The sequence below is a fragment of the Homo sapiens genome, chromosome Y (assembly GCF_000001405.40).
Source record: "Homo sapiens chromosome Y, GRCh38.p14 Primary Assembly".
In the NCBI taxonomy this organism is placed as follows: Eukaryota; Metazoa; Chordata; class Mammalia; order Primates; family Hominidae; genus Homo; species Homo sapiens.
Genome location: NC_000024.10, coordinates 10,117,635 through 10,261,813, shown reverse-complemented (window position 1 = coordinate 10,261,813; position 144,179 = coordinate 10,117,635). Strand labels below are relative to the sequence as shown.

At 41.2% G+C, this 144,179-nt stretch overlaps 7 pseudogenes, besides 6 other annotated features; 3 read left to right on the top strand and 4 right to left on the bottom strand.

The window, feature by feature from the left end:
* Positions 28,280-28,781: an enhancer, noted in NCBI's record as "NANOG hESC enhancer chrY:10070642-10071143 (GRCh37/hg19 assembly coordinates)". NCBI's record gives its function as "activates a minimal SCP1, AML or CMV promoter by ChIP-STARR-seq in primed H9 embryonic stem cells {active_cell/tissue: H9 hESC(primed)}" and the evidence as "EXISTENCE:reporter gene assay evidence [ECO:0000049][PMID:30033119]".
* Positions 30,468-31,448: an enhancer, noted in NCBI's record as "OCT4-NANOG hESC enhancer chrY:10067975-10068955 (GRCh37/hg19 assembly coordinates)". NCBI's record gives its function as "activates a minimal SCP1, AML or CMV promoter by ChIP-STARR-seq in primed H9 embryonic stem cells {active_cell/tissue: H9 hESC(primed)}" and the evidence as "EXISTENCE:reporter gene assay evidence [ECO:0000049][PMID:30033119]".
* Positions 32,398-32,899: an enhancer, noted in NCBI's record as "NANOG hESC enhancer chrY:10066524-10067025 (GRCh37/hg19 assembly coordinates)". NCBI's record gives its function as "activates a minimal SCP1, AML or CMV promoter by ChIP-STARR-seq in primed H9 embryonic stem cells {active_cell/tissue: H9 hESC(primed)}" and the evidence as "EXISTENCE:reporter gene assay evidence [ECO:0000049][PMID:30033119]".
* Positions 54,743-55,244: an enhancer, noted in NCBI's record as "NANOG hESC enhancer chrY:10044179-10044680 (GRCh37/hg19 assembly coordinates)". NCBI's record gives its function as "activates a minimal SCP1, AML or CMV promoter by ChIP-STARR-seq in primed H9 embryonic stem cells {active_cell/tissue: H9 hESC(primed)}" and the evidence as "EXISTENCE:reporter gene assay evidence [ECO:0000049][PMID:30033119]".
* Positions 55,398-56,317: an enhancer, noted in NCBI's record as "OCT4-NANOG hESC enhancer chrY:10043106-10044025 (GRCh37/hg19 assembly coordinates)". NCBI's record gives its function as "activates a minimal SCP1, AML or CMV promoter by ChIP-STARR-seq in primed H9 embryonic stem cells {active_cell/tissue: H9 hESC(primed)}" and the evidence as "EXISTENCE:reporter gene assay evidence [ECO:0000049][PMID:30033119]".
* Positions 56,318-57,238: an enhancer, noted in NCBI's record as "OCT4-NANOG hESC enhancer chrY:10042185-10043105 (GRCh37/hg19 assembly coordinates)". NCBI's record gives its function as "activates a minimal SCP1, AML or CMV promoter by ChIP-STARR-seq in primed H9 embryonic stem cells {active_cell/tissue: H9 hESC(primed)}" and the evidence as "EXISTENCE:reporter gene assay evidence [ECO:0000049][PMID:30033119]".
* Positions 61,508-61,659, bottom strand: RNA5-8SP6 (RNA, 5.8S ribosomal pseudogene 6; annotated as a pseudogene).
* RNA18SP2 (RNA, 18S ribosomal pseudogene 2) lies at positions 62,710-64,557 on the bottom strand (annotated as a pseudogene).
* On the top strand, positions 64,615-67,884 carry LOC101059962 (serine/threonine-protein phosphatase 1 regulatory subunit 10-like; annotated as a pseudogene).
* On the top strand, positions 69,399-71,444 carry CDC27P2 (cell division cycle 27 pseudogene 2; annotated as a pseudogene).
* On the bottom strand, positions 87,412-87,963 carry PCMTD1P1 (protein-L-isoaspartate (D-aspartate) O-methyltransferase domain containing 1 pseudogene 1; annotated as a pseudogene).
* On the top strand, positions 89,161-90,200 carry DUX4L31 (double homeobox 4 like 31 (pseudogene); annotated as a pseudogene).
* MRPL57P10 (mitochondrial ribosomal protein L57 pseudogene 10) lies at positions 105,370-105,631 on the bottom strand (annotated as a pseudogene).

Here is a 144,179-nt window from a genome sequence, read left to right as displayed (position 1 = left end):
AATCTGCAAGTGAATATTTGGAGCCTTTTGGGTCTTATTGTGGAAAAGGAAATATCTTCACATAAAAACTACACAGAAGCATTCTGAGAAACTTCTTTGTCATGTGTGGATTCATCTCACAGAGTTAAATCTTTCTTTTGATTGAGCAGTTTGCAAACACTCTTTTTGTGGTATCTCCAGGAGGATATTTGGAGTGCTTTGAGGCCTATGTTGGAAAAGGAAGTATCTTCCCTTAAAAGCTATGCAGAAGCATTCTGAGAAACTTCCTTCTGATGTGTGCATTCATCTCACCTAGTTGAACCTTTCTTTTGGTTGTGCACTTTTGAAACACTCTTTTTGTGGAATCTGCAAGTGGATATCTGGATCACTTTGACGTCTATTGTGGAAAAGGAAATATCTTCACATAAAAACTACACAGAAGAATTCCGACATAGTTCTTTGTGATGTGTGCATTCAACTCACATAGTTGAAACCATCTCTTGATCGAGTAGTTTTGAACCTCTCTTGTTGTAGAATCTGAAAGTGGATATTTGTGTCCCCTGGCGGTCTATGGTGGAAAAGAAATATCTTCACAAAAATACTACACAGAAGCATTCTGAGAAACTTCTTTGTGATGTGTCCATTCATCTCACAGAGTTGAACCTTTCTTTTGATTGAGCAGTTTTGAAATACTCCTTTTGTAGAATCTGCAAGTGGATATTTTGAGTGCTTTGAGAACTATTGTGGAAAAGGAATTATCTTCTCATAAAACCTACACTGAAGGATTCTGAGAAATTTCTTGTGATGTGTGCATTCATCTCACAGAGTTGAACATTTCCTATGATTGAGCAGTTTGGAAATATTCTTTTCATAGAATCTGGAAGTGGATATTTGGAGCCCTTTGAGGCCTATTGTGGAAAAGGAAATATCTTCACATAAAAACTACAGAGAAGCATTCTGAGAAACTTCTTTGTGATGTGTGCATTCATCAAACAGAATTGAACATTTCTTTTTTTGTGCAGTTTTGAAACAATCTTCTTGTAGTATCTGCAAGTGGATATTTGGAGCGTTTTAAGACCTAAGGTGGGAAAGGAAATATCTTCACATAAAAATTACACAGAGAGATTCTGAGAAACTTCTTTGTGATGTGTGCATTCATCTCATATATTTGAACCTTTCTTTTCATTGTGCAGTTTCCAAGCAATCTTTTTCTAGAATATGTAAGTGGATATTTGGAGCACTTTGTGGACTATGGAGGGAAAAGAAATGTCTTCACATAAAAACTACACAGAAGCATTGGGAGAAAATTCTTGTGATATTTGTGTTCAACCCACAAAGTTGAACATATTGTTTGATAGAGCAGTTGTGAAACTCTCTTTTTGTAGAATCTGCAAGTGGGTATTTGGAGCCCTTTGTGGCCCATGGTAGAAAAGGAACTATCTTCACAGAAAAACTACCCAGAAGCATTTTGAGAAACTCCTTTGTGATTTGTGCACTCATCTCACGGTGTTGAAACTTTATTTTTATTGAGCAATTTTGAACATTCCTTTTTATAGAATCTACAAGTGGATATTTGGAGTGGTTTGAGACCTATGGTAGAAAAAGAACTATCTTCACCGAAAAACCACACAGAAGCATTTTGAGAAGCTTCTTTTTGATGTATGCATTCAACTCACAGAGACGAACTGATCTTTTGATAGAGCAGTTTTGAAACTCACTTTTGTAGAATCTGCAGGTGGATATTTGGAGTACATTGCGGCCTATGGTGAAAAAGGAACTATCTTCGCATGAGAACCAGGCAGAAACATTCTGAGAAACTAGTTTGTGATGTGTGCATTCATCTCACAGAGTTGAAATCATTTTTTGATTTGAGTAGTTTGGAAACACTCTTTTTGTGGAATCTCTAAGGGCATATTTGAAGCGTTTTGCACGCTGTTGTGGAAAAGGAAATATCTTCACATAAAAACTACACAGAAGCATTCTGAGAAACTACTTTGTGATGTGGGCATTCATGTCACGGTTTTGAACCTTCCATTTGATTGAGCAGTTTTGAAATACTCGTTTGGTAGAATGTACAAGTGAATATTTGGAGCACTTTGAGGCCTATGATAGAAACGGAAATATGTTTACATAAAAACTACACAGAAGCATGCTGAGAAACCTCTTTGTGATGTGTGTATTCACCTCCGGGAGTTCAACCTATCATTTGACAGAGCGGTTTTGAAACTCTTTTTGTAGAATCTCCAAGTGGATATTTGGAGCCCTTTGCATTCTACTGTGAAAAGGAAATATCTTCACATCAAAACTACACAGACGCATTCTGAGAAACTTCTTTGTGATGTTTGCTTTCAACTCACAGAATTGAACCTTTTGTTTGAGTAGTTTTGAAACTCTCTTTTTGTAGAATCTAGAAGTGGATATTTAGAACGCTTGGAGGCCTATGGTGCAAAAACGAATAACTTCACACAAAAAATACACAGAAGCATTCTGAGAAACTTCTTTACGATGTCTGCATTCACCTCACAGATTTGAATGTCTCTTTTGATTGAGCAGTTTGGAAGCACTCTTTCGGTAGAATCTGCAAGTGGATATGGAGAGAGCTTTGAGGCCTGTTGTGGAAAACTAAATGTCTTCATATAAAAGCTACACAGAAGCATTCTGAGAAACTCCTTTGTTATGTGTGCATTCATCTCACAGAGTTGAACCTTTCTTTTGATTCGGCAGTTTTGAAACACGGTTTTTGTAGAATCTTCAAGTGGATATTTGGAGCACTTTTCTGCCTATTGTGTAAAAGGAAATATCTTTACGTAAGAACTACACAGAAGCATTCTGAGAAACTTCTTTGTGATGTTCTTAACTCACAGCGTTAAACTTACCTTTGGTAGAGCAGTTTTGAAACTCTCTTTTTGTGGAAAATGTAAGTGGGTATTTAGAGCCATTTGTGGCCTATGGTGGAAAGGAAAATATCTTCACATAAAAACTACACAGAAGCATTCTGAGAAACTACCTTTTGATGTGTGTATTTGTCTCAGACTGGAACCTTCCTTTTGATTGAGCAGTTCTGAAACACTCTTTTTGTAGAATCTGGAAGTGCATATTTGGAGTGCTTTGAGGCCTATGGTGGAAAAAGAAATATCTTCATTTAAAAACTACACAGAAGCATTCTGAGAAACTTCTTTGTGATGTGTGTGTGTATTCATACCACAGAGTCGAAACTATCGTTTGAGAGAGCATTTCGAAACTTTCTTTTTGTAGGATCTGCAAGTGGATATTTGGAGGGCTTTCAGGCCTATGGTGGAAAAGGAAATATCTTCACATAAACACTACTCAGAAGCATTCTGAGAAACTTCTTCACGATGGTTGCACTAAACTCTCAGAGTTGAACTTATCTTTTGATAGAGCAGTTTTGAAACTCTGTGTTACTAGAATCTGCATGTGGTTATTTGGAGTCCTTTGTGGCCGATGGTGGAAAAGGAAATATCTTCCCCTAAAAAGTACACAGAAGCATTCTGAGAAACTTTTTTGACATGTGTGCACTAATCTCACAGAGTTTAATCTATCATTTGATTGAGCAGTTTTAAAAAACTTTTTTTGTGGAATCTGCAATTGGATATTTGGAACGCTTTGAGGCCTATTGTGGAAAAGGCAATATCTTCACATAAAAACTACACAGAAACATTCCGAGAAACTTCTCTGTGATGTGTGCACTCATCTCACGGAGTTGAACCTTTCTTTGATTGACAAGTTTTGAAAGACTATGTTTCTATAATGTGCAAGTGGATATTTGGAGTGCTTTGAGGCATATGGTGGAAAAGGAAATATATTCACATAAAACTATACAGAAGCGTTCCCAGAAACTTATTTGTGATGTGTTTATTCAACTCGCAGAGTTGACCCTATCTTTTGATACAGCAGTTTTGAAACTCTCTTTTTGTAGAATCTGCAAGTGGATATTTGCAGCGCTTTGAGGCCTGCGGTGGAAAAGGAAATATCTTCACATAAAAACTACACAGAAGCATTCTCAGTAACTTCTTTGTAATGTGTGCATTCACCTCACAGACTTGAAACTTCCTCTTGATTGAGCAGCTTGGAAACACACTTTTAGTGAAATCTGCAAGTGGATATTTGGAGCACCTGGAGGCCTGTTGTGGAAAAGGAAATATCTTCACATAAAAACTACACAGAAGCATTCCAATAAACTTGTTTGTGATATGTACCTTCAACTGACAGATTTGAACCTTTCTTTTGATTAAATAGTTTTGAAAATCTCTTTTTGTAGAATCTGCAAGTGGATATTTGGAGTGCTTTGAGGCCTATGGTGGAAAAGGAAATATCTTTACATAAAAACTACACAGAAGCATTCTGAGAAACTACTTTGTGATGTGTGCATTCATATCACATAGTTGAACCTATCTTTTGATAGAGCACTTTTGAAACTCTCTTTTTGTAGAATCTGCAAGTGGATATTTGGAGCCCTTTGCAGCCTATGGTGGAAAAGGAAACATCTTCACATAAAAACTACACAGAAGCATTCTCAGAAACTACTTTGTGATGTGTGCGTTCAGCTCACAGACTTGAAACTTCCTCTTGATTGAGCAGTTTGGAAACACTCTTTAGTAAAATCTGCAAGTGGATATTCGGAGCACTTTGAGGCCTGTTGTGGAGAAGGAAATATCTTCACATAAAAACTACACAGACGCATTCCGAGAAACTTGTTTGTGATATGTGCATTCAACTGACAGAGTTGAACCTTTCTTTTGATTGACTAGTTTTGAAAATCTCTTTTTGTAGAATCTGCAAGTGGATATTTGGAGTGCTTTGAGGCCTACGGTGGAAAAGGAAATATCTTCATATGAAAACTACACAGAAGCATTCTGAGAAAATTCTTTGTGATGTGTGCATTCATATCACATATTTGAACCTATCTTTTGATAGAGCATTTCGAAACTCTCTTTTTGTAGAATCTGCAAGTGGATATTTGGAGCCCTTTGTAGTCTATGGTGGAAAAGGAAATATCCTCACATAAAAACCACACAGAAGCATTCCCAGAAACTTTTTGTGATGTGTGCATTCATCTCACAGTGTTGAAACATTCTTTTAACTGAGCATTTTTGAAAAATTCTGTTTTTATAATTTGCAAGTGAATATTTGGAGCACTTTGAAGCCTATGGTGGATAAGGAAATATTTCACATAAAAACTACACAGAAGCATTCTCAGAAACTCCTTTGTGATGTGTGCATTCATCTCACAGAGTTGAACTTTTCTTTTGCTTGAGCAGTTTTGAAAGACTCTTTTTGTAGTTTCTGCAAGTGGATATTTGGAGTGCTTTGTGGCCTAAAGTGGAAAAGGAAATATCTTCACATGAAAACTACACAGAAGCATTCTGAGAAACTTGTCTGTGATGTGTGCATTCAACTCGCAGAGCTGAACCTATCTTTTGACAGAGCAGTTTTGAAACTCTCCTTGTGTAGAATCTGCATGTGGTTATTTGGAGGCCTTTGTGACCGATGGTGGAAAGGAAAACGCCTTCCCCAAAAAACTACACAAAAGCATTCTGAGAAACTTCTTTGTCAGGTGTGTATTCATTTCTTAGAGTTGAAGCTTCCATTTGATTGAGCAGTTTTGAAACACTCTTTTTGTAGAATCCACAATTGGATATTTGGAGGGCTTCGAGACCTATTGTGGAAAAGGAAGTATCTTCACTTAAAAACTACACAGAAGCATTTGCAGAAACTCCTTTGTTTTGTGTGCATTCATCTCACAGAGTTGAGCCTTTCTTTTGATTGAGCAGTTTTGAAAATCTCTTTTTGTAGAATCTGCAAGTGGATATTTGGAGCCCTTTGCAGCCTATGGTGGAAAAGAAAATATCTTAACATAAAAAATACACAGAAGCATTCTGAGAAACTTCTTTGTGATGTGTGCATTCAACTCATGCAGCTGAACCTCTTTTTTTGACAGAGCAGTTTTGAAACTCTCATTTTGTAGAATCTGCAAGTGTATATTTGGATATCTTTGAGACATATAGTGGAAAAGGAAATATCTTCCCATAAAACTACAATGAAGCCCTCTGAGAAACTTCGTTGTGATGTATGCATTAATCTCACGGAGTTCAACCTATCTTTTGATTGAGGAGTTTTGAATCTCTTTTTGTAGAATCTGCAAGTGGATACTTGGAGCCCTTTCCGGCCTATTTTGGAAAAGGAAATAAGTTCACATAAAAACTACCCAGAACCATAATGAGAAACTATCTTTTAATGTCTGCATTCATCTCACAGGGTTGAACGTTTCATTTGATTGAGCAGTTTTGAAACACTCTTTTTGTAGAATCTGCTATTGGATATTTGTAGTGCTTTGATGCCTATGGTAGAAAAGGAAAGATCTTCACATAAAAACTACAGAGAAGCATTGTGAGAAACGTCTTTGTTATTAGTGAATTCATCACAAAGAGTTGTACCTTTCTTTTGATTGAGCAGTTTTGAAACACTCTTTTTGTAGAATCTGCAAGTGGATATTTGGAGCACTTTGAGGCCTATGGTGGAAAAGAAAATATCTTCATATGAAAACTACACAGAAGCATTCTGAGAAAATTCTTTGTGATGTGTGCATTCAAACCACAGACTTGAACTGATCTTTTGATAGAGCAGTTTTTAAAGTGTCTTTCTGTAGAATCTGCAAGTGGTTACTTGGAGACCTTTGTGGAAGATGGTGGAAAAGGAAATATCTTCCCGTAAAAACTACACAGATGCATTCTGAGAAACTTCTTTGTGATGTGTGCATTCATCTCACAGAGTTCAACCTATCTTTTCGTAGAGCAGTTTTGAAACTCTCTTTTCCTAGAATCTGTAAGTTGATATTTGGAGTCCTTTGCGGCCTATTGTGGAAAAGGAAATAACTTCACATGAAAACTACACAGAAGCTGAGAAACTTCTTTGTGATGTGTGCATTAATTTCCCAGAGTCGAACCTTTCTTTTGATTGAGCAGTTTTGAAACACTCTTTTTGTAGAATCTGCAAGTGGACATTTGAAGCACTTTGAGGCCTATTGTTGAAAAGGAAACATCTTCATATAAAAACAACAAGGAAGCATTCTGAGAAACCATTTTGTGCTGTGTGCATTCACCTCACAGAGTTCAACTTTATTTGATACAGCAGTTTTGAAACACTCTTCTTGTGGAATCTGCAAGTGGAAATTGGGAAATATTTAGGCATATGGTGGAAAAGGAAACATCCGCACATAAAAACTACACAGACACATTCTGTGAAACTTCTTTGTGCTGTGTGCATTCAAACCACAGAGTTGAACCTATCTTTTGAATGAGCAGTTTTGAAACTCTCTTTTCATAGTATCTGCAAGTGGATATTTGGAGCCTTTTGTGGCCTACGGTGGGAAAGGAAATATCTTCATATAAAAACTACACAGAAGCATTCTGAGAAACTTCTCAGTGATGTGAGCATTCTTCTCACAGAGTTGAACCTTTCTTTTGATTGAGCAGTTTTGAAACACTGTTTTTTTTAGAATCTGCAAGTGAATATTTGGAGCCTTTTGGGTCTTATTGTGGAAAAGGAAATATCTTCACATAAAAACTACACAGAAGCATTCTGAGACACTTCTTTGTGGTATGTGCATTCATCTCACAGAGGTGAAACTTTCTTTTGATGGAGCAGTTTTGGAAATCTCTTTTTGTAGAATCTGCAAGTGGATATTTGGAGCACTTTGAGGCCCATTGTGGAAAAGGAAATATCTTTACATAAAAACTACACAGAAATCTGAGAAACATCTTTTTGTTGTGCGCATTCAACTCACAGAGTTGAACTATCTTTTGATTGTGCAGTTTTGAAACACTCTTTTTGTAGAATGTGAAAGTGGATATTTTGAGCGCTTTGAGGCCTATTGTGGAAAAAGAAATATCTTCAATTAAAAACTACACAGAAGCATTCTGAGAAACTTCTTTGTGATGTGTGGATTCATCTCACAGAGTTAAATCTTTCTTTTGATTGAGCAGTTTGCAAACACTCTTTTTGTGGTATCTCCAGGAGGATATTTGGAGTGCTTTGAGGCCTATGTTGGAAAAGGAAGTATCTTCCCTTAAAAGCTATGCAGAAGCATTCTGAGAAACTTCCTTCTGATGTGTGCATTCATCTCACCTAGTTGAACCTTTCTTTTGGTTGTGCACTTTTGAAACACTCTTTTTGTGGAATCTGCAAGTGGATATCTGGATCACTTTGACGTCTATTGTGGAAAAGGAAATATCTTCACATAAAAACTACACAGAAGAATTCCGACATAGTTCTTTGTGATGTGTGCATTCAACTCACATAGTTGAAACCATCTCTTGATCGAGTAGTTTTGAACCTCTCTTGTTGTAGAATCTGAAAGTGGATATTTGTGTCCCCTGGCGGTCTATGGTGGAAAAGAAATATCTTCACAAAAATACTACACAGAAGCATTCTGAGAAACTTCTTTGTGATGTGTCCATTCATCTCACAGAGTTGAACCTTTCTTTTGATTGAGCAGTTTTGAAATACTCCTTTTGTAGAATCTGCAAGTGGATATTTTGAGTGCTTTGAGAACTATTGTGGAAAAGGAATTATCTTCTCATAAAACCTACACTGAAGGATTCTGAGAAATTTCTTGTGATGTGTGCATTCATCTCACAGAGTTGAACATTTCCTATGATTGAGCAGCTTTGAAACACTGTTTTTTTTAGAATCTGCAAGTGAATATTTGGAGCCTTTTGGGTCTTATTGCGGAAAAGGAAATATCTTCACATAAAAACTACACAGAAGCATTCTGAGAAACTTCTTTGTCATGTGTGGATTCATCTCACAGAGTTAAATCTTTCTTTTGATTGAGCAGTTTGCAAACACTCTTTTTGTGGTATCTCCAGGAGGATATTTGGAGTGCTTTGAGGCCTATGTTGGAAAAGGAAGTATCTTCCCTTAAAAGCTATGCAGAAGCATTCTGAGAAACTTCCTTCTGATGTGTGCATTCATCTCACCTAGTTGAACCTTTCTTTTGGTTGTGCACTTTTGAAACACTCTTTTTGTGGAATCTGCAAGTGGATATCTGGATCACTTTGACGTCTATTGTGGAAAAGGAAATATCTTCACATAAAAACTACACAGAAGAATTCCGACATAGTTCTTTGTGATGTGTGCATTCAACTCACATAGTTGAAACCATCTCTTGATCGAGTAGTTTTGAACCTCTCTTGTTGTAGAATCTGAAAGTGGATATTTGTGTCCCCTGGCGGTCTATGGTGGAAAAGAAATATCTTCACAAAAATACTACACAGAAGCATTCTGAGAAACTTCTTTGTGATGTGTCCATTCATCCCACAGAGTTGAACCTTTCTTTTGATTGAGCAGTTTTGAAATACTCCTTTTGTAGAATCTGCAAGTGGATATTTTGAGTGCTTTGAGAACTATTGTGGAAAAGGAATTATCTTCTCATAAAACCTACACTGAAGGATTCTGAGAAATTTCTTGTGATGTGTGCATTCATCTCACAGAGTTGAACATTTCCTATGATTGAGCAGTTTGGAAATATTCTTTTCATAGAATCTGGAAGTGGATATTTGGAGCCCTTTGAGGCCTATTGTGGAAAAGGAAATATCTTCACATAAAAACTACAGAGAAGCATTCTGAGAAACTTCTTTGTGATGTGTGCATTCATCAAACAGAATTGAACATTTCTTTTTTTGTGCAGTTTTGAAACAATCTTCTTGTAGTATCTGCAAGTGGATATTTGGAGCGTTTTAAGACCTAAGGTGGGAAAGGAAATATCTTCACATAAAAATTACACAGAGAGATTCTGAGAAACTTCTTTGTGATGTGTGCATTCATCTCATATATTTGAACCTTTCTTTTCATTGTGCAGTTTCCAAGCAATCTTTTTCTAGAATATGTAAGTGGATATTTGGAGCACTTTGTGGACTATGGAGGGAAAAGAAATGTCTTCACATAAAAACTACACAGAAGCATTGGGAGAAAATTCTTGTGATATTTGTGTTCAACCCACAAAGTTGAACATATTGTTTGATAGAGCAGTTGTGAAACTCTCTTTTTGTAGAATCTGCAAGTGGGTATTTGGAGCCCTTTGTGGCCCATGGTAGAAAAGGAACTATCTTCACAGAAAAACTACCCAGAAGCATTTTGAGAAACTCCTTTGTGATTTGTGCACTCATCTCACGGTGTTGAAACTTTATTTTTATTGAGCAATTTTGAACATTCCTTTTTATAGAATCTACAAGTGGATATTTGGAGTGGTTTGAGACCTATGGTAGAAAAAGAACTATCTTCACCGAAAAACCACACAGAAGCATTTTGAGAAGCTTCTTTTTGATGTATGCATTCAACTCACAGAGACGAACTGATCTTTTGATAGAGCAGTTTTGAAACTCACTTTTGTAGAATCTGCAGGTGGATATTTGGAGTACATTGCGGCCTATGGTGAAAAAGGAACTATCTTCGCATGAGAACCAGGCAGAAACATTCTGAGAAACTAGTTTGTGATGTGTGCATTCATCTCACAGAGTTGAAATCATTTTTTGATTTGAGTAGTTTGGAAACACTCTTTTTGTGGAATCTCTAAGGGCATATTTGAAGCGTTTTGCACGCTGTTGTGGAAAAGGAAATATCTTCACATAAAAACTACACAGAAGCATTCTGAGAAACTACTTTGTGATGTGGGCATTCATGTCACGGTTTTGAACCTTCCATTTGATTGAGCAGTTTTGAAATACTCGTTTGGTAGAATGTACAAGTGAATATTTGGAGCACTTTGAGGCCTATGATAGAAACGGAAATATGTTTACATAAAAACTACACAGAAGCATGCTGAGAAACCTCTTTGTGATGTGTGTATTCACCTCCGGGAGTTCAACCTATCATTTGACAGAGCGGTTTTGAAACTCTTTTTGTAGAATCTCCAAGTGGATATTTGGAGCCCTTTGCATTCTACTGTGAAAAGGAAATATCTTCACATCAAAACTACACAGACGCATTCTGAGAAACTTCTTTGTGATGTTTGCTTTCAACTCACAGAATTGAACCTTTTGTTTGAGTAGTTTTGAAACTCTCTTTTTGTAGAATCTAGAAGTGGATATTTAGAACGCTTGGAGGCCTATGGTGCAAAAACGAATAACTTCACACAAAAAATACACAGAAGCATTCTGAGAAACTTCTTTACGATGTCTGCATTCACCTCACAGATTTGAATGTCTCTTTTGATTGAGCAGTTTGGAAGCACTCTTTCGGTAGAATCTGCAAGTGGATATGGAGAGAGCTTTGAGGCCTGTTGTGGAAAACTAAATGTCTTCATATAAAAGCTACACAGAAGCATTCTGAGAAACTCCTTTGTTATGTGTGCATTCATCTCACAGAGTTGAACCTTTCTTTTGATTCGGCAGTTTTGAAACACGGTTTCTGTAGAATCTTCAAGTGGATATTTGGAGCACTTTTCTGCCTATTGTGTAAAAGGAAATATCTTTACGTAAGAACTACACAGAAGCATTCTGAGAAACTTCTTTGTGATGTTCTTAACTCACAGCGTTAAACTTACCTTTGGTAGAGCAGTTTTGAAACTCTCTTTTTGTGGAAAATGTAAGTGGGTATTTAGAGCCATTTGTGGCCTATGGTGGAAAGGAAAATATCTTCACATAAAAACTACACAGAAGCATTCTGAGAAACTACCTTTTGATGTGTGTATTTGTCTCAGACTGGAACCTTCCTTTTGATTGAGCAGTTCTGAAACACTCTTTTTGTAGAATCTGGAAGTGCATATTTGGAGTGCTTTGAGGCCTATGGTGGAAAAAGAAATATCTTCATTTAAAAACTACACAGAAGCATTCTGAGAAACTTCTTTGTGATGTGTGTATTCATACCACAGAGTCGAAACTATCGTTTGAGAGAGCATTTCGAAACTTTCTTTTTGTAGGATCTGCAAGTGGATATTTGGAGGGCTTTCAGGCCTATGGTGGAAAAGGAAATATCTTCACATAAACACTACTCAGAAGCATTCTGAGAAACTTCTTCACGATGGTTGCACTAAACTCTCAGAGTTGAACTTATCTTTTGATAGAGCAGTTTTGAAACTCTGTGTTACTAGAATCTGCATGTGGTTATTTGGAGTCCTTTGTGGCCGATGGTGGAAAAGGAAATATCTTCCCCTAAAAAGTACACAGAAGCATTCTGAGAAACTTTTTTGACATGTGTGCACTAATCTCACAGAGTTTAATCTATCATTTGATTGAGCAGTTTTAAAAAACTTTTTTTGTGGAATCTGCAATTGGATATTTGGAACGCTTTGAGGCCTATTGTGGAAAAGGCAATATCTTCACATAAAAACTACACAGAAACATTCCGAGAAACTTCTCTGTGATGTGTGCACTCATCTCACGGAGTTGAACCTTTCTTTGATTGACAAGTTTTGAAAGACTATGTTTCTATAATGTGCAAGTGGATATTTGGAGTGCTTTGAGGCATATGGTGGAAAAGGAAATATATTCACATAAAACTATACAGAAGCGTTCCCAGAAACTTATTTGTGATGTGTTTATTCAACTCGCAGAGTTGACCCTATCTTTTGATACAGCAGTTTTGAAACTCTCTTTTTGTAGAATCTGCAAGTGGATATTTGCAGCGCTTTGAGGCCTGCGGTGGAAAAGGAAATATCTTCACATAAAAACTACACAGAAGCATTCTCAGTAACTTCTTTGTAATGTGTGCATTCACCTCACAGACTTGAAACTTCCTCTTGATTGAGCAGCTTGGAAACACACTTTTAGTGAAATCTGCAAGTGGATATTTGGAGCACCTTGAGGCCTGTTGTGGAAAAGGAAATATCTTCACATAAAAACTACACAGAAGCATTCCAATAAACTTGTTTGTGATATGTACCTTCAACTGACAGATTTGAACCTTTCTTTTGATTAAATAGTTTTGAAAATCTCTTTTTGTAGAATCTGCAAGTGGATATTTGGAGTGCTTTGAGGCCTATGGTGGAAAAGGAAATATCTTTACATAAAAACTACACAGAAGCATTCTGAGAAACTACTTTGTGATGTGTGCATTCATATCACATAGTTGAACCTATCTTTTGATAGAGCACTTTTGAAACTCTCTTTTTGTAGAATCTGCAAGTGGATATTTGGAGCCCTTTGCAGCCTATGGTGGAAAAGGAAACATCTTCACATAAAAACTACACAGAAGCATTCTCAGAAACTACTTTGTGATGTGTGCGTTCAGCTCACAGACTTGAAACTTCCTCTTGATTGAGCAGTTTGGAAACACTCTTTAGTAAAATCTGCAAGTGGATATTCGGAGCACTTTGAGGCCTGTTGTGGAGAAGGAAATATCTTCACATAAAAACTACACAGACGCATTCCGAGAAACTTGTTTGTGATATGTGCATTCAACTGACAGAGTTGAACCTTTCTTTTGATTGACTAGTTTTGAAAATCTCTTTTTGTAGAATCTGCAAGTGGATATTTGGAGTGCTTTGAGGCCTATGGTGGAAAAGGAAATATCTTCATATGAAAACTACACAGAAGCATTCTGAGAAAATTCTTTGTGATGTGTGCATTCAAACCACAGACTTGAACTGATCTTTTGATAGAGCAGTTTTTAAAGTGTCTTTCTGTAGAATCTGCAAGTGGTTACTTGGAGACCTTTGTGGAAGATGGTGGAAAAGGAAATATCTTCCCGTAAAAACTACACAGATGCATTCTGAGAAACTTCTTTGTGATGTGTGCATTCATCTCACAGAGTTCAACCTATCTTTTCGTAGAGCAGTTTTGAAACTCTCTTTTCCTAGAATCTGTAAGTTGATATTTGGAGCCCTTTGCGGCCTATTGTGGAAAAGGAAATAACTTCACATGAAAACTACACAGAAGCTGAGAAACTTCTTTGTGATGTGTGCATTAATTTCCCAGAGTCGAACCTTTCTTTTGATTGAGCAGTTTTGAAACACTCTTTTTGTAGAATCTGCAAGTGGACATTTGAAGCACTTTGAGGCCTATTGTTGAAAAGGAAACATCTTCATATAAAAACAACAAGGAAGCATTCTGAGAAACCATTTTGTGCTGTGTGCATTCACCTCACAGAGTTCAACTTTATTTGATACAGCAGTTTTGAAACACTCTTCTTGTAGAATCTGCAAGTGGAAATTGGGAAATATTTAGGCATATGGTGGAAAAGGAAACATCCGCACATAAAAACTACACAGACACATTCTGTGAAACTTCTTTGTGCTGTGTGCATTCAAACCACAGAGTTGAACCTATCTTTTGAATGAGCAGTTTTGAAACTCTCTTTTCATAGTATCTGCAAGTGGATATTTGGAGCCTTTTGTGGCCTACGGTGGGAAAGGAAATATCTTCATATAAAAACTACACAGAAGCATTCTGAGAAACTTCTCAGTGATGTGAGCATTCTTCTCACAGAGTTGAACTATCTTTTGATTGAGCAGTTTTGAAACACTGTTTTTTTTAGAATCTGCAAGTGAATATTTGGAGCCTTTTGGGTCTTATTGTGGAAAAGGAAATATCTTCACATAAAAACTACACAGAAGCATTCTGAGAAACTTCTTTGTCATGTGTGGATTCATCTCACAGAGTTAAATCTTTCTTTTGATTGAGCAGTTTGCAAACACTCTTTTTGTGGTATCTCCAGGAGGATATTTGGAGTGCTTTGAGGCCTATGTTGGAAAAGGAAGTATCTTCCCTTAAAAGCTATGCAGAAGCATTCTGAGAAACTTCCTTCTGATGTGTGCATTCATCTCACCTAGTTGAACCTTTCTTTTGGTTGTGCACTTTTGAAACACTCTTTTTGTGGAATCTGCAAGTGGATATCTGGATCACTTTGACGTCTATTGTGGAAAAGGAAATATCTTCACATAAAAACTACACAGAAGAATTCCGACATAGTTCTTTGTGATGTGTGCATTCAACTCACATAGTTGAAACCATCTCTTGATCGAGTAGTTTTGACCTCTCTTGTTGTAGATCTGAAGTGGATATTGTGTCCCTGGCGTCTATGTGGAAAGAATATCTCACAAAATACTACACAGAGCATCTGAGAACTCTTTGTGAGTGTCATCATCCAAGAGTGAACTTCTGTGATGAGCAGTTGAATACTCCTTTGTGATTTGTGCACTCATCTCACGGTGTTGAAACTTTATTTTTATTGAGCAATTTTGAACATTCCTTTTTATAGAATCTACAAGTGGATATTTGGAGTGGTTTGAGACCTATGGTAGAAAAAGAACTATCTTCACCGAAAAACCACACAGAAGCATTTTGAGAAGCTTCTTTTTGATGTATGCATTCAACTCACAGAGACGAACTGATCTTTTGATAGAGCAGTTTTGAAACTCACTTTTGTAGAATCTGCAGGTGGATATTTGGAGTACATTGCGGCCTATGGTGAAAAAGGAACTATCTTCGCATGAGAACCAGGCAGAAACATTCTGAGAAACTAGTTTGTGATGTGTGCATTCATCTCACAGAGTTGAAATCATTTTTTGATTTGAGTAGTTTGGAAACACTCTTTTTGTGGAATCTCTAAGGGCATATTTGAAGCGTTTTGCACGCTGTTGTGGAAAAGGAAATATCTTCACATAAAAACTACACAGAAGCATTCTGAGAAACTTCTTTGTGATGTGTGCATTCATCTCACAAAGTTGAACCGTTCTAATGGTTGAGCAGATTGGAAAAACTATTTTTGTTGAATCTGCACGTGGATATTTGGAGCGCTTTGAGGCCTTTGGTGGAAAAGGAAATGTCATCACATAAAAACTACACAGAAGCATTCTGAGAAACTGCTTTGTGTTGTGTGCATTCATCTCACAGTGTTGAACATTTCTTTTGATTGAGCAGTTTTCAAAGTCTCTTTTTGTAGAATCTGCAAGTGGATATTTGGAGTGCTTTGAGATGTATGGCGGAAAAGGAAATATCTTCACAGGAAAACTACACAGAAACATTCTGAGAAACTACTTTGTGATATGTGCATTCAACTCACAGAGTTGAACCTATCTATTGATAGAGCAGTTTTGAAACTCTCTTTTTGTAGAATCTGTAAGTGGATATTTGTAGCCCATTGTGGCCTGTGGTGGAAAAGGAAATATCTTCACATAAAAACTACACAGAAGCCTTCTGATATACTTCTTTGTGATGTGTGCGTTCAGCTAATCTATTTGAGCCTTTCATTTCATTGAGTAGTTTTGAAACACTCTTTTTTAGAATCTGCACGTGGCTGTTTTGGACCGCTTTTAGGCCTATGATGGAAAAGGAAATACCTTCACAAAAAATCTACACAGAAGTATCCTGAGAAACTTCTTTGTGATGTGTGCATTAATCTCACAAAATTGATCTTCTCTTTTGATTGAGCCATTTGGAAATACTATTTTTGTATAATCTACTAGTGGATATTTGGAGCGCTTTGAGGCTTACTGAGGAAAAGGAAATATCTTCACATAAAAACTACACAGAAGCATTCTGAGAAACTGCTTTGTGGTGTGTGCATTCATCTCACAGTGTTGAACGTTTCTTTTGATTGAGCAGTTTTCAAAGTCTCTTTTTGTAGAATCTGCAAGTGGATATTTGGAGTGCTTTGAGGTGTATGGCAGAAAAGGAAATATCTTCACAGGAAAACTACACAGAAACACTCTGACAAACTTCTTTGTGATGTGTGCATTAATCTCACAGAGTTGAACCTTTCTTTTGATTGATTAGTTTTGAAACAATATTTTAGTAGAATCTGCAATTGGATATTCGGAGCACATTTAGGGCTACTGTGGAAAAGGAAATATCTTCCCATAAATACTACACAGAAGCATTCTCAGAAACTTCTTTGTGATGTGTGCATTCACCTCAAAGTTTTGAAACTTTCTTTTGATTGAGCAGTTTTGAGACAAACTTTTTATAGGATCTGCTGGTGGGTATTTGAAGCATTTTGAGGCCTATGGTGGAAAAGGAATTGTTTTCACATAAATACTACACAAATGCATTCTGACAAATTTCTTTGTGATATGTGCATTCAACTCACCGTGTTCAACCTATCTTTTGATTGAGCAGTTTTGAGTCTTTCTTTTTTTAGAATTTGCAATGGGATAGTTGGAACCCTTTGTGGCATATGGTGGAAAAGGGAATATCTTCACATAAAAACTACACAGAAGTATTCTGAGAAACTCCTTTGTGATGTGTGCATTCATCTCACAGGGTTGAACCTTTCTTTTAATTCAGGAGTTTTGAAACACTCTGCTTATAGAATCTGCAAGTATATATTTGAAGCCCTTTGAGGCCTATTGTGGAAAAGGAAGTATCTTCACATAAAAACTAGACAGAAGCATTCTGAGAAACTACTTGGTGATGTGTGCATTCCTCTCACAGAGTTGAACATTTCTTTTGATTGAGCAGTTTGGAAGCACTCTTTTTGTAGAATCTGCAAGTGGATATTTGGAGCGCTTTGAGGCCTGTGGTGGAAAAGGAAATATCTTCACATAAAAACTACACAGAAGCATTCTGAGAAACTTCTTTGTGCTGTGTGCCTTCATATCACAGAGTTGAACCTATCTTTTGATAGAGTAGTTTTGAAACTGTCTTTTTGTAGAATCTGCAAGTGGATATCTGGAGCCCTTTGCTGCCTATGGTGGAAATGGAAATATCTTCACATAAAAATTACCCAGAAGCATTCTGAGAAATTTCTTTGTGCTGTGTGCATTCAAATCACATAGCTGAACCTATCTTTTGATAGAGTAATTTTGAAACTCTCTTTTTGTAGAATCCGTCAGTGGATATTTGGAGCCCTTTGCCGCCAAATGTGGAAATGGAAATATCTTCACATAAAAACTACACAGAAGCATTCTGAGAAATTCCTTTATGATGTGTGCGTTAATCTGACAGAGTTGAGCCTTTCATTTGATTGAGCTTTTTTGAAACACTCTTTTTGTAGGATCTGCAAGTGGATATTTGGAGCGATTTGAGGCTTACTGTGGAACAGGAAATATCTTCACTTAAAAACTACACAGAATGATTCTGAGAAACTTCTTTGTGTGCCTTCATGTCACAGAGTTGAACCTATCTTTTGATTGACCAGTTTTGAGTCTCTCTTTTTGTAGAATCTGCAAGTGGATATTTGGAGCATTTTGCAGACTATTTTGAAAAGAAAATATCTTCACATAAGAACTACACAGAAGCATTCTGAGAAACTTCTTTGTGATGTGTGCATTCATCTCACAGAATTGAACATTTCTTTTGATTGAGCAGTTTTGGAACACTCGTTTTATGGTATCTGCAAGTGGATAATTGAAGCTCTTTGAGACCTATTGTGGAATAGGAAATATTTTCACATAAAAACTATACAGAAGCACTCTGAGAAACTTATTTGTGAGGTGTGCATTCTTCTCACAGAGCTGAACCTCTCTTTTGATTGAGCAGCTTTGAAATCCTCTACTTTTAGAACCTGCAGGTGGATATTCAGAGTGCTTTGAGGACTGTTATGAAAAAGGAAGTATCTCCATGTAAAAACTACACATAAGCTTTGTGAGAAATTCCTTGTGATGTGTGCGTTCATCTCACAGAGTTGAAATTTATTTTGATTTAGCAGTTTTGAAACAATCATTTTGTAGAATATGAAAATGGATATTGGGAGTGCTTTTAGGCCTCTGGTGGAAAAATAAATATCTTCACCTAAAAACTGCACAGAAGTAGGGGGGCAGAGCCAAGATGGCCAAGTAGGAACAGCTCCAGTCTACAGCTCCCAGCATGAGCATCACAGAAGATGGGTGATTTCTGCATTTCCATCTGCAGTACCGGGTTCCTCTGACCAGGGAGTGCCAGACAGTGGGTGCAGGTCAGTGGGTGCATGAACCATGCACGAGCCGAAGCAGGGCAAGGCATTGCCTCACTTGGGAAGTGCAAGGGTTCAGGGAGTTCCCTTTTCTAGTCAAAGAAAGGGGTGACAGACGGCACCTGGAAAATGGGGTCACTCCCGCCCGAATACTGCACTTTTCCGGTGGGCTTAAAAGACGGTGCACCAGGAGATTATATCCCACACATGGCTCAGAGCATCCTATGACCATGGAGTCTCGCTGATTGCTAGCACAGCAGTCTGAGATAAAAATGCGAGGCAGCAGCGAGGCTGGTGGAGGGGAGACCAACATTGCCCAGGCTTGTTTAGGTAAACAAAGCAGCTGCTAAATTCGAACTGGGTGGAGCCCACCACAGCTCAAGGAGGCCTGCCTGCCTCTGTAGGCTACACCTCTCGGGGCAGGGCACAGACAAACAGAAAGACAGCAGTAACCTCTGCAGACTTAAATGTACCTGTCTGACAGCTTTGAAGAGATCAATGGTTCTCCCAGCATGCAGCTGGACATCTGAGAACAGGCAGACTGCCTCCTCAAGTGGGCCCCTGACCCCTGACCCACAAGCAGCCTAACTGGGAGGCACCCCTCAGTTAGGGGCACACTGACACCTCACACGGCTGAGTACTCCTCTGAGACAAAACTTCCAGAGGAACGATCAGACAACAGCATTCGCGGTTCATGAATATCCACTATTCTCCAGCCACTGCTGCTGATACCCAGGCCAACTGGGTATGGAGTGGACCTCTAGCAAACTCCAACAGACCTGCAGCTGAGGGTCCTGACTGTTAGAAGGAAAACTAACAAACAGAAAGGACATCCACACCAAAAACCCATCTGTACATCACCATCATCACAGACCAAAAGTAGATAAAACCAAAAAGATGGGGAAAAAACAGAGCAGAAAAACTGGAAACTCTAAAAAGCAGAGTGCCTCTCCTCCTCCAAAGGATCACAGTTCCTCACCAGCAATTGAACAAAGCTGGATGGAGAATGACTTTGACAAGCTGAGAGAAGAAGGCTTCAGATGATCAAATTACTCCGAGCTATGGGAGGACTTTCAAACCGAAGACAAATAATTTAAAACTTTGAAAAAAAAAATTAGAAGAATGTATAACTAGAAAGCCTCAGGAACTGATGTGATCAACTGGAAGAAAGGGTATCAGTGATGGAAGATGAAATGAATGAAATGAAGTGAGAAGGGAAGTTTAGAGAAAAAAGAATAAAAAGAAATGAGCAAAGCCTCCAAGAAATATAGGACTATGTGAAAAGACCAAATCTACATCTGATTGGTGTACCTGAAAGTGACGGGGAGAATGGAACCAAGTTGGAAAACACTCTGCAGAATATTAACCAGGAGAACTTCCCCAATCCAACAAGGCAGGCCAACATTCAGATACAGGAAATACAGAGAACACCACAAAGATACTCCTCGAGAAGAGTAACTCCAAGACACATAATTGTCAGATTCACCAAAGTTGAAATGAAGGAAAAAATGTTAAGGGCAGCCAGAGAGAAAGGTCGGGTTACCCTCAAAGGGAAGCCCATCAGACTAACAGTGGATCTCTCAGCAGAAACTGTAAAAGCCAGAAGAGAGTGAGGGCCAATATTCAACATTCTTAAAGAAAAGAATTTTCAACCCAGAATTTCATATCCAGCCAAACTAAGCTTCATAAGTGAAGGAGAAATAAAATAGTTTACACACAATCAAAAGCTGAGAGATGTTGAACTAGAAAAGCAAGAGCAAACACATTCAAAGGCTAGCAGAAGGCAAGAAATAACTAAAATCAGAGCAGAACTGAAGGAAATAGAGACACAAAAAATCCTTCAAAAATTAATGAATCCAGGAGCTGGTTTTTTGAAAGGATCAACAAAATTGATAGACTGCTAGTAAGACTAATAAAGAAAAAAAAGAGAGAAAAATCAAATAGATGCAATAAAAAATGATAAAGGGGATATCACCACCGATCCCACAGAAATAGAAACTACCATCAGAGAATACGATAAACACCTTTATGCAAATAAACTAGAAAATCAAGAAGAAATGGATAAATTCCTCGACACATACACTCTCCCAAGACTAAACCAGGAAGAAGTTGAATCTCTGAATAGACCAATAACAGGAGCTGATATTGTGGCAATAATCAATAGATACCAACAAAAAAGAGCCCAGGACCAGATGGAATCTGAGCCGAATTCTACCAGAGATACAAGGAGGAATTGGTAGCATTCCTTCTGAAACTATTCCAATCAATAGAAAAAGAGGAAATCCTCCCTAACTCATTTTATGAGGCCAGCATCATCCTGATACCAAAGACGGGCAGAGACACAACCAAAAAAGGTTATTTTACACCAATAACCTTGATGAACATTGATGCAAAAATCCTCAATAAAATACTGGCAAACCGAATCCAGCAGCACATCAAAAAGCTTATCCACCATGATCAAGTGGGCTTCATCCCTGGGATGCAAGACTGGTTCAACATATGCAAATCGATAAACGTAATCCAGCATACAAACAGAACCAAAGACAAAAACCACATGATTATCTCAATAGATGCTGAAAAGGCCTTTGACAAAATTCAACAATGCTTCATGCCAAAAACTCTCAATAAATTAGGTATTGATGGGACGTATCCCAAAATAATAAGAGCTATCTATGACAAACCCATAGCCAATATCATACTGAATGGGCAAAAACTGGAAGCATTCCCTTTGAAAACTGGAACAAGACAGGGATGCCCCCTCTTTCCACTCCTATTCAACATAGTGTTGGATGTTCTGGCCAAGTCAATTAGGCAGGAGAAGGAAATAAAGGGTATTCAATTAGGAAAGAGGAAGTCAAATTGTCCCTGTTGGCAGACGACATGATTGTATATCTAGAAAACTCCATTGTCTCAGACCAAAATCTCCTTAAGCTGATAAGCATCTTAAGCAAGTCTCGGGATACAAAATCAATGTACAAAAATTACAAGCATTCTTATACACCAATAACAGACAGACAGAGAGTCAAATCATGAGTGAACTCACATTCACAATTGCTTCAAAGAGAAAAGATACCTAGGAATCCAAATTACACAGGATATGAAGGACGTATTCAAGGAGAACTATAAACCATTGCCCAATGGAATAAAAGGGGATACAAATGGAAGATCATTCCATGCACATAGGTGGGAAGAATGAACATCGTGAAAATGTCCATACTGCCCAAGGTAATTTATAGATTCAATTCCATCCCCATCAAGCTACCGATGACTTTCTTCACAGAATTGGAAAAAACTACTTTAACGTTCATATGGAACCAAAAAACAGCCTTCATCACCAAGTCAATCCTAAGCCAAAAGAAGAAAGCTGGAGTCATCACGCTACCTGACTTCAAACTATACTACAAGTCTACAGTAACCAAAACAGCATGGTACTAGTACCAAAACAGAGATATAGATCAATGGACAGAAAAGAGCCCTCAGAAATAACCCCACATATCTACAACTATCTGATTTTGACAAACCTGAGAAAAACAAGCAATGGGGAAAGGATTCCCTATTTAGTAAATGGTGCTGGGAAAATTGGCTAGCCATATGTAGAAAGCTGAAACTGGACCCCTTCCTTACACCCTATACAAAAATCAATTCAAGATGGATTAAAGACTTAAACATTAGACCTAAAACCATACAAACCCTAGAAGAAAACCTAGACATTACCATTCAGGACATGGGCATGGGCAAGGACTTCATGTCTAAAACACCAAAAGCAATGGCAGCAAATGCCAAAATTGACAAATTGGATCTAATTACACTAAAGAGCTTCTGCACAGCAAAAGAAACTACCATCAGAGTGAACAGGCAATCTACAAAATGGGAGAAAATTTTCACAACCTACTCATCTGACAAAGGGCTAATATCCGGAATCTACAATGAACCCAAACAAATTTACAAGAAAAAAACAAACAACCCCATCAAAAATTGGGCAAAGAACACGAGCAGACACTTCTCAAAAGAAGACATTTATGCAGCCAAAAAACACATGAAAAATGCTCACCATCACTGGCCATCAGAGAAATGCAAATCAAAACCACAAGGAGATACCATCTCACAGCTGTTAGAATGGCAATCATTAAAAAGTCAGGAAACAATTGTTGCTGGAGAGGATGTGGAGGAATAGGAAAACCTTTACACTGTTGGTGGGACTGTAAACCAGTTCAACCATTGTGGAAGTCAGTGTGGTGATTCCTCTGGGATCTAGAACTAGAAATACCATTTGACCCAGCCATCCCATTACTGGGTATATACCCAAAGGACTATAAATCATGCTGCTATAAAGACACATGCACACATATGTTTTTTGTGGCATTATTCACAATAGCAAAGACCTGGAACCAACCCAAATGTCCAACAATGATAGACTGGATTAAGAAAATGGGGCACATATACACTATGGAATACTATGCAGCCATGAAAAATGATGAGTTCATGTCCTTTGTAGGGACATGGATGAAATTGGAAATCATCATTCTCAGTAAACCATCGCAAGAACAATAAACCAAACACCACATATTCTCACTCATAGGTGGGAATTGAACAATGAGAACACACGGACACAGGAAGGGGAACACCACACTCTGGAGACTGTTGTGGGGTGGGGGGAGGGGGGAGGAATAGCACTGGGAGATATACCTATTGCTAGATGACGAGTTAGTGGGTGCAGCACACCAGCATGGCACATGTATACATATGTAACTAACGTGCTCATTGTGCACATGTATGCTAAAGCATAAAGCATAATAATAATAAATAAAAGAAGAAACTACACAGAAGCATTCTGAGAAAGTACTTTGTGATGTGTGTATTCAACTCACAGTGTTGAACCTACCTTTTGATAGAGCAGTTTTGAAACTCTCTTTTTGTAGAATCTGTAAGTGGATATTTGGAGCCCTTTGCGGCCTATGGTAGAAAAGGAAACATCTTCACATGAAAACAATACAAAAGCATTCTGAGAAACCTCTTTATGATGTGTGCATTCATCTCACAGAATTTAACCTTTCATTTGATTGAGCAATTATGAAACACTCTTTTTGTAGAATTTGCAAGTGGATATTTGGAGTACTTTGCGGCCTATCGTGGAAAAGGAAATATCTTTAGATAAAAACTACACAGAAGCATTGTGAGAAACTTCATTGTGATTTGTGCATTGATGTCACAGAGTTGAACCTTTCTTTTGATTGAGCAGTTTGGAAACACTCTTTTTGTAGAATCTGCGAGTGGATATTTGGAGCACATTGAAGCCTATGTTGGGAAAGGAAATATCTTCACATAAAAACTTCACAGAAGCATTCTGAGGAACTTCTTTGTGATGTTTGCATTAAACTCTCAGAGTTGAACCTATCTTTTGATAGAGCAGTTTTGAAACTCTCTCTTTGTAGCATCTTCCAAGTTGATATTTAGAGCCGTTTGTGGCCTAAGGTGGAAAAGGTAATATCCTCACAGAAAAACTACACAGAAGCATGGCACTAGTACCAAAACAGAGGTATTGATGAATGGAACAGAACAGGGCCCTCAGAAATAATGCCGCATATCTACAGCTATCTGATCTTTGACAAACCTGAGAAAAACAAGCAACGGGGAAGGATTCCCTATTTAAGAAATGTTGCTGGGAAAACTGGCTAGCCATATGTAGAAAGCTGAAACTGGATCCCTTCCTTACACCTTATACAAAAATTAATTCAAGAGGATTAAAGACTTAAACGTCAGACATAAAACCATAAAAAGCCTAGAAGAAAACCTAGGCCTTACCATTCAGGACATGGGTATGGGCAAGGACTTCATGTCTAAAACACCAAAAGCAATGGCAACAAACGCCAAAACTGACAAGTGGGATCTCTTTAAGCTAAAGAGCTTCTGCACAGCAAAAGAAACTACCATCAGAATGAAGAGGCAACCTACAGAATGGGAGAAAATTTTCACAACCTACTCATCTGACAAAGGGCTAATATCCAGAATCTACAATGAACTCAAACAAATTTACAAGAAAAATAAAACAACCCCATGAAAAAGACCGCAAAGGGCATGAACAGACACTTCTCAAAAGAAGACATTTATGCAGCCAAAAAACACATGAAAAAATGCTCACCATCTCTGGCCATCAGAGAAATGCAAATCAAAACCACAAGGAGATACTATCTCACACCAGTTAGTATGACAATCATTAAAATGTCAGGAAGCAACAGGTGCTGGAGAGGAGGTGGAGAAATAGGAGCACTTTTACACTGTTGGTGGGACTGTAAACTTGTTCAACCATTGTGGAAGTCAGTGTGGTGATTCCTCTGGGATCTAGAACTAGAAATACCATTTGACCCAGCCATCCCATTACTGGGTATATACCCAAAGGACTATAAATCATGCTGCTATAAAGAAACATGCACACATATGTTTTTTGTGGCATTATTCACAATAGCAAAGACCTGGAACCAACCCAAATGTCCAACAATGATAGACTGGAGTAAGAAAATGTGACACATATACACGATGGAATACTATGCAGCCATCAAAAAGGATGAGTTCATGTACTTTGTAGGGACATGGATGAAATTGGAAATCACCATTCTCAGTAAACAATCACAAGAACAATAAACCAAACACCACATATTCTCACTCATTGGTGGGTATTGAACAATAAGAACACATGGACACAGGAAGGGGAACATCACACTCTGGGGACTGTTGTGGGGTGGTTGGAGAGGGGAGGGATAAGCTTTAGGAGATATACCTAATGCTAAATGACGAGTTAATGGATGCAGCACACATGCATGGCACATGTATACATATGTAACCAAACCACATTGTGCACGTGTACCCTAAAACTTAAAGAATAATAATAATAAAATAAAATTAAAAAACTACACAGTTGCATTCTGCGAAATTTCTTTGTGATGTGGGCTTTCATCTCACAGAGTTGAAACTTACGTTTGATTGAGCAGTTTTGAAACAATCTTTTTGTAGAATCTGCAAGTGGATATTAGGAAGACTTTGAGGCCTATGGTGGAAAAGGAAGTATCTTCATATAAAAACTACACAGAAGCATTCCAAGAAACTTGTTTGTGATATGTGCATTCAACTGACAGAGTTGAACCTTTCTTTTGATTGAATAGTTTTGAAAATCCCTTTTTGTAGAATCTGCAAGTGGATATTTGGAGCGCTGTGAGGCCTATGGTGGAAAAGGAAATATCTTCACCTAAGAACTACACAGAAGCATTCTGAGAATCTCCTTTGTGATGTGTGCGTTCATCTCACAGAGTTGAACATAACTTTGATATAGCAGAGTTGAACTCTCTTTTTGTAGAATCTGCAAGTGGATAATTGGAGCCCTTTGCAGCCTATTTTGGAAAAGGAAATATCTTCACATAAAAACTACAGAGAAGCATTCTGAGAAACAACTTTGTGATGTGTGCATTCAATTCACATAGTTGAAACTAACTTTTGATAGTTTTGAAACTCTCTTTTTGTAGAATCTGGAAGTGTGTATTTAGAGCCCTTTGCAGCTTAAGGTGGAAAAGGAAATATTGTCACATAAAAACAACACAGAATCATTCTGATAAATTTCTTTCTGATGTGTACATTCATCTGACAGCGTTGAGACTTTCATTTGAGCAGTTTTGAAACACTCTTTTTGTAAAATATGCAAGTGGGTATTTGGAACTCTTTGAGGCCTATGGTGGAAAAGAAAATATCTTCACATAAAAACTACACAGAAGCAGTCTGAGAAACTTCTTTGTGAGTGTGAATTAATGTCACAGACTTGAATATTTCTTCTGATTGAGCAGACTTGAAAAACGCTTTTTGTGGAATCTCCAAGTGGATATTTGAAACACTTTGAGGCCTGTGGTGAAAAAGAAAATATCTTCACATAGTAACTACACAGAAGCATTCTGAGAAACTTCTTTGTGATTTGTGTGTTCATCTCACATAGTTGAAACTTTCTTTTGATTGAACAATTTTGAAACACTCTTTTTGTGTACTATGCCAGTGGATATTTGGAGCACTTTGAAGCCTATTGTAGAAAAGAAAATATCTTCACATAAAAACTACACAGAAGCGTTCTGAGAAACTTCTTTGGATGTGTGCATTCATCTCACAGACTTGAATATTTCTTCTGATTGAGAGAAGACTTGAAACACGCTTTTTATGGAATCTGCAAGTGGATATTTGAAGTGCTTTGAAGCCTATTGTGGAAAACAAATATCTTCACATAAAAACTACACAGAAACATTCTGAGAAACTACATTGCACTGTGTGCATTCATCTCACAGAGTTGAACTTCTCTCTCTATCGAGCAGTTTTGAAACACTCTTTTTGTAGAATCTCCAGTTGGATATTTGGAGTGCTTTGAGGACTAGTGTGGGAAAGGAGGTATCTCCACATAAAAGCCACACAGAAGCATTCTGAGAATCTTCTTCTGATGTGCGTATTCATCTCACAGAGATGAACCTTTCTTTTGTTTGAGCAGTTTCGAGACACTCTTTTTGTAGAATATGCAAGTGGGTATTTGGAGCATTTTGAGTCCTATGGTGGAAAAACAAATACCTTCACATAAAAATTAACAGAAGCATTCTGAGAAACTTCTTTGTGATGTATGCATTCATCTCACAGCGTTGAGATTTTTTTGATTGAGCAGTTTTGAATCTCCCTTTTGGTAGAATCTGCAAGTGGATATTAGGAGACCTTTGTGGCTGATGGTGGGAAAGGAAACATCTTACTATGAAAACTACACAGAAGCATACTGAGAAATGTCTTTGTGTTGTTGACATTCATCTCACAGAGTTGAAACTTTCATTAGATTGAGCAGTTTTGAAACACTCTTTTTGTAGAATCTACATGTGCCTTGAGGCCTATCATGGAAAAGGAAATGCCTTCACAGAAAAACTACACAGAAGCAGTCTCAGAAACTACTTTGTGATGTGTGCATTCATCTCACAGAGTTGAAATTTTCTTTTGATTTAACAGTTGGAAACACTGCTTTTGTAGAATCTCCAAGTGAATATTTGTAACACTTCGAGGCCTATTGTGGAAAAAGAAATATCTTCACATAAAAACTACACAGAAGCATTTTGAGAAACTTCTTTGTGATGTGTGCCTTCATCTCACAGAGGTGAACCTTTGTTTTGATTGAGCAGTTTTGAAACACTCTTTTTACAGAATCTGCAAGTGGATATTTGGAATGCTTAGAGAACTACGGTGGAAAAGAAAGTATCTTCACATAAAAACTACACAGAAGCATACTGAGAAACTACTTTTTGATGTGTGCATTCATATCACAGAGTTTAACCTTTCTTTTGACAGAGCAGTTTTGAAACTCTCTTTTTTTAAAATCTGCAAGTGGATATTTAGAGCCCTTTGTGGCCTATGGTGGAAAAGGAAATATCTTCACATAAAAACTACACAGAAGCACTCTGAGAAATTTCTTCATGATGTCTTCATTCATCTCACAGAGTTGAACCATTCTTTTGATTGAGCAGGTTTGAAACTCTCTTTTTGTAGAATCTTCAAGTGGATATTTGGAGTGCCTTGAGGCCTATGGTGGAAAAGGAAATATCTTCACTAAAAACTACACAAAACTTTCTCAGAACCTTCTTGGTGATGTGTGCATTCAACTCACAGAGTTTTACCTATCTTTTGATAGAGCAGCTTTGAAACTCTCTTCCTGTGGAATCTGCAAGTGGATATTTGGAGTCCTTTGTGGCCTACGGTGGAAAAGGAAATATCTTCACATGAAAACTACAAAGAGCATTCTGAGAAACTTCTTTGTGATGTGTGCATTCATCTCACAGAGTTGAACCTTTCTTTTGATTGAGGAGTTTTGAGACACTCTTTTTGTAAGATCTGCAAGTGGATATTTGGAGCGCTTTGAGAACTATGGTGGAAAAGGAAATATCTTCACATAAAAACCACAAAGAAGCAATCAGAGAAACTTCTTGGTGATGTATCCATTTAACTCACAGGGTTGAACATATCTTTGGTAGAGCTGTTTTGAAACTCTCTTTTGTAGAATCTGCAAGTGGATATTTGGAGCCATTAGTGGTCTATGGTGGAAAAGGAACTATCTGCAAAAAATAAAAATAAAAACTACAAAGAAGCATTTTGAGAAACTTCTTTGTGATGTGTGCATTCAACTGGCAGAGTTGAACCTATCTTTTGACACAGCACTTTTGAAACTCTCTTTTTGTAGATTTGGCAGGTGAATATTTGGAGCCCTGTGTGGCCTATGGTGGAAAAGAAAATATCTTCACCTAAACACTTCACAGAAGTATTCTAAGAAACTTCTTTGTGATGTGTGCATTCATCTCACAGATTTGGAACTTTCATTTGAATGAGCAGTTTTGAAACACTCTTTTTGTAGAATCTTCAAGTGGATATTTGGAGGGCTTCAAGGCCTAATGTTGAAAAGGAAATATCTTCACACTAAATCTACACAGAAACATTCTGAGAATCTTCTTTGTGATGTGTGCATTCATCTCATAGAATTGAACCTGTCTTTTGATTTAGCAGTTTTGAAACACTTTTTGTAGAATCTCTAAGTGGATATTTGGAGCACTTTGAGGGCTATGGTGGAGAAGGAAATATCTTCACATAAAAACTACACAGAAGCCTTCTCAGGAACTTCTTTGTGATGTGTGCATTCCACCCACAGAGTTGAGCTTATCTTCCGTTAGAGCAGTTTTGAAACTCTGTTTTTAGAATCTGCAAGTGGATATTTGGAGCCATTTGCAGCCAATGGTGGAAAAGGAAATATCTTCACATAATAACTACACAGAAGCATTCTGAGAAACGTCTTTGTGATGTGTGCATTCATCTCACAGAGTTGAACCTTCTTTTGATTGAGCAATTTTGAAACACTCTTTTTGGAGAATCTGCAAGTGGATATTTGGAGAGCTTTGAGGTCTTTGGTGGAAAAGGGAATGTCTTTACATAAAAACTAAACAGAAGCATTCTGAGAAACTTCTTTGTGATGTGTGTATGCAACTCGAACGATTGAACCTCTCTTTTGATAGAGCAGTTTTGAATCTTTTTTTTTTTGTAGAATCTGCATGTGGATATTTTGAACTGTTTGTGGCCAATTGTGGAAAAGGATATATCTTTCCATAAAAACTACACAGAAGCATTCTGGGAAACTTCTCTGTGATGTGTGCATTCATCTTACAGAATTGAAACTTTTCTTTCATTGAGCAGTTTGGAAACACTCTTTTTGTAGAATCTGCAAGTGGATATTTGGAGCCCTTTGAGGCCTATTGTGGAAAAGGAAATATCTTCACATAAAAACTACACAGAAGCATTCTCAGAAACTACTTGGTGATGAATAAATTCATCACACAGAATTGAATCTTTCTTTTGATTGAGCAGTTTGGAAACACTCTTTTTGTAGAATCTGCAAGTGGACATTTGGAGCCCTTTGAGGCCTATCATGGACAAGGAAATATCTTCACATTAAAACTACACAGAGGCACTCTCAAAAACTTCTTTGTGATGTGTGCATTCATCTCACAGAGTTGAACGTTTCTTTTGATTGAGCAGTTTTGAAACACTCTTTTTGTAGAATCTGCAAGTGTATACTTGGCGAGCTTTGTGGCCTGTGGCGGAAAATGAAATGTCTTCAAATAAAAACTAGACAGAAGGATTCTGAGAAACTTCTTTGTGATGTGTGCATTCATCACACAAAGGTGAAACTTTCCTTTAATTGAGCAGTTTACAAACACTACTTGTCTGGAGTCTGCTAGTGGATATTTGGAGCGATTTGCAGCCTATGGTGTAAAAGAAAATATCTTCACATAAAAAGTAGACAGAAGCATTCTGAGAAACTTCTTTGTGATGTGTGCATTCATCTCACAGTGTTGAAACTTTCTTTTGATTGAGCAGTTTGGAAACCCTCTTTTGGAGAATCTGTAAGTGGATATTTGGAGGGGTTTGAGGCCTATGGTGGAAAAGGAAATATCTTCACATAAAAACCAAACGAAAGCATGCAGAGACAATTCTTTGTGATGTGTGCATTCATCTCAAAGAGTTGAACATTTCTTTTGATTGAGCTGTTTTGAAACACTGTTTTTGTATAGTCTGCAATTGGATATTTGGCACAATTTGCAGCCGATAGTGTAAAGGGCAATACCTTCCTATAAAAACTAGACAGAAACGTTCCGGGAAACTTCTTTGTCATGTGTGCATTCATCACACAGAGTTGAACCTTTCTTTTTATTGAGCAGTTTGGAAACACTCTTTTTGTAGAATCTGTAAGTGGATATTTGGAGCACTTTGAGGCCTATGGTGGAAAAGAAAATATCTTCACATAAAAACTAGACAGAAGCATTATCAGAAACTTCTTTGTGATGTGTGCATTCATCTCACAGAGTTGAATCTTTCTTTTGATTGAGCAGTTTTGAAACACTCTCTTTGTAGAATCTGCCAGTAGACATTTGGGATGCCTTGCGGCCTATGGTAAAAAAGGAAATATCTTCACACAACAACAGAAGCATTCTGAGAAACTTCTTTGTGATGTATACATTCATCTCACAGAGTTAAACTTTTCTTTTGATTGAGCAGTTTTGTAACACTCTTTTGGTAGAATTTGCAAGTAGATATTTGGAGCATTTTGAGTCCCATGGAGGAAAAGGTAATATCTTCACATAAAAACTAGACAGAAACATTTTGAGAAAATTCATGATGTATGCATTCTTCTCATACATGAGTTGAACTTTCTTTTGATTAAGGAGTTTTGAAACACTCTTTGTATAGAATCTTCCTGTGGATATTTGGAGAACTTTGGGTCCTATGTTGGACAAAGAAATATCTTCATATAAAAACTACACAGAAGCATTCTGAGAAACTTCTTTATGATGTGTGCATTAAAGTCACAGAGTTGAACCTTTCTTTTGATTAATTAGTTTGGAAACACTCTTTTAGTGGAATATGTAAATGGGTATTTGGAGCGCTCTGTGGCTTATGGTGGAAAAGGAAATATCTTCACATAAAAACTTGACAAATGCATTCTGAGAAACCTCTTTCTGATGCGTGCATTCACCTCACAGAGTTCTACCTTTCTTTTGATTGAGCACTTTTGAAAAACTCTTTTGTGAAATCTGCAAGTGTGTATTTGGAGTACTTTGTGGTCTATGGTGGAAAAGGAACTATCTTCACTTAAAAACTAGGCAGAAGCATTCTGAGAAACCTCTTTGTGATGTGTGCATTCATCTCACAGAGTTGAACCTTTCTTTTAATTGAACAGTTTTGAGACACTCTTATTGTGGAATCTACAAGTGGATATATGGAGTGCTTTGAGGCTTAATGTGGAAAAGAATTATCTTCACGTGGAAAAGAATTATCTTCACATAAAAACTTCACAGAAGATTTCTGAGAAACTTCTCTGTGATGTGTGCATTCATCTCGCAGAGTTGAACCTTTCTTTTCATTGAGCAGTTCTGAAACACTGTATTTGTAGAATCTGGAAGTGGAGATTTAGAGTTCTTTGAGTCCTGTGGTGGAAAAGGAAATATCTTCACATAAAAATTAGAAGCATTCTGAGATACATCTTTGTGATGTGTGCATTCATCTCACAGAGTTGAACCTTTCTTTCAGTTGGACAGTTTTGAAACATTCTTTTTGTGGAATCTACAAGTGGATATATGGAGCGCTTTGAGGCTTATGGTGGAAAAGAATTATCTACACATAAAAAATTCACAGAAGAATTCTGAGAAACTTCTCTGTGATGTGTGCATTCATCTCACAGAGTTGAACATTTCTTTTTATTGAGCAGTTTTGAAACACACTTTTTGTGGAATCTGCAAGTGGATATTTGGAGCACTTTGTGGCCTAAGGTGGAAAAGGAAATATCTTCACATAAAAACTAGACAGAAGCATTCTGAGAAACTTCTTTTTTATGTGTGCATTCATCTCACCGAGTTGAAAATTTCTTTGATTCAGCATTTTTGAAACAGTCTTTATGTAGTTTGCAAGTGGATGTTTGGAGCACTTTGCCATCTATTGTGGAAACGGAAATATCTTCACATAGAAACTAGACAGAAGCATTCTGAGAAACTTGTTTCTCATGTGTGCATTCATCTCACAGAGTTGAATCTTTCTTTTGATTGAGCACATTGAGGCCTATGGTCGAAAAGGAAATATCTTAACATGAAAGCTAGACAGAAGCATTCTGAGAAACTACTTTGTTATGTGTGCATTCATCTCAAAGTGTTGAATCTTTCTTTTGATTGAGCAGTTTTGAAATACTCCTTTTGTCGAATGTGCAAGTGGATATTTGGAGCACTTTGCAGACTATTGTGGAAAAGGAAATATTTTCAAATAAAAACAAGACAGAAGCATTCTGAGGATCTTGTTTGTTATGTCTGCATTCAACTCACAGAGATGAAACTTTCTTTTGATTGAGCTGTTTTGAAACACTTTTTTTTTTTGTAGAATCTACAAGTGGATATTTGGAGTGCTATGTGGCCTAGGTGAAAAAGGAAATATCTTCACATAAAAACTTGACAGAAGCATTCTGAGAAACTTCTTTTTGACGTGTGCGTTAATCTCACTGAGTTGAACATTTCTTTTGATTCACCATTTTTGAAACACTCTTTTTGTAGAATCTGCAAGTGGATGTTTGGAGCACTTTGGCATCAATGGTGGAAACGGAAATATCTTCACACAGAAACTAGACAGATGCATTCTGAGAAACTTCTTTCTCATGTGTGCATTCGTCTCATAGAGTTGAACGTTTCTTTTGATTGAGCGCATTGAGGCCTATGGTGGAAAAGGAAGCATCTTCACATAAAAACTTGACAGAAGCATTCTGAGAAACTTCTTTTTGATGTGGGCCTTCATCTCACCGAGTTGAACTCTTCTTTTGATTGAGCAGTTTTGAAACCGTCCTTTTGTAGAATCTGCAAGTGTATTTTTGGAGCACCTTGTTGCCTATGGTGGAAAAGGAAATATCTTCACATAAAAACTAAACAGCAGCATTCTGAGAATCTTCTTTGTGATGTCTGCATTCATCTCATAGACTTGAACCTTTTTTTTTAATTGAGTAGTGTTGAAACACTCTTTTTGTACAGTCTGCAAGTGGATATTTTGTGTGATTTGTGGCCTTTACTGGAAAAGGAAATATCTTCACATAAAAACTAGATAGAAGCATTCTGAGAAACTTCTTTGGGATGTGTTCCTTCATCTCACAGAGTTGAACCTTTCTTTTAATTAAGCAGTTTTGAAACACTCTTTTTGTAGAATCTGCAGGTGGATATTTGGACTGCTTTGAGGCCTATGGTGGAAAAGGAAATATCTTCAAATAAAAATTAGACAGAAGCATCCTGAGAAATTTCTTTTTGAAGTGTGCGTTCTTTCCACGGAGTTGAACCTTTCTATTGATTGAGCAGTTTTGAAGCACTCTTTTTGTAGAATCTGTAAGTGGATATTTGGAGCACTTTGAGGCCTATGTTGGAAAAGGAAATATCTTCTCATAAAAATTAGACTGAAGGATTCTGAGAAACTTCTTTGTGATGTGTGCACTCATCTCACAGAGTTGAACGTTTCTTTTGATTGAGAAGTTTTGAAACACTCTTTTTGTAGAATCTGCATGTGGATGTTTGGAACACTTTGGGGCCCATGGTGGAAAAGGAAATATCTTCACATAAAAACTATACAGAAGCAATCTGAGATACGTCTTTGTGATGTCTGCATTCAACTCACAGAGTTGAACCTTTCCTTTGATTTATCAGTTTTGAAACACTCTTTTTGTAGTACCTTCAATTGGATATTTGGAGCGGATTGAGGCTTACGGTGGAAAAGGACATATCTTCACATACATACTAGCCCGAAGCATTGAGAAACTTATTTGTGATGAGTGTATTCAACTCACAGAGTTGAAACTTTCTTTTGATTGAGCAGTTTTGAAACACTCTTTTTGTCATATCTGCAGGTGGATATTTTTGAGAGCTTTGAGGCCTGTGGCAGAAAAGGAAATATCTTCACATAAAAATTAGACAGAAGTATTCTGAGAAACTTCTTTTTGATCTGTGCATTTATCTCACAGAGTTGAAACTTTCTTTTGATTGGGCAGTTTGGAATCAGTCTTTTTGTAGAATCTGCAAGTGGATATTTGGAGTGCTTTGAGACCTACAGTGAAAAGGAAATATCTTCACATAAAAAATAGACAGAAGCAATCTGAGAAACTTCCTTGTTATGTGTGCCTTCATTTCACAGACTTGAACCTTTGTATTGATTGGGCAGTTTGGAAACAGTCGTTTTGTAGACTCTGTAGAGGGATATTTGTCACACCATTGAGGCCTCTGGAGAAATAGGAAATATCTTCAGATAAGAACTAGACAGAAACATTCTGAGAAACTTCCTTCTGATGTGTGCATTCATCTCACAGAGTTGAACATTTCTTTTGATTGAGCAGTTTGGAAAGAGTCTTTCTGTAATATCTGCAAATGGATATTTGGAGTGCTTTGAGGCATATGTTGAAAAAGGAAATATATTCACATAAAAACTTGACAGAAGTATTCTGAGGAACTTCTTTTTTATGTGTGCATTCATTTCACAGAGTTGAACCTTCCTTTTGATTGAGCAGTTTTGAAACACTCTTCTTGTAGTATCTGCAAGTGGATATTTGTACTGTTTTGGGACCTGTAGAGGAAAAGGATATATCTTCACATAAAACCTAGAAAGAAGCATTCTGAGAAACTTCTCTGTGATTTTTGCATTCATCTCACAGAGTTGAACATTTCTTTTGATTGAGCAGTTTGGAAACCCTCTTTTTATGGAATCTGCACGTGTATATTTGGAGCCATTTGTGGCCTATAGTGGAAAAGGAAATAACTTCACATTAAAACTAGACAGAAGCATTCTTAGTAACTTCTTGTGATTTGCGCATTCATCTCACAGAGTTGAATCTTTCTTTTGATTGAGAAGTTTGGAAACAGTCCTTCTGTAGAATCCACAAGTGTATATTTCGAGTGCTTTGCAGACTACAGTGGAAAGGGAAACATCCTCACATTAAAACTAGACAGAAGCATTCTGAGAAACTTGTTTATGATGTGTGCATTCATATCACAGAGGTAAACCTTTCTTTCGATTAAGCAGTTTGGAAACCTGTCGTTTTGTACAATCTGCAAAGGGATATTTGTGAACCCATTGAGGCCTCTGGGGCAATAGGAAATATCTTCACATAAAAACTAGACAGAAACTTTCTGAGAAACTTCTTTGTGATGTGTGCATTCATCTTACAGAGTTGAACCTTTCTTTAGATTGAACAGTTTTGAATCAGTCGTTTTCTAGAATCTGCAAAGGGATATTTTAGAGCCCTTTGTGCCCTCTAGGGCAACTGAAAATAATTTCACATAAAAACTAGACAGAAACTTTTAGAGAAATTTCTTTGTGATGTGTGCCTTCTTCTTACAGAGCTGAAACTTACTTTTCACTGAGCAGTTTGGAAACAGTCTTTTTGTAGAATCCACAAATGGATATTTGGAGTGCTTTGCGGCCTCTGGTGGAAGAGGAAATATCTTCACAAAAAAACTAGAGAGAAACATTCTGAGAAACTTCTTCGAGATGTGTGCATTCAACTCACAGATTTGAAGCAATCTTCTGATTAAGCAGTTTTGAAACTTTCTTTTTGTAGCATCTACAAATGTATATTTGGAGTGCTTAGAGGCCAATATTGGAAAAGGAAATATCTTCACATAAAAACTAGACAGAAGCATTCTGAGTAGCTTCTTTGTGATGTGTGCATTCATCTGGGAGAGTTGAACCACTCTTTTGATTGAGCAGTTTGGAAACAGTCTTTCTGTAGTATCTGCATGTGGATATTTGGAGCGCTTTGTGGCCAATGCTGGAAAAGAAAATATCCTCACACAAAAACCAGACAGAAGCATTCCAAGAAACTTCTTTGTGATGTGTGCATTCATGTCACTGAGTTGAACATTTTCTTTTCATTGAACAGTTTTGAAACACTCTTCGTAGAACCTTCAAGTGTATATTTGGAGAGCTTTGCTGCCTAAAGTGGAAAAGGTAATATCTTCACATAAAACCTAGACAGAAGCATTCTGAGAAACTTCTTTGTGATGCAGGCATTCAACTCACAGAGTTAAACCTTTCTTTGGATTGAGCAGTTTTGAAACACACTTTTTGTAGAATCTTCAATGGATATTTGGAGTGCTTTGTGGCTTCAGGTGGAAAAGGAAATATCTTCACTTAGAAACTATACGGAACCATTCTGAGAAAATTATTTGTGATGTGTGCATTCAACTCACAGAGTTGAACATTTCTATTAATTGGGCAGTTTGAAAACAGACTTTTTGTAGCATCTGCAACTGGATACTTGGAGCACTTTGAGGCCTATGGTGGAAAAGGAAATATCTTCACCTAAAAACTACAGAGAAGCATTCTGAGAAACTTCTTTGTGATGTGTGCATTGAACTGTCAGAGTTGAACCTTTCTTTTGATTCAGCAGTTTTGAAACACTCTTTTTGTAGACTCTGCAAGTGGATATTTGGAGCGATTAGCAGCCTACAATGGAAAAGGAAATATCTTCACATAAAAACTAGACAGAAGCATTCTGAGAAACTTCTTTGTGATGTGTGCATTCAACTCACAGAGTTGAACAATTGCTTTGTCTGAGCAGTTTGGAAATAGTCTTTTTGTAGTATCTGTAAATCGATATTTGGAGCGCTTTAAGGCCTATGGTGGAAAAGGAAGTATCTTTACATAAAAATTAGAAGCATTCTGAGAAACTTCTTTGGGATGTGTGCATTTACCTCACAGATTTGAACATTTCTTTTGATTGAGCAGTTTTGAAACACTCTTTTTGTAGTATCTGCAAGTGGATATTTGGAGTGCTTGGCAGCCTCTAGTGGAAAAGAAAATATCTTCACATAGAAAGTAGACAGAAGCATTCTCAGGAACTTCTTTGTGATGTGGGCATTCACCTCACCGAGTTGAACCTTTCTTTTGATTGAGCAGTTTGGAAACACACTTTTTGTAGAATCTGCAAGTGGATATTTGGTGTGCTTTGGGGCCTATGGTGGAAAAGGGAATATCTTCACATAAAAACTAGACAGAAGCAATCTGAGAAACGTCTTTGTGCTGTGTGCATTCAACTCACAAAGTTGAACCTTTCTTTTCTTTGAGCAGTGTTGAAACACTCTTTTTATAGAATCTGAAATTGGATATTTGGAGAGCTTTGTGGACTCTAGTGGAAAAGTAAATATCTTCACATAAAATCTCGACAGAAGCATTCTGAGAAACTGCTTTGTGATGTGTGCATTCATCTCACCGAGTTCAAACTTTCTTTTGATTGACCAGTTTTGAAATACTCTTTTTGTAGAATCTGTAAGTGGATATTTGTTGTGATTCGAAGCCTTTGTTGGAAAAGGAATTATCTTCATGTAAAAACTAGACAGAAGCATTTTGAGAAACCTCTTAGTGATGTGTGTATTCATCTCAGAGAGTTGAACCACACTTTTGATTGAGCAGTTTGGAAACTGTCTTTTTATAGTATCTGTATGTGGATATTTGGAGTCCTTTGATGCCTATGGTGGAAAAGGAAATAACATAAAAATTAGGAGCATTCTGAGAAACTTCTTTGTGTTGTTTGAATTCATCTCACAGATTTGAACCTTTTCTTTGATTGAGCAGTTTTGAAACACTCTTTTTGTAGAATCTACAAGTGGATGTTTGGAACGCTGTGAGGCCTATGGTGGAAAAGGACATATCTTCACATAAGAACTGTAAAGCATTTTCCCTAAAAACAGCCTTGTGGTGTGTGTATTCATCTCACAGAGGTAAGCATTTATTTTCTCTGTTCAGTCTGGAAACTCTGTTCTTGTACAATCTGAAAAGGGTTATTTTTCAGCACTTTGAGGCTTATGTTGACAAAGGAAATATCTTCACATACAAAGTGTAAATAAATTTTCTGAGATACTTCTTTGTGATATGTGCATTCATCTGACATAGTTGAACCTCCTTTGATTCAGCAGTTTTGGAAACAGTATATTTGCAGAATCTGCAAATGGATATTTGTGAGCACTTTGAGGCCTATGTAGAAAAAGAAGTATCTTTACAGAAAACTATAAAGAAGGTTTCTCAGAAACTGTTTTGTGATGTCTGCTCTCATCTTACAGAGGTAATCAATGATTTTCTTTGATCAGTTGGGAAACTCTGTTGTATTAGATTCTGCTAAGGGACATTTATGAGTGTATAGAGCCCTGTGGTGAAAAAGGAATTGTCTTCGCATAAAAACTAGATAGAACCCTACTGAGAAACTTCTTGGTGATGTGTGCATTCATCTCACAGAACTGAAACTTTATTTTGATTGAGCAGTTTAGAAACATCTTTTTGTGGAATCTGTAAAGGGATATTTCTGAGCACTTTGAGGCCTATGGTGAAAGAGAAAATATCTTCACATAAAAACTAGACTAAAGAATTCTGAGCAACTGCTTTGTGAGGTATGCATTCATCCCACAGAGTTCAACAATTCTTTTGATTCAGCAGTTGGGAAACCGTCTTTTTGTGGATTCTGCAAAGGTATATTTGCGAGCATTTTGAGGTCTATGGTTAAAGGAAACATCTTCACATAAAAAGTATAAAGGTTTGCGAGAAACTTCTTTTTGATGTGTGCATTCGTGTCACAGAGTTGAACCATTCTTTGACTCAACAGTTTGGAAACAGTTTTTTTTTTAGGATCTGCAAAGGGATATTTTTGAGCACTTTGAGGCCCATGGTGAAAAGGGAAACTCATTCACATAAAAACAATATAGAAGCTTTCTGAGAAACATCTTTTTATATATGCATTCATCCCACAGAGGTGAAACTTTCTTTTGATGAGCAGTTTGTGAACAGTATTTTGTAGAATGTCCAACTGGTTATTAGCGCTTTGTGTCCTATGTTGAAAAAGGAATTATCTTTACATAAATACTAGACAGAATATTTCTGATAAACTGTTTTGTGATGTGTGCCTTCATCTCACAGAAGTAACCGTTTCTCCTCATTTAGCAGATTGGAAATTCTGTTCTTGAAAATCTGCAAAGGGATATTTGTCAGTGCTTTGAGGCATATGGTGAAAAAGGAATTATCTTCACATAAAAACTAGACAGAAGTTTTCTGTGAAACATCTTGGAGATGTGAGAATTCCTCTCACAGAGTTAAAACATTCTTCTCTTCTTTTTTTTTTTAGATTTATTATTTTTTTAAATTATACTTTAAGTTTTAGGGTACATGTGCACATTGTGCAGGTTAGTTACATATGTATACATGTGCCATGCTGGTGCGCTGCACCCACTAACGTGTCATCTAGCATTAGGTAATATCTCCGAATGCTATCCCTCCCCCCTCTCCCGACCCCACCACAGTCCCCAGAGTGTGATATTCCCCTTCCTGTGTCCATGTGATCTCATTGTTCAATTCCCACCTATGAGTGAGAATATGCGGTGTTTGGTTTTTTGTTCTTGCGATAGTTTACTGAGAATGATGGTTTCCAATTTCATCCATGTCCCTACAAAAGACATGAACTCATTATTTTTTATGGCTGCATAGTATTCCATGGTGTATATGTGCTACATTTTCTTAATCCAGTCTATCATTGTTGGACATTTGGGTTGGTTCCAAGTCTTTGCTATTGTGAATAATGCCGCAATAAACGTACGTGTGCATGTGTCTTTATAGCAGCATGATTTATAGTCATTTGGGTATATACCCAGTAATGGGATGGCTGGGTCAAATGGTATTTCTAGTTCTGGATCCCTGAGGAATTGCCACACCAACTTCCACAATGGTTGAACTAGTTTACAGTCCCACCAACAGTGTAAAAGTGTTCCTATTTCTCCACATCCTCTCCAGCACCTGTTGTTTCCTGACTTTTTAATGATTGCCATTCTAACTGGTGTGAGATGGTATCTCATAGTGGTTTTGATTTGCATTTCTCTGATGGCCAGTGATGATGAGCATTTTTTCATGTGTTTTTTGGCTGCATAAATGTCTTCTTTTGAGAAGTGTCTGATCATGTCCTTCGCCCACTTTTGGATGGGGTTGTTTGTTTTTTTCTTGTAAATTTCTTTGAGTTCATTGTAGATTCTGGATATTAGCCCTTTGTCAGATGAGTAGGTTGCGAAAATTTTCTCCCATGTTGTAGGTTGCCTGTTCACTCTGATGGTAGTTTCTTTTGCTGTGCAGAAGCTCTTTAGTTTAATTAGATCCCATTTGTCAATTTTGGCTTTTGTTGCCATTGCTTTTGGTGTTTTAGACATGAAGTCCTTGCCCACGCCTATGTCCTGAATGGTAATGCCTAGGTTTTCTTCTAGGGTTTTTATGGTTTTAGGTCTAACGTTTAAATCTTTAATCCATCTTGAATTGATTTTTGTATAAGGTGTAAGGAAGGGATCCAGTTTCAGCTTTCTACATATGGCTAGCCGGTTTTCCCAGCACCATTTATTAAATAGGGAATCCTTTCCCCATTGCTTGTTTTTTTCAGGTTTGTCAAAGATCAGATAGTTGTAGATATGTGGCATTATTTCTGAGGGCTCTGTTCTGTTCCATTGATCTATATCTCTGTTTTGGTACCAGTACCGTGCTGTTTTGGTTACTGTAGCCTTGTAGTATAGTTTGAAGTCAGGTAGTGTGATGCCTCCAGCTTTGTTCTTTTGGCTTAGGATTGACTTGGCGATGCGGGCTCTTTTTTGGTTCCATATGAACTTTAAAGTAGGACCTCTTCAAGGAGAATTACAAACCACTGCTCAAGGAAATAAAAGAGGACACAAACAAATGGAAGAACATTCCATGCTCATGGGTAGGAAGAATCAATATCGTGAAAATGGCCATACTGCCCAAGATAATTTACAGATTCAATAAAACATTCTTCTCATTGAGCAGTTTGTAAACAGTATTTTTTTAGAATCTGCAAAGGGATACGTGTGATGCTTTGAAGCCTATGGTAAAAAAGGCAATATTTTCACAAGAAAACTAGAAAGAAGCTTTCTGAGAAACCTCCTTGTGATGTGTGCATTCATCTCACAGATTTGAACCTTTCTATGGATTGAGAAATTTGGATACAGTATTTTTGTAGAATCTGTGAAGACATATTTTTGAGAGCTATGAGGCCTATGATGAAATAGGAAATATCTTTACATAAAAACTAGACAGAAGCTTTCCGAGAAACTTCTTTGTGATGTGTGCATTCATCTCATAGAGTTCAACCATTCTTTTGATTGAACACTTTGGAAACGGTCTTTTTTAGAATCTACAAAGGGATATTTATGAGTGCTTTGAGGCCAATGGTGAAAAAGGAAATATATTCACATAAAAAATATAAAAAAGTTTTCTCAGAAACAGCTTTGTGACGTATGTACTCATCTCACTGAGGTAAAGGTTTCTTTTCTCTGGTCAGTCTGGAAACTGTTCTTGTAGAGTCTGCAAAGGGATATTTGTGAGTGCTTTGAGGCCTATGGTGAAAAAGGAAATAGCTTCACATAAAAATTAGTGAGAGGCTTTCTGAGAAACCTCTTTGTGATGTGGGCATTCATCTCACAAAGATGAAACTTACTTTTGATTGAGCAGTATGGAAATGGTCTGTTTGTGGAAACTGCAAAGGGATATTTATGAGCGCTTTGAGGCCAATGGTGAAAAAGGAAATGTATTCATATAAAAGGTATAAAGAAGGTTTCTTAGAAACAGCTTTGTGATGTGTGCATTGATCTCACAGAAGTAAACGTTTATTTTCTCTGATCAGTCTGGAAACTCTCTTCTTATAGAATCTGCAAAGGGATATTTGTGAGTGCTTTGAGGCCTATGGTGAAAAAGGAAATATCTTCACATAAAAACTAGACAGAAGCTTTCTTAGTGGCTTCTTTGTGATGTGTGCAATCATCTCACAGAGTTGAACATTTCTTCTGATTTAGCAAATTGGAAAAAGTATTTTTATAGAATCTGCAAAGGGATATTTATGAGCATTTTGAGGCCTATGGTGAAAAAGCAAGTAACTTCACATAAAATCTAGACAGAAGCATTCTGAGAAACTTCTTTGTGATGTGTGCATTCATCACACAGAGATGAACTTTGTTTTGATTGGGCAGTTTGGAAATAGTCTTTTTGTCGAATCTGCAAATGGATATTTGGAGCACTTTGAGGCCTATGGTGAAAAAGGAAATATATTCACATAAAAACTAGACTGAAGGATTCTGAGAAACTCCTTTGAGATGTGTGCATTCATCTCACAGTGTTCAATAATTCTTTTTATTAAGTGGTTTGGAAACAGTATTTTTGTAGAATATGCAAAGGGATATTTGTGAGTGATTTGAGGTGAGACCTATGGTGAAAAAGGAAATATCTTCACAGAAAATCTATAAAGAAAGTTTCTGAGAAACTTTTTGTGATGTGTGCATTCATCTCACAGAGTTGAAACATTCTTTGGGTTGAGCACTTTGGAAACAGTCTTTTTGTACAGTCTGCAAAGGGATATTTAGGAGCACATTGAGGCTTATGGTGAAAAAGGAAATATCTTCACATAAAAACTAGAAAGAAGCATTCTGAGAAGCTGCTTTAAGCTATGTGTATTCATCTCACAGAGATAAACGTTTCTTTTCATTGAGCAGTTTGTAAACTCTGTTATTCTAGAACCTACAAAGGGATATTTTTGAGTGCTTTGAGACCCATAAGGAAAAAGGAACTATCTTCACATAAAAAACAGAAGTTTGCTGAGAAACTACTTTCTGATGTGCGCATTCACCTAACAGAGTTGAAACTTTCTTTTGATTGAGCAATTTGGCAACAGTTTTTTTTTTTTTTTGTAGATTCTGCAAAGTGTATTTTGGAGTGCATTGAGGCCTATGTTCAAAAAGGGACTGTCTTCACATAAAAACGAGAAGGAAGTTTTCTGAGAAACTTCTTTGTAATGTGCACATTGGTCTCACAGGGTGGAACCATTCTGTTTATTGAGCAGTTTGGAAACAGTCTTTTCATAGAATCTGCAAAGGGATATCTGGGAGCGCATTGAGGCATATGTTGAAAAAGGAAATATCTTCGCATAAAAAGTAGAAAGAAATTTTCTGAGTAACTCCTTTGTGACGTGCACATTCATCACACAGAAGAAAAAGTTTCTTCCCATTGAGCAGTTAGTTTTTATGTGAAGATATTTCCGTTTTCACCATAGACCTCAAACCACCTACATATATCCCTTTGCAGATTCTACAAAAAGACTGTTTCCAAATGGCTCAAAGAAAGCTTCCACTCTGCGAGATGCACACATCACAGAGAAGTTTCTCAGAAATTTCTGTCTAGTTTTTATTTGTTAATACTCCCTTTTTCACCACAGGCCTCAAACTGCTAATAAATAACCCTTTGCATATTCTACAAAGAGACTGTTTCCAAACTACTCAATCAAAAGAAAGGTTTAACTCTGTGAGGTGAATGCACACATCACAAAGAAGTTTCTCAGAAAGCTTCTGTCTAGTTTTTATTTAAAGATGTTTCCTTTTTCCATATAGGCCTCAAAGTGCTCATAAATGTCCCTTTACAGATTTTACAAAAAGACTGTTCCCAAACTGCTCAATGGAAACAAAGCTTCAACTTTTTGAGATGAATGCACACATCACAAAGAAATTTCTCAGAAAGCTTCTGTCCAGTTTTTAAGTGAAGATATTTCTTTTTTCACCGTAAGTCTCAAAGCATTCAAATTATCACTTTGCAGAGTCTACTAAAAGACATTTTCCAACCTGCTCTATCTAAAGAGAGGTTCAAAGTTGTGAGAAGAATGCACAAATCACAAAGAAGTTTCTCAGAATGTTTCTGTCTAGTTTTTATATGAAGACATTTCCTTTTTCACCATAGGCCAAAAAAGGATCCCAAATATCCCTTTGAACATTCTACAAAAGAACTCTTTCAAAATTGCTCAATCCAAAGACAGGCTCAACTCTTTGGGATGAATGCATACATCACAACGAAGTTTCTCAGAAAGCTTCTGTCTAGTTTTTATGTGAAGATATTTCTTTTTTCACCATAGGCTTCAAAGGGCTCACAAATATCGCAAAACAAATCCTACAAAAGGACTCTATCCAAACTGGTCAATGAAAAGAACATTTCAAATCTGTGAGATGAATGAGCACATCACAAAGAATTTTCTCAGAGAGCTTCTTTCTAGTTTTTATGTGAAGATATTTCCATTTTCACCATAGACCTGAAACCGCCTACATATATCCCTTTGCAGATTCTACGAAAAGATTGTTTCCAAACTGCTCAATCAAAGAAAGCTTTCTACTCTGTGAGATGAATGCACACATCACAGAGAAGTTTCTCAGAAAGTTTCTGTCTAGTTCTTTTTTGTTGATACTCCCTTTTTCACCATAGGCCTGAAACCACTCATAAATAACCCTTTGCAGAATCTACAAAATACTGTTTCCAAACTGCTACATCAAACGAAAGCTCAGCTGTGTGTGATGAATGCACACATTACAAAGAAGTTTCTCAGAACGTTTCTGTCTAGTTTTAATGTGAAGATACTTCTTTTACACCAGAAGCCTCAAAGCATTCACAAATTTTCCTTTGCAGATTCTACGAAAAAACTGTTTCCAAACTGTTCAATCCAAAGACAGGTTCAACCCTGTGTGATGAATGCACACATCAGAAAGAACTTTATAAGAAGCCTTCTCTCTAGATATTATTTGTGGATATTTCCTTTTTCACAAGAGGCCTCAAAAATCTCACAAATATCCCTTTGCATATTCTACAAAAAGACTGTTTCCAAACTACTCAACGGAAGAAAATTCAACTCTGTGAGATGAATGCACACATCACAAAATGGTTTCTCAGAATGCTTCTGTCTAGTTTTTATATGAAGATTTCTTTTTTCACCACATGCCTCAAACTGCTCAAGCTCTGAATAGACAAATAACAGGATCTGAAATTGTGGCAATAATCAATAGCTTACCAAACAAAAAGAGTCCAGGACCAGATGGATTCACAGCCGAATTCTACAAGATGTACAAGGAGGAACTGGTACCATTCCTTCTGAAACTATTCCAATCAATAGAAAAAGAGGGAATCCTCTCTAACTCATTTTATGAGGCCAGCATCATTCTGATACCAAAGCCAGGCAGAGACACAACCAAAAAAGAGAATTTTAGACCAATATCCTTGATGAACATTGATACAAAAATCCTCAATAAAATACTGGCAAACAGAATCCAGCAGCACATCAAAAAGCTTATCCACCATGATCAAGTGGGCTTCATCCCTGAGATGCAAGCCTGGTTCAACATACAAAAATCAATTAATGTAATCCAGCAAATAAACAGAGCCAAAGACAAAAACCACATGATTATCTCAATAGATGCAGAAAAGGCCTTTGACAAAATTCAAAAAATCTTCATGCCAAAAACTCCCAATAAATTAGGTATTGATGGGACTATCTCAAAATAATAAGAGCTATCTATGACAAACCCACAGCCAATATCATACTGAGTGGACAAAAACTGGAAGCATTCCCTTTGAAAACTGGCACAAGACTGTCATGCCCTCTCTCATCACTCCTATTCAACATAGTGTTGGAAGTTCTGGCCAGGGCAATCAGGCAGGAGAAGAAAATAAAGGGCATTCAATTAGCAAAAGAGGAAGTCAAATTGTCCCTGTTTGCAGATGATGTGATTTTATATCTAGGAAACCCCATCATCTCAGCCCAAAATCTCCTTAAGCTGATAAGCAACTTCAGCAAAGTCTCAGGATACAAAATCCATGTGCAAAAATCACAAGCATTCCTATACACCAACAACAGACAAACAGAGAGCCAAATCATGAGTGAACTCCCATTCACAATTGCTTCAAAGAGAATAAAATACCTAGGAATCCAACTTACAAGGGATGTGAAGGACCTCTTCAAGGAGAACTACAAACCACTGCTCGAGGAAATAAAAGAGGATACAAACAAATGGAAGAACATTCCATGCTCATGGGTAGGAAGAATCAATATCGTGAAAATGGCCATACTGCCCAAGGTAATTTATGGATTCAATGCCATCCCCATCAAGCTACCAATGACTTTCTTCACAGAATTGCAAAGGGATATTAGAGAGCCCTTTGAGTCCTATGGTGAAACAGGAAATATCTTCATATAAAAACTAGACAGAGGCTTTCTGAGAAACTTCTTTGTGGTGTGATATTTCATTTCAGAGAGTTGAACCATTCTTTGGATTGAGCAGTTTGGAAACAGTCTTTTAGTATAATCTGCAAATGGATATTTGTTGGGCTTTGAGGCCGATGGTAAAAAAGGAAATATCTTGACATGAAAACTAGACAGATGCTTTCTGAGAAACTTTTTTTGTGATGTTTGCATTCAACTCACAGAGTTGAATCTTTCTTTTCATTGAGCAGATAGGAAATAGTGTTTTTGTTCAATATGCAAAAGGATATTTCTGAGTGGTTTGAGCCCTATGGTGAAGAAGAAATGTCTTCACATAAAAACTAGACTGAAGCATTCTGAGAAACTTATTTGTGATGTGTTCATTCATCTCACAGAGTTGAAACTTTCTTTAGATAGGGGAGCTTGGAAAGAGTCTTTTCATAAAATCTGCAAAGGGATATTTGCGAGCTCTTTGAGGCCTATGGTGAAATAGGAAATATCTTCACATAAAAACTAGACAGAAGCATTCTCATAAACTTCTTGTGATGTGTGCACTCATCTTACAGAGTTAAAACTTTCTTTTGACTGAGCAGTTTGGAAACAGTCTTTTTGTGGAATATGCAAAGGGATATTTGTGAACCTATTGAGGCCTGTGGTGAAATGGGAAATATCTTCACATAAAAACTAGACTGAAGCTTTCTGAGAAACTTCTTTGGGATGTGGGCTTTCCTCTCACAGAGTTGAAACTTTCTTTTGATTGAGCAGTTGGGAAGCTGTTTTTTTATAGAATCTGGAAAGGGATATTTGTGAGCCCTTTAAGGTCTATGGTGAAATGGGAAATATCTTCACATAAAAGCTAGACAGAAACTTTCTGAGAAACTTCTTTGTGATGTGTTATTTAATCTCACAGAGTTGAACCTTTCTTTTGATTGAGCAGTTTGGAAACAGTCTTTTTGCAGAGTCTGCAAATGGATATTTGGAGCACATTGAGCCAAGGGTGAAATAGGAAATGGCTTCACATAAAAACTAGACAGAAGCTTTCTGATAAACTTCTTTGTGATGTGTGCATTTATCTCACACAGTTGAACTTTTCTTTGATTTAGCAGTTTGGAAACAGTCTTTTTGTAGAATATGCAAGTGGATATTTGCAGCACTTTGAGGCCCATGGTGAAAAAGAATATCTTCCCATAAAAATTAGACAGAAGCTTTCTAAGAAAATTATTTGAGATGTGTGCATTCATATCACAGAGTTGAACCTTTCTTTTGATTGAGCAGTTTGGAAACAGTCTATTCATAGAATATGCAAATAGATATTTGTAGCACTTTTAGGCCAGTGGTGAAAAAATTTCTCTCACGGAGTTGAAACTTTCTTTTGATTGAACAGTTTTGAAACAGTCTTTTTGTAGAATCTGCAAGGGATAATTCTGAGCCCATTGAGGCCTATTCTGAAAAAGGAAATATCTACACATAAAATCAGACAGAAGTTTTCTGAGAAACTTCTTTGTGATGTGTGCTTTCATATTACAGAGTTGAACCTTTCTTTTGATTGAGCAGTTTGGAAACAATCTTTTTGTAGAATCTGCAAATAGATAGTTTTGAGCAATTTGAGGCCTATGGAGAAAAAGGAAATATCTTCACATAAAAACTAGACCAATGTTTCTGAGAAACTTCTTTGTGATGTGTGCTTTCATCTCATAGAGTTGAACCTTTCTTTTGATTGAGCAGTTTGGAAAAAATCGTTTAGCAGAATGTGCAATTGGATATTTGGAGCACTTTGAGGCCTATGGTGAACAAGGAAATATCTTCACATAAAAACTAGACAAAATCTTTCTAAGAAACTTCTTCATGATGTGTGCATTCATCTCACAGATTTCAACATTTGTTTGGTTTGAGTAGTTTGGAAAAAGTCTTTTTGAAGGATCTGTAGAGGGATATTCGTGTGCGGTTTGAGGCCTCTTGAGGAAAAGGATATATTCACATAAAAACCGGATAGAAGCATTGTGAGGAACTTCTTTGTGATGTGTACATTCGTTTCACAGTGTTGAACTTTTCTTTTGATTTAACAGTTTGGAAACAGTCTTTTCCTAGAAACTGCGAAGTGATATTTGTGAGCCCTTTGAGGCCTATGGTGAAATAGGAAATATCTTCACATAAAAACTAGACAGAAGCTTTCTGAGTATCTTCTTTTGTGATGTTTGATTTCATCTCACAGAGTTGAAACTTCCTTTTGATTGAGTAGTTTGGAAACAGTCTTTTTGTACAATCTGCATAGAAATATTGTGAGTAGATTGAGGCCTATGGTGATAAAGGAAATATCTTCACATAAAAACTAATTAGAAGCTTTTTGAGAAACTTCTTTTTGATGTTTGCATTCGTGTCACAGAGTTGAACCTTTCTTTTCATTGAGCAGTTTGGAAACAGTCTTCTTATACTTTCTGCAATGGGATATTTCTGAGTGATTTGAGGCCTATGCTGAAAAATAAATACCTTCACATAAAAACTAGACAGAAGAATTCTGACAAACTTCTTTTTGATGTGTGCTTTCATCTCACACAGTTGAAATTTCCTTTGATTGAGCAGTTTGGAAACAGATTTTTTGTTGAATCCACAGAAGGATATTTTTGAGTGGTTTGAGCCCTATGCTGAAAAAGAAATATGTTCACATAAAAACTAGATGGAAGATTTCTGAGAAACTTCTTTGGATGTGTGCATTCGTATCACAGAATTGAAACTTTCGTTTGATTGAGCACTTTGGAAACAGTCTTTATTTAGAATCTGCAGAGGGATATTTGTGAACGGTTTGAGGCCTATGGTGAGAAAGGAAATATCTTCACATAAAAACTAGAGAGAAGCCTTCTGAGAAACTTCTTTATGATGTATGCCTTCATGTTACAGAGTTGAACCTTTCTTTTCATTGAGCAGTTTGGCAAAAGTCTTTTTGTACAATCTGCAAAGTGATTTTTGTGAACGCTTTGAGACTTGTGGTGACAAAGGAAATATCTTCACATAAAAACTAGAGAGAAATCTACTGAGAAACTTCTTTCTGATGTGTGCATTCATCACAGAGAGTTGAAAATTTCCTTTGATTGAGCAGTTTGGAAACAGTATTTTTGTAGGATCTGCCAAGGGATATTTGGAGTGGCTTGAGGCCTATGGTGAAAAAGGAAATATGCCCTAATAAAATCTAGATAGTAAAGTTCTGAGAAACTTCTTTGTGATGTGTGTATTAATCTCACAGACTTGAAACTTTGCTTTGATTGAGCAGTTTGGAAACAGTCTTTTTGTAGAATCTGCATAGGGATAGTTGTAAGCCCATTGAAGCCTGTCTTGAAAAAGGAATTATCTTCACATAAAAACTAGACAGAAGCTTTCTGAGAGACTACTTTGTGATGTGTGTGTTCATCTCACAGAGTTGAACCTCTCTTTTCATTGAGTAGTGTGAAAACAGTCTTTTTTAGAAACTGCAAGGAATATTTGTGAGTGGTTTGAAACCTATGGTGAAAAAAGAATTATCTACTAATAAAATATAAACAGAAGCTTTCTGAGAAACTTCTTTGTGATGTGTGCATTCATCTCATGTAGTTGAACTTTTGTTTTGATTGAGTAGTTTTTAAACAGTCTTTTTGTACAATCTGCAAAGTGATATCTGTGAAAGCTTTCAGTCTTATGGTGAGAAAGGAAATATCTTCACTTAAACCTATAAAGAAGCTTTCTGAGAAACTTCTTAAGGATGAGTACATTCATCTCACAGAGTTGAACATTTGTTTTTATTCACCAGTTCAAAAACAGTCTTTTTGTAGAATCTGTAAGGAGACATTTTTGAGCTCTTTGAGGCCTATGGTGAAAAAGCAAATATCTTTACATAAAAACTATACAGAAACTTTCTGAGAAACTTCTCTGAGATGTGTGCATTGGTCTCACAGAGTTTAACCTTTGTTTTGATTGAGTAGTTTGGAAACAGTCTTTTTGTAGAATCTGTAAAGGGATATTTGAAGGCATTTTGAGGCATATGGTGAAAAAGGAATTATCTTCACATAAAAACTAGACAGAAGCTTTCTGAGAAACTTCCTTTTGATGTGTGCATTCATCTCACAGAGTTGAAACTTTCTTTTGACTTATCGAGTTGGAAACAGTCTTTGTAGAATAGGCAAAGGGATATTTATGAGCAGTTTGAGGTCTGCAGCGAAAAAGGAGATATCTTCACATAAAACCTAGAGAGAAGCATTCTGAGAAACTTCTTTGTGATGTGTGCATTCATCTCAGAGAGTTGAACCTTTCTTTTCATTCAGCAGTTTGGAAACCGTCTTTTTGTAGAATCTGAAAAGTGATATGTTTCAGCGGTTTGAGTCCTATGGTGAAAAAGGAAATATCAAAAAACAAAATGTAGACAGCAGCTTTCTGAAAAACTTCTTTTTGATGTGTGTATTCATCTCACAGTGTTGAAACTTTCTTTTGATTGAACAGTTTGGAAACAGTCTTTTCATAGAAGCTGCAAAGAGATACTTGTGAACGCTTGGAGGCTTATGGTGAAAAAGGAAATATCTTCACATAAAAACTAGACTCATGTTTTCTGGGAAACTTCTTTATGATGGGTGTATGCATCTCAAAGAGTTGAATCTTTCTTTTGATTGAGCAGTTTGGAAACATTCTTTTTGGAGAATCTGCAAAAGGATGTTTTTTTTCTTTCTTATTTTTTTTTTTTATTATTATACTTTAAGTTTTAGGGTACATGTGCACACTGTGCAGGTTAGTTACATACGTATACATGTGCCATGCTGGTGTGCTGCACCCACTAACTCGTCAGCTATCATTAGGTCTATCTCCCAATGCTATCCCTACCCCCTCTCCCCACCCCACAACAGTCCCCAGAGTGATGTTTCCCTTCCTGTGTCCATGTGTTCTCATTGTTCAATTCCCACCTATGAGTGAGAATATGCGGTGTTTGGTTTTTTGTTCTTGCGATAGTTTACTGAGAATGATGATTTCCAATTTCATCCATGTCCCTACAAAGGACATGAACTCATCATTTTTTATGGCTACGTAGTATTCCATGGTGAATATGTGCCACATTTTCTTAATCCAGTCTATCGTTGTTGGACATTTGGGTTAGTTCCAAGTCTTTGCTATTGTGAATAATGCCGCAATAAACATACGTGTGCATGTGTCTTTATAGCAGCATGATTTATAGTCCTTTGGGTATATACCCAGTAATGGGATGGCTGGGTCAAGTGGTATTTCTAGGTCTAGATCCCTGAGGAATCGCCACACTGACTTCCACAAGGGTTGAACTAGTTTACAGTCCCACCAACAGTGTAAAAGTGTTCCTATTTCTCCACATCCTCTCCACACCCGTTGTTTCCTGACTTTTTAATGATTGCCATTCTAACTGGTGTGAGATGGTATCTCATTATGGTTTTGATTTGCATTTCTCTGATGGCCAGTGATGGTGAGCATTTTTTCATGTGTTTTTTGGCTGCATAAATGTCTTCTTTTGAGAAGTGTCTGTTCATGTCCTTTGCCTACTTTTTGATGGGGTTGTTTGTTTTTTTCTTATAAATTTGTTTGAGTTCATTGTAGAATCTGGATATTAGCCCTTTGTCAGATGAGTAGGTTGTGAAAATTTTCTCCCATTTTGTAGGTTGCCTGTTCACTCTGATGGTAGTTTCATTTGCTGTGCAGAAGCTCTTTAGTTTAATTAGATCCCGTTTGTCAATTTTTTCTTTTGTTGCCATTGCTTTTGGTGTTTTAGACATGAAGTCCTTGCCCACGCCTATGTCCTGAATGGTAATGCCTAGGTTTTCTTCTAAGGTTTTTATGGTTTTAGGTCTAACGTTTAAGTATTTAATCCATCTTGAATTGATTTTTGTATAAGATGTAAGGAAGGGATCCATTTTCAGCTTTCTACATATGGCTAGCCAGTTTTCCCAGGACCATTTATTAAATAGGGAATCCCTTCCCCATTGCTTGTTTTTCTCAGGTTTGTCAAAGATCAGATAGTTGTAGATATGCGGCGTTATTTCTGAGGCCTCTGTTCTGTTCCATTGATCTATATCTCTGTTTCGGTACCAGTACCATGCTGTTGTGGTTACTGTAGCCTTGTAGTATAGTTTGAAGGCTGGTAGCGTGATGCCTCCAGCTTTGTTCTTTTGGCTTAGGATTGACTTGGCATTGCAGGCTCTTTTTTGTTTCCATATGAACTTTAAAGTAGTTTTTTCCAATTCTGTGAAGAAAGGCATTGGTAGCTTGATGGGGATGGCATTGAATCTGTAAATTACCTTGGGCAGTATGGTCATTTTCATGATATTGATTCACATATGTATATATGTGTCTACATATACATATACATATATGTGTGTGTGTGTATATATATATATATATCTCGTATTTCCACTCACTGGAGGCCTTTGGTCTTTCAATGCTAGATTCACTGATTTCTGGTCCCATGCTTATGTTGATTACTAGCTAGTGTATGTAGACTCCTTAAATTTAAGGAGTTGAGAGAACTCTTCATATCACCAAGTTGATTTCTTTAGTCTTCTCCCTGTCAAAGACCAGGTTGCCCTAGATATCAGAGACAGCTGTTTTTTCCATAAAAAATAAAGGTCCTGTCTCCCTCTCACTAGCCACCAAGCCCAGTTTCTTGTCATGGAGGATTGCTTCATAGATAACTTTAAAACTCCAGTAATTTCTCACAAGGTTGCTGTCGACCACCTGAACATAAACTTCGTCATGGAGCCTCTGAAACCCCTGAAGCCTCAGAACGGGAAGTTTCAGAAGGCTCTTTGCACTGTTGAGGTTCTACAAAAGGACTGTTTCCAAACAGCTTAATCAAAAGAAAGGTTCAAATACATGCGATGAATGCACACATTATGAAGAAGTTTTTCAGAATGCTTCTGTCTAGTTTTTGTGTGAAGATATTTCTTTATCTCCATAGGTCTGATAACACTGATATATCCCTCTGCAGATAGTACAAAAAGACTGTTTGCAATCTGCTGAATCAAAAGAAAGCTTCTACTCTGTGAGAAGAAAGAACACATCATAAGGATGTTTCTCAGAATGCTTCTGTCTGGTTTTCTGTGAAAATATTTCCTCTTGGCCTCAAAGCACTACAGATATCCATTTGCAGATTCTACAAAAAGACATTTACAAACTGCTCAATCAAAAGTTTCAACACTGTGAGATGAATGCATGCATTACAAAGTAGTTTATCAGAAAGCTTCTGTTTAGTTTTTATGTGAAGATATTTCCTTTTTCACCATAGGCCTCAAAGCGCTTCAATTATCCATTTGCAGATTCTGCAAAAAGAGTTTTTCCAAACTGCTCAGTCAAAAGAAGTGCTCAACTCCTTGAGATGAAAGCACTCATTTAAAAGAAGTTTCTCAGAAAGCGTCTGTCTAGCTTTTATGTGAAGATATTTCCTATATCACCCATCACAAAAAAGTTTCTCAGAATGTTTCTGTGTAGTTTTTATATGAAGATATTTCCTACTTCACCATAGGCCTCAAAGGCTTCACAATTATCCCTTTGTAGATTTTACAAAAAGACTGTTTCCAAATCTTCAATCAAAGAAATGTTCGACTGTGTGAGATGAATACAAACGTCACCAAAAAGTTTCTCAGAATGCTTCCATCTAATTTTTATGTGAAGATATTTCCTTTTTCACCATAGGCCTCAAAGGGCTCCAAATATCCATTTGCAGATTGTACAAAACACTGCTTCCAACCTGCTTAATCGAAGGAAATGTTCAACTCTGTGAGATGAAAGCATAAATCACAGAGAAGTTTCTCAGAAAGCTACTGTTTAGTTTTTATATGAAGATATTTCCTATTTCACCCTAGGCCATAAAGGGCTCACAAATATACCTTTGCAGATGCTACAAAAATGCTGTTACCAAACTGCTCAATCAAAAGAAAGTTTCAACTCCGTGAGATGAATGGACACATCACAAAGTAGTTTCTAAGAATGCTTCTGTCTAGTTTTTGTGGGAAGATATTTCTTTTTCACCATAAGCCTCAAATGGCTCAGAAATATCCCTTTGCAGATTGTACAAAAAGACTGTTTCCAAACTGTTCAATGAAAAGAAAGGTTCAACCCTGTGAGATGAATTCAAACGTCCAAGAGGTTTCTCAAAATACATCTATCTAGTTTTTATGTGAAGGCATTTACTTTTTCACCACATGCCTCAAACGGCTCACAAATATTCCCTTTGCAGATTCTACAAAAAGACTGTTTCCAAACTGCTCCATGAAAAGAAAGGTTAAACTCTGTGAGATGAAAGCTCTCATCACAAAGAAGTTTCTCAGAATGCTTCTGTCTAGTTTTTATGTGAAAAGTTTCCTTTTTCACCATAGACCTAAAACTGCTTCAAATATACATTTGTGGATTCTATGAAAAGTCTATTTCTAACTGCTCAATCAAAAGAACTGTTCAACTCTGTGAGATGAATGCACACATCACAAAAAAGTTTCTCAGAAAGCTTCCATTTAGTTTTTATGTGAAGATATTTCCTTTTTTACCATGGGCCTCAAAGTGCTCCAAATATCCATTTGCAGATTCTACAAAAAGAGTATTTCCAAACTGCTCAATCAAAAGAGAGGTTCAACTCTGTGAGATGGAAGCACAGATCACAAAGAAGTTTCTTAGAAACCTTCAGTCTAGTTTTTATGGGAAGATATTTCATATTTCACCATAGACCTCAATGGGCTCAGAAATATACCTTTGCAGATTCTACAAAAGGATTGTTTCCAAACTGCTCAATCCAATGAAAGATTCAACACTGTGAGATGAATTCATACATCACAAAGAAGTTTCTCAGAAAGCTTCTGTCTAGTTTTTATGTGAATATATTTCCTTTTTCACCATAAGCCTCAAACCACTCTCAAACATCCCTCTGGAGATACTATATAAAGATTGTTTCCAAGCTGTTCAATCAAAAGAAAGGTTCAACTCTGTGTGGTAAATGCACATGTCACCAAGAAGTTTCTCAGAATGCTTCTGTCTAGTTTTTATGTGAAGATATTTCCTTTCTCAGCAAGTCTTCAAACTGCTCCAAATATCCATATGCAGATTCTACAAAAAGATGGTTTCTGATCTCCTCAATGAATAGAAAGGTTCAACTCTGTGAGATGAAAGAACACATCACAAAGAAGTTTCATAGAATGTTGCTTTCTAGTTTTTATGTGAAGATATTTCCTTTTTCACCATAGTCCTCAAAGTGCTTCAAATATCCATTTGCAGATTTTACAAAAAGTGTGTTTCCAAACTGCTCAATCAAAAGAAAGGTTCAACTCTGTGGGATGAAAACACACATCACAAAGAAGTTTCTCAGAAATCTTCTGACTAGTTTTTATGTGAAGATATTTCCTATTTCACCGTAGGCCTCAATGGGCTCACAAATATCCCTTTGCAGATTCTACAAAAGGACTGTTTTGAAACTCCTCAATCAGAAGAAAGGTTCAACTCTGTGAGATGAATGTATACATCACAAAGAAGTTTCTCAGAATGCTTCTGTCTAGTTTTTATGTGAGGATATTTCCTTTTTCACCTTAGGCCTCAAAGAGCTCCAAATATCCATTTGCATATTCTACAGAAAGACTGTTTCCAGACTCCTCAATCAAAAGGGAGGTTCAACACTGTGAGATGAAAGCACACTTCACAAAGCAGTTTCTCAGAATGCTTCTGTCTAGTTTCTATGTGAATATATTTCCTATTTCAACTTAGGCCATAAAGGGCTCACATATATCCCTCTGCAGATTCTAGAAAATTATAGAAAAGGACTCTTTCCAAACTGCTCAATCAAAAGAAAGGTTCAACTCTGTGAAATGAATGCACACATCACAAATAAGTTTCTCAGAAAGCTTCTGTCCAGTTTTTTTGTGAAGATATTTCCCTTTTCACCATACCTATCAACACGCTCAAAATATGCCTTTGCAGATTCTCTGAAAAGACTGTTTCCAAACTTCTCATTCAAAAGAATGGTTCAACTCTTTGAGATGAATGCACATATCACAAAGAAGTTTCTCTGAAATCTTCTGTCTAGTTTTTATGTGAAGATATTTCCTTTTTCACCATAGGCCTCAAGCTTCTCACAAATATCCCATTGCAGATTTTACAAGAATAGAGTTTCCAGACTCATCAAAGAATAGAAACTTTTATCTCTCTGTGTTGAATGCACACCTTGCAAAACAGCTTCTCAGAAACATTCTTATAGTTTTTATTGAAGATATTTCCTTTTTCACCATAAGGCTCAGAGAGCTGAAAAATATCCCTTTGCTGATTCTACAAAAATACTGTTTCCAAACTGCTTAATCAAAAGAATCATTCAACTCTGTGAGATGAATGCACACATAGCTAGGAATTTTCTCAGAAACTTCTGTCACGTTTTTATGCGATGATATTTCCTTTTTCACCATAGGCCTCAAACTGCTCACAAATATCCCTTTGCAGATTCTACAAGAAAAGAGCTTCCCATCTGCTACATGAAAAGAAACGTTTACCTCTGTGAGATGAATGCACACATTGCAGAGCAGTTTCTCAGAAACCTTCTGTCTAGTTTTTATGTGAAGATATTTTCTTTTTCACCATAGGCCTCAAAGCACTCACAAATATCCCCTTGCATATTCTACAAAAAGACTGTTGGTGAACTTCTCAAAGGAATGGTTCAACTCTGTGAGATGAGTGCACACATCACACAGATGTGTCTCAGAAAGCTTCTGTCTAGTTTTCATGTGAAGATATTTACTTTTTCACCATAGGCCTCAAAGTGTTCACAAATATCCCTTTGCAGATTCTTCAAAAAGACTGTTTCCAAAATGCTCAATCAATAGAAAGGTTCAACTCTGTGAGATTCATTCACACATCACAAAGTAGTTTCTCAAAAACCTTCCTTCTAGTTTTTTATGTGAAGATATTTCCTTTTTCACCATAGGCTTCAAAGCACTCACAAATATCCCTTTGCAGATTCTACAAAAAGACTGTTACCAAACTACTCAATCAAAAGAATGGTTCAACTCTGAGATGAATGCACACATCACAAAACAGTTTCTCAGAAAGCTTCTCTCTAGTTTTTATGTGAAGATATTTCCTTTTTCACCATTGGCTTCCATGTGCTCACAAATATCTCTTTGACAATTCTACAAAAATACTGTTTCCAAACTGCCCAATCCAAAGAATGCACACACAAACAGGAAGTTTCTCAGAAACTTCTGTCAAGTTTTTATGGGATGATATTTCCTTTTTCACGATAGGCCTCAAACTGCTCACAAATACCCCTTTGTGGATCCTACAAGAACAGAGTTTCCAATCTGCTCAATGAAAAGAAGCCTTTACCTCTGTGAGATGAATGCACACATCACAAAGCAGTTTCTCATAATCCTTCTTTCTAGTTTTTATGTGAAGATATTTCCTTTTTCACCATAGGCCTCAAAGCACTCACAAATATCCCTCTGCAGATTCTGCAAGAACACCATTTCCAAGCTTTTCAATCAAAAGAATGGTTTAACTCTGTGAGATGAATGCACATGTCACAAAGTAGTTTTTCAGAAAGCTTCTGTCTAGTTTTTATGTGAAGATATTTCCTTTTTCACCATAGACCTCAAAGCACTCACAAATATCACTTTGCAGATTGTACAAGAACTGAGTTTCCAGACTTATCAAAGGAATGAAACGTTTAACTCTGTGAGATGAATGCAGACATCACAAAGCAGTTTCTCCCAAACCTTCTTTAGAGTTTTTATGTGAAGGTATTTCCTTTTTCACCATGGCCTCAAAGCGCTCACAAATATCCCTTTGCTGATTCTACAACAACAGAATTTCCAAACTGTTCATAATTAGTTTTTAGGACCAACATGAGAGTTTAGACATACTGCTTGTGGTGCAGCACACATGTATTATCCACACTGAAATTAGGAATTCAACTGAAGTTCATGTGGAGGCGAAAATGTGAATATTTGGGGGACCTTGGAGATGATCTATCTCACTTTATTTTGCAGAAAAGAAAACATATTCAGGGAAAGGGCATGCATTGCCTAAGGTGATTCATCAGGTTTGGAGCAGAAACGCAAAACAGAAATACTGTTCTTTTGCTTCTCAGATCAAGAATTTTTTCACAATACTGAACTACTTATGTTCCTGATTCCTTAATTTTCTTTTTAAATTTTGCCAATATTGTCTTACAAAGATCCTATTCTTTACCCTAAAGATTTAAATCTGTTACCATTATTGTCTCTTTATAAGTAAAATTACTTGTTGTTATTATAAATGATTATTCAATCAATTTTCATTTTTTGGTGGTCCAGTACAAATTTAGTAACAAATAAACACTATTGGCCTTGACAATCCAAGAGGAGCTCAAGTCCTCCAGGGCACGTCAGGAAAAGGCTAAATGACAGCTGTGCTGTGAATGGACAGAATACAGCTCTCATACAGATTATTGCATATTTGATGTTCTTCAACAATTCCATTAATCTTCAGTTTCTTTCCTCTTTGAAGTGAAAGTCTGCTATGACTTTCAAGTTTCTTTTGAAATAACTATAGATTCACAGGAAGTTGCAAAATGTACAGGGATGTCTTAGGTACTCTTCACTAATTCCAGTGGTGGCATCTCCCATAGCCATAGAGCATTATCAAAACCTGGAAACTGACATAGGTACAATTCAGAAAGCTTACTCAGATCGCAACCGTTTTGTATGCATTCATTTTTGTATGTGTGTATGTGTGTGAGTGTGTTCTGTGCATTTTTATGTGGTGTAGATCTCTGTAACTACCACTTCCACAGTCAAGATACAGAACCGTAGCCTCACCACCAGGTTCCAACTTGCAATCTTTGCTGACACTCTGACACGTTTTCCTCCACCCCTTCCGCTTGGCAACCCCATAGTCTGTTCTCCATCTTTACAATTTTATTTCAATAATTTATATAAATGTAATTGTGCAAAATCGAATTTTTAAAGGGAAAAAACAAGTCACAGATAGTTTTGTTAGCACTGTAAAATAGTTTTTAACATTCATCTGTTTTATGTTCTATTTGTCTCAAAAAAATGTGCTTTGTTCTTTCCTGTACTTTCTGATATCAGGATAGGAAATCAATAGCAAACAAAACAATTCCATTCATTTTTTTCCACAGCTTGGTTTTCACTGATGTTGCATAACATTTATTTTTCTATTTACTCTTTTTCTCTGTTTTCCGTCACACAAAAGTAACTTTGTGTACTTTATCTCTTCTAAGAAAACTTGGTAATGAGTCTTTAATGTGAATCCCGGAGCACCCTTGTTTTGATTTTGTGTTATGGGTGTTCTTTTCTGTGATCGTTCTCATGGAGAGTTCTTGTGAAGCTGGGATTTTCCAGTGGTTTGTCAAAAAGGAAATAGATATTTAACAAACCAAACACAAAATGACCTTGCTCCAGGAATGCATCATTTGTGAGAAAACACTACATCTTCCAACTAGAGATTGTGAATATTACTCTTATTATCCTTTACTCCCTTTTATTAAAACTGTATTTTTTTACACATTTGTATAACTCAGGTAATGAAATGTGAAACTAAGTGATTGCCTACCAATTACAATTGATGTTAATGATGCTACTGGGAGGCCACCCCTACAGTGGCTGCACCAAGTCTAGGGACTTGCTAGCTTTGATAAGTTACATGGGATTGCCTATGTACTAAATGTAGGTGGGGGACGGGTCCAAGGATGTGGCAGCACCATTCCGCCCTGACATCAAAGCTCTGGACGGGGCGCCAGGCACCGCGCAGCCAAGAGCAGGAGGTGGGCACCTGATGGCATATGACACTGTAGCATCCAGGGGACCATCACCAGGGGCAAACGAACCCCGGGACCATGGCCATGAACGCTGCCAGATGGGCCGCTTGGTGGGCTTCTGGCCCCGGACACACCGCGTCACAAGCCAGGCAGGTGGGGGGCAGGCAGGAGAAGAGGACGGTGCCTGGGAGGGGTGATGGGGAGGAGGGGCACTGGAGCGGCGGTCGGCCAGTCGCCGGGCTGCCACCAGGGGTGGGCAGCAAATTGCGGCAACTGGGACACGCTCCCCCACCCTCTCCCCAGTGGACCCTTCCTACTTGCCATCCTCCCCGCCCAACAAGCCCCCACCACCGATGATGCGCAACGACAATGATGGCACAGGACCATCCACCCCACCAGCACCAACAAACCCTGCACTACGAGCTGTGTGAGGCAGGAGGGAGCCCCCGAGGGAAGAAACAGGACCGTGGTGGTGGCCACAGGAACTCGACCCCAGTGGGCTCTCTTCCCTCTCTGTTTTTGCAGGTGATGGCTCCACTCTCTCTCTCTTCCTCACAGCCAGGAGCCCCTCTTCCCCACACCACCCAACCCGTGACCACACAGGACCTGTGGTGGGGGTGGGGGGGAAGGGGCAGGCATGGCAGGAGAGGAGGGCGGATGTCGCCGGGTCTGCACTTGGGGGGATGGAGGTCCCCAGTGGGCCCTGCCATGGAACCCCCAGCCGTGCACCCCAGGGAGCCTGGGGGCACCCTCAGGGGCTAATGATTGGCAAGCAAAGCTCAGACAGGCATAGCCCTGGGAGGAACCCGGGCCGCAAGTGCGTTCGAAGTGTCGATGATCAATGTGTCCTGCAATTCACATTAATTCTCACAGCTAGCTGCATTCTTCATCAACGCAGGAGCCGAGTGATCCACCGCTAAAAGTCATACAAGGTCAATTTGGCAAGGGCGCTCCCAACAATGGGAGGCCCTCCTGGCACAGCACGTCCCCCAGAGGGGTTACCTCAGGCCGGCCAGTCAGACAGCAATGGGACGAGACTCCAGAGAGGGGTTGGAAGGTTTCACAACATGGGGAGGTGGTGCCGTCCATGGGGGTGGGAGGGACAAATGCTGACACCACCCCACGGGCTCCCTGGGGTTCCTGCCCCCACAGCACAGGGCATACGCCACATGCGTGGCACACATGCGACAGCACGATGGCCACTGTGTACAGCCCCCACCGGCATCAGCGGCGACATGCAAGTGCAGCGCGGCCCCGGCAGCTGGGGAGACGGAGTCAGCAGTGGAGGTGAGGGAGGGGCAGACCCCTCCCAAATGGACTCCCCCGTGGGCCCACAGCACCCAACCCACGGGTGGACTGATGACCCCCCCCAAGGGGTCCTTAAACCTCCGCACCAGAACGAGCTGGGTACCTGGATGGTGGAGGCGGACAAGGAGTGGGGGCTGGCGTCCAGCCCCCTACCCTCGAGAAGCCCTAGTGGGAAGGCTGGGGAGAGCCAGTGGGCCAGGCCGGGCCAGGTGGAGCGGTGTGGCAGATGCGATGATGGTGGCAGTGGCAGCGATGCGAACCTGGCCGGCCCCAATGGGAGCAGGTGGGATGGGGCCGAGCCGGCAGGACAGGGAGGGATGACAGCCCCGGCGGAGAGGACACAGAGACCCACAACTCGTCGTGATGCCAAGAACCACCCCCACGCCCGCCGACACACATGTGGGGGCCACGGCAGGGGACAGTTCCCCGCTGCTCACCAGGCCGGTGAGCCATCCAGCCCGCCCCCCGACTCGCACACACAGTTTCATCCCCGCACGTGTGTCTCTCTCTACCCTCTCTCTCCCTCCCGAGTTCTCTGGCTCTCGGGGCAGGCGGGGCCATGCAACAAACAAATGGCACAACCCCGCCAGCACACGTGCCGCATGGGGAACACAGTCGGCCAAGAAGGAAGGACGCAGTAGCGCCTCTGCAGCTTTGCTCTTCTCCGTTAATGATCCCTCGACAGGTTCAACTATGGAAATTTTGTTATGACTTTTACTTCCTCTAGATAGTCAAGTTCGACTGTCTTCTCAGTGCTCCACCAGGGCAGTGGGCTGACCCGGCGGGGCCGATCCAAGGGCCTCACTAAACCATCCAATCAGTAGTAGCGACTGGCAGTGTGTACAAAGGGTAGGGACTTCACGCAAGCCTATGACCCACACTTACTGGGAATTCGTCATTCATGGGGAATAATTGCAATCCCCGATCACCATCACCAATGGTGTTCAACAGGTTACCCGCGTCTGCCACGTAGGGTAGGCACACGCTGAGCCAGTCACTGTAGCGTGCGTGCAGCCCCAGACATCTAAGGGCATCACAGACGTGTTATTTCTCAATCTCGGGTGGCTAAATGCCACTTATCCCTCTAAGAAGTTGGGGGATGCTGACCGCTTGGGGGTCGCGTAACTAGTTAGCATGCCAGAGTCTCCTTCATTATCGGAATTAACCAGACAAATCACTCCACCAACTAAGGCCATGCACCACCACCCATGGAATCAAGAAAGACCTATCAATCTGTCAATCCTGTCCATGTCCGGGCCGGGTGAGGTTTCCCATATTGAGTCAAATTAAGCTGCAGGCTCCACTCCTGGTGGTGCCCTTCCACCAATTCCTTTAAGTTTCAGCTTTGCAACCATACTCGCCTGGGAACCCAAAAACCCAAAGACTTTGGTTTCTGGGAAGCTGCCCAGCGGGTCATGGAAATAACACCGCTGCATCACCAGTTGGCATCGTTTATGGTCGGAACAACGACGGTATCTGATCGTCTTCGAAACTCCGACTTTCGTTCTTGGTTAATGAAAACATTCTTGGCAAATGCTTTAGCTCTGGTCCGAACTGCACCAGTCCAAGAATTTCACCTCTAGTGGCACAATACGAATGCCCCCAGCCATCCCTCTTAATCATGGCCTCAGTCCTGAAAACCAACAAAAAAGAATGGCGGTTCTATTCCATCATTCCTAGCTGAGATATCTAGGTGGCTCAGGCCTGCTTTGAACAGTCTAACTTTTTCAAAGTAAACGCTTTGGGCCACGGGACACTCAGCTAAGAACATCGAGGGGGTGCTGAGAGGCAAGGGGCGGGGACGGTCCATGGCTAGCCTGCCCGCCCACTCCCAAGATCTAACTACGGGCTTTTTAACAACTTTAATATATGCTATTGGAGCTGGAATTACTGTGGCTGCTGGCACCAGACTTGCCCTCCAATGGATCCTCCTAAAGGATTTAAAGTAGACTCATTTCAATTACAGGGCCTCGAAAGAGTCCTGTATTGTTATTTTTCATCAGTACCTCCCCCGGTCGGGAGTGGGTAATTTTTGCACCTGCTGCCTTCCTTGAATGTGGTAGCTGTTTCTCAGGCTCCCTCTTCAGAGTGGAACCCTGATTCCCCATCACCCATGGTCACCGTGGTAGGCACAGCAACTACCATCGAAAGTTGATAAGGCAGATTTTTGAATGGGTCGTCGCTGCCACTGGGGGCATGCCATTGGCCTGAGGTTATCTAGTGTCACAAAAGCTGGTGGCACCTGACCCTCCGGCCGGGGCTGGAGAGGGGCTGACTGGGTTGGTTTTGATCTGATAAATGCACGCATCTTCCCCGCGAAGGGGGTCAGCGCCCTTTGGCATGTATTAGATTTAGAATTACCACAGTTTTCCAATTAGGAGAGGAGCGAGTGACCAAAAGAACCATAACTGATTTAATGAGCCATTTGCAGTTTCACTGGACCGGCCCTGCGTACTTAGACATGTATGGCTTAATCTTTGAGACAAGCATATGGTTCTGGTAGGATCAACCATGTAGGTAGAAAGCGGCCTCCGGGCCTCACGAGGATGAGCCAGGAGTCCAAGTCGTGAGGATGGGCATGGCAGGGAAGGCAACGGGGTATGTGGGAGGGAGGGAAGCAACGTGGGGCGGTGGGAGGGGGGTGGTGGTGGGGCAAACCGGACATCCCATACACCCACATGACACAACATCCCCCGACCTGCTCACCACTCCGAACCCTTCGCACCAACGTGCGAGGAGGCAGACCACCCGACCCGTGCGTGGCAGCTGTGAGTGACCAGCAGCCACTCGTGCAAGGCCGGCACGGGGCGGCCCCAACGTTTGGGCAGCGAACCACAGGCGGACTGCAGTGCCCAGGGTCTCACCACCAGCGGCCTCCGAGCACGAAGGCGACCCTGCGCGGTACCAGGAGTGGTCGACTGGCCTTCGGCGGGCCTGCGGCTCCCCCATCGCCGCCGCCGTCACGGCCAGCCCCCGGAACCCTCTTTCCTGCACGCGCCGCAGGCTGACTCCAAACCCTCCGGGCGCCCACCAGGCCCACGCGGGGCGCCGCCCACCTGGTCCCGAAGGTGCACACCCGGGGACACGAACAAAGGGCCAACCAGTGGCCCCCGGCAGCGCCCCACAAGGCAGAGCTGGGTTTGGTCCCAGAGGGGGCCACCACAGCCTAAGCGGGTGAGCCGCTCAGGGAGAGAGGATCCGCGGGTGGGGTGGGGGTCACAGACAGGAAACACCAGGGACCGCGAGGGCAAGGTCACCCGGGAGCCCACAGAGGGGCGGCTCGGGGAGAAACCTCAGGCATGGCCGGGCCACCAGGAAAACGCGACCATGGGATCCCACCACCACAGACACGAGGGAGGTCCCTCGGCAGCCCGCCTAGGACGCCAGATGGCCCTCGGCACCCACCGAGACCCGCCTCACGAGCCCTGGTTCCCGCCATCGGGACCCCAAAGCGACCTCAGCCACAAACCCAACGCCAGGGCCACGTTGCTCATTTCTCGTCCATCCTCCCACCCGGTTAAGCTCCGGGAGACCGGCGTGGCCCCCACTTGGGATGCTTCCCAGGGCCAGGTGGCCCAACCCCGTGCCACGCAAACACGGTCATCGGCACCAGTCGCTGCTCCCCAGGCGAGCGGGCGGAGAGCCGGCTCACAGTGGAGCGGGTCATGCGCCGGACGGAATGCCAGGCACAGCCACCGCTTGCATAGCCTCCCAACCGCTAGGACGCCGGCACCGACCGCTGGGATCCTCCCCCATCTGGAAAGGATGAGCCGCCCCCAGTCCCCACCGCGGAGGCCTGTGGAACCCTCCATCTCCCCCCCTCACCCCGTCGAGGGGGAAGCGGAGGAGGGTCCTCTGCAAGCGAGTCGCTATGGCAGCGCTACCATAACGCAGAGAGAGGCGGCAGGCCGGGGGATCCCGTACCCCAAATGCACACCTCTTGGATCGCTACAGAAGGCTTTCTCACTGAGGGTGGGTCACACTCCCTACCCCCAGTCGCCCCTCGTCAGGCCCGCAGAGGTGCTCAGGGACGCCTGGGGAAGGGAGGGGGCCTGCATACCAGGAAAATTCTGCGTGTGGGAACCTTGAGCCGTCGCAGTCTGGGCGGGGGTCCTGACCACTGCGCGTGCGCGCAATCCCGCAAGGGCCCCCGCCCCGTCCACCCGCCTCCTTTCTCCCAGGCAAAGCACCTCCAAGTAAACCCACACACAACCTGTCGGAGGCAGAACGGTAGCCCCCTCGGCGGCCGGCCGGCGCACGCGTCGCCTGCCCGAGCCCACCGCGATCGCTCACACAGCCAGCGCGCACCCACCAGAGGGGAGCACTGGACCTGAGTTCGCCAGACCAGGCGGAGCCCTTCCCTGCATGGGAGGGGCACGTCTCCATCTACCGCCTCAACCCCCACACCAACGAGCTCCCTTAGGACCCATTTGCAGACACCGCGGCGGTGACTGGAGGAGGGGGCGCTGGGGGTGGGAACCACACAGCACTGCTGGGCCTCAGGCACCTGAGGGATAAGCTGGAGGGGGGAAGGGGGAGCCGGGCGCGGTAGGCTCACGCCTGTCATCCCTGCCCTTTGGGAGCAAGGGAAGGTGGATCCCTCGATCCGGAGCCTTGGCAACATGGTGAAATCTCGTCTCTAAAAAAATACAAAAACTACGTGGTTTCCTAACCTGGACACAAAGTTAATAAATAGATAAATAGGCCGGGCGCGGTGGCTCACGCCTGTAATCCCAGCACTTTGGGAGGCCGAGGCGGGTGGATCACGGAGGTCAGGAGATAGAGACCATCCTGGCTACCACAAGAACCCCGTCTCTACTCAAAATACAAAAAGTTAGCCAGGTGTGGTGGCGGGCGCCTGTAGTCCCAGCTACTTGGGAGGCTGAGACAGGAGAATGGCATGAACCCGGGAGGCAGAGCTTGCAGTGAGCCGACATCATGCCACTGCACTCCAGTCTGGGCAAGAGAGCGAGACTCCATCTCAAAAAATAATAAGAAGATTAAATAGATTAAAATTGAAAATTAAAAAAAAAAAACATAGCCGGGCGGGCGCAATTGTTCACTCCTGTCATCCCAGCACTTTGGGAGGCCAAGGTGGGCAGATCACCTGAGGTTGCCAGTTTGAGACCCGCATGACCCACATAGAGAAATGTCGTCTCTACTAACAATACAAAATCAGCCGGGTGTGGTGGCACACGCCGGTAATCCCAGCTACTCAGGAGGCTGAAGCAGGAGAATTGCTTGAACATGGCAGGAGGAGGTTGCGGTGAGCCATGACGGTGCCCTTGCACTCCAGCGTGGGCAACAAGAGTGAAACTGTCCAAAAAAAATAAAATAAGTGCTGTATTCTGTAATTTTTACTTCCTACCCTGAGAAGAACATAATACAGCTGTTGTCTTTCTGCCTGCCTGCCTGCCGGCCTGTGACAGGGCCTCACTCTGTCTTTTGCCGAGACTGGAGTGCAGTGACACCATTATGGCTCACTCACTGCAGCCTCAACGTCCTCAGGGTTAGGCAATTCCTCAAGGGATCCTACAGCCTCAGCCTCCCAAAATGTTGGGAGTACAGACGTGAGCCACCAGCACCCCGCCTGAGTTAATACATCTGGTCTCACTACATCTTAACCACACACCCATGAAGAACTCAAGTCAAGAGAGAGTCTGTAAGAGACTCTCAGCATTCTCTTCTGAAAGCAGTGAGGTGGATGGCGGCCCTGTGTCCTGAGCTCCTGGGGTTTTAGGTGACCATGCATAGAGGAGAGATTTCCAGTGTTTCCAGAAAGGCACGAGCCACAGTCACTGGGGCATCCGAGCACAAGATGGGGTTTCTGACAGCGACGTAAGGGCCAGGAAGGGCCAGAATCTGCCAAGGCCCATGTCCCAGGCTGGGGCCAATGGAACCCAAGGTAGAGGGAGTCAGCAGTCCGCACAGAGAGAGCTCCAGCCCTAGGCCCCACTATGCAGACCAAATCAGAAGGAAGAGAGTCCTTCATCCTACATGCCACATCCCTCCACTGAACTTGGGAGTGCATTCGTTTTCCAAATATGAGGTGACTCTTGCTTTGCAATGGATCACAAGGGGCTGGGCTTCCCAGAGTTGGCAGGGTAAAGAAGTCATTCTGGCTTGGCCTCCCCCATCCCCTGGTAACTGGTGAGTTTATTTATTATTATTATTATTATTATACTTTAAATTTTAGGGGACATGCGCACAATGTGCAGGTTAGTTACATATGTATACATGTGCCATGCTGGTGTGCTACACCCATTAACTCGTCATCTAACACTACATATTATCTCCTAATGCTATCCCTGCCCCCCTCCCCCACCCCACAACAGTTCCCAGAGTGTGATGTTCCCCTTCCTGTGTCCATGTGTTCTCATTGTTCAATACCCACCTATGAGTGAGAACATGTGGTGTTTGGTTTTTTGTCCTTGTGATAGTTTACTGAGAATGATGATTTCCAATTTCATCCATGTCCCTACAAAGGACATGAACTCATCATTTTTTATGGCTGCATAGTATTCCACGGTGTATATGTGTCACATTTTCTTAATCCAGTCTATCATAGTTGGACATTTGAATTGGTTCCAAGTCTTTGCTATTGTGAATAGTGCCACAATAAACATACATGTGTATGTGTCTTTATAGCAGCATGATTTATAGTCCTTTGGGTATATACCCAGTAATGCGATGGCTGGGTCAAATGGTATTTCTAGTTCTAGATCCCTTTGCCATCCCCATCAAGCTACCAATGACTTTCTTCACAGAATTGGAAAAAGCTACTTTAAAGTTCATATGGACCAAAAAAGAGCCTACATCTCCAAGTCAATCCTAAGCCGAAAGAACAAAGCTGGAGGCATCACACTACCTGACTTCAAACTATACTACAAGACTACAGTAACCAAAACAGCATGGTACTGTTACCAAAACAGAGATATAGATCAATGGAACAGAACAGAGCCCTCAGAAATAATGCCACAAATCTACAACTATCTGATCTTTGACAAACCTGAGAAAAACAAGCAATGGGGAAAGGATTCCCTATTTAATAAATGGTCCTGGGAAAACTGGCTAGCCATATGTAGAAAGCTGAAACTGGATCTCTTCCTTACACCTTATACAAAAATCAATTCAAGATGGATTAAAGACTTAAATGTTAGACCTGAAACCATAAAAACACTAGAAGAAAACCTAGGTATTACCTTTCAGGACATAGGCCTGGGCAAGGACTTCATGTCTAAAACACCAAAAGCAATGGCAACAAAAGCCAAAATTGACAAATGGGATCTAATTAAACTAAAGAGCTTCTGTACAGCAAAAGAAACTACCATCAGAGTGAACAGGCAACCCACAAAACTGGTGAGTTTAAATGAGCCCAGGCTGGCCGGGCCGGAGACGCTATTGAGGGGAGGGAGGTGGGAGGGGTGGAAGGGGTACCTGAGGCACTGCAGAAATTGGGTCTGAGCCTCGAGGATGACGGTGCTGCAGGAACCCGTCCAGCCTGCTATATGGGAAGCACTAAACCACTATGCTTACCTAGATGGGGTTTTCCCCGCAGAATGCCTTTATGCAGAAGTACACTCAGAAGAAGCCTTGTTTTTACTGGCGACCTGTTCTTACTACCCAGGAAAGGCCTATAACGCATATAGTCTCTTCAAAGTACACAGTTTTCCTACACCGCAATGCAAATACCTGCTTGCAAAATGTTGTGTTGATCTCAGCAAGCTTGCAGAAGGGGAACAAATCTTATCTGGTGGGGTGTTTCATAAGCAGAAAAGCCATGATGATATTGTTACCAAGTTTGGTGATTCAGCTTGCTTTCCCCTTCCATTGTTGGGACATGTATATTGCAAGACAGATCGGCTTGTCAAAGGATCAGAATACTACCAAAAGAGCCTTAGTTTAAATCCTTTCATCTGGTATCCCTTGAATCATTATGTGAAATAGATGAAAATCCATATCCTGACCAAACATTTAAATTCACATCTTTACAGAACTTTAGCAACTGTCTGCCCAACTCTTGCACAACACAAGTACCTAATCATAGTTTATGTCACAAACAGCCTGAGACCTTTCTTACGGAAACACCCCAGGACACAACTGAATTAAACAGATTGAATTTAGAATCTTCCAATTCAAAGTATTCCTTGAACACAGATTCCCCAGTGTCTTCTATTGATTCAGCTGTAATTTCACCTGATACTGTCCCACTGGGAATAGGAACTTCCATATTATCTAAACAGGTTCAAAATAAACCAAAAACTGGTCGAAGTTTATTAAGAGGACCAGCAGCTCTTAGTCCATTAACCCCAAGTTCTGGGATTTTGCCATTAGAAACCCCAAGTCCTTGAGATGGATCCTATTTCCAAAACTACACTGATACACCTTCTGTAATTGATGTGTCATCCACCGGAGACCCTTCAAAAAATCTGTTGCCAGAATCGGCCAAACTGCAGCAAAATCTGTCTTCTCACAGAGTGGAAATAGCCGAGAGGTAACTCCAATTCTTTCACAAACAGAAAGTCCTGGTCCCTAAACAAGTACAACACCTCAGGTATTGAGCCCCACTATGACATCTCCCCCAAATGCACTGCATCAAAAAAGTTCACAACTCTTTACTAGTGACAGTTCCACAACCAAGAAGAATAGGAAGAAATTAAAAATGAAGTTTCCACTTAAAATCCCAAACAGAAAAACAAAAAGTGAAACAAATAAAGGAGGAATATCTCAGCCTAATATAAATGACAGCCTGGAAATTACAAAAATGGACTCTTCCATCAACTCAGAAGGGAAAATATCCACAATCACACCTGAGATTCAGGCATTAATCTACAAAAAGCAGCAGCAGAAGGCTTGATGAGGCTTCTTCCTGAAAAGGGGAAAGGTTATTTAGCTTTGTGTTCATACCACTGCAAAGAAGCTATAAATATTTTGAGCCATCTACCTTCTCACCACTACAATTCTGGTTGCGTACTGTGCCAAATTGGAAGGGTCTATTTTGAACTTTCAGTGTACATGCAAGCTGAAAGAATATTCTCAGAGGTTAGAAGGATTGAGAATTATAGAGTCAAAGCCATGGAAATCTACTCTACAACACTTTGGCATCTTCAAAAACATGTTGCTCTTTCAGTTCTGTCAAAAGACTTAACAGACATGGATAAAAATTCACCAGAGGCCTGGTGTGCTGCAGGGAACTGTTTTAGTCTGCAACAGGAACACGATATTGCAATTAAATTCTTCCAGAGAGCTATCCAAGTGGATCCAAATTATGCTTATGCCTATACTCTATTAGGGCATGAGTTTGTCTTAACTGAAGAATGGACAAAGCATTAGCTTGTTTTTGAAATACTATCAGAGTCAATCCTAGACATTATAATATATGGTAAGTGGTAATGAAGTGTAAAGACAAAGTCTTGTTGATGGTGCTGGTAGTCAATAATTTTTTTTGTTAGATAGCTCTTTATTGTCATGAATGTGGTTACTAATACTTAGGGGTGATACATACTGTTCAATAACTTCAAACTAACATGTTTTCTTATGAAATGAATGTCTTTAACAAACTCTTAAGTTAACTAATGATAATAGAATACCAGATCCTTACACTCAACATTTTCAGTCTTCTACCAAACTTTTGCAGATACCGTAGTTGGGTTTTGTTTGTTTGCTTGTTTAGTTTTGTTAATTGATTTGCTACTTTTTCTTCGAACACAGAAATGGTGATTGGGACAAAAAGTGCTTGGGAAATTGGAAAGGAATAGCATAATTCACTTACTGGGTAATAGAAAAAAACACTGAAAAAAATCACTAGTTGCTGCTTTTTGACAGTGTTCCAGTTTATTGAGTTACTATTAAGAACTTAGTGTACCCTTTTATTTAGCAGTATCTCTATTTTACTTTTTTGTACTTGGGTATAAGTAGACACATAGGAAATTACTACCAGGTCATATTGTTATCAACTGAATAACATGAAAAATTTTGATCCTACTTCTGCCTCAACACCATACTTACTGTTGACATTTATTGTATTTTTTCTGGACTGACTTAAAAGCTTAAATATCAAGAGAATGCCAGGCACGGTGGCTCATGCCTGTCATCCCAGCACTTTGGGAGGCCGAGGCGGGTGGCTCACAAGGTCAAGAGATCAAGACCATCCTGGCCAACATGGTGAAACCCCATCTCTATTAAAAGTATAAAAATTAGCTGGGCATGGTGGTAGGTGCCTGTAGTCTCAGCTACTCAGGAGGCTGAGGCAGGAGAATCGCTTGAACCCAGGAAGTGGATGTTGCAGTGAGCCAAGATTATGCCATTGCACTCCAGCCTGGGCCACAGAGTGAGACGCTGTCTCAAGAAAAAAAAATACAATAAAATAAATAAATAAATAAATATCAAGAGAAAGTATAATTCTGAAGTCATAACTCTGTGGTAGTTTTTGTCAGATACGGTTATCTTTGGGGTTAATTATTATAGCAGTGGTTTATCACTTGATTTCCTTCTAAATCTGAAGCATTATATTACTAAAACATTTTTTGATTTGTGAATATGTTGTTTAATGGATTATATCTCATTTTACAGTAGTAGTTGCAGTGCCTGAAAGATTGCCAAAAAAAGTGCTAGCTTTTGCTAACCAATGTAACAATCAACTTGCCAATACTGCCTTCTCTTCCGATAGCTATGTTCTCCGTAATATTTTAAGAACTCAGTTCTTCATAAGACTTGTGTTGTTTTTGATTTTTTCTCAAGTCTGGTTGATCCTTGTGTTGTTCTTTTTTAAATGTGTATTGTCTGTTCAGCTATTTTGCAAGAGGCGCATTCTTAAAAAACTTAACCATATCAAAAATTGTGTTTAAAGGAGGATTATTCAGATCGGCAAGCTTTTACTAGGAGAAGTTTAAATGCTGACTTATTTAGGTAACTCTAAATACTGAGCAACTTTATTCTAACTACAAAATAGATAGACTTTCTTTTGTTTTCACTTTCATTATCATTATCACTGTGTTTAATACCTTTTCTTCATCTATAACACAATTATAATGATACACAAAGCCACTCAAATAAAGCAGATATATTTTGCTTAAAAAAAAAAAAGAAGTCATGATGTGACACACAATGAGGTGTGACTCGAATCTAGAATCTCCAGTGAAAACCGATGAAACAGGGTCAAACCCCATGTCTACTAAAAATAAAAAATGAGCCGGGCATGGTGTCACTGAGGCAGAAGAATCGCTGGAACCCAGGAGGCAGAGGTTGCAGTGAGCTGACATCACGCCACTGCACTCCAGCCGGGGGGTACAGAACAAGACTCCATCTCAGAAACAAACAAACACACAAAGACAATAAAGGTGTTTAACTCAATGTGTCAGGCTCAGGTCTCTTGACAGGATACATCCAGCACCTGGGGAAAGGTGGAGGGGTGTGGTGGAATCTATTCTGTGGCCTCAAGGAAGGGTTTGAGAGATAGCCCCGCAAACGTGATGGCCTAAGGAAGCCCCTCCGCCCAAGAAGCGATATTCATTTGCATCCTGTAGCCACCCACGAGGGAGAATCAGGCTTTCTACAGACCCCCCAACCCCCACCCCACCCCACCGCACCCCTCTGCCTCGTGAAATGAGCTCTCCCTCGGTCAGGCTCTATTAACGCCATGTGGTTTTATAACCTCCAGCGTGTGTGCCTGGGTTACAGGATGGGGTGGGGCCAGCTGTGGACAAAGGAGGTGATAAAGCGGCGGTGTCCCACGGGTGCCCGGGACGTGGGACGTGAGTGGGGTGGCCAGAGCCTAGGGAACTCATCGCCTGTCAGGACGCCTTCCCTCCTGGTCCCCTCTCTGACCTATGCTCCACATCTTTGCAGTTCAGTGGGGACCTTGTGAGTGGAAGTCGCCATCCCTTTGGACTTTAGCTGAGGACGGCAGGGCTCCCAAGAGTCTCCCTGGAGTCGGGCCCTTGGGCAGGCTCACAAGGATGCTGACAGTGATGATGACGGTGATGTAAGTTGGAGGCCTTGGGCCAATGCAGAGGTATCCATTTGACCTCAGTGGGAGAAGTCAGCTTTGCGGAGTCCCATGCTTCCTTCCAGAGACTCATCCAGCACTAGCAAGCATGGTCCCAAGGATCCCAGCTCCCAGCAGAGGCACTTTTGTTCACACAGGATCCTGGGCAGGAAAGTTCTCAGCAGGTTTAGGCCTCCTAGCCAAAAAGCCAAAGCCACCTCTGGGATTTTTTTCAAAGGGCCAGTGGTTCCACAGTGGGCTGTGGGTAGTTGTGGAAATGGAGAGAAGTGTTTGCAGATACATATTTGAGACAGAACGGACAGGGCTTGGTCACAGGTCATGTAGGACACGAGCAGATGCACATTGAGAAAACCCTCCCAGCATCCTAGGTGAACAGATATATGCCTTTTTGAGACAGTTGAGGGAGAGGCAACCCCAGATTTTAGGGTTGGATCTTTATTAATATGTAGTATCTATGAGGTTTCCAAGTCCAGAAATCAACTCACCAGTTCTGTACAGCATTCTGTAGGGAGATCATATCTGGGATGTCTAAAGTTAAGAATTCAGGCCATGGTAATGGATTAGATTAGATGTACTTGAACTTATTTTGCAAAGAAAGAGAGGGCGGGAGATAGCAAGAGCGAGAGAGTGAGCAAGAAAGAGAGAGACAGAGACAGAGAGAGACAGACAGAGAGATACAAAGATACACAAAGAGAAAAAAACAGAGAGAGAGAGAGACAGACAGACAGATAAAGACACAGAGAAAGACAGAGATGGACAGAGAGAGAAACAGAAAGAGAGATAGAGACAGAGAGAGAGACAGAGAGAGAGAGAGACAGAGAGAGACAGACAGACAGGAAGACCGACAGGCAGAGAAAGAGAGTAAGACAGAAGGCAGACACACACACAAAGAGAGAGAGACAGAGACAGATGGAGAAACAGAGAGAAAGAAAGAGACAGAGAGAGAGACAGAGAGAGAAAGACAGAGACAGACAGCGGGAGAGAGAGAAACAGACAGAAAGAGAGAGACAGAGACAGAGAGAGAAACAGACAAGGAGAGAAAGAGACAGACAGACAGACAGGCAGAGAAAGTAAGACAGAAGACAGACACAGAGAGAGAGACAGAGAGAGAGAGACAGAGAGACAGAGACAGAGAAACAGACAGGCAAAGAGAGAGAGAGAAAAAAACAAGAGAGAAAAAAACAGGGAGAGAGAGAGACAAACAGAGAGACAGGGAGAGAGAGCAAGAGAGAGAGACCAACAGACAGACAGACAGACAGGCAGAGAAAGAGAATAAGACAGAAGACAGACACAGTGAGAGAGACAGAGAGAGAGAGACAGAGACAGCGAGACAGAGAAAGAGAGATACAGACAGAAAAAGAGACAGACAGAGAAAGACAGAGATGGACAGAGAGAGACAGAGAGAAACAGAGAGAGAGAGACAGGCAGGCAGAGAAAGAGAGTAAGATAGAAGACAGACACAGTGAGAGAGACAGGCAGAGAGAGAGATAGAGACAGAGAGAAAGAAAGAGACAGACAGAGATGGAGGGAGAGAGACCGAGAGAAACAGACAGAAAGAGAGACAGAGACAGAGATGGAGAGAAACAGACACGGAGAGAGAGAGACAGTGAAAGACAGACAAGCACAGAGAGAGAGACAGACAGGCAGAGAAAGGGAGTAAGACAGAAGACAGGCACAGTGAGAGAGACAGGCAGAGAGAGAGAGAGAAATAGGCAGAGAGAGAGAGAGACAGAGAAAGAGAGAGACAGAGACAGACAGAGAGACAGAGAGAGGAGGAGGAAGGGCATGATCAGGAAATAATTACACATATTTTATAATGCTTTTGATCCCGTAAACGGTGTCTAGGGTGGTCTTTGAAAACAACAACAACAACAGCGACAAGAGCAACAGCAGCAGCAAGAGCAGCAGCAGCATTCACTTACGTATTTCCAGAAAATAAGATGCTCTGAAGTATAGTAAATATCAACCGGCTCTCACCACACGTTGAGAGATTCACAAAAGCGCTAGTTAACAACAGGAGAAAACAGCAGCTAACATGTCTTGGGGAAAATATATGTCCTCCTGAAAACTGGGGATTTCTACTTCATCTGAAAAGAAATACATACGAAAAAGGAAAAACACAAACAAAACAAAACAACAAACACGGACCAAGGCACCGTCCCTGGAAATCTTAAGTGAGCAAAGTATTAGTTTTCAGAAAGCGTTTCAATTTTGGGCAAATACTAAGAAGGTCCAGACTAGAGCTGTGACCCCATTCCCATTGTGAAACTATGCCAGCAGGAGGGCGAGAAACTAAAACATCATGATAAAAAGTGATTGAGACCCAGCCAGGGTGAAGCTTTCCTAGGGAGGGAGGCCTGAAGAAGGAAGCTGGGGAAAACCCCAAAACTGCAGACCTGCCCGCTTGCCCACACGGGTCAAGGGCTATGCCATCGGCCCAAGCTGTCTCTGGGGAAGTGGGACCGTGCCACCCCCATCTTCAAAAACCATGGCCACTGAGTGAGGCCTGACGCCCAACGTTGCAAATGTCAGCCTGGCAAGAATGAGATCTCTGGCAAGGGGTGGGAGAAGGGGAGAGAAGAGGGAGGCGCACCTGGGTGGCTCTGGAAGGTTTCCAAGCAGGGTGTTGGGAGGCGGGGGGTAGGGGTTTTGGGGGGAACCCACCTAAGTGATTCACTAAATGAAGGTAAAGGGACATAGGTAATGGGGGGAGCCAGGCAGCGACTTGAAAATTAAATTGACCCCTCCTAAAACCCAAGTAGAAGAGTCAATGCGCATGAAAGAAACCAACACACAAAGAAAACTAAAGCGCTAATCAAAGAACAATAGGGCCCCCGCCAGGGCGGAGGTTCCCTAGGCAACCAGGTAGAGAGGGAGGGGCCTCCAGAAGGGAGAGAGAGAAACCCGTTGCCCCAGGCTCGGTGAAGTCCAGGAGACCTCCCTCTGTGTCACATCGACTTTCAATAACAGTGGCCACTAAGTGATGCCTGAAGACAACCGATGCCTGCAAGTGTCAGTCAGCACGGAAAAGAATGCATTTATTTATTTATTTATTTAGAGACAGAGTCTCACTCACTCTACAGCCCGGGCTGTAGTGCAGTGGCGCGATCTCGGCTCACTGCAGCCTCTGCCTCCCAGGTTCAAGTGATTCTCCTGCCTCAGCCTCCCGAGTAGCTGGCATTACAGGCGCCTGCCCCACCGCGCCCGACTCAATTTAATATTTTTAGTAGAGATGGGGTTTTGCTGTGTTGGCAAGGCTGGTCTCGAACTCCCAACCTCAGGTGATCCACCCGCCTCGGCCTCCCAAACTGCTGTGATGACAGACGTGAGCCACTGCGCCTGGCCTTAACCATGTATTTCTAAGTCGAGGAGCTTATCAGGGAAATACAAGAAGTAGGCATGCCACACATGACAGAGAGAAAAGTTGGAAAATGCCCCTTCCATCCAAGTGAGGATCCGGCCTCGACCTCCCGAAATCATGCACCGAGTGGCGAAGTCTAGCAAGGCCCGTCTGTCTAGATTCCTCTCGGCCTCTCTAAGCAGGTGCTTCTCACTTTCTTGGAAGAGGCAGGGCCCTGCCCAGCACGGGGGCTCTGACAGACTGACAGAGAAAGAGACAGACATAGAAAGACAGAGATGGACAGAGAGAGACAGAGAGAAACAGACAGAAAGAGAGACAGACAGAGACAGAGAGAGAAACAGACAGTCAGGGAGGGAGAGAGACAGAGAGAGAGAGACAAACAGAGAGAAATAAACAGAAACAGAGAGAGAGACAGAGAAAGAGAGAGAAACAGACACACAGAGACAGAGACAGAGAGAAACAGAAAGAGAGAGAGACAGAGAGAGAGAAAGGGAGGGAGAGAGAGAGATAGACAAACAGAAAGGCAGAGAAAGAGTAAGACAGAAGACAGACACAGCGAGAGAGACAGGCAGAGAAAGAGAGAGACAGAGACAGAGAGAAAGAGAGACAGAGAAAGACAGAGATGGGCAGAAACAGAAAGAGAGAGATAGAGAAAGAGAGAAACAGACAGACAGGGAGGGAGAGAGACAGAGAGAGAGACAGACAGGCAGAGAGACAGAGACAGACAGAGAGAAACAGACAGAAAGAGAGAGACGGAGAGAGTGAGAGAGAGAGAAACAGAAAGAGAGGGGGAGATAGAGACAGACAGAGAAGGAGAGTAAGACAGAAGACAGACACAGTGAGAGAGACAGGCAGAGGGAGAGAGAGACAGAGAGAAAGAGAGAGACAGAGAGAGATGGAGAGAGAGAAACAGAGAGAAACAGAAAGAGTGAGAGACAGAGAGAGAGTGAGAGAGAGAGACAGAAAGGGAGGGAGAGGGACAGACAAAGAGAGAGACAGAAGGGTAGAGAAAGAGAGTAAGACAGAAGATAGGCACAGAGAGAGAGAGTGATAGAGACAGACAGAGAGACTCAGAAAAAGAAATAGAGAGACAAACAGAGAGACAGAGAAAAAAAGAGACAGAGAGAGACAGAGAGAAACAGAGACAGACAGAGAGAGACAGACAGAGAGAAACAGTCAGAAAGAGAGAGACAGAGAGAGAGAGAAACAGACAGGGAGGGGGAGAGATAGAGACAGACAGGCAGAGAAAGAGAGTTAGAAGACAGACACCGTGAGACAGGCAGAGAGAGACAGAGATAGAGAGAAAGAAAGAGACAGACAGACAGAGAAAGAGACAGATAGAGAAAGACAGAGATGGACAGAGAGACAGAGAGAAATACACAGAAAGAGAGGTCCTGGCCCAGTAGCAATACAGTGTCTTTTCTTTCATTTTCTCTTTCTTTTCTGGTTTTCTTTTCTTTTCTTTTCTTTTCTTTTCTTTTCTTTTCTTTTCTTTTCTTTTGTTTTCTTTTCTTTTCTTCTTTCCTTTCCTTTCCTTTCCTTTCCTTTTCTTTTCTTTCTTTCTTTTTTACATTTATTTATTTATTTGTTTGGAGACCAAGTATCACTCTGTCACCCAGGCTGTAGTGCAGTGGCGCCATCCCGGGTTACTGCAACCTCTGCCTTCCAGATTCAAGCTATTCTCCCACCTCAACCTCCTGAGTAGCTGGGATTACAGCTGTCTACCTCACCGTGCCCAGCTCAGTTTCTTATTTTCAGTAGAGACAGGATTTCCCTATGTTGTCTAGGTTGGTCTTGAACTCCTGACCTCTGAAACACCCACCTCGGCCTCCCAAAGTGCTGGGATGACAGACGTGGGCCACTGTGTTCAGTGTACAGTGCCATTTCTTAGAAATCACTTATGGGAACACACACTTATATGTCATGTGTAGAGATTTTATTTATTTATTTATTTATTTAATTAATTTATTTATTTTTTGCACCAGAAGGTGGGGGGACAGAGTTTCGGTCTTGCTGCCCAGGCTAGAGTGCAATGGCATAGGGGACTCAAGGAGTCAACCTAAGGCAGAGAGGACACGTCATTCTGAGTGTAAGGGCCACAGCGAAAAGTGTCAGGGCCCATGCTTTTAAAGGCTGAAATCCCGGCAGCTCAGGCCTGCCATCCCAGCACTTTGGGAGGCCCAGGAGGGTGGATTGCTTGAGGTCAGGAGTTCAATACCAACGTGGCCAACATGAAGAAACCCCATCTCTACTAAAAATAGAAAAAATTAGCCGGCTGTCATGGTGCGCACCTGTAATCCCAGCTACAGAAGAAGAATCATCGGAACCTGGGAAGCAGAGGTTTCAGTGAGCCGAGAGAGTGCCACTGCACCACAGCCTGGGTGACAGAGCAAGAGAAACTCAGTCAAAAAAAAAGAAAAGAAGAAGAAAAAAAAAAGAAGAGTCCCAAATACTGCATTGTCGCTGAATGTTCCCCCAAAAGGCCGGAAACCCCCTGACTCAGGTCCAGGAGGTGGTGTTTCGTTTCACTTCTCTCTCTCTTTCCCTCTCTCCCTCCCTTCTCTCTCTTTCTCCCCTAACTTTCATTTCTTGTTCAAACATACATGTGCAAGATTGTTACATAGGTAAACTTCTGACGGGGGTGTTCAGTGTGCAGATGAATTCATCAGCCGGATACTCAGCGCAGTACTCAACAGTTTTCATGTTTTTTTGTTTGTTTGTTTTTTCCTGAAGCTGTCTCTCCTTCCACCCTTCCTCCCTCAAGTAGGCTCCCGCGTCTCTGGTCCCCCTCGTTCTGCCCATGCAGAACTCTCATCTATAAGTTCCCACTTATGGATGAGAACACGTGGTATTTAGCTAATTGTTGCTTTCATCTTCGGTGGTGGCGGTGAAAGAGGCATGACACTAAATAGACCCTTAGGACTCTCCCCTCCATTCCCACCCCATACCCCCTTCCCACACACACCCTCATTCCTGCACCCCCTCCTCAAATGCAGGAAAGGAAGAAAGACAAATTAAAGTAAGAGGTAAGCCTCCAAGGCGGTGGAGTCAGGGGATCTCAAAGGGTGAGCAAGGGATGGGCGTCGGGGGATGTCTTGGCTGAGCTTGCAACAATAGGAGACCGAGTTTCCAGCCCCACCACACCCCCTAATCCTCAGCCGCAGCCAGCCTCTGGGAGGGGTTGTGCCTGCAACAGCTTCTGAAAGGAGAGAAGCCCAAGGCGATGGAAGGCATCAGCTCCAACTCCAGGAAGGAAATAAGGCTTTCTGCATTTGAATGGGGCTTTAGAAGGCGGTGCTGCGGCTTCCAAATTGATGCCCCTTGCCTCGCCTCGCCTGGACCAGAGCGAGACTCCGTCTCAAAATCAATCAATCAATCAATCAATCAGTAATAAAAAAATTCATCAATGGAAGAAAGAAAGAAAGAATTAGTACAGCGGTCATGGTCTTGAATCATTCCCCAGAGTCCAGGTGCAGTGGCTCATGCCTACCACGCCAGTACTTTGAGACGCTGGTTCAGGAGGGTTGCAACAAAATGATGAGACCCTGTCTGTGGAAAAACATATAAAAATGAAGGCCAGGTGCAGTGGCTCACGCCTGCCATCCCAGCACTTTGGGAGGCCGAGGAGGGCGGATCACCTAATGTTGGGAGTTCGAGACCAGCCTGACCAACATGGAGAAGCCCCGCCTCTACTAACAATACATAATCAGGCAGACGTGGTGGCATATGCCTGCAATCCCAGCTACTCGGGAGGTTGACGCAGGAGAATCGTTTGAACCTGGGAGGCAGAGGTTGCAGTGGGCCAAGATCGCGCCATTGCACTCCAGTCTGGGCAACAAAAGTGAAACTCTGTCTCGGGAAAATAAATAAATAAATAAATAAAAATGATCTGGGCACAGTGGCACCTGCCTGTGGTCCCAGGTACTCTAATCTGGAGGCTGAGGTGGAAGGATCACTTGAGTCCAGGAGCATCCACGCTGCAGTGAGTGAGTTATGATGGCACAACTCCCAGGGAGACAGAGCAAGACGCTGTCTCTAAATCAGTCAATCAATCAATCAGATCACTGGAAGGCGCTGTCTGTGTCTTACTTTCAAAGGGTGTCTCTTTAGGCCAAGCAGGCATGGTGCCTCACACCAGTAATCCTAGCACTTTGGGAGGCCGAGGTGGGAGGAAAGAAGGAAGGGAGGAAGGGAGGAAGGGAGAAAAGAAGGAAGGCAGGAGGCAGTCAGGCAGGAAAGAAAGAAAAAGGAAAGAAAGAAAGAGAGAAAGAAAGAAAGAAAGAAGAGAGAAGAAAAAAGAAGAGAGAAAAGAAAATAAAAGAAAATGGGGAGGGGCATATCTCCTTGATTGGTAACTACCCAGGATACAGCTGACTGAAGCCTCAACCTGTGGGGCCTCAAGTGATCTTCTCCTTAACTCAGCCTCCTGAGTAGCTGCGACTACTGGTGGGTATCAGCACACACAACTCATCTTATAACAATATTGTGATTATTATTGAGACAGAGTCTCGCTTTGTCTCAATAATTGCCATGGCACGATCTCAGCTCACTGCAATCTTGGCCCCCCTGGTTCAAGCAACTCGCCTGCCTCAGTCTCCTGAGTAGTTGTGATTACAAGCTTATGCCACCAGGCCTGGCTAATTGTTCTATATTTCATCAAGATGGGGTTTTGCTATGTTGGCCAGTCTGGTCTTGAACTCCTGGCCTCAAGTGATCCACCCGCCTTGGCCTCCCAAAGTGCTGGGATGACAGGTGGGAGACACTGTGCCCGGCCCAGATAATCTTTTTAATAATTTGTAGAGAAGAGGTTTCGTCAGCCGCTGGGTAGAGGCTGGGGTGTGTTTTACTCAGACTGCATACTGTGAAAAGGGTAAATTAGTGTGGTTTGTGAACTAGATGTGGAAATTGCCTGTGTGTGTGTGTGTGTGTGTGTGTGTGTGTGAGAGAGAGAGACCAATCCCACCGTGAGGACCTGGAAGTGGTGTTTGATTTGGGACCCTGTCTAGTCACCTCTCTGTTTGTAGATGACTGAGGATTCCACAAATGAAGTTCAGAAGTATCTATTGAGCTGTTTCTCCCTCTCATGCATCTCATCTCTGTGGTGGAGAAAGGGAAGAAAAGAGGTTCTGATGGGAAGTTGTCTTCATGCCTGAGGAAGCTGAAGGCAGGCTGACGGAAAGGAGGGCATCCTATGTGACATTTCCATACCTGGGCACCCTTTACAATGCTGGGGCTGCCAGTCCACCATGTACGTCAACCAACCCCCAAGAACAGCACAGTCCGGGGTGATCCAGTCCATCCCATCCGGCCCACCCGGGGCATCTGGTGGAAGTCTTCGCTGGAGGATTCGAAAGGAGTGTCAACGCGGTTCCCTTGGGGTCGCTGGGCAAAGGCCAGCCAGAGGAGGGTGGCGGGATGTGAAGGGGGGCGGGGCATCGGCCTCAGAGCTCTCTGGAAGGTGGTAGGCAGCTGGTGGGGGATTCTGAGCCAGAGACGTCTGGCAGGATATAGATCTGGAAGCCGCATCTGTCCTCTCGCATATCTCTCCCATGGAAAATCCCATGGCGGCGGTGGGAGCCTTGGCTGGGGGAGAAGTGGGGACAAGGAGGAGAGGGAAGGAGGCCCTAGGGAGGATTTAGCAACAAAAACCCACCCAGCCAAGCTCCCTCCCTCCTATCGGGTCCAAGGTACACCCTGGGAGGTGGCAAGAGAAACGTTCACCCCTTGCTTTTTGTCTTTCTCTTTATTTTTTTCATCTTTTCAATTTTACAAGAGATGTTCATTTCAACAACTAGATGGTGGATGTGACGGGGGAAGTTTCAAGGCCAGGAGTTTGAGAACAGCCTGAGCAACTGAGCAACAAAAGTAGGAGAGCCCAGCTGAAAAAAATGAAAAAAGAAGGAGGAGGAGGACGAAGAAAGAAAAGAAAATTAAAGAAAAGAAGAGAAAAGAAAAGAAAAGAAAAAAGAAAAACAACCACCAAGAAAGTTAAAATTCTCCAATGGTACAGGCACAAAAAAGAGCAATTTCACGTCTTTTCCCACAACATGGATAGAGCTGGAAGCAAGTATGTACCCAGTGAACTGCCTTCTGCTTACAAGTGGGAGGTAAACAGTGGGTACGCACATGGTCATCAAGATGGAAATAACAGACACTCCAAAAGGGAGGAGGAGGGTAGGAAGGGGACGAGGAATGAATAAATCACCCGTCGGAGACAACGTTCACCACGTGGGTATTGGATACACTGGAGGTCCACTTCTACAACTGGAGGCAGTAGTATGCCGATCTAACAAACAAGCACGTACACCTCCTGAGTCTGTAAAATACCAAAACAATGATGACAGGACCAGCAGCAGCAGCAGCAACAACAACAACAAAACAGAAGCTGGAACACAAAACCACCACCACCACCAGAATCACCAGTTGGGGGTTGGGGGAGGGTGGCCATGCTCGAGGCCCTCAAGCTGAGTCCCCTCAGGTTTAAAAAAGAAAACAGCAGACTCATTCCTGTCTGTAGGCAGGAAACATCCAATCAAAGTTCTCCATTGCTAGAAAGGGAAGTAGAATAAGGAGAAGGGCTTATTGATCTTCTTGTGATCTATCGAGACCATACATGTAGTAAAAAATTAAATTCAAACAGCAATACTTTCTACACTGTTCAAAAGCATCGAAGATCGGACGCACCACACTCCATGGGGCTTGTGCCACTAGAAAGAAAAGGCAGGCCAGGTGCGGTGACTCACGCCTGTCATCCCAGCACTTTAGGAGGCCGAGGCGGGCAGATCACGAGGTCAGCAGATCGAGACCATCCTGGCTAACATGGTGAAACCCGGTCTCTACTAAAAATACAAAAAATTAGCCGGGCCTGGTTTGGGCACCTGTAGTCCCAGCTACTCAGGAGGCTGAGGCAGGAGGATGGCATGAAACCAGGAGGCAGAGCTTGCAGTGAGCCGAGATAACCACTGCACTCTGGCCTGAGCGAAAGAGTGAGACTCTGTCTCAAAAAAAAAAAAAAAAAAAAAAAAAAATAGCCAGACATAGTGCTGCATGCCTGTAGTCCCAGCTACTCAGGAGGCTGTGGTAGAACAGTCACTTGACCCAGCTGTTTGAGGCTGCAGTGAGCTATGATCATGCCACTGCACTCTGGCCTGGGTGACAGAGTGAAACCCCATCTCAAAACAAAGAACAACCAAAAACCTACAAGCATACTCAGAGATAGTGTGGGTTTCGTTCCAGACAACCACAATAAGGCAAATGTTACAATCAAGTTAGTCACATTAACATTTTGTTTCCCAGTGTTTATAAAAGTTATGCTTAAACTATGTTGTAGTCTAATGAGTATTTAATAATTATTAATTAATTAATTAGTAATCACATTATGTCTAAAAAACTATGTACATACCTTAACTTAAAATACCTTATTGCTGAAAAATACTAATGAATATCTGAGCTTTACCAAGTCATAATCTTTTTGCTGGTGAGTGAAGGGGTGGCCTACCCTTCCCGACTTGTGGGTATTTCTAGTCAGGTGGGATGAGAGACTGAGAAAAGAATTAAGACACAGAGAAAAAGTATAGAGAAACAACAGTAGGCCCAGGGGACTGGCACTCAGCATACACCAAGGACCTGAACCAGCGCCGGCCTCTGAGATCCCTCAGTTTTTATTGGTTATTATTTTTATTATTTCAGCAAAAGGGAATGTAGTAGGAGAGCAGGGTGATAATAAGGAGAAGGTCAGCAAAAAACACAGGAGCAAAAAAATCTATGTCATAATTAAGTTCAAGGGAAGGTACTATGACTGGACGTGCATGTAAGCCAGATTTATGTTTCTTTCCACCCAAACATCTCAGTGGAATAAAGAATAACAAACCAGCATTACTGCAAACATGTCTCACCTCCCACAATAGGGCAGTGTTTCTCCTATCTCAGAATTGAACAAATGTACAATCGGGTTTTATACTGAGACATTCAATTCCCAGGGGCAGCGAAGAGACAGTGGCCTTCCTCTATCTCAACTGCAAGAGGCTTTCCTCTTTTACTAATCCACCTCAGCACAGACCCTTTACGGGTGTCGGGCTGGGGGACAGTCAGGTCTTTCTCATCCCACGAGGTCATATTTCAGACTATCACATGGGGAGAAAACTTAGACAATACCCTGCTTTCAAGGGCAGAGGTCCCTGCGGCTTTCTGCAGTGCATTGTGCCCCTCGTTTGTTGAGACTAGAGAATGGCAATGACTTTTACCAAGTACACTGCTTGTAAACATTTTGTTAACAAGGCATATCCTGCACAGCCCTAGATCCCTTAAACCTTGATTTCATACAACACATGTTTTTGTGAGCTCCACGTTGGGTCAAAGTGGCTGGGGCAAAGCAGCACAACCTTTCCCAGATCCGGCGCCACTGGGGGAGCTGAAGGACGTGGAAGAGCCCACTCCGCTAGAACCATTCCTCAGCCAGGAAGAACACTTGGCTGTGCTGGAGGAGCTTTAGGACGCGGGGTTGGGGCGGGGTAGGGGCAGTGCGAAGGCCTCTCTTTTGCGGTGAACCTCTCACTCGATATGGAGAGGCGTGTCTTCCCTTCCAGCTGACCTGCCTAGGGTCCCTGAGTTCCAGGTCCCATGAGGGACTCCACTCAGAGGCAGGCTGTCATTCTTTTCTGAGCATCCCGGGGATCCCAGGGCCTGTCCAGGTACTGGGAGGCGGACTGTCTACTGCTCATGCGCGGGTTAGCAGGCAGCAGCCTAGGTTTTCTAACTAGCCTAGGTAGAGCTCTCATCCCTTCCCTCTTGCCCCCCACCTCGTTCTTCAGTGGGGCGGGCGGAGACCTCCATCCCGGGAAACACTGGCACGGGCAGACGCCAGGCCTGCTCTTCCTTCCGTGTCTCGAAACCTCTGCCTCCCCTCCCCACCGTCACTAGCCTACCCTTGCCCCGCTAGCTTCCTCGGCATCACCGTGGAGCGCCTGACAGCTAAATGCAGACCAGAGACCCCGCCCAAGCCGGGGTGCTGCCCTTTCTATGCGGGAGAGAATTCACGCAGAGATGGAGAGATGAACGGAGACAGAGAGAGAGGGAGCGATGGAGGGAGGAAAGAACGGATGGACCGAGGGACCTTGGAAAGGATGGAGGGATAGAAGGAAGGAGACAGGGACGGAGGGAGGGAGGAAGGGAGGAAGGGAGGAACTGAGGGAGGGACGGAGGGAAAGAGGGAGGGAGGGAGCAAGAAACAGAGAGAGGAAGGCAGAGAGAAAAGCAGTCTTCTGCCTCCAGGACCAGCAGGATCTCGCACTCCGGAAAATGTTGGGTGCCCAGTGCAGGCTAAGTGCTCGGCCCACAGCCGCGTCGGCCTGTGGGGCTCTCACTGGCCCTCTGGATCGCCAGCCTGGGTTACTTCATCCGGGAGCGATTCAGAAGAATTTCCTCTCCCAAGGAATGAGGGAATTGCCCAGAGAGCAATGAGCCGAGACTCGGGTGATTGTCCATTTTTCATCCACATGGTTCACAGATGAGATAGCCCCACGTTGAGCCTGCAACGGATCGCGAGGTGGATAGTCCCGTCCACATAGGAGTCACATTCTGGCCGACTGAAGCGTGGTTTTGGGTTCCACATTCCTTTGCCTTCTGCAAGGGGGCCTGTTGCTCATGCGTCTCTGGCCCCCAAAGCGTGACCATGTTGATTGTTTGTTTCCCGAGCTCTGTGGGGACACAGAAACCTCCAGAGAAGCGTGGAAAAGCAGCACCGTGTCTTCACTTTCCTTTCCAGTTTCCTGTTGGGAAACAGGCCATAAGTGGAGACTCCCCATATTGCAGGAAACAGGAATCCATCGTCAGGCCGTGATGCACCAGGCGTTTCTTTTCTCTGTAGTTTCGCCTTTGTTTTCTACATGAAAATGAACGAGATCCATAAGGAATCACAAAAGGATTTATAGCACACAAGTCTTCACTACTGTTACATTCCACTTTGAAATCACTCTGAGGTGAAACAACAATTTTCCAAGATATAAAGAAAAATAGATTTTATAAAAGGGATTCTTTTATTCACTCAATACATCATTTATGTTACTGACAGTAACAAGTGATAGTTTTTCCACTATAATTTGCTCTGATGAAATAAATAATTCTTTTAATTCCTAACAAATGCTACATTTTCAAGACTAAAGGAATTATCAGTAGTCATTCTTTCTTCTTGATCTAAGTTATTTGTCTCTAAAATATGTCAAGTAAGCTTTTAAAGATTCAGGGAGGGGCAGTTTCATGATTTTTTCTCTCAGTAAATTTTGAGGTGGCTCCTCTGGCTTCATCGCTTCACTGTGATCTTTTTCTTCCTCTTCTTTACTATCTTCTTCCATTTTTTCATCCTCCTCACTGTCTAGAGGCTGAGGAATAAGCTGATTACCCACAAATACGTGTGGTAATTCTCTGTTTAACTCTCTTTCTTTTCCTTTTGGGTGGAGCCCTTTGAGGAATACCCTTGGCCTGCATCTCATCATTTATGAAATTTCTAAGTGTGTGTCCAATGTAAATATGAGCCAAGTCCTGTAGATTCCTGACAGTGATTCCTTACAGATTTGTAGTGGTGAGGGTTAGATTTAATTTTATATAAGGTTTGAATAATTGTTAAGCTTATGTAACCTGATCTGAATTTGCACTTCCTCTATGAAAACTTCATTTATCTAATAAGGAAATCAAATGCTTTGTAGACCTATTTATCTTACTTTTGTTGCAATCACTGTTGTTGGGTTGCTGTATATATATTCCAGGCGATATATGAGTGTGATAACCATACAAAATATTGAATAATTTAGCTTTTAAAAATCCCACAAATTTTATGAAATTTTACAGCCCTTCTACTTTTGCTTTTGAATCTCTTGCCAAAAGACATGAATAAAATATCTGCTTCTCTCATAGAGATTTTAAGAACACAGCAAGTGAATTATTAAAATAGGAAGTATGTACTTAATACAACTCTTTATATGGACCCTTTACATTTTCAGTATTTTAAAAAATGAGGTTACCTTAACTCTCTAGAATTTTTAAAGTATATTTAGAATTGTTTTTTTCTATAGTTCACTGTATAAAGTATTTGGTTTTTTTAAAAAAGGAAAACCATTGTTACGTGTGACTCTTGATAGGCCACAGAACGAGTGAATGAGCATGAGTAAGGCCACTTTCTTAGATGGCTGTAAGTAGCTGTGACTTTATCATTGACTTTAAGAGGTAGAAATAAAAAGTTAAAATAAAAAAAGAAAATGAATGAGATCCACACACCTGCGTGTGTGAGACTATCACGGCAACAGCGACACCCACAGGCATTGCCGCCTTCACGGAGAGGGCCTGGAAAACTCAAGACTATCATGGAGGTTCAGTTCCACACTACACCCTTCCAGGGTGGTTTCTCCCTGAAATCGTGTGTGAGCCCACAGAGAAACTTCCAGTTTCCGTAGAATTCTGGAGAACTCAGGGAGACAGCCCCAGAAGCCCTCCTTTCCCAGATGATCTGGCCCCACCTTCACCTACCACACAAGGCCCTGTGTCTGTGGTTTCTGGACCCTTCAGAGGGCCATTACCCAGGGCCCTTGGGTGCTCATGCATATTCTTGAGGGGGTGAAGCTGGTGGGTCTTTATAAGGGCCACTGGCGGGGTCGGACTCCTGACTGGACCTGCGTGAAGCACAGAGGCCAATTGAGGCACACGGGAGCCGCCGGCCTCTCTCTGCCCATGTCTGTCTGTGAAATTCTGGCCAGGTGCCCTCGCGATGGCTCTCCCGACACCTTCTGACAGCCCATTCCCCGCAGAAGCCTGAGGACAAGGATGGCGAAGGAGACTCATTTGTAACCTGAATGAAAAAGATGTCCTGCCAGCATGCTTTGAGCAGAACCTGTACCCGAACTGGACAGAGAGACCGGCATTTTGGAGTCCAGGATTCAGATTTCATGTCATAATCGAAGGTCCAGGTATCCATGCCAGGGTGGCAGGGAACCTGCACACGCACACGGCCTGTGCAACGTGGCCCACCGGGGGTGTCACCCTCCCTCCTTGGTCGCCTTCACCCACGCCAGGGAGTGGGGAACAGGGGGCTTTCGTGAGCCAGACAGCAAAGGTCACCCCTCTGCTGCAGCCCAGCCAGGCTTTGCAGGCAGAAGGAATCTCCCAACTTGCCGCGGCACATGGGGATTTTGGGTTTGCTGCCCTGGCTCCTTCGGAAGTGGCACTGTCCTACCCTCAGTCACCTGGGTGACCTCCGCATCCGAACAGATGGCAGGAGGTCCAGGACCCGTAGTACGGTGGCTTTCTGGGTGGGTGCTCAATGGGACAGCTTGGGCCTCTCAGGCTGAGTCAAACAGATGGCAGAGGGACCAGGACCAGCAGCATGGCAGCCTTCTGGGTGCGTACTCAGTGGGACAACTTGAGCCACTCAGGCTGAGTCACAGGGGCAAGGTGTGCTTGCGCCTCACATGTCCCACATGAGTCCGTACTGGGTCTGCGGCCAGGGTCCACAGGTCACCAGGGCACGTGGGAACATGAATCCGAGGCACATCTACCTCCGCAGCTCGCGCCCATGGAGGCCTCTGCGTGTCAGGAGCAGATGTAAGCCATCCAGGCACCCTCCCAACAGCTCCAGGAGCTGGAGTCTTCATCTGTACTCGCATACACCCTGTTAGATGAGCTTCTGTCGACCCCAGAATTTCAGCAAAAGGCACAACCTTTCCTAGCAACGGAGCTACTGGGGGAGTTGAAGGACTTGGAAAAGCCCGCTTTTCTGGAACCACTCCTCAGCCTAGAAGAACACTGAGCTCAGCTGGAGGAGCTTTAGGACGCAGGGTTGGGACCTGGTGGGGGCAGGGCGGTGGCTCCCTCTTTCGCGGTGAACCTCTGGCTCGGTATGGAAACCTGTGTCTTCCCTTCCAGCTGACTTGTCTAGGATCCCTGAGTCCAGGTCCGGCGAGAGACTCCACAGAAAGGAGGTCTGTCATTCTTTGCTGAGCATCCCAAGGATTTCAGAGCCAGCCCAGGTACTCAGAGATGGGCTGTCTGCTGCTCATGCGTGGGTCCGCGGGCGGCCGGCTAGGGTTTGGGACCAGCCCAGGCAGGACTCTCATCACTTCCCCTGCTCCCACACGGCTTACACCCCCCCGCCCCCGCGTTCTTCAGTGATGTAGGGTGAGACCTCCACCCCAGGAAACACTGGCCTGGGCAGTGGCCAGGCCTCTTCTCCTTTCCACAGCTCAACTCCACTACCTCCCCGCTCCACCCTCCCGTGCCCACCCGTGCGCCGCCATCCTCCTTGGCATCACGTGGAGTGCCCGGCAACTAAATGTAGACCCCGAGATCTCGTGCAAACCGTGGTTCTGACCTTTCTAGGTTGGAGGAAAGCCAGGCAGAGATGGGGAAAGGAACGGAGACAAAGTGAGAGAGAGGGACAGAGGGAGGAAAGGACGGATGAAAGGAGGACCTTGGAAGGGAGGAAGGGAGGGAGGGAAGGAGGGAGAAAGGGAGGTATGGATGGAGGGAGAGAGGGAAGGAGAGAAGAACAGAGGGAGGGAGGGAGACAGGGAGGGAGAGAGGGAAAGAAGGAAGAACAGAGGGAAGGAGGGACAGAAGGAGAAAAGGAGCAAGAAACAGAGAAAGGAAGGCAAAGAGAAAAGTGGTCTTCTGCCTCCAGGACCAGCAGGACCTCGAAATCCGGGAAAATGTTGGGTGCCCAGTGCAGGCTGAGTGCTGGGCCCACGGCCGTGTCGGCTGGCGGTGCGCTTACCGGCCCTCGGGATTGCCAGCCTAGGTTACTTCATCAGGGAGCGATTCAGATGAATTCCACCTCCCAAGGAATGAGCGAATTCCCCAAAGAGCAGAGCCAAGACTCGAATGGTTGTCCGTTTTTCATCCACATGGTTCACAGATGACATATCCCCACGCTGAGCCTGCAACAGATCGCGAGGCAGATACTCCCATCCACACAGGAGTCACACTCAAGCCGAGTGAACAATGATTCCGGATTCCATGTTCCTTTGCCCTCTGCAAGGGGGCCTGTTGCTCACGTGTCTCTGGCCCCCGAAAGTGTAACCATGTTGACTGTTACCTCTAGCGAATCGTGGAAAAGCAGCATCGTGTCTTCGGTCTCCTTTCCAGTTTCAAAACAGGCCATTTTGGAGACTCCCCATGTTGCAGGAAACAGGAATCCGTCATCAGGACATGATGCCTCAGTCCCCTGCCCAGGGTCCAGGCCCACCAGGCGGTCTCCCTTTCGCTGACACTCCAGGCCTTCCCCCAGCTCGCGAGCTCCTGAGCTTCCAACACATCTGGCCGGCTCAGGACAGGGTGTGCTCGGAGGCATCAGGGTGCGGGGCCCACAGTACTGGGATCCCCTCTGGTCCTCCGCCTTGCCATGGAAAAATTGTTTTGGATCCCTCGCCACCCCTCCTGCAAGGCCCCCTCTTGCCCCACACACCCAGAGCTGCCAGGGCTGCCTAGGGGCAAACAGCCAGCCCAGCCCCGCGGGCTCTTTTTCTCACAATGCCCACACCATCATCGCTTCTCCTGATGAGGACCCACCCGTGGCCAATGGGACAGGAAGGCCCTGCTTTGCACCACGCTGGCACTAGAGCCCCGGCAGCCTGATCCTGGGAAAGAGGGGCTGACGGACACCCAGACACAGCACACCACCACCACGAGCAAACCCACCTCGACACACACACAGATACACACGGGTGCACGTGCACAGGCACACACGCACACACACGGACACACACGGACGGACACTCAGACACACACACACGGACACACAAACACACACAGACACATGGACACACTGACACAGACATAAGGACATACAGAAAAAAGACACAGACACAGCTTGAAAGAGAGCTAGGGAGACCGGGATGGAGAGATAGAAATGGGGGGAGAGAGAGAAAGGTGGAGGGGGAGAGAGCCGAAGCTGAAGGAGGAAGTAGAGAAAGGGAGAGGGTGAGGGAGTTGTAGAGCGAGGGAGACAGAGACTTGGAGAGGGAGGTTCTGCTGAAGTGGACAGGACACTTTGAGCAGGCCGGGGTGAGGTGGAGGGTGCTTGGGCCAGGCTAGAACAGGGGATCAGGGCCGCCCACGTGGGAAAACCAACGGATCCCTGAGAGGTGTTTTTTTTTTTCTTGGATTGGTTGGTTGCTTTGGGGGTGCATTTCATAGGGTCCTTCCTTTGTTTGCTTCTTTCTGTCTCCTTGGTGCGATGGGCCCCGAGATTTGTAGAGTTCACCCGTCCAACTGCTGGAAGCCGTGGCACTGAGCATGTCCATGGGGCCAGGCCTGTGTCTCTCTCGTGTCCTCCGGACTAGAGTTTACACGAAGTCGGTGGCAATGGGAAACAGGGTGCAAAGGAACGGATTTTTTTGTGGCTGGTGAAGACAATGTCCTTCCCCTCAGGAAAGCAGCCCATGGGTTCTGGAGCAGAGGCCTTGGCTGGCGACTGTGGGACATGCTGCCCCAGCTTGGACAGATGAGGCGGAGCTTGATGAATGAATTGAATTGCCTGGGGTCCTCGGAGCAGGAAGACACCCCGGAGGGCAGGAAATCCGCGCCTTCGCCTTCCGGGTCTAGTACCTGCCGCAGCGCCCCGACTGGAGCCCGGCTCCTGGTGGGGCTGCAGCCGGGTGAAAGAGGTGGGATGCTGCCGCCTGGTGGTATTGCAGCTGCGGACCCCCACAAGGAAGTTTTATCTCGACATTAATCTTTTTCTTTCTTCAGCTGATCTGTATCCTTAATTTTAGATTAGTGGTAACTCCACAAATTTAGAGGCACAAAATATGGTTGCCCACACCTTATAATCGCATTACCACCTCCCATTACCACCAACTTTCCCCCTCCTCCCCACCCTCAGCCAGTAGACTAGGTCTCACCATGTTGCCCAGGCTGGCCTCAAACTCCTGGGCTTAAGTGATTTGCCTGCCTTGGCCTCCCAAAGTGCTGTGATCAGCGGTGTGAGTCACCATGCACAGCCAACCACCACCAAGTTTTGATTCAGCAGCACTGGGTCGTGGAGCTAAGGACCCACAAATTTAGAAAAGTTTTTAAATATCATAACGTTTCTGTGAGGAAATAGTATTTGATATTACATTTTTAGACTATTTTATAATGTTCTGTTTTTTTCCACTGAGCACAGTACTAAGTATTAATTGGAAAATCACAGCATAAGTCATATTACTTTTTCTAACACAGAGTCCTTGGCTGTTCTCTAAGCTAAACCTGATCACCTACGTTGAGTAAAAGAAAAAGCCCCAGAGTGTGAGGAGACCGGAGATAGTAGCCAAATATCCAAATAGGTGGGAGTGAATAAGGCAGATGACACAGATGAGGTGACCAAAGGTCAAGGAGAAAGCCAGATCTTAAAAAGTGTGGTTTGCGAAGCTATGCTCCAGTGGAAATCTTTTCTAAGAAGCCCTGATTTCTTTCTCTTGCTTTCATTAGAGACAGACATCTTCTGCCCCATGCTCTTCAATTTTCTAGGACTGGACTTCCCCTTCAACGGTCGTTCTTCTAGGTTACAAAGAAAATCAAAGTCCTTTGCATGGCTTACAAGGGACTGGAGGACCTGACTTCTTGCTCTTTTATTGCTTTTGAGGACATGGGGCTGTCTGTGATTTTTAAGGAACTCTGTTAAACATTTTCTAATTTCCATTTTGAGTCTTGTCTAAAATGTGTGAGAGTAGTGGAGATATTGGGATTAGGTTTAGAAATCCCAGAAACACCACATCCAGATGTCCTATGTTTTCTGCTTTATAATTTCATATCCTGTGAAGGTTTCAAATATGATTCTACAGAAATTCATACTCAATAATTTAATCAGAACACTAAGCCTCTGCCCCATAAAAGAAAACCAAATGTTATTTTATTTCAAAATTTTACGTTTTTGGTATGTATTGAGGCTAATACTGTAAACACTCTGTGCCATAATTCCTAAACTGTAATATGGTATAATGTATCTACTTTCTACATTTAAAACATGTACTTTGCCATTGAAGAACTTAGAATATTGCTGAGCATGTATTAAATACCCATTTTTTTCTTGATTTTTAATAATTATTTTATAATTTTCTCTTGTTTAGTTTGAAGCCTACTAGGATTTTGTCATTTATATATATATACACACACACACACACGCACACACACACACACACACAAGTATATACATAACAACATATGTAATTGATATATATGTATATGTTTTATATCTGTGTATATACACACTTATGTGAATATATGCATGTGTACATAACATTAATTTTTTGACCAATAAAAATTGCATAATTATGTATTGTGTATATTATAAAAGTTTGATAGGTATATATATTGTAAAATGTTTAATACAATTAAGTTGATGTATATTTATGTCACCTTACATGGTTATGTTTTTTGTAGTGAGAACATTTGAGGTCTCCTAATGTAGTAGCAAATTTTAAGCATACAAAACACTGTTATTAACTACATCTTAAAGCTATACATTAGACACCCAAAACTTATTTATCTTGTAACTGAAAGTTTGTACTCTGAACACCTTATCATTTTTTCTACCTCCAGGCCTTGTCATTACCATTGTACTCTCTGCTTCCATGAGTTCAGGATTTTTAAATTCTCCATTTAAGTGAGAACATACAATGTTTGTCTTTCTGTGCCTGGCTTATTTTGCACAGCATAATGTACCCAGGTCCTTCATGTTGTTGAAATAGCAGAATTTCATTCTTTTTTTATGGGTGAATAATATTCAGTTGTCTATACCACATTTTCCTTATCCATTCAGCAGCTACAGATAAGTTGTTTAAAAAAAAATACCCTTGACCGTTGTGAATAATGCTGCATTGGATACAAGGGTGCAGATAATTTTTGAGATGCTGATTTTATTTTGTTTATAGACAGAAGTGGAATTTCAGGATTGTACGATACTTCTATTTTTTAAAATACCCTGCATACTAATTTTCACAATGACTCTTCCAGTTTGCAACTCATTAAGACTGTACAGAAATAGTTTGTCACATCCTTATTAACACTTGTCATGTTTCTTTTTTTTGATATTCGCCATTCCAACTGCTGTAAAGTGGTATCTTTTGATATGCTATTTTCTCATGAATGGTAATGTTTAGCATCTTTCTACACACCTGTTGGCCATTTGAATATGTTTGTAAAAAATATTTACTCTTCGTGAGTGGAACCAAGAGGGCAGAAAGGAACAGCTCCCGTCTACAGCTCCCAGCGTGAGTGACGCCAAAGATGGGTGATTTCTGCATTTCCAACTAGGGTACCAGGCTCATCTCAGTGGGGAGTACCAGTCAGTGGGTGCAGGACAGTGGGTACAGTGCTCCAGGCATGAGTTGAAACAGGGCAAGGCATCGTCTCACCTGGGATGCAGAAGGGGTCAGGGAATTCCCTTTCCTAGTCAAAGAAAGGGGTGACAGATGGCACCTGGAAAATCGCATCACTCCCACCCTAATACTGAACTTCTGCAACCAGCTTCACAAACAGCACACAGGAGATTATATCCTGCACATGGCTTGGACAGTCCTATGTCCACAGAACCTTGCTCATTGCTAGCACAGCAGTCTGAGATCAAACTGCAAGGTGGCAGTGGGGCTGCGGGAGGGGCGTCCACCATTGCTCAGGCTTGAGTAGGTAAACAAAGCTGCCCAGAAGCTCAAACTGGCTGGAGCCCACCACAGCTCAAGGAGGCCTGCCTGCCTCTGTAGGCTCCACCTCTGGGGGTAGGGCACAGACAAACAAAAGACAGCAATAACCTCTGCAGACATAAATGTCCCTGTCCCACAGATTTTAAGAGAGTAGTCGTTCTCCCAGCACACAGCTTGAGATCTGAGAATGGGCAGACTGTGTCCTCAAGTGGGTCCCTGATCCCTGAGTAGCCTAACTGGGAGGCACAACCCCTTAGGGGTGGACTGACACCTCACACGACTGGGTACTCCTCTGAGACAAAACTTCCAGAGGAAGCATCAGGCAGCAACATTTGCGGTTCACCAATATCCACTGTTCTGCAGCCATCGCTGCTGATACCCAGGTAAACAGGGTCTGGAGTGGACCTCCAGTAAACTCCAACAGACTTGCAGCTGAGGGTCCTGACTGTTAGAAGGAAAACTAACAAACAGAAAGGACATACACACACACAAAAAACCCATCTGTACGTCACCATCATCAAAGACCAAAGGTAGATAAAACCACAAAGATCGGGAAAAAACAGAGCAGAAAAACTGGAAACTCTAAACATCATAACATCTCTCCTCCTCCAAAGGAACACAGCTCCTCACCATCAACAGAACAAAGCTGGGGGGAGAATGACTGATGAGTTGAGAGAGGAAGGCTTCAGAAGATCAAACTACTCCAAGCTAAAGGAGGAAGTTCAAACCAATGGCAAAGAAGTTAAAAACTTTGAAAAATAATTAGATGAATGGCTAACTAGAATAACCAATGCAGAGGAGTCCTTAAAGGACCTGAAGGAGCTGAAGGCTATGACAAGAGAACTATGTGATGAATGCACAAGCCTCAGTAACTGATGCAATCAACTGGAAGAAAAGGTATCAGTGATGGAAAATGAAATGAATGAAATGAAGCATGAAGAGAAGTTTAGAGAAAAAAGAATAAAAAGAAATGAACAAAGCCTCCAAGAAATATGGGACTATGTGAAAAGACCAAATCGATGTCTAATTGGTGTATCTGAAAGTGACAGGGAGAATGGAACCAAGTTGGAAAACAATCAGCAGGATATTACCCAGTAGAACTTCCCCAATCTAGTAAGGCAGGCCCACATTCAAATTCAGGAAATACAGAGAATGCCACAAAGATAATCCTTGAGAAGTGCAACTCCAAGACACATCATTATCAGATTCACCAAAGTTAAAAGGAAGGAAAAGACGTTAAGGGCAGCCAGAGAAAAAGGTCTGGTTACCCACAAAGGGAAGCCCATCAGACTAACAGCTGACCTCTCGGCAGAAACTCTACAAGCCAGAAGACAGTGGGGGCCAATGTTCAACATTCTTAAAGAAAAGAATTTTCAACCCAGAATTTCATATCCAGCCAAACTAAGCTTCACAAGTGAGGGAGAAATAAAATCCTTTACAGACAAGTAGATGCTGAGAGATTTTGTCACCACCAGACCTGCCCTAAAAGAGCTCCTGAAGGAAGCACTAAACATGGAAAGGAACAACTGGTACCATCCACTGGAAAAACATGCCAAATTGTAAAGATCATCAAGGCTAGGAAGAAACTACATCAACTAATGTGCAAAATAACCAGCTAACATCATAATGACAGGAACAAATTCACACTTAACAATACTAACCTTAATTGTAAACAGGCTAAATGCTCAAATTAAAAGACACAGACTGGCAAATTGGATAAAGAGTCAAGATCCATCAGTGTGCTGTATTCGGGAAACCCATCTTATGTGCAGAGACACACACAGGCTCAACATAAAAGGATGGAGGAACATCTACCAAGCAAATGGAAAATAAAAAAGGCAGGGGTTGCAGTCCTAGTCTCAGATAAAACAGACTTCAAACCAACAAATATCAAAAGAGACAAAGAAGGCCATTACATAATGGTAAAGGGATCAATTCAACAAGAAGAACTAACTATCATAAATATGTATGCACCCAATACAGGAGCACCCAGATTCATAAAGCAAGTCCTTAGTGAACTACAAAGAGACTTAGACTCCAACACAATAATAATTGGAGACTTTAACACCCCACTCTCATCATTAGACAGATCAAAAAAACAGAAAGTTAACAAGGATATCCAGGAATTGAACTCAGCTCTGCCTCAAGCAGACCTAATAGGCATCTGCAGAACTCTCCACCCCAAATCAACAGAATATACATTCTTTTCAGCACCACACCACACATATTCCAAAGTTGACCAGATAGTTGGAAGTAAAGCACTCCTCAGCAAATGTAAAAAAAAAAAAAAAAGAAATCATAATAAACTGTCTCTCAGACCACAGTGCAATCAAACTACAACTCAGGATTAAGAAGCTCACACAAAACCGCTCAACTACATAGAAACTGAGCAACCTGCTCCTGAATGACTACTGGGTACATAAAGAAATGAAGGCAGAAATAAAGATGTTCTTTGAAACCAACGAGAACAAAGATAAAACATACCAGAATCTCTGGGACACATTCAAAGCAGTGTGTAGAGGGAAATTTATAGCATTAAATGCCCACAAGAGAAAGCAGGAAAAATCTAAAATTGACACCATAACATCACAATTAAAAGAACTAGAGAAGCAAGAGCAAACACATTCAAAAGCTAGTAGAAGTCAAGAAATAACTAAGCTCAGAGCAGAACTGAAGGAAATAGAGCCAGAAAAAAACCTTCAAAAAATCAAGGAATGAAGGAGCTGTTTTTTTGAAAAGATCAACAGAATTGATAGACCGCTGGCAAGACTAATAAAGAAGAAAAGAGAGGTGAATCAAATGGACGCAATAAAAAATGACAAAGGGGATATCACGACTGATCCCATAGAAATACAAACTACCATCAGAGTATACTATAAACACCTCTATGTAAATAAACTAGAAAATCTAGAAGAAATGGATAAATTCCTCGACACATACACTCTCCCAAGACTAAAGCAGGAAGAAGTTGAATCTCTGAATAAACCAATAACAGGCTCCGAAATTGAAGAAATAATTAATAGCTTACAAACAAAAAAAGTCCAGGACCAGATGTATTCACAGCCGAATTCTACCAGAAGTACAAGGAGGAGTTAGTACCATTCCTTCTGAAATTATTCCAATCAATAGAAAAAGAGGGAATCCTCCCTAACTCATTTTATAAGGCCAGCATCATCCTGATACCAAAGCCTGGCAGAGACAAAACAAAAAAAGAGAATTTTAGACCAATATCCTTGATGAACAGTGATGCAAAAATCCTCAATAAAATACTGGCAAACTGAATCCAGCAACACATCAAAAAGCTTATCCACCATGATCAAGAGGGCTTTATCCCTGGGGATACAAGGCTGGTTCAACATACAAAAATTAATAAAAGTAATCCAGCATATAAACAGAATCAAAGCCAAAAACTACAAAATTATCTCAATAGATGCAGAAAAGGCCTTTGACAAAATTCAACACTTCATGCTAAAAACTCAATAAATTAGGTATTGATGGGACGTATCTCAAAATACTAAGAGCTATCTATGACAAACCCACAGCCAATATCATACTGAGTGGACAAAAACTGGAAGCATTCCCTTTGAAAACTGGCACAAGACAGGGATGCCTTCTCTCACCACTCCTATTCAACATAGTGTTGGAAGTTCTGGCCAGTGCAATGAGGCAGGAGAAGGGAATAAAAGGCATTCAATTAGGAAAAGAGGAAGTCAAATTGCTCCTGTTTGCTGATGACAAGATTGTATATCTAGAAAACCCCGTTGTCTGAGCCCAAAATCTCCTTAAGCTGATAAGCAACTTCAGCAAAGTCTCGGCATACAAAATCCTGTGCAAAAATCGCAAGCATTCTTATACACCAATAACAGACAAACAGAGAGCCAAATCATGAGTGAGCTCCCATTCACAATTGCTTCAAAGAGGATAAAATACCTAGGAATCCAACTTACAAGCGATGTGAAGGACCTCTTCAAGGAGAACTACAAACCACTGCTCAATGAAATAAAAGAGGATACAAACAAATGGAAGAATATTCCATGCTCATGGATAGGAAGAGCGAGTATAGTGAAAATAGCCATACTGTCCAAAGTAATTTACAGATTCAATGCCAGCCCCGTCAAGCTACCAATGACTTTCTTCACAGAATTGGAAAAAACTACTTTAAAGTTCATATGGAACCAAAAAAGAGCCTGCAATGCCAAGTCAATCCTAAGCCAAAAGAACAAAGCTGGAGGCATAACGCTACCTGACTTCAAACTATACTACAAGGCTACAGTAACCAAAACAACATCATACTTGTACCAAAACAGAGATATAGACCAATGGAATCGAACAGAGCCCTCAGAAATAATGCCACATATATACAAATATCTGATCTTTGACAAACCTGAGAAAAACAAGCAATGGGGAAAGGATTCCCTGTTTAATAAATGGTGCTGGGAAAACTGGCTAGCCATATGTAGAAAGCTGAAACTGGATCCCTTCCTTACACCTAATACTAAAATCGATTCAAGATGGATTAAAGACTTAAACGTTAGACCTAAAGGCATTAAAACCTTAGAAGAAAACCTAGGCATTACCATTCAGGACATAGGCATGGGCAAGGACTTCATGTCTAAAACACCAAAAGCAGTGGCAACAAAAGCCAAAACTGACAAATGGGATCTAATTAAACTAAAGAGCTTCTGCACAGAAGAAACCACCATCAGAGTGAACAGGCAATATACAGAATGGGAGAAAATTTTTCCAATCTACTCATATGACCAAGGGCTAATATCCAGAATCTACAATGAGCTCAAACAAATTAACAAGAAGACAACAAACAACCCCATCAACAAGTGGGTGAAGTATATGAACAGACACTTCTCAAAAGAAGACATTTATGCAGCCAAAAATCACATGAAAAACATACTCACCATCACTGGTCATCAGAGAAATGCAAATCAAAACCACAATGAGATATCATATCACACCAGTTAGAATGGTGATCATTAAAAAGTCAGGAAACTACAGGTGCTGGAGAGGATGTGGAGAAATAGGAACACTTTTACACTGTTGGTGGGACTGTAAACTAGTTCAACTATTGTGGAAGTCAGTGTGGCAATCCCTCAGGCAGCTAGAACTAGAAATACCATTTGACCCAGCCATCCCATTACTGGGTATATACCCATAGGACTATAAATCATGCTGTTATAAAGACACATGCACACGTATGTTTATTGTGGCACTATTCACAGTAGCAAAGACTTGGAACCAACACAAATGTCCAACAATGATAGACTGGATTAAGGCAATGTGGCACATATGCACCATGGAATACTATGCAGCTGTAAAAAAGGATGAGTTCATGTCCTTTGTAGGGACATGGATGAAGCTGGAAACCATCATTCTCAGCAAACTATTGCAAGGACCAAAAACCAAACACCGCATGTTCTCACTCACAGGTGGAAATTGAACAATGAGAACACATGGACGCAGGAAAGGGAACATCACACACCGGTGCCTGTTGTGGGGTGGGGGAGGGGGGAAGGATAGCATTAAGAGATATACCTAATGCTAAATGACGAGTTAATGGGTGCAGCAAACCAACATGGCACATGTATACATATGTAAGAAACCTGCACGTTGTGCACATGTACCCTAAAAGTTAAAGTATAATAATAATAAGAAAAGTTTAGTCTTTTGCCTACTTTTTAGTTGGGTATTATAATTATTATTGTTTAGCTTCTGATTTTTATGAGTTTCTGCTATATTTTGAATACTAACCTCTTATCATATATGGTTTGCAAGTGTTTTCCCATCTTAAATGTTTTCTTATTTTTTGCTGTGCACAATAGTTTAATACACTACATCTTTGTGTCTGGTTTTATTGCTATACTTTGGATATCATATTTAAAAAACACTGCCAAGGCCAGTATCATGAAGGCTTTTCATATGCTTTTTTAAAGATTTTCTTTTAAGGATTTATGTATTAAATTTAAGTCTTTATTTTACATCAATTTTTGTGTCTTATGTAAGAAATATGATCAAGTTTTATTATTGTGCTTGTGAGTATCCAGTTTTCCCATCACTAACTATTGAAAAGGCTACACTTTTTGTATTGCGTATTCATAGTGCCCTTGTCAAAGATTAACTCTAGATGCATAGATTTACTTCTGGGCTCTGTATTCTGTTCCATTGGTTTTTGTGTTGGTTCCTATAAACATTCTATTCTATTATGTTTACTGTAGTCTTGAAATGTAGTTTTAAATAATAAAGTATAATGTCCCCAGATTTCGTTTTATTCCTCATGATTGCTTTGGCCATTCAATATTTCTTATAGTTTTCTATACATTGCAGACTTTATTTTCTATTACTGTAAAAAGTAACACAGGAATTTTGATAGGAAGTCAAATTAATCTACAGATTGCTTTGGATAATATGGCACTTAGACAATATTCTTCTAATCCATAAACATGTAATATATTTACATTTATTTGTATCTTCTTTAATTTTTTTCATCAATATATTTTATTTTTTATCGTAAAGATCTTTCACCACATTGGTTCAATTTATTGCTAAGAAATCTATTATTTCATTGCTATTGTAAATGAGATTGTTTTTTCTTTTTTACTGGTTTTTTGCTAGCATATGGAAACAAAACTGATATCTGTATGCTAATTGTATATTCTACTTCTTTACTGAGTGCATTTATTAGATGCACTATTTATATATAGATGCATTAAATGTATTATTTAAATGTACTATTTATGTTTTTTATATGTAACATTATGTCATCTACAAACTGACGTTATTTCTTCTTTTCAATTTGAATCTTTTAGTTTTTCTTGCTTAATTATTTGATGTATGACTTAATTATTCTATGTAGGACTTCCAGTTCTATGTTAAAATAGAACCGTTAGAATGGGCATAATATAGACTTGCATTGGTGTTTGCGCATTTGGAGGAGCAAACAGCTCGTTTCATTTTTTGTTGTTGTTGTTGTTTTGTTTTTGAGATGGAGTCTCGCTCTGTCACCCAGGCTGGAGTGCTGTGGCACAATCTTGGCTCACTGCAACCTCCACCTCCTAGATTCAAGCAAGTCTCTCCCTCAGCATGCCGAGTAGCTGGGATTACAGGTGCCAACCACCATGTCCGGCTAATTTTTGTATTTTTAGTAAAGAGAGTGTTTCACCATCTTGGCCAGGCTGGTCTTGAACTGCTGATCTCCTGATCCACCCACCTCGGCCCCCAAAGTGCTGGGATTACAGGTGTGAGCCATCGTGCCCAGCCACCTCTGTTCATTTTTATAAACTCATTTTAGTAGGTAAAGATCTTCATCTGTTGGGTCTCAAGGCTGATGAGATCTTTACTGGGTTTGCAGTAAAAAGGCTTGTAGCTGCATCACAAGGTGGCTGCCGAATCTGAAGTGGGTTTTACCTTTAGTGGGCTTGTTACCAGGAGCACGTGTGGTTGTGAGTTCTGTCATGTTTTGGGGCAGGCTGGATTGTCCTCAGGGCTTTGTTTTGTGGGACAGGTACTAGGGCAGGTTCTGCTATATGTTGGGCCTAATGACAGATGTGTGGGTGAGTGTGGCTCCCACTGAGTACCTAGCAGGTTTTCCCCAGGTTATCTACAAACAGTGACTTTTGAACTGTTTCCTGTGAGTCACGAGTATGATGTCCCCAGCTTTTTTCTTATTCCGCATGATTGGTTTGGCCATTCGGCCTACGTTGCAGACTTACATTTTCTATTACCATAAAAAGTGGGACAGGGATTTTGATAGGGATTTGAGTTAACTGAGAGATTGCTTTGGATAATATGACACCTTGTTAACCAAAGGCCCTGCCTTCTCAAAATGACTCTCCTCGATTTTGGGTTTTAGCAAGGTTTCATAATGCCCTGTATCCCAAAGCTCCCTATATTGCCCAGGCTGTTCTTGAACTCCTGGGCTGGCAGTCCTCCCGCCTCAGGCTCCTGAATGGAGGAGATTACTATCATGAGCCACTTTGCCTGGATCTTTCATAAAGTTACTTTGGTTGATGGATGGATGACTAGTTTTTATTGCTGCAGGGGAATACAAAAGTAGGGACCCCCTATTCCACCACCTTGATAATGACACTGTCTCCATACACTTCTTCCTTGTTTTGTTCTCTTGTATGTTTGTGTGTTATTTTAGGTTCAAATATTAAGACCAATAGGCTAGGATTTATACATTGTGTAAAAAGTAAATTAGACAGCTAGTAGGTACCCTATATGTATTATAATATTTACCTATAAGATTAAGTTTAGTGCAGGCAAAAAGGGCTCATTAAAATTTTCGTCCACTTTTTTCAACCTCTATCCAAACTATAATATAATTTATGCCCCAATTTTTATTTTTTCAATTACTCTTAACCGTATTTCATAAAATTTATATTTTTTCTTTATTTAGAAATGCAAGGCTATTATTTGCTTTTAAAGGCTGTAACACAGCTTTTTTATTTTGTGAAATAATAGCACCAATATTATAAATATTTATAGTGTAAATACTTATTCATTAAAATCTTCCCATTAGAGAATTTTATTAATTATTGTAGTGCATTTCTGTAAAATTGTACTGCCACACACCACAGAGCAATGATTCAAAATGCCTGGTCTTCACAGATGCACAGTCAGAGTTGAACATTGTAGTTATTTAGAAAAATTCTTTTCTAGTGTTATATCAATGTTCCAAACAAGATTGTATGGGTAAATATTTCACCCATTCTAGTTTTGCAATTCCATGTTAACTGTATTTTTATTTTAGGTTACATTCCTTGACATTGGTTTATAGAATTTTTGGTTTTACATAAGTTTTATTTTGGATGACAGCCTGCAGCAACTTTTAATGTACAGCTTATGTCAATGTGCAGGTTAATTACAATATGAATCAGCCATATATTTATTCACAATTTAAGTTTAACAAACTTAATGAAAACTAAGCAAACTAACGTTATGAGATAAAGCCCCAATCAGCTATCTTATACTTAAGCAAATACACCAAAAATAGTTTGTAGCTTTAATTCTGCTTTTGTTGAAACTATGTTTTATATTCTGTATGACCAAGGAAATTTCTGACATTGTCCTACCAGGGTAAAGAAACAAACAAAAAGAGAGTGATTATACTTTCAAGTAGCAGTTTGTCTAGAGCCCCAGATATTCCATCTGTAGACCATTATGCTCATATTTGTTTGTTTTAGTAAGGCTGTAGCCCAAAACCTTACATTTTTGTGGAAATTAAAGTTTTCAGTTCCATACTAAAGACAGAACAGCCCCATGATCGAAATCCAAGGGTGATGGTGTAGAGTGAGGACCATTTCTTGTTGACACAGAGATGGTTGAGTTCTTCTATAATAAATCTGTGGGAGATGCAGGTTGTGATGAGTTGGAAGTGATGGTTGCCTTCATGGTCTCAAAGTTCTCCGTCAAGTTCACCTCAGCACTGCTGTACTTCTGTTCTGCTGTCAGGTTGGGAATGCTTGGCCAGTAGTGGTTCTCCACATCGTCCTCAACTGCCAGTGCTTCTCTGATCCACTGCCTGCCAGAAATGCAATTGTAGCAGAGGAGGCTGGTAAGGTCACAGAAGCCAGAGATGGTAACTGCCCACCGCCTGGCTGGGGAAGAGAGTGGTGGGCTCTCAATCCTAGCTCACATGCCAACTGCCATTCTCATCCCAGCACCCAGCGGTGTCCCCCATAATGTGCAGTGTCTGGCCTGAGGTCAATGGAGAGCACAGCTAAGGCCTAAAGTTGAAAAGGGGCTTTCCAGTGCCCCCAGTGTGCTAGATATCTCACCAGCCATGGAAAGAGTCTGTGTCCTTTTGGCCACAGACAGGCAATGATGGGAGGCTGCACACATTTCAGGGCCTTCTGGAGTCTTCATTTGAGAGTTCAGCTCTGGCAACAGAGGACACTTCTGGTGTTCAGAGATTCTCAGTGCCTGGAGGATGTAAAACTCATTGATGTCATCTGCTGGCTTCTGGGAGCACTGCTTGGCCATCCTTATCTGTGGGCCCCAGCCAAGGCACTGCAGAAAGCTTGATCTCTGGCTAGCATTCTGGACTGTGAGACAGCGTGGCTAAAGCTAGCACTGGATGGAGAGAGTACAGTGTGGTGAAGTGGGGACAGTGGGCATTCTGCCACATGGCCTAGGGTTTCTTGTGACTCTGGACTGCCCAGGTGCGGTGACCAGAAGTCAAACCATTTCTAGGCCACAGCTCAAGGAGGGCCAACCCAGACTGAGCCTGGTGATGGTCCTGAATTGAGGAGATGAAGCTGGGAGTCCAGGGAGACTAAAGAAGCTCAGATAAACTCTGCAGGGCAGAGTATTCAGGGCATGAAAAGGACAAAGTCACAAAACAAAAACCTCCAGAGTCTTCAGCTAAATACTGATTAGCACATATATGTGTGAAAACTACAAGTCTGGGGAGGGAAAATACCTGAAGGAAACAGAAAGAAGAATGCTTGAACCTCCCACAGAACCAGGCATATTTGGTGTTCCGACCAGCATCAGTGGACAAACCTTATACTTCCCAGACCATTGGATGGAACACTCAGAAAAGAATTGCCTCAGTAGTGTGGAAGATTAGATCTAGGCCGAGGCTGCTAAGGTCCTACTTAACAAGACCTCAAAGAAAACCCTCAAAGAACCAAAATCTTTCCAGATAATTTAACTGCATCTTAGAACATAGCTCAATAATATTTATAGGAACCCAACAATATCCAACACACAATAAGATAAATTTCATGTTGTCTGCCATCTGGCTGAAAATTACCAGGTATGTGAAGAAAAAGGAAATGTCTCAATAATGAGAAGAAAACTTGATCAATAGATACAGAAATGGCAAATAAGATGGAATTAGTAGGCAATGATATTAAAACAGTTATTGTAATGATAACATTCCACAAGAAGAAGGTAAAGGTAAGGTAGAACATGGAAGTGGAGACATGGAATACCCAGCTGGAACTTCTAGAGATGAAAAATAAAATGTCTGAGATGAAAAATATACTAAATGGTGTTTAAAATAGAATAGATATTGTACAAAAAAGGATTAGTCAACTGGAAGTTGTAGCAGTAGAAACTATCGAAAATGGAACATGGAGAAAATAATGGAAAAAATTTAACAGAAAATCAGCACCAACAGGACTAATATATGTGTAATTGGAGTTCCTGAAGAAGGTGGGGAGGAGTAGAAGAAAAAATATTTGAAAAAACTGTGGCTGAAAAAATTTAAATTTGAGAAAAACTGTAAACCCAGAGATCTAAGAACCAATGAACCCCTATCACAAGAGACATGAGGATGACACACTGAAGCACATCATAATCAAATTGCCCCAAACCAGTGACAAAGAGAAAATCGGAAATGTTACCAAAGGGAAAAGGACATTATACAGAAAGAAACCGAGATGAAAATAGGCTAAGCGTGGCGGCTCACACCTGTAATCCCAGCACTTTGGGATGCTGAGGCAGGAGGATCACTTGAGCCCAGGAGTTCAAGACCAGCCTGGGCAACATGGCAAAACCCCATCTCTACTAAAAATACAAAAATTAGCAGGGCTTGGTGGCACGTATCTGTAACCCCAGCTACTCAGGAGGCTAGGCAGGAAGAATCACTTGAACCTGGGAGGTGGAAGTTGTAGTGAGCTGAGATGGCTCCATTGCACTCCAGCCTGGGCAACAGAGTGAGACTCTGTCTCAAAAAAAAAAAAAAAAAAAAGGTGGCAGACATCTGGTTAGAAACAATGCAAGGCCAGGCATGGTGGCACATGCCTGTTATCCCAGCACTTTGGAAGGCCAAGGCAGGATGATAACTTGAGCCTCAGATCCTGCTTCTGTGAAGTGGCATAATGTTGATAGCAGCCAAGGCTAAGTTAAATACATATACTGTATTATTCTGTTCTTGCACTGCTCTAAAGAAATGTCTGACACTTCTCAAAAGAAGACATTTATGCAGCCAAAAAACACATGAGAAAATGGTCCTAATCACTGGCCATCAGAGAAATGCAAATCAAAACCACAATATCATCACTGGCCATCAGAGGAATCCAAATCAAAACCACAATGAGATACCATCTCACACCAGTTAGAATGGTGATCATTAAAAAGTGAGGAAAAAACAGGTGCTGGAGAGGATGTGGGGAAACAGGAACACTTTTAGATTGTTGGTGGGACTGTAATCTAGTTCAACCACTGTGGAAGTCGGTGTGACAATCCCTCAGGGATCTAGAACTAGAAATACCATTTGACCCAGCCATCCCATTACTGGGTATATACCCAAACAATTATAAATAATGCTGCTATAAAGACACATGCACACATATGTTTATTGCTGCACTATTCACGATAGCAAAGACTTGGAACCAACAAAGATGTCCAACAATGATAGATGAGATTAAGAAAATGTGGCACATATACACCATGGAATACTATGCAGCCATAAAAAATGATGAGTTCATGTCCTTTGTAGAGACATGGATGAAACTGGAAACCATCATTCTCAGCAAACTATTGAAGGACAAAAAACAAAACACCACATGTTCTCATTCATAGGTGGGAATTGAACAATGAGAAGACATGGATACAGGAAGGGGAACATCACACACCAGGGATTGTTGTGGGGTGGAGGGAGGGGGGAGGGATAGCATTAAGAATATACCTAATGTTAAATGACGAGTTAATGGGTGCAGCACACCAGCATGACACATGTATACATATATAACAAACCTGAACGTTGTGCACATGTACCCTAAAACTTAAGGCAAAATAATAATAATTTAAAAAATAATAATAAATAAATTAAAAAAAAAGGAAATATCTGAGACTGGGGCTGGGCATGGTGGCTCACGCCTGTAATCCCAGCACTTTGGGAGGCTGAGATGGGTGGATTACGAGTTCAAGAGATTGAGATCATCCTGGCCAACAAGGTGAAACCCTGTCTCTACTAAAAATACAAAAAAAATTAGGTGGGCTTTGTGGCATATGCCTGTATTCCCAGCTTAGCTACTCAGGAGGCTGAGACAGCAGAATCACTTGAACCAGGGAGGCGGAAGTTGCAGTGAGCCGAGATCACACCACTGCACTGCAGCCTGGGCGACAGGATGAGACTATGTCTCAAAAAAAGAAAATGAGACTGGGTAATTTATGAAGAAAAGAGCTTTAATTGGCTCACAGTTCTGCAGGCTGTACAGGAAGCATGATTCTGTCATCTGCTCAGCTTCTTGGGAGGCCTTCAGGGAGCTTACAATCATGACGGAAGGCAAAAGGGAAGCAGGCATATCTTATGTGACTGGAGCAGGAGGAAGAGAGTGAGGGAGAGGTGCCACACACTGTTAAACAACCAGATCTTGTGAGAACACACTCGCTATATAGTACCAAGCGGGGATGGTGTTAAACCATGAGAAACTGGCTCTATGCTCCAATCACCTCCCTCCAGGCCCCACGTTTGGCATTGAGGATTACATTTCCACATGAGATTTGGGTAGGGACACAGATCCAAACCATGTGATATACCACAAACCATAGAGCAATGATTAAAACTCAAAACCAAACCAAGCAAAAATAGTTATATGTAAAAGACCAACAAAGAAGATTAAATGAAATAAAAATACTCAACAAATTCAAAAGAAGTCAGAGAAAGAGGAAAAGGAGAACGAAATACAGATGGGACAAATAGAAAACAAACAGAAAGAAGACCAATTAAAACCAAACTCTCTGGCATTCCACCAGTTGCGTGTGATTACGTAGCAACTTTCTGCCTCTGACAACAATACCTGTCACACAGGCTTGTCATCAGAGCTTGCCATATGTGATATGGAAAGCCTGCTATTTGCAAACCTGCAATCATTATACATTAGCTCTTATCGTTGGTAGCAGAGACCCACGTCTCTGTGTTGGTCATGCTGAGAGCTCCCTTCTCATTACTCTGTTTTCCTCCTACTTTGATCCCTTTCTGTACTTCCATGCCCCACATCATCTGGTTGGAGAAGATTCTCAGCCTCCCGGTCTGCAAATGTTCAGAGTCCATGAATCAAATAGCCAACAAATCTATTTCTGTATGTTTATCTGCTACCCAGGGATCCAGGAGAAATGCTTTTCTTCCTTCAAGAAGTCAGTGGCTGCTGATGCCAAGAATGTGCTCTCTGTCCTCTTCTCTTTTCTGATCTGCATATTCTCTGCTGCCCTGCACTTCTGGGAAGACTTTACACAGGGACAACTATGAGTTTTTGTAGGATGAGAAGTCACCACTTTGGGAAACATCTATTGGACGTTCCAGTATTGCTGCAGACATGGACTCTAGCATGTTCTCTTCTTCTCTGACACCCACCCTTTCCCCCATTTGCCACAGCAACTTGGGTTTGCTCTTCAGCTATGGCAGTGCCTTCCCCTGGGGAACTGTGACTTGCTTTAAATCCTATCCAACAACACAGTGTGTTCTTATACTCAGTAGGTGTTCAATATACATCTGTTGAGGGATTTCATCACAGTTAAATCTGTGGAGAGTTCAGCAGATAAGTGAGTTGCTCAAGATGGTCAGAGGCTCTTATTCCATTTGGGCTGCTGTAACAAAATACTTTAGCCTAGGGGGCTTATAAGCAACAGAAACTTATACCTCATAGGTCTGGATGCTGGCAAATGGGAGGTCAAGGTAGTGGCAGATTGGGTGTCTGTTGAGGGCCTGCTCTTTATAGAGGGCACCTCCTAGATGGGTCCTCACATGGTGGAAGGAGAACAAGCTCCCTTGGCTCCCTTTTACAAGGCCACTTATCCCATTCATGGGGTCTTTGCTTTCGTGATGAAATCACTTCCTAAAGTCTTTGTCTTCTAATTCAATCCTAACCTATCAGGAGTTAGGTTTCAACACACAGATTTTAGGGGCATACAAACATTGACTATAGCAGAGACATAGCTGTACCTGGGTCTGGGATCTTCTGGGTCCAGCTCCATTATGACACTTACACTGCATATGGTCTCCCACATGATGTAATTCTGTTCTGTGACATTGTGCCCATGAGGCAGGGATGCAGTAGAGGCCTCTGCAGAAGTGGCTTGCTCTTGGGACGTCTGCCTGACTTTGTGCTGCAGGTCTGGAAGAATCCACCAGCTGCCCACTCTCATGCCTGACTCAGGTTCGTGGGTCCCTCCAGGCACATGTTAGATAGCCCACTCAATTTTTTACTTGCCCCACTTCCCTGGGTTCCCTTCTGAGCTCAGGGACCATGGAGGGAGCTGAGAGTCTCTGTTTTTAGTTCATGCTCTTGTCTCCTATTTGGGAACAATGCCCAGGCAAGGGAATCTCTTTCCTACTGTTTTCTAAGAACATCAGGGGCTTTCTCCAAACTCTTCACCCACTCCCTCCACTAATCCCTTCTCCCGCAGGGACACGGGCACAAGCCCACCTCCTGTATGAAGATCCTGCCACAGGATGGCTCTTTGGTTTTCTGCGGGTATCCAGACAAGGAGCTAAAGGTGAATGCACTCCGGAATCCAGGAGCACTGGCGATTTTCTCTCCTTAGCTCAGCAAGCATCCCCACAGATATCCCTCATCCCACCCCGGGCCCCCTGAATCCATACCATAAAATGTATGTCAGTTTGTTTAATTAAGGACTCCGCTGAGTATTTAATCCCTATTTAAGGATGATGTTTATTTTATTTTTGAGTTTAAATTAATCAGCCTCAGGATACAGAATTAGATAAGGCCGGGATTTATCTCCCCTGGAATGATTTGTTTCACATCAAGGCTTCTTAACTCTTTGGCTGCAGAGGGGAAGTGCCTGTATCTTTCTCTGCAGAGTTGCCTAGGGCTGGCCAGGTGAACAGACACGCTCTCTCCTCCCCATCATGCCAGCCAGGGCACGGTGTGTGCTTATGATGCAGGGAGTTAGAATACTAGCCTTTTCATCACAACAGTCATAAATCCTCACACAGGGAAATAGAGATAATATACAAGTAGGAAAAATAAAGAAAAAGAAGCAGTCTTGAATTCTGCTACCTAAAGATAACCATTGTTACCGTGTAGGCAAGCTTCCTTTCATGCTGTGTCAAGTGTTTAAAAAATATGCCTCAATATTACAAACACACAGGACTATGTAGAGGATAATGATATCAAAATTTCATGTACCTCCCAGTTAAAATTCAAACGTGGTAGCTTTTGGATGACTTTTCTCCAGAGTTTAAGGGAAGAAAACTATGGATTCAGCCATAGTGTTCATCCTGACGCTCGAATTATATGTCCCTTTTCTAGTCCAGTTACCGCCTCCCTCCCCACTATTGTGAAGTCAATGTGTGTCTTCCCATCCATGTTTAATACCTAGTGTGCATGTCCATGAAGAATGGATAGTGTTCTTTGGCCTGGTTTTGCAATTTTATACAAATAGCTGTCCATACTTACTCTCCTGAAAGTTGCTTTTCCCTTCAACAATATCTTCCAGATGAATCTAGAATTCTGCATTTCTGGTGACCAGAGGATGGGCGACCCCCCCTGCAACCCCCACCCCAAGGTGATGCTGATGTTCTGGTCCAAGGCCTGCACATAGCCTGGTGAAGCTTGGGGTCTTGGGACAGGTTTGTTGTCAGCACTTCCTTCCTAGGAAGCACAGCCAGATGACCTTGGGGCTGGAGACCTCACTATGCCCCTCGCCAGCAGTGCGCTCATCTGTCTTCACTCATCTTCATCAATATTTTTTATCGCACTTTCTGATATTGTTCCTGGATTCTGCTGGGCAGCTGAATGCGTGCCTTGTGTTTCCCAGCCCTTCGGGTCTCCTCCTCTGTGAATTGCTCCTGTCCCATATGTCTGTTGGGTCTTTGGTTTCTCCTTGCTGACTTGTAAGTGATATATTTTTTTTTAGATGGAGTTTTGCACTTATTGCCTAGGTGGGAGTTCAATGGCATGATCATGGCTCACTGCAACTTCTACCTCCTGGGTTCAAGTGATTCTCCTGCCTCAGCCTCCTGAGTAGCTGGGATTATGAGTAAGTGCCATCACTCCCAGCTAATTTTGTATTTTTAGTAGAGACGGGGTTTCTCCATGTTGGTCAGACTGGTCTCGAACTCCCGACCTCAGGTGATCCACCCATCTCATCTTCCCAAAGTGCTGGGATTACAGGCATGAGCCACCACGTCTGGCCAATTTTGATTTTAATGATCTGGATATCAAGGCTTTTTTGGCCAAATACCTTACAAATATGTTTTCCCTACTGGTGCACTCTATTAGTCCATTTTCACACTGCCGATAAAGACATATCCCAGACTGGGAAGAAAAAGAGGTTTAATTGGACTTACAGTTCCACGTGACTGAAGAGGCCTCAGAAACATGGTGGGAGTTGAAAGATACTTCTTTCATGGCAGTGGCCAGAGAAAAATGAGGACGATGCAAAAGTGGAATCCCCTGATAAAACCGTCAGAACTCGTGAGACTTATTCACTACCAGGAGAACAGTATGGGGGAACTGCCCCCATGATTCCAATTGTCTCCCACCAGGTCCCACCCACAACACAGGAGAATTATGGGAGGACAATTCAAGATGAGATTTGGGTGGGGACATGCAGCCAAACCTTATCATGCACTGTCTTTGTCTTTTAACTTTATTCATCGCCTTTTTTGTCAGTAGTTTCTTTTATGGTGTCTGTGTTTTGTGTCATATTAAAAAAAGTTTTTCTCTGCTTAGTGTCATAAAATCTGTCCTCTGTTTTCTTCTAAAAATTGGAAATCTGCTTTTCACATTTTGTTTCATTTCCTTTGTCCTTTGATTCATAGGGATGTGAGGTAGAAATCTCTGTTAGTTAACTCTTGCTTTGTAACTAGTAACCCCACACCTCAGAGGCCTACTACCATAGGCCACCATTTCTCACTCATGGGCATGAGTTGCTTGGGAGGTTTAAGCTCAAACTGTGGTGGCTGAGCTGGATATGCTCCAAGTGTCTCTGATCCTCCTCGGGTTGGGGCCTGCCAGGGTGCCTTCTTCTCATGGCAATGGCAGGAGTACAAAGAACAAAGGGAAATGTGAAGGTCTCTTATCCTACCACCCAGGCTCAGAATGGGCAGTTTACCACATTCATTGGCCAAAGTGAGACACATGGCCAAACCAGAAGTCAAGGGCAGGAAGTTTAAGTAGGAATCCCATCTCCACCTGCTATGATTTCCGGGACTTTCAACTTCTTACGGCTGAATTGTTTTATTCTCACCTCCGCAGCCTGCAGAAAACACATTTTCTCCAGGACTCATTGAGCCATAGGGCAGAATGATTGTAGTTGACAAGGACTAGATGGAACTCAAGGCTCCAGCCTCTGTGCAGTGGACAGGTGCCATCTGGCCACTGAGGCCACTTCCTTCCCCTTGTCCCCATCTACGGCCTCTGTTCTGCTCTAATCTCCCTGTCATTCTGCCCAGGCCTCCTAGGCATCAGCCTCTTAATAGTTCCTGGCTTCGTTCCCTCTCTTCACTTCTATTATGTGAGGGTTTCCATCATTATTTGGTGTAGGAGGACTGGACTGAGTCAACTCAGCCTGTCACGTCCCCACTCTCAGCACCTGGGTACCCCTGAGTGCTCAGCATGAGTGGGATCCCCCGGTGTCTCCCTCCACAGCACGTTCTGAAGACATATGAGCTGGACTGACATTCAGGACACCTAAACATTTGTTCCACCTCTGCCATGAAAGCTTCATTGGTCCAGGCAAATCATGGCAGCTCTCTATGCCTCATTTTTTTATTCCTCACACAATGGAATGACATAACCCTCAGTGCTTACCTAAGGGAGGAGAAATGATTCCCCTGCCTTCTCCCCATTTCTGCATTTGCCAGAGCATCAGATTTTTGTGTCTGGCCAAGAATATAGGGAAGGAAGAGCAGGTAAGCTTTGGGCACAAAGAGGACGTTTAGGGGTTTCACTTAAGGAAAGAAAGTCAGAAGGCAGAGACAGGTGATGGAGCATGATCTTGGGCCAATGGTGAGGAATTAATGAAGTGCAATGTTCATGGGTTAGGTTGTGTAGCAGCCTGGGTCCCATCAAGAGATAGAAACCACATAGTGGGTCTAACGGGGAAGTGTAGTATAAAGGATTGCAACTATGATAAAAGAGTCACTGTAAGACATAAAGCAACTCTGCCTGGTGCCCTATTGGAAAGAGAGGTACCCAAGGAAGCACAGATTTGAAAGGTGTTCAGATGTCATAAAATGTGGTTCAACCACCACATAAGAGACGTTTGTGGATTTGGGCAGGCTGGAGCTAGTCAGCAGCTTTTGCACAAGCACTGGGCCACCCACTGGAGTGCAGGTGAGGGAGCTGGTCATGAGCTGCTGGAATGCAGGGGAGGGAGCAGGCCGTGAGCTGCTGGTTTGCAAGGGAGGGAGTGAGCCATGAGCCACTGGTGTGCAGGGGAGGGAGCCGGCCGTGAGCCGCTGGTGTGCAGGGGAGGGAGCCGGCCAAGAGCCACTGGTGCAGGTGAGGGAGCTGGCCATGAGCCGCTGGAGTGCAGATGAGGGAGCTAGCCGTGGGCCACTGGTGCAGGGATGCATGGTGGGTGTCTGGCTGCCTTTGTAGTGCAGGAAGCCTCCAGAATGCGTGAGTGCAGGTTCTGGCAGAAGGAATGGCCGCTCTGTGCGGACCCTCTAGAATACAAGTCACCGTGTGCGGGTTGCACAAGGGGTACAAGAGGGGTTCTGGGAAACTTTTCAGGAACCTTCAGATCACATGGGCCCTGCTGCGTTTTGGTTTCCATGTAGAGATGTTGCAAGCCAAGGCTATAAGGTGGCTGAGGGACCACGCCTAGGTCTGAGGTTGGGGATTGAACATGATCAAGGCCCAGCCAGAGAGCTCCTGTCTCCTGGAGTCTCTCCATCCTCTACCTAGATGCCTGCAGAATGTTTACTTCCAGAAGGTATATTGAACAGTGTTTCCCAGTTTATCACAGTGCACATATTGAAAGGTACACTAGGAGCTTGGAGGCAACAGACTGAAAACTGACACTGGAGATGCTGGCTCATAGCAATGAAGAGAAGCTGAAAAGGAGTCGGAAGGAACTAACTGTAATTTTACATCAATGATCTGCACCTTTGTTTTGATGGTTTGTGGTAACCAAAATGACTAATCTTTCTACCCTCCTAGTTCAGACATAGCCTGAGACTTTTTTTTTTGAGATGAAGTCTCACTCTTTCACTCAGACTGGGATGCAGTGGCCTGTTCTCAACTCATTGCAATCTCCACCTCCTGGATCCAAGTGATTCTCCTGCCTCAGCTTCCAGACTAGCTGGGGCTAACAGGCACCCGCCACCACGACCGGCAAATTTTCATATTATGAGTAGAGATAGGGTTTCTCCATGTTGGTCAGACTGGTCTGGAACTCCTGACCTCAGGTGATCTGCCTGCCTCTGCCTCCCAAAATGCTGAGATTACAGATGTGAGCCACTGTGCGCGGCAGCCTGAGACATTTTGGGCAACAGCTGTGACAGAAGAAATGTGCATCCCTTCCGGGCAGGGGATTTAAGAAGTGGCTCATGGCTGATTACGTTTTATTTGCTCTGTTTCTGGAACTGTGGGAGCATCTTCTGGGATAAGGGTCTATCTGTTTGAGGCTCTGAATGACTACGACCACCAGAGACCCTTGTTCACCCGTGATGGATGTGAAATCAATTCAGAAGTCAAGGCTGGGTGTGGTGGCTCACGCCTGTAATCCCAGCACTTTGGGAGGCTGAGGTGGGCAGATCATGAGGTCAGGTAATCAAGACCATCCTGACTAACACGGTGAAACCCCATCTCTACTAAAAATATAAAAAATTAGTCGGGCGTGGTGGTAGTTGCCTGTAGTCCCAGTTACTCAGGAAGCTGAAACAGGAGAATCTCTTGAACTCAGGAGGTGGAGGTTACAGTGAGCTGAGATTGCACCACTGCACTCCAGCCTGGGAGAAAGAGCAAGACTCCATCCACCGCACCCCAACCCCTGCAAAAAAAGAAAAGAAAAGAAGTTAACTTTGCTCTTGAAGCCACTGAGGTTTGGGGGCTTGTTTGTTACACAGAATCACCTGTCCTGACCAATGCATGACTCATTTCATCCTTGGCACAGCCCCTGAGAGAAGGGTCTTTATCCTCATTTCACAAATGAAGAGTCAAATCTCAGAGAGGTTAGCAGCTTGAGCAAGCTCGCACAGCCAGAGATGGAGCTTGGATTTGAATCCTGGTCTGTCTAACCTCAAAGACTGAAGTGGGGATGAAAATAAGTTTTCATTGTTGTTTGCCTGTCACCCAGGTGATGTAACTCTTGTCTAGGCTCTGCCTATGGGGGCTTTGTAACATATCTCTGCATTGAACCCCCTGGTGATGTAACTCTTGTCTAGGCTTTGCCTACTGAGGATTTGTGACGTATCTCTGCACTGATCACCCAGTTGATGGGAATCTTGTCTAGGCTCTTCTATCCTTGGATTGTAACCTTGCAGGATCTTGAACTCATATCCTTTCAGGGATTGTAGAAGTGAACACATCAAAGCTGCCATGATAAAGTTGTAGAAAAGTGGGCAATATTGCCAAATGCAAAATATCTGGGCTATATTTTGGTCTGAGATCACCATTTGAGATTCGTGGAAGTTAGGGAATATGGAGGCCAACTCCCATAGGGATGTTGTATAAGACTCCAAGCCCTAAGTCAATGATCTCAACCCTGTGGATCAGCACTCTCCACTTAATGGGACTTCTTAACCCATTTTGTACTACTATAACAAAATACCATAGACTAGGGAATCTATAAAGAAAAGAAATTTATTTCTTAGTGTTCTGGAGGTGAGGAAGTCCAAGGATGAGGGCGTCTGCATCTGGTGAAGGCCTTCTTGCTGTGTCATCTCATGGCTGAAGGCAGCAAAGCAAGACTTTGAGAAAGAAAGAGAGCAAAAGGGGCTGAACTTGCTTTTAATACAAGCGCACTCCCAAGATAACTAACCCACCCCCCAGATAACTAACCTCTTCCTGAGATACTAACATTAATCCATGCATTGGGGCAGAATCTCATAACCCAATCACTCTTATTAGGCCCACATCTCAACACTGTCACATAGAGGATTAAGTTTCCAACACTTGAGCTCTGGGGGACACATGAAGACCATACATGGGGTATTGGTGAGTATATGGGAGGGACCAGTCATGAATATTTTGGCTGAGAGTTGTGTTTGGGAGCTGAAGCCATGCTCCATCATGGCAGGGCACACATAGACTTTTGAATGCTCTGAGGAATGAATATTGAGCAGTGTAACTCATGGTAGAAGGTGGAATATTTAAAAGGCAGAACTGCCTGGGTCAACTAAAAGAGTGAACAAACAGGATGTAGCCTGTGGCTGGCTCCTCTTGTCTTCCCATCCCCACCTTTCACCTTTCTCTCTTTCTTTCCCTCCTTTCCTCTCTCTCTCCCTTCCTTCCCTCCCTCTTTCCTTACTTTCTTCCTTCCTTCCTCTACTTTCTTCTTTCTCTCCCTCCCTGCTTCCTTGTTTTCTTTCCTTCTTTCTCTTTCCCTCTTTCTCTCCCTCCTCCCTTCTTTCTTTCTCTCTCTCCCCATCTTTCCCTCCATCCTTCCTTATCCCATTCTTTCCTTCCTTCTCTCTTTCTTTGTCCCCTTCCTTCCTTTCTTCCTCCCTCCTTCCTGCCTTCCTTTCTTCTCTCTTTCTTTGACTGATGTGTTCTGAGCACAAGAACCCTGTGGGGTACTAAGTGGTACCAAAATTGACTCAAGAATCAAGAAGAAATAGAAAACCTAAGAAGTACTATAACTTGAAGGACATAAAATCTCTAGTAAAATAAAATCTTTCACAAAGGAAGGACTATGCCCGATGGTTGTATAAGCAAATTTTACAGACTTTCAAAGAATGGATCATTCTAATTATGTCCCAAACAACTGTAGCTAGGAATATTAATGATTGATTTTTCAAGAGCTTCATTTCCTAAAATCTGTAGGTTCAAAGGTAGATTGGCATGTGTTGGAAATCCTCAAATGTTGTGCAGTTCCTTGGAGTTTTAGCATTAAAAAAGAAAGGCCTTGCCTGCATTAACTTTGAATTTTGTAACAGTTACCAGTTAATAGAGATACTCTATGCATTTATATACACTCTGATTTTATAGGAATAGAGGCATATCAGACATGTGGCTCTCCACCCAGGTTTTTTTCCTTTGTAACATATCTTGGACATCATTTTTGAGCATCCCTTTAAAATTTATTTTTTTAAATAGCTGCATAGTAGTCTATCATATGAATAACCATAATTTCATAAACAGTAAGATGATAATCATTAATGTGATTCATAAACATTAAGGTGATTTCTAGACTTTTGTTAATTAAAAAGGTGGTATAATACTTTCTCCCATTCATACATAATTCCAGGCATCATAAGTATGTCTGTATGGCAAATTTCTGGAAATGAAATTGCTGAATCAGAGACTATTTCCATTTATAATTTTGGTATATATTGTTTAATCACAATTGATATAGTTTGTACTAATTTATAATCCCAGTAACAAATGTGAGTACCATTTCAAACTCCACAACTTCACTGGCAGTGCTTGAAGTCATGATGCATATTGACAGCCTCCCTTCAAGTAAAGTTCTATTAACTCTACAAAAATTTTATAAATGTCAGACGTTACATTTCCAGATTGTTTTGTGGTAACCAAAAAAGAATTGACTTTTTAGCATTTAGTATATCACATTGAGACAAAATATATTTGTGATAAATATCATTATTGTTATGTATTTAAAACATCTCAAGTATTAAGAAATCATACTTTAGTTGGGGCCAAACTGGCCGATTAGAAACAGCTGTGTCCCATGGCTCTCACAGACAGCAATGAAAACTGTGAGTGAATTCTTCACCTTCAATTGAGGTATTCAGATTCTTGCATTGGAACTGACAAGGCAGACAGCTCGACCCACAGAGAGTCAGGAAAAGCCAGTGGGTCAATGACCCACACAGGTGTGGCAAGGAGCTAGCCAAGCCCCCACACACAGGCAAGGGAGGCCATGAGTGATTGTGTGACTCTGCCCGGGAAACCATGCTTCTCTGATGGATCTTTGCAACCTGCAGATCAGGAGGTCCTCTCATGAGCTCAGCCACCACGGCCTTGGGTTTGAAGCACAGAGCTGTGTTGAGTCTCAGCGGAGTGCTCCCTGGTTTACTGGGGTGTGCATGGAAACCCAGGAATTTTGCATACTCTGCCCAGAGAATTCCAGCAAAGTGGGAGATACATCTGTGCATTCCCCAAGGAAGGGGGCTGAATCCAGGGAGCCAAGTGACATCATTCTGAGGCCCCACTCCCACAGCACCTCACAAGACCCATTAGCTTGGAATTCCAGCTGGCCAGTGGAAGCAGGCTGGAGATAGCTGGAGGTGGACTGAGTTCCCAGGGGGAGGAGCAGCAGCTCTATCTGTGGTTTGAGTTGGCCGCTGTAGGCTGATGGAACCAGGGACCAGTAGGAGTCCCCTATAACACAGTACAGCTGTTGTGACTGGTTATGGCCAGGCTGCTTCTTTAAGTGAGACTGAAATCCATCCCTCTTCACAGGACAGGGCCTCCCCATCAGAATTTTAGCAAGTCCAGCCGGAGTTCTGTGGATGGAACTCGGATTTCTCCCTGGGATGAAGTCCCCAGGGAGATGGGTAGCTGCTGTCTCCCCAGTTCAGCCAACTGAACCTTTTCAGCCTGCTGGCTCTGGAGACTCCTGGGGGTCAGAACAACACACCTGCTATGCCAAAGGGCAGCCAGACTGCTTCTTTAAGCAGTCCCTGATCCTGTTCCTCCTGACTGGGTGAGACCTCCCAACAGGGGTCTCCAGACACCTCTTACAGGAGCGCTCCAGCTGGCATCAAGTCAGTACCCCCCTGGACTTGTGCTCCCAGAGGAAGGATCAGGTTGCCATCTTTGCTGTTTCGCAGCCTTCACTTGTGATACCTCCAGGTGCAGGAGAGACTGACGTGGCTAGGGTTCAGAGTGCACCTCCAAAAACCACAGCAGTCCTAGCCCCAGAGAAGAGAGTTATGACTGTTAAAAACAAACAGAAAGCAACAACAACATCAACAAAAAGACCCCACAAAAGCTCCGTTCATAGGTCAGCAACGTCAAAGATCAAAGGTAGATAAGCCCACAAAGATGAGAAAGCATCAACACAAAAGCGCTGAAAACTCAAAAAGGCAGAATGCCTCTTCTCCTCTAAATGACAACAACACCTCCCCAGCAAGGGTACAGAACTGAACCAAGGCTGAGATGGCTGAATTGACAAAAGTAGGCTTTAGGAGGTGGGTAATAACAAACTTCTCTGAGCTGAAGGAGCACGTTCTAACTTAATGCAAGAAGTTAAAAATATAAAAGAACACAGTAGTTGATAACCAGAATATTCAGTTTAGAGAGGAACATCACATGATAGAGCTGAAAAACACAAAATGAGAACTTCACAACGCAACCACAACTATCACTCACAGAATAGGCCAAGTGGAGGAAAGAATCTCAGAGCTTCAAAACTATATGTCTGATATAAAACAGGAAGAGAAGAATAGAGAAAGAAGAATAAAAAAGAAAGAAAAACAAAACCTTCAAGAAATATGGGATTATGTAAAAAGACTGAACTTAAGACTGATAAGGCTACCTTGACCCACCACAATCAAGATGGCTTCATCCCTGGGATACAAGGTTGGTTCAACACAGGCAAATCTATAAATGTAATTCATCACATAAACAGAACTAAACACAAAAACAACACGATTATCTCAATAGATGCAGAAAAGGCCTTCAATAAAATTCAACATCCCTTCATGTTAAAAACTCTCAATAAACTAGGTATTGAAAGATCACACCTCAAAATAATAAGAGCCATATATGACAAACCCACAGCCAATATCATACTGAATGACCAAAAGCTGGAAGCATTGCCCTTGAAAACTGGCACAAGAAAAGCATCGCCTCTCTCACCACTCTTATTCAACGTAGTACTGGAATTTCTGGCCGGGGCAATCAGGCAGTATAAAGAAATAAAGGTATTTAAATAGGAAGACAGAAAGTCAAATTATCTTTGTTTGCAGATGATATGATTCTGTATCTAGAAAACCCCATCATGTCAGCCCAAGAGCTTCTTAAGCTGATAAAGCACATCAACAGAATCTCAGGATACAAAATCAATGTGCAAAAATTGCTAGTATTCCTATATGCAAACAACAGGCAAGTAGAGAGCGAAATCGTGAATGAACTTCATTCACAATTGTGACAAAGAGAATAAAATACATAGGAATACAGTTAGCAAGAGAAGTGAAGAACCTCTTCAAGGAGGACTACAAACCACTGCTCAGAGAAATCAGATAGGACACAAACAAATGAAGAAGCATTCCATGCTCATGGATAGGGAAGAATTCATTCCTGAAAATGTCCATACTGCCCAAAGTAATTTATAAAGGAATTCAATGCTATTCCCATTAAACTACCAATGACATTCTTCACAGAACTAGAAGAAACTATTTTAAAATTCTCATGAACCAGAAAAGATCCCAAATAGCCAAGGCAATTCTAAGCAAAAAGAACAAAGCTGGAGGCATCACAATACCCTACTTCAAACTACAATACAATGCTACAGTAACCAAAAGAGCATGGTACGGGTACAAAAACTACCAATGAAACAGAATAGAGAACTCTGAAATAAGACCATACACACAAAACCATCTGATCTTTGAAAAATCTGACAAACACAAGCAATGGGGAAGGGATTCCTTATTTAATAAATCATGTTGGGAAAACTGGCTAGCCATATGCAAAAACTGAAACTGGACATCTTCCTTATACCTTACACAAAAAATAACTCAAGATGGAATAAAGACTTAAACATAGGACCTAAAACCATAAAAACCATAGAAGAAAACCTAGGCAATACCATTCAGGACATAAGCATGGGCAAAGACTTTGTGACTAAAACACCAAAAGCAATGGCAACAAAAGCCCAAATTGACAAATGGTATCTAATTAAACTAAAGAGCTTTTGCACAGCAAAATAAACTATCATCTGAGTGAACAGACAACCTACAGATTGGGAGAAATATTTTGCAATCTATCTGTCTGACAAAGGGCTAATATCCAGAATCTACAAAGAACTTAAACAAATTTACAAGAAAAAAACAGGCCCATCAAAAAGTGGGCAAAGAAAACGAGCAGACACTTCTCAAAAGAAGACATTTATGTGGCCAACAAACATATGAAAAAAAGCTCATCATCACTAGTCATTAGATGAATGCAAATCAAAACCACAATGAGATATCATCTCACGCCAGTTAGAATGGTGATTATTAAAATGTTAGGAAACAGCAGATGCTGATGAGGCTGTGGAGAAACAGGAATGCTTTTACAATGTTGGTAGGAGTGTAAATTAGTTCAGTCATTGTGGAATACAGTGTGAAAATTCCTCAAAGATATAGAACCAGAAATACCATTTGACCCAGCAATCCCATTATAGGGTATATACCCAAAGCATTATAAAATATTATACTATAAAGACACATGAACCGTATGTTTATTTCAGCACTGTATGTTTATTTCAGCACTGTTCACAATAGCAGACTTGGAACCAACCCAAATTGCCATTAATGATAAAATGGATAAAGAAAATGTGACACATATACACCATGTAATACTATGCATTTATGTCTTTTCCAGGGACATGGATGAAGCTGGAAACCATCATTCTCAGCAAACTAACACAAGAAAAGAAAATCAGGCCAGGAGCAGTGACTCATGCCTGTAGTCTCAGAACTTTAGGAGGCTGAGGTGGGGAGTTTGAGATCAGTCTGACCAACATAGAGAAACCCCATCTCTACTAAAAATAAAAAAAATTAGCCAGACATATTGGCACATACCTGTAATCCTAGTTACTTGGGAGGCTGAGGCAGGAGAATCGCTTGAACCCAGGAGGCAGAGGTTGTGGTGAGCCGAGATCACAGCATTGCACTTCAACCTGGGCAACAAGAGTGAAACTTTGTCTCAAAAAAGAAAAAAAGAGAGAGAAAGAAAAAGAAAAGAAAACCAAACACTGCATGTTCTCACGCATAAGTGGGAGTTGAACAATGAGGACACATGGACACAGGGAGGGGAACATCACACACTGGGGCCTGTCATGGGGTGGGAGGCTAGGGGAGGAATAGCGTTAGGAGAAATACATATGTAGATGACGGGTTGATGGGTGCAGCAAACCACCACGACACGTGTATAACTATGTAACAAACCTGCATGCTCTGCCCATGTATCACAGAACTTAAAGTACAATAAAGAAAACTGCATAAATGCATAAAGTCTAGAACAGCTAATATATTATAATGAAATGTCAACTATAATCCCAGCTCAAAGACAACACCATAAAATTATGAAGAGCTCTCCACAAATCTCTAAATTTATGTCCTCATAAGGTTACATTTCTATTTCTTCTTGAACAATGTCTTCATTTTAGCTATGATTTAGTGATAGTAAGATGGTAATAATGAGAAAATTCTCCCAACATTCCATTGAGAAAATTCTGCCTCATTTCACCACACACCCGAGTCTTAAGCAATCACTTCTTATGTAGCTGAATAACAGATCCTCACCCAGCTGAGTTTATGAGTTGAATTCATGTATGTGAGATAAGGACCCCAAGGAGAGGTAATAAGCTGGGAATGCCATCAGCTCATCTTTCTTCAGGCCCATATTTGTCATTGTCACTTGTAGAAGCAGGACAGCCCTGGCATTGGGATTGGTAGTAAGAGAGAGTGTCAAAGGGAAAACTGAACTTCCCTAATTTTCGGAAAACAGCACATTGGAAACAGATGGGCTCCAACGTTTTCCATGTGTGAGGTCATTTTCCCAGGTAGCCTTGCTCAGGACATTTCTTGTCAGCAAAACAGAAGTCAAACGATAATTCTACCTTCCAAGAGAATAGAACATAATGTCAGGTTTTCTCATGGATTCCCACAAGTTCAAGAAATTTTCATGGCCTTATTTAACTGCTTAAGCATTTCAACTAAAAAATTATTTGTCTTTCAAATACACAGGAATCTGTTGGGAAAAATTTTAACGAGAAAAATTTGGAATTCTAAAGTAAAAAATGCATAAGGCCATAAAAATTTTTTATATCTTTTAATTTATATGTCAACTGGGGAAAAATTATCTGAAGTTTCCTTTTATATCATTAAAGACTTATTCTTTATTACCAGCAATACAGGGCGACTTATTCAGGTTGAATCTTGAAGGTAAACTTTAACTTAATTTTAAGTTTTGGCAAATTTTTAAGCATTTCTCAGTCACCTAGCATTATTTCATCTCAGAAACCAAAGTCTCAATTTCATCTAGACCTTTGAAATATTAAAATAGAAGGTTAAATGCTTCAAAATAATATTCATATAGAGACTTACATATGTGGACCAGGAATCTCCATGTATTTCAAAGTTTATGAGAACATAACAAATGTTGATACACATATTTAATTCTGAAATAAAAACTTACAACAAATAAAACAAACAAATCAAGAAAATTTTGTAGGTTACACATTTTATATCTAAAAATATAGGTATGAAACTCTCAAGGATGGAAAAAGAAGAAATCACAAGAGCAAATATATGGGGACAAATTAAAAACATGAAATACCAAAAGTTAGGAGATACATCAAAAACGGTACCATAAGGGAAAAATTTATAGCTATAAATGATTATAAAAAATAAGATACCAAATCAACAACTTTACTCCTAAGGAACTAAAAACAGAGAGAAAAAGAGGGACTATTAAAGAGGGACAACTAAAACTAGCAAAAATTAAAAAAAAGATAAAATTTGCAGTGGAAATAAGTGAAATAGAGAATAGAAAAACCATATCAAAAATCAACACAACCTAGTTTGTTCTCTGAAAAATATCAAAAGTGACAAAATTTTATCTAGATTGACTAAGAAAGAAAGGGAATATTCAAATTACTAAACTCAAAAATAAAATGGGTATATTACTAACAAATTTTTGGAGTAAAAAAGGGGTGTAGGAGAGTAACATAAGGAACTATACACTAAAAAATTGAATAGCCTAAATAAAATGAACAAATTCCTAGGAAAAAAAAACCTACTAAGACTGAATCAGAAAAGTTGAATAAACCTATTCAGCAAGGAGATTCAGCAGGAAGATTACATCAGTAATCAAAAACTCAGCAACAAAGAAAAGCTTGGACAAGATGGCTTCACTGTTAAATTCTACCCAATGTTTAAAACAGAATTAACACCACTTTTTCTCAAACTTTTTCAAACGTTGAAGAGGAGGTAATTTTTTCTAACTTATTCTGTGAGTCCAGTATTACCCTGGCACCAAGACAGAAAAAGGCACCATAAGAAAACTACAAACAAACATCCCTTATAAATGCTGATGCAAAAATCCTCAACAAAATACCAGCAACTCAAACTTAGCAGTACATTAAACGGATTATACACTATGAATGAGTATAATTGACTCCTGAAATGAAAGTATGTTCCAATACATGAAAATCAGTGTAATATCGCATTAACATAAGGAAAAAACCCGCATGTGATCATCTTAAGCAAAGAAAAAGAAGCATTTGTCAAAATTTAATGCACATTCATGATAAAATATACTTAATAAGCTATAAAAAGAAAGAAAACACTTTACATAATGCTGTACAAAAAACAAAACAAAACAAAGAAACACAGCTAACATGGTGAAAGACTGAAAGCTTTTACCCTAAGAGCAAAAACAAGGATGCCTGCTTTTACTACTTCTATTTAATATCTGTTTGAAGATGACATAACCTTATATATTAAAAATCTTTTAGTTTCCGTGAGATAAACTCTCAGACGCAATAAATAAAATTCAGCAAAGCTGGAGGATAGAAAACAATACACAAAAATCAGTTGTATTTCTACAATAACAATAAACTATCTGAAGAAGAAATCAAGGCAACAGTATCATGTATGATAACATCAAAAGAATAAAATACGTAGAAACCCAGTTAACCAAGGAAATGAAAAACCTGTACAGCAAAAACTATAAACATGGCATGAAAGTATTAAAGATGACACAAATAAATGAAAAGACATCAAGTGTTTATGGACTGGAAGACAAAACCTTGTCAAGGGGCCATTGTTATCTATAGTCATCTACAGATTCAGTAAAATCACTATAAAAATTCCAATATTTGCAAAAATAGAAAAACCTATTCTAAAATTCAGTTGAAATCTCAAAAAACCCCAAGCAGCCAAATCAATCTTAAAAACTGACAAAGTTAGAAGAGTAACATCTTCTGGTTTCAAACTTCAGTATGCAAAACAATGCTGTAGCAGCATAGAGACAGACACAAAGACCAATGCAATAGAAATAAAGAACCAAAAAACATGGTCATGATTTTTAACAAGGGCGTCAACACTGTTCAATGGGGAAAGGACGGTATTTTTTTTAAATGGTGTTAAAAACGGATATATACGATTCTGTGAAGAAAGGCATTGGTAGCTTGATGGGGATGGCATTGAATCTATAAATTACCTTGGGCAGTATGGCCGTTTTCACGATATTGATTCTTCCTATCCATGAGAATGGGATGTTCTTCCATTTGTTTGTATCCTCTTTTATTTCCTTGAGCAGTGGTTTGTAGTTCTCCTCAAAGAGGTCCTTCACATGCTTTGTAACTTGGATTCCTAGGTATTCTATTCTCTTTGAAGCAATTGTGAATGGGAGTTCACTCATGATTTGGCTCTCTGTTTGTCTGTTGTTGGTGTATAAGAATGCTTGTGATTTTTGTACATTGATTTCGTATCCTGAGAATTTGCTGAAGTTGCTTATCAGCTTAAGGAGATTTTGGGCTGGGAAAATGGAGTTTTCTAGATATACAATCATGTCATCTGTAAATAGGGACAATTTGACTTCCTCTTTTCCTAATTCAGTACACTTTATTTCCTTCTCCTGCCTAATTGCCCTGGCCAGAACTTCCAACACTATGTGGAGTAGGAGTGGTGAGAGAGGGTACCCCTGTTTTGTGCCAGTTTTCAAAGGGAATGCTTCCAGTTTTTGCACATTCAGTATAATATTGGCTGTGGGTTTGTCATAGATAGCTCTTATTATTTAGAAATACGTCCCATCAATACCTAATTTATTGAGAGTTTTTAGCATGAAGAGTTGTTGAATTTTGTCAAAGGCCTTTTCTGCAGCTATTGAGGCACTACTTTAAAGTTCATATGGAATGAAAAAAGAGACTACATCGCCAAGTCAATCCTAAGCCAAAAGAACAAAGCCGGAGGCATCACACTACCAGCCTTCAAACTATACTACAAGGCTACAGAAACCAAAACAGCATGGTACTGGTACCAAAACAGAGATATAGATCAACGGAACAGAGCAGAGCCCTCAGAAATAACGCCGCATATCTACAGCTATCTGATCTTTGACAAACCTGAGAAAAACAAGCAACGGGGAAAGGATTCCCTATTTAATAAATGGTGCTGGGAAAACTGGCTAGCCATATGTAGAAAGCTGAAACTGGATCCCTTCCTTACACCTTATACAAAAATCAATTCAAGATGGATTGAAGACTTAGATGTTAGACCTAAAACCATAAAAACCCTAGAAGAAAACCTAGGCATTACCATTCAGGACATAAGCATGGGCAAGGACTTCATGTCTAAAACACCAAAAGCAATGGCAACAAAAGACAAAATTGACAAATGTGATCTAATTAAACTAAAGAGCTTCTGCACAGCAAAAGAAACTAACATCAGAGTGAACAGGCAACCTACAAAATGGGAGAAAATCTTCGCAACCTACTCATCTGACAAAGGTCTAATATCCAGAATCTACAATAAACTCAACAAATGTACAAGAAAAAAACAAACAACCCCATCCAAAAGTGGGCGAAGGACATGAACAGACACTTCTCAGAAGAAGACATTTATACAGCCAAAAAATACATAAAAAATGCTCATCATCACTAGCCATCAGAGAAATGCAAATCAAAACCACAATGAGATACCATCTCACACCAGTTAGAATGGCAATCATTGAAAAGTCAGGAAACAACAGGTGCTGGAGAGGATGTGGAGAAATAGGAACACTTTTACACTGTTGGGGGGACTGTAAACTAGTTCAACCCTTGTGGAAGTCAGTGTGGTGATTCCTCAGGGATCTAGAACTAGAAATATCATTTGACCCAGCCATCCCATTACTGGGTATGTACCCAAAGGACTATAAATCATGCTGCTATAAAGACACATGCACACGTATGTTTATTGTGGCATTATTCACAATAGGAAAGACTTGGAACCAACCCAAATGTCCAACAATGATAGACTGGATTAAGAAAATGTGGCACATATACACCATGGAATACTATGCAGCCATAAAAAATGATGAGTTCATGTCCTTTGTAGAGACATGGGTGAAATTGGAAATCATCATTCTCAGTAAACTATCACAAGAACAAAAAACAAACATCGCATATTCTCACTCATAGGTGGGAATTGAACAATGAGATCACATGGACACAGGAAGGGGAACATCACACTCTGGGGACTGTTGTGGGGTGTGGGGAGTGGGGAGGGATAACATTGGGAGATAGACCTAATGCTAGATGACGAGTTAGTGGGTGCAGTGCACCAGCATGGCACATGTATACATATGTAACTAACCTACACAATGTGCACATGTACCCTAAAACTTAAAGTATAATAATAAAAAAAGAAAATAAAAAAATAAATTTTAAAAAAAGATCAGAAATTAGAGTCCCAGAAGGATTAAATAATTTTCTGAAGGACAGTTGATGTAAGATTTAAGTCTAGAGTGTGGAATTTTTTTGTACTGGTGATTAGAAGGTGAAAACAGCATTCACAGCTATCAGAATTTATTGAATGTTGGGAGTTCCATGCCCTTAGTTATTTTTCTAAGTGGGGTAAGCTATTTAGCAGTTAAGGTACACTTGCTACACTGACAGAAGATTTCAGACAATGCAAAAATGGAAACAATATGTCTGAATGTTCAGGTATGTTACAAGAACTCATGGGCCCATTCACTGAATTAGTCTGTAGCCATGCTTTTGATCAGGGGGCTAAACTGGGTCCGTGGGATGCAGTTTATTACAAGTAACAATGGCAGAGAGAAACTGAGATTTTTGGTATTTTATCACAGGAAGCAGATATATTCTCATGGTCAGGAGGGCAGTCTTAGCTTTTGGAGTGTTTGTGAGCGAGCTAGGGTGCTCTTACTCTCATTCTGATACTGCTGGCTTCTAGATTGTTCTTCCCTCTCTGCTGCCACTAATTATGAGCCCAGGAGAGGGAACTCAGAAACTATTCCTGAGTAACTTTGCTCTAAGAAAGACCAGTTGTGCAGACTCTTGACTACCTTCTTCAACCAAGTTTAATGTCTTTCTTGATCAATCCAATCAGAAGATTATAAGTAAAATAAGCATTCATGTTCATAAATGAAAAAATCAAAAGAAATAAATATGCCTCACACATTTTGGAGGCTCTCTATTATTTGCCATGTATCATAGTAATTGATTCAAATGTGCAGTTGACCATTTACAATCAGCTTTTCAAAAAGCACCAGTTATTCCGATTGTATTTTCATTGCTCCATTGTTAAAGAAGACAACTGTGTAAGAATTCATGAATATGTATGCAAATTCATTCTTTTCTATTTTTTCTTAGCATTGTCCCTGATAATCTTTATAAATTATAACTTACAAATTTAGTTCTTTCCTTCGTCGATTTAAGAGTTCTTAAACTTATATTGAAATCAGAAAGAGTTTATACATGATAATAAAATGATCTTAAGAAGCACTTTTCCCGTACATGTCTTGTTGCTTTTGTGGTTTATGTCCTGTATGAGGGACTTGCTTATGATTGGAATTGTTAGGTCTTTTTATATCTTTAAATATTTTGTGATTATTATTCCATTGTGCTCTGTAAGTCTTGTGGTTGATGTGCTTGTATGGAAAACAGAAACAGATATATGTACCAAACACAATAAACTTCCTTTCACTTGTTCACCAAAAAAAAAAAAAAACAAAAAAAATGGATATTTACATATATCTATCTATCTCTATATATATTTATATGTATATATATTTATATGTATGTATGTATATGTGTGTGTATATATATGTGTGTGTGTATATATATGTGTATATATATATCCCAAATTAGCTTTTTGTCTGTCATGTATGTTGCAGATCTATTTCCCCAGTCTGTTGACTTTTGACTTTGAGGTATTTTTCTCTCATACAAAATTTTAAATTTTAGGGAGTCAAATACAACCTTGGCGCCAATCTGGTTCCCGCACTGCCCGGCCTGCGTGAGCACGATTTCCTTCATGGCCAAGGCGGGATTAGAGCGGCAGGAGAAACGTGAGAAGGAGGAGCAGATGGGCAGCTACCCAGCCCGCCCTCCACCAACGCTGAAATAGCCCCGCACCCACATCCGTCAGCCTCAGATTCGGCTCCCAGAATAAGCAACAGCTTTACTTCCACACAGGTGTACCCATTTGTTAATCCCTTGGCGTTGAACGTCTGTTGGAGAGCTCCGATGTCCTTGCTGTGGTCCTTTCCAAGTTGGGGAAAGCTGGTCAACTGGAAAACTTCCTCCCACATCTTTAGTAAGACTAAATCCCTAGCTGAGCTGAAACTGAATTTTCCTCCCATGTGGTAGGGGAAGACTCTTGTTTCCATATTCACAAAGTGCCTTTGCACCTGTCCTAGATTGATGACATATTTTTGTAATTGTTGAGTCTTTTCATCTATTAGGAGACCTGTGCTTAGGAAAGGTCTTCCAAATGTTAACTCAACAGGATTTAATTATAAGTTTTACTTTGGAGCAGTTCAAACCCACAGTAAGCTATGGGTGTTAGAGATAGTCAGGCATCTGATTTAGCTAGAGTCTTCTTTAGAGTAGGATTAGCCCTTTCACCTTTCCAGAGGACTGCAGTCTGCACACAGAGTAAAGGTAATATTGGATTCTTAAAGCTGAGGATAGGTGTTGGGATACACCAGCTGTGAAAGATGGGCCATTGCCACTTTGCAGGCTTTTAGATTACCCAAACTGAGGAGTTATTTCTTCTGGTAAACATTTTTCAGATGGGGTGGGGAATGTCTCGATCTAACCAGTGAAGTTATCAGTAAGCGTTAGCAAATATTTGAATCTCCTGCAGAAAGGTATCTAAGTAAATTAGAGTTGCCAGTTCTCACCTGGATAGGTTTCTCAATTTTGGACAGGTTTACCTGGAGAAGGAGAAAATTGCTGGCCATTTGGGTCATGTCAGGCACAGAGCTCACAGGGCTGAGTCACCTGTTTTGGTGTCTTGAAAAGATTTACCCCTATAAACAAATGAGATATTGACAGAAACCAAGAATCCCTTCTAGGGTGAAAAGAATCATGAAAGTGCTGAATTATATTCCTACAATTGGTACTTGGAATTTGTAATTTATTACTATCATTCAGCCAGCCACAGGGGCCCTGGACTGAAATGAAATCCCTGGCCCATTTTTCTTCTTCTTCAGAGTGTTCTGGCTCAGTTCTATGTATGCTTGCCAGCACGCCCATAAGCTTCATTGACCCTTTCAGTGCAGGGGCCTTGGCTGCTTCATCTACAAGGGCATTTCCTTTTATATGGTCAGTCTCTCTTTTGATGTCCTCTGCAATTAATTATAGTCACTTTTTGGCAGCAAAGCAGCATTCTAACAAGCTCAAAATCTGAATGATGTTGTAGGGAAAAGCCCTTGGGGGTCAGGAGCCCCTACCCATTCCAAATTGCAGCATAATCATGAAGCACTAAAAAGTCATACTTGGAATCAGTGTAAATGTTAACTTTTAAATCTTTCCCAAATACAGGGGCTGAGTAATTTCAATTAACTCAGCTTTTCGAGCTGAGTTCGAGACCAGCAAGACTTGTGCCTTGATTCTCTTGAGCTGACTACTAATAGCATATCTACCCCTCCCGTTTTCCTGATGCATAAAACAATTTACATCTGTTAACCACTCTTCCTTAGGATGGTCAAAGGGCTCATCTCTCTTAAGTCTGGCCTGCTAGAATAAATTTGTCTCATAACCTGTGACATGCTTTGGCTGTGTCCCCAGTCAAATCTTATCTTGAATTGTAGCTCCCATAATTCCTGTATATCATGGGAGGGAACCAGTGGGAGGTAATCTAATCGGGGGATGGGTCTTTCCCATGATGTTCTCGTAACAGTGAACAAGCCTCATGAGATCTGATGGTTTATTTATTTATTTTTGAGACATAGTCTTGTTCTGTTGCTCAGGCTGGAGTGCATTATCATGACCTTGGCTCACTGCAACCTCTGACTCCTGGGTTCAAGCTATTCTCCTCTCTCAGCCCCCCGAGTAGCTGGGATTACAGGTGCCTACCACCATGCCTGTCTAATTTTTGTACTTTTACTATAGACGGGGTTTCACCATGTTGGTCAGGCTGGCCTCGATCTCCTCACCTCAGGTCATCCACTGCCTTGGCCTCCCAAAGTGCTAGGATGACAGCTGATGGTTTTATAATGGGGAGTTTCCCTACACAAGCCCTTTTGCCTGCTGCCATGTAAGAGATGAGACTTTGCTCCTCATTTGCCTTCTGCCATGAGTGTGAGCCTTCCCCGAACATGTGGAACTGTGAGTCAATTAAACCTCTTTTCTTTATAAATTACCCAGCTTCAGATATGTCTTTATTAGTAGCATGAGAACAGACTAATACAACCTGTATGTCAGAAAGGCTAGAAGCTCCTGAGGACACTGGCAGATAAGTAGCTGGGTTTATGGTTTGGCAGCCTTTAAGGGTTATGTCTGGAGTGTCTAGCAATAAAGCCTGATACTTTCATAAATGTTCTCCTATTATCCATTGCTGCTCTTTAGCTTCTAGGATTACCTTCCCTTGATGTGGGGTCAAAAACCTGTAGGTGCTGTTCTAATGTTAGTTTATTAGCTTTGCCTGCTAGAAAAGTGGTAGCAGCAATATCTCTAAGACACAAAGGCCACCCTGAGGCCACCTGGTCTGCCTGCTTAGAAAATTAGGCTACTGGCCTTGGAATGTCCCCCAGTTTTGGGACAAGATTACCCAAGGCCTGTGCTTTGCTTTTTGGTCACATAAAGAAAAAATAGTTCATCCAACTTGGGGACTCCCACGGCTGCAGCAGAGCCCAATTTCTCCTTGAGAGTATTGAAGGTTTGCTTGCAGTTGTCATTACATTCTAGGAGCTCTAAATCTTTCCCTTTAGTGTATCATATAAAGGCTTGGCTATATGCCCAAATCTGGGCACCCATAAGCAACAGTACCCAGCCATCTAAAAAAGCCCACAGTCATTTTTTGGACAGGGACCCTTGGGTGACTAAAATAACTTTTTTATCTTCTAGGGATGTTGATCAGTTCCAGAGGTTAAGACAGATTCCAAATATTTAAGTCTTTCGGTCAAAATCTGAGCCCTGTATGGTGATGCAATATATCTGCAAGTTCCCAGGAAATTTCCCAACTTAACATTATTATTATAAGTCTTCTTTAGTTGGGCTAGCAATGAGCAAGTCACCTACATACTGAATAATTTTGTCCTTTTCCAATTGCAGATTTCTTAAGTCCTTAACTAGAGCATTTCCCAATAAGTGGGGGCTATCCCAGAACCCTTCAGAGATGACTGTCCAGGTTAGTTTTGAGGCTGAATGAATATCTGGATCAGTCCATTCAAAGGCAAACATATTATGAATCTGGATGCATTGAGATCCAGAAAAGTGCATCTTTCAGATTTAAGAATGTAAACTAGCTTGCATCACCTGGGACTTGGTAAGTATTGCGGACAATGAGGTGTATGGAGACAACTGCATTTCTTAATGCTCTAAGGGTTCTGACAAATCTGTACGTGCCATTAGGCTTTTTATCTGGTAACATGCGAGTATTGTAAGGAGACTCACATGGCCTTAATAACTCATATGGCAAGAATTTGGCAATAAGGGGTTGAATTTCCCCCATGCTTCTTGCCTTAAACTGTATTGTCTCTTCTGAGGTCGAGGAGCACTAGGCTGAAGTTGGATTTGAATGGGGGAGGTGTTTAGTGCGTTTCCCAGAGCCTGTGTGGCCCAAACCTCAAGATTTACTTGAGACAACACCTCAGGTGGTAAATGTGACAGCTCATTCTTAACTTCTTTTTTCCCCTGAGGGGTCAGGAACAAAAGTAACACTTTCTATGCTTCATGATCTGTGAAGGTGACCATGACTTTGTCTCCTGAGTCAATAAACCTCTCCCCAGTAAGAGGTCAGGCAATCGGACAATTACTAAAAAGGCAGGTGAGAAACCTAGAGGCTCTGGAGGACAACTTAGAAGATACAAAAAGGAGTGTTTTGGGGCTTGTCCATCATGAGAAGACAGTAGCCCATTGTATTGAATCAGGACAGAGTAATATGCTCCCACACCTAATAAGCAGTTAATACTCCTACCTTCTACTTCAAGAGTCACCTGAGGCTCCTCCATTTCTCCGTAGCTAATAGTCCAATGGGAGTGGAGGTAGGAAGTGTCAGGCCCTGCCACTTTTGAGTCTGCTGGGCTCTGATGATGGCTCCCTTGGAAGCACAGTGCATTTCCTTTGGCAGTGGCTGACCTTCCTACAGAAGGCACATTGATTTACATCCAAGGTACGGTGGCCCAGAGGCACAAACTGGGACTTTCACCTTCTCACTTCCTCTGTGAGGGCCAGGGGTTAAGGGGATGCCTCTGAAGTGGTGGAGAGCACAAGGCTGCAGCTAGAAGCTGGGACTCTTGGAAGATTTTCTTTATTTTATGTTTTGTCTGCCCAATCCCTGTGATGGAAAACTGCAAAATCCAAGTCTAAAGTCTGATCCATGGGAATCTGGAAGCCTAAGACTGCTTTTGGCAGCTTCCTGCATATATCAGGGGACCGCCACTATAAATTAAGCTCCTAGCAATGCCTGTCCCTTTTTGGAGTCAGGGTCAGTGTTAGTGTATTTCCTCAAGGTCTAAATTATCCACCCTTGTAATAAGGCTAGGTTTTCATCTTTTTCCTGAGTAATTTTCCAGACTTTATAAAAATTAAAAAGCTGTATCACACTTTTTTAAAATTCCTTCACGGAGTCAAACGATCATAATTTTTCTCTATATATCCCACTTTCTTCCTAATTTATTTGTCTAGATTCTAGTCCTCTTTTGGGTCCTAGTCAGGCACTGCTGAGCCTCCTACTTGATAGGTGCCATGCCTCTGGTTGCAGGCTGCCACCCTATTAGCATGTGCTCTAGCCACTCCCATAATGCACTGCTCTTCTATCATGCAGCAGGTAAACATAAATATATGCAAATCCTGCCTGGTCAGATCATACATCAAGGTTAGCCTTTTAAATTTGTCTGTGAATTTTCCTGGAATCTCTGAAAACTGTTTTAGTTTTTCCTTGCATATGGCTAATTCAGATGTAGAAAAGTGTACATATACATATATAGTGTGGGGAAAAGAAAGAGAGATCAGACTGTTACTGTGTCTATGTAGAAAGAAGTAGCTATAAGACACTCCATTCTGTTCTGTGCTCACAGCAACATGTGCTATGTTGACTCAAGGTTTAATGGATTTAGGGCTATGCAGGATGTGCTTTGCTAAACAAATGCTTGAAGGCAGCATGCTTGTTAAAAGTCATCACCACCCCCTACTCTCAAGTACACAGGGACACAAAACACTGCGGAAGGCCACAGAGACCTCTGCCTAGGAAAGCCGGGTATTGTCCAAGGTTTCTCCCCATGTGATAGTCTGAAATATGGCCTCATGGGAAGGGAAGGAACTGACCATCTGCCAGCCTGACACCTGTAAACGGTCTGTGCTGAGGAGTTTTAGTAAAAGAGGAAGGCCTCTTTACAGTTGAGATAAGACAAAGCCATCTGTCTCCTGCTCGTCCCTGGGCAATGGAATATCTCAGTGTAAAACCCGATTGTATATTCCATCTACTGAGATAGGGGAAAACTGTCTTAGGGCTGGAGGTGAGACATGCTGGAGGCAATACTGCTGTTTAAGGCATTGAGTTGTTTATGTATATACACATCAAAAGCACAGTACTTTTTTCTTTACCTTGTTCATGATGCAGAGGCATTTGCTCACGTTTTCCTGCTGACCCTCTCTCCACTATTACCCTATTGTCCTGCCACATCACCCTCTCTGAGAAATGCCCGATAATGATCAATAAATACTAAGGAAACTCAGAGACTGGTGCCAACGCAGGTCCTCCGTATGCTGAGCGCTGGTATCCTGGGCCCACTTTTTCTCTATACTTTGTCTCTGCGTCTCTTTTCACAAGTCTCTCATTCCACCTGATGAGAAATGCCCACAGGTGTGGAGAGACAGGCCACCCCTTCAATATAGTGTCCCTATTATCATCTCTCTCTTCCCAGAGAGGGCAAACATTCAACTTTGTCAGCTGATAAGGGGTCCCACTGCATGTTGTTCTGGTGAAGATCGGGTGTTTCGAGAGTGGGGTATGTATGTAAGACAGGACTCAAAGGGCAGGGAGAAGAAGATGACCAGAAACTAGATAACCCAGGAAAACTAGAAGAAATTTATAACATGTTGCACACCTCACTAGAACTGGAAGGAATCTGACTGTGTTCTTATGGGGTGCTTGGACTGGCAGGGGGAGTTCAGCCCCAGCTAAGAAAAGCCCAATATTAAGAGGCACTTGCTTTGAAACGGTAATCAATAACGTGCCATCCCTATTTTATCTTTTCCTCCATCAAACATATAGAAGCCCATTTTAATTTTTTATCCTGACCAAGCATCAGAGAAGCCTGTATATAATGTATTTCCTCCCTCTTAGTTTCTCTTCTATAAAACAAATTAAGCTGCAAAATAGGAGTCAGATCAAACAGGGGAAATGGGAAGGCTGTAATTTGTATATTGTAATGTATTACTCCATTTTCACACTGCTATGACAAAACTGACAAAACTCAGGAAAAAAGTGATATGCTGGGTTTAGAAAGTAGGGTCCAGCTGCCCTAAACCAGCTCATCAAAGATGGCATTATGGCTAAGAAATGAGAGAAAACTGTTAAGAAAAAGTCTCATGTTCTCCATCTAGAGGGTAATTGTTTGCAGAGGGTTGTCATATAAGAGGCTGTCACTAAACAGGCATATCTGATCTTATCATGTAGAGCTCTTAAATACCATATTTCAATTTCTAGTCATAATGATGGTGAGGTTACTGCTGATCTTTTCGAATAATTAAGGTACAAAAATACTGGGTTCCAAGACAATTCTTTTTTTCAGTGTCACTTGGACCAGTGGCAAATTAAACTAGCAGTCAGTTAAGAGTCAGAGGATAGCTGAGGAAAGTAAAAGCTAAACTATTTGGGGCCTCTGTCCTGGGGCAGCCTCCAGGCTACTACAAAGCAGAGGCGGTGAGCAGAAAGGTGACAAGATGTAGAGCACTCAGGTGAGGGACAGAGAGCACAAGGTGGACAGTCCAAAAAGAGAAAGTGGCAAACATCTTGTTTAGCCAAATCCATTCTTCTCAATATTCCCCAGGGCCTCTAACCCTGTGGGCTTGGCCTCTAATCTGAGTATGATAATAGTGGATAATCATTCTTGCCCACCAGAATGGCTTCACAACTCTAAAAAACAGACCACTTGCCAGGTGTCAGCTGATTGATTCCGTGTGGATTGTGTCCGTTCATGGTGTTGTTGAAAGATATCACTGGAAAAGAGGGTCCTGATATAGACCACAAAGTAGTATTCTTAGGTCTTCTGCAGGAAAAAATTTGAGGTGAGTCAGAGAGCACAGTGAAAGAAGCAAATTTATTAGAAATTACTCCATTACAGAGTTGGACTTCCTCAGAAAACAAGAGCAGGAACGCATTGTCTTTTGTTAGTGTCTCTACTTATAAGTAACTATAAACAGAAAGAGTTATAATTAAACTTGGAAGGTGCAGATGTAGTCACTAAAGTCTGGACTAGTGGTTTTAACAATAACCATTAACCCATTGACCTAAGCTAGCTCATTAATAATATCCTTACAAAAAAATGCTGCACTCCTAGGACATTTATACATTTTTCAGGCTTGGTGGAAGATGTCTTGTATGACCACAAATATTCTGCAATTGTAATTTGTGGCCAGTTAACAATTGTGACTATTTTCAGACCATGAACATTAACCTTCTGGATGTCTTATGAGTACCTAGCTACTCATATTAAGATAGAATATTCTAGTCATGTTTATTAAACTAGAAGCTAAGTAACCATGAGTTCCTCTAACACAGCAAGTCTACTCCTCAGGGAGAAAATGTATTTCTCAGGAATTTTGTGCGTTTTGTTTGATGGCATTTGGTACGTTTAGCAAAATGGCAGAAAAGAGTGAAATTAGTCCTCAAAGATTTCTCAAGATTGGATATAAAGTAAACAAAATGATTGTAGTTAATATGCAAGTTGGTACAGTTGGTATTGAAAAGAAATTTGGTTTGAAACACAATGAGATTTTTATTTTTACTTATTTTATTATTATTATTATTATTAATTATTATTATTATTATTTTGAGACAGAGTCTTGCTCTGTTGCCCAGGCTGGAGTGCAGTGCACCATCTTGGTTCACTGAAACCTGCACCTCCCGGGTTCAAGCAATTCTCCTGCCTCAGTCTCCCAAGTAGCTGGGATTACAGACATGAATCACCACACCCAGCTAATATTTGTATCCTTAGTAGAGATGGGGATTCACTCTGTTGGCCAGGCTGGTCTCAAACCCCTGACAACAAGCGATTTGTCCACCTTGGCCTCCCAAATTGCTGGGATTACAGGCATGAGCCACCACTCCTAGCCACAATGAGGTTTTTAAATAATTCTGATTTCCTGCTGTTGAGCAGGGAGCTGAGCAAATTTAACAGATCATGGGCCTAAACTAGGGGAAGACTGAGGACAAACTATAGAACACATGTGATTAAATTAATTACAATGGACACCAAATCAAATTTAATAAGGCTGTACCTCTTAGTTTCAAGACGTTTCCCTTCATTTTGAAATGTGGTGTTATTTCATGGAAAAGAAAACGAGTGTTTATCTCCAGAGTAAAGAACAGGGTTCCCTGCAGGGATTGATTGACTGAGAACTATGACTCGGTATTAAAAATCCTTCTTTTTTCCATTTATAAACTAAAAATAAATTTCTAAACCCCTGTTGACTAAATGGACCTCTCTTCTTGGATAGGGACATTCCAAAATTAACCTGAAAAGCTAGTTCAAGCCATGGGTCACACATGCCTCATTATACTCTCCTCCCTTTGGTTTTAATTTTAATTTCAATTTCAATTTTTAATTTATCTTTGTGGGTACATAGTTGGTGTATATGTTTATGCGGGTACATGATATACTTTGATGCAGTCATGCAATGAGTAATACATAATAAAAAACGGGGTATCTGTTCCCTCAAGCATTTATAGCTTGTGTTATAAACAATCCAATTATACTCTTTTAGTTTTTTTAAATGTGGAATTAAATTATTTTTGACTATAATCACCCTGTTGTGCTATCAAATGCTGTCTTATTCTTTCTTTCTAACAATTGTTTTTTACCCATTTAGCATCCCCACTATCCCCTTGTTCCCTCCCTGCCCTTCCCAGTCTCGTAACCATCCTTATAATCTCTATCCCTATGACACCAATTGTTTTGAATTTTAGCACCTACAAATAAGTGAGAACTTGTGACATTTGTCTTTCTCCGCCTCACATTTCACTTAACATACTTTCAGTTCCACTTATGTTAATGCAAATGGCAGGCTCTCATTCTTTCTTAGAGCTGAATAGTACTCCATTGTGCATATGTACCACACTTTCTCTATTCAGTCATCTGTTGATGGACATGTAGGTTCCTTCCAAATCTTGGCTATTATAAACCCTGCTGTAGCAAACATAAGAGTGCCAATAGGTCTTTGATTTACCAATTTTATTTCTTGTAGGCATATACTGAGCAGTGGGATTGCTGGACCATATACTAGCTCTATTTTTAGTTATATCGGTAACATCCAAACTGTCCTTAAATGTGCTCCCTACAGCAGTGTACAAGGATTCCCTTCACTCCACATACTCACCAGCATTTGTTTTTCACAGACTTGTGGATAAAAGCCACCTTAACTGGGGTGAAATGATATCTCATTTTGGGTTTGATCTGCATTTCTATGATGATCAGTAATGTGGAGCACCTTTTCATTTGCCTGTTTCACATTTGTATGTCTTCTTTTCATAAATGTCTATTTAAATTTTTTGTCCACACTTTATTTGGGTTATTACTTTTTTCTATGGAATTTTTTGAACTCAATATATTGTAGTGTATTAGTCTGTTTCTGCACTCCTATAAAAAAATACCTGAGATTGTGTTACGTATTTATTTACTAAGATGAAGTCTTGATCTTTTACCCAGGCTGAAGTGCAGTGGTGCAATCTCGGCTCACTGCAACGTCCACCTCCTGATTCAAGCAATTCTCTGCCTCAGCCTCCTGAGTAGCTGGGATTACAGGCACCTGCCACCATGCCTGGCTAATTATTGTATTTTTAGTAGAGACGGGGTTTCACCATCTTGGCCAGGCTGATCTTGAACTCCTGACCTCGAGATCCACCTGCCTCAGCCTCCAAAAGTTGTGAGATTACAGGCATGAGCCACGGCACCTGGCAAGACTGGGTAATTTATAAAGGAAATGGGTTTAATCGACTCACATTTCCACATGGCCGGGGAGGCCTCAGGAAACTTACAATAATGGCACATGGGGAAGTAGTCACCTCTTAAATGACAGCAGGCCAGAGAGCATGTATGTGAAGCAAAGGGGGAAAAGTCCCTTATAAAACCATCAGATCTCATAAGAAATCACTCATTATCAGAAGAACAGCATGGGGGAAACCACCCCCATGATCCAATCACCTTCTACCAAGTCTCTCCCTCAACATATGGGGATTAAAATGCAATATGAGATTTAGGTGGGGACACAAATCCTAACCATATCATGTAGCTATTAATTGCTTTTCAGATGGATAATTTGCAAATACTTTCTCCCATTCTGTGGATTTTCTCTTCACTTTGTTTCTTGTTTCCTTCACATTAAAAAGGCTTTCTGACTTCCTGTAATCCCATTTGTCCATGTTTGTTTTGGTTGTCTGTCCTTCTGGGGCATTATTTAAGGAGTTTTTGCCCAAACCAATGCCCTAAAGAGTTTTCCCAATGTTTTCTTGTAAAAGTTTGATGGTTTGAGGCGTTAGGTTTAAGTCTTTAATTCCTTTTCATTTGATTTTTGTAAGTGGCAAGAAATAAGGTTCTAGTTTTATTCTTCTGCCTATGGTTTGCCAGTTTTCCCAGCCCTATTTATTACAAAAACTGTCTCATTTTTTATTGTATGTTCTTGGCACTTTTGTTGAAAATTAATTTAGGTGTCCCTCCCATAGGATTCCAGAACACTGCTACGAGGTTCTGAATGTTTGTCCCTCGCATAGGATTCCAGAACACTGCTGCTGGGTTCTAAATGTTTGTGACATAGGATTCCAGAACACTGCTACGAGGGTCTGAATGTTTATTCCTCACAGGGGATTCCAGAACACTCCTGCTGTGGTCCAAATGTTTGTCCCTCACATAGGATTCCAGAACACTGCTATGAGGGTCTGAATGTTTGTCCCTCACACAGAATGCCAGTTTTCCCTCCCCTATTTATTACAAAAACTGTCTTATTTTTTATTGTATGTTCTTGGCACTTTTGTTGAAAATTAATTTAGCTGTATGAGTTTGTTTCTAAGGTCTGTACTTCATTCCATCTGTCTTTACATCTGTTTTAATGCTAGTATCATGCTGTTTTAATTACTATAACTTAGTAGTGTAATTTAAAACCAGTAATGGAATTCCTCCAGTTTTGTTTTATATACTCAGCATAGCTTTGACTATTATGGTGTTTTGTGATGTTTCCGTAAAAATTTCAGAATTTTTTTTTCTATATCTGTGAGGAATGTCTTCTTCTTCTTCTTCTTCTTCTTTTTTTTTTTTTTTTAGATGGCGTCTTGCTCTGTCACCTAGACTGGAGTGGAGTGATGTAGTGATGTGATCTCGGCACACCGCAACCTCCACCTCCTGGGTTCAAGCGATGCTTTGCCTCAGCCTCCTGAGTAGCTGGGATTACAGGTACCCGCCACCATGCCTGACTAATTTTTTTCTATTTTTAGTAGAGATGGGTTTCACCAAGTTGGCCAAGCTGGTCTTGAACTCCTGACCTCATGATCCACCAAATTTGGCCTCCCAAAGTGCTGGGATTACAGGCATGAGCCACTGTCCCTGGACTGTTATTTTGATAGAGATGGCATGAAATATATAGATTGCTATGGATTGTATGGAGGTGTTTTAAAAATACTGATTCTTCCAATCTGTGAACATAAAAATATCTTTCCAATTTTTGGGTCCTTTTTCATTTCTTTTATCAGTGTTTTACAGTTTTAATTGTTGAGAACTTTTATTTGGTAAATTCCCACACATTTTGTTTTATTTGTGGCTACTGTAAATAGTATTATATTTTTGAATTCTTTTTCAGTTTGTTGAGTATTGACATATAGAAATCCTACTGATTTGTGTATGTTGATTTTGTATTCTGCAAATTTACTCAAGTTATTACTTCTAATAGTTTTTGTGGATGTATTAGGCCATTCTCATATTGCTATAAAAAGTAATCAGTGACTGGTTTATTTATAAAGAAAATAGGTTTAATCAGTTCATGGTTCTACAGGGTGTACAGAAAGCATTGTGCTGGCTTCTGCTTCTGGGGAAGCCTCTGACAACTGACAAGGTGACAAATAAATCTGGGGTTTGCACATCACATGGTAAGTGTGAGGGCAGGGGGGAAGTGCAACACACACTTGTAGATAACCAGCTCTCATGAAAACTTACTATTGTGGGAATGGCACCAAAGGAAGTGATGCCAAACTGTTCATGTAAATCTTGCCCTCATGATTCGATCACCTCCACTCTAGGCCCACTTCCAACATTGAGGATTATATTTCAATATAAGATTTTGGTGGGAATACACATCCAAACTGTATCATTTTGCCCCTGGCCATTCCAAATCTCATATCCTTCTCATATTTCAAAATACAATCATGACTTCCCAATAATCCCCAATGT